The sequence below is a fragment of the Typopeltis vanoorti genome, chromosome 11, assembly GCF_054136105.1.
Source record: "Typopeltis vanoorti isolate ZY-2024b chromosome 11, IOZ_Tvanoo_1.0, whole genome shotgun sequence".
In the NCBI taxonomy this organism is placed as follows: domain Eukaryota; kingdom Metazoa; phylum Arthropoda; class Arachnida; order Uropygi; family Thelyphonidae; genus Typopeltis; species Typopeltis vanoorti.
Window position 1 is genome coordinate 67,843,688 of NC_143559.1, and position 144,179 is coordinate 67,987,866.

At 35.5% G+C, this 144,179-nt stretch overlaps 1 protein-coding gene and 1 pseudogene across 1 annotated transcript; one reads left to right on the top strand and one right to left on the bottom strand.

The window, feature by feature from the left end:
* Positions 1-5,213: 5,213 nt before the first annotated feature.
* On the bottom strand, positions 5,214-101,041 carry LOC150101692 (leukocyte tyrosine kinase receptor-like). The gene is made up of 28 exons (XM_090399891.1): positions 100,876-101,041; positions 78,128-78,260; positions 66,863-66,996; positions 60,563-60,691; positions 58,593-58,748; positions 55,676-55,809; positions 54,558-54,730; positions 54,287-54,378; positions 54,134-54,172; positions 51,238-51,288; positions 50,091-50,244; positions 49,790-49,937; positions 48,043-48,075; positions 45,382-45,507; positions 45,050-45,215; positions 44,785-44,955; positions 42,938-43,189; positions 42,716-42,829; positions 40,919-41,114; positions 35,953-36,043; positions 33,969-34,033; positions 30,500-30,629; positions 30,300-30,397; positions 28,836-28,928; positions 24,481-24,582; positions 23,734-23,868; positions 20,049-20,139; positions 5,214-5,897 (listed from the first exon to the last, which is right to left on the bottom strand). The coding sequence occupies exons 1-28, from the start codon at positions 101,039-101,041 to the stop codon at positions 5,214-5,216; spliced, it is 4,056 nt and encodes a 1,351-aa protein (XP_090256017.1).
* On the top strand, positions 22,702-23,686 carry LOC150101693 (small ribosomal subunit protein eS4 pseudogene; annotated as a pseudogene).
* Positions 101,042-144,179: the final 43,138 nt, after the last annotated feature.

Genomic DNA, 144,179 nt, shown 5'->3' on the forward strand with positions numbered 1-144,179 from the left:
CAGTACAACTTCATGTAATTAGTCATTTTCACAGTAGGATAGTTTATGTTTTTCGTGTAATAACACTTACCTAATACAGGGTTTTCCAAAATTCACGCAAGATTTAAATTTAGCGCCATTTGTGAGGTAAAGTGTTGCCAACGAGAAAAAAAAAGACAGCGTGACAGCTGACAGTTCAGGGTTATTAAAAATGGAGCGCTACACGAAAGAACAACGCTTGAATGGATTATGGAACAACAACAAGTGGATGCTCATTTTTCGAACAAAATCATCTTCAGCGATGAGACTCATTTTCATCTTGATTCGTTAATCGACAAAATTGTCGCATTTGGGGTTCAGAAAATCCACGAGTGATTGTTGAGAAACAAATGCATCCACAATGTGTCACTGTTTGATGCGGATTTTGAGCTGGAGGTATCATTGGTCCATTCTTCTTCGAAAATGCGGCTGGTAAGGCAATAACAGTTAATGGTGCTCGCTATCGCGACATGATAATCCAGATTTTTGTGCCTAAATTGCAAGATATCGATGTGGGCGACATGTGGTTTCAACAAGACGGTGCCACATGCCATACAGCCCGAGAAACAATTCAATTACTGCATGAGTCATTTCCTAGTCGTGTAATTTCCCGTTTTGGTGATCAGAATTGGCCGCCCAGATCATGTGACTTAACGCCGTTTGAATTTTTTCTTTGGGGGTTTTTTGAAGTCTAAGCCAACAAGCCCACGACCACCCACGCCTTGAAGGAGGAAATTGAGCGCTGTATCAACGAAATTCAGCCACATTTATGCAAAACGGTCATGGAAAATTTCGACAAAAGAGTGCGTATGTGCCAGCAAAGCCGTGGAGGCCATTTACCCGATATGTTATTCCATGCATAACCCTATACTGTATACTTTATGAATCAATAAGAAATTACAATTTTTAATTAAAAACCTATGTTTTCTATCAAAATTACTTCTTGCGTGAATTTTGGGACACCCTGTATTAATATAAAATGTATTATATCAATAACTTTTTTCTGCAAGTTATTCCTTTCCTACATTTTTTTCATACATTTAAGAAATTCTGAATATTTAGGTTGGATAGAACATTCCTTTGATTCGTATCCTTCATCATCATCATCATAACGCTAATTACGAATATAGACCATATTGGTTTCTTCCGGTCTCATTATCCATCTAACATCCTATTTTAAGATCTACCTGGCCTTCTATTTCCAGCTAAAGTCACGTTATGCCTTAAGCAATCCTAAAGCAATGCTTTTTTGCATATTAAAATACCGTTCAAAACTTAAATATGAGTTACAATATTTGATTGCACTGAGTTGAGATATATTTTGAAATTCAATTCGTAGTCTACCTTCTAGAGTTCCTGAAGAAATCTAAAGATTTTGGATGGTTTGAACATATGCTTTTTCATTTTCCAACTCCATCTTAAGTTGTTTGAAATAAATTACAAAATTATTTGCATTCGAAGGAACCAAAGGTTTATATCTTGTAATTTTTGTTTATGTGAATCTAACCAATGAAAGGTATGTCATATAATGTAATGAAGAAATAAAAAAGACAAACACAAGTTAAGTTTAATTTCACTTACAAACATTTAATGGAATGTGATAGATTGAAAGTATGAGGCATACAGTAATCATGGGACTTGTGTGTTAGTCCTGTTCATATACAAAACAACTTCGAACTATAGACACAGTGTGTTTAGGTAAAAACGCCACAAGACAAAACACACTCACCCACCCATCCACCTACCCACCCACCCACCCACACACACACACACACACACACACACACACACACACACACACACACACACACGACCTATAAACTATTTGTATTTGATCTCCTCTAGTGGCCACATGGTGTATTGAGTACTGCAAGTCAACCAGTATAGCGGGTGAATAAAACCCGCCTTACTTCACCAAGAAGTGAAACATTAAAATCAAGCAACGAATACTTCCTTTACTATATTAATATGGGTGATTTATGAGTGGGGGGGATCAAATGCGTCCTAATAATTTATATGCGATATTCTCGTTATAATTCCAGGGCAGGGCTTTAATTTACATAGAGCTACTACGCTACTTAGGAAACTCAACGTATATGTGTTTGTCAATGATGAGGGCCTGCCCAGTTCATATTTAAGTATACAAGGAATGAGATGGGGGGAGTGAATAACATTTAACGAGAATACGATCAAAATAAAGCTCATCAGCATATCCTGTTAATCACAAAATACAATTAAATACTTATATATATCTGGTTCTTCTGATCATACTGTTCAATAAGGCTTAAATTAATATAAATATACTAATGAAAAGTTAGTCCTCTTTTGCTGCTGCAACGATAAACTTGACAAAAAATGAAATCTCCAACCACCACCACAAGCAAACATGAAAATTAAATGGTTACAGACAGTCACTTTACATACAGTTTACACAGCTTCAGCATCAAACTCAGTTTAAAAAACATGAATATTGGCACATAGTGCATACTTTACAGTTCAAAATAATAATAAAAATAAATTATATTTTACAGTGGATTAAAACTTAATGATCTTCCGCGTATATAGATTGAAATTTGAAGAATCTGGTAAATAGTTTGGCAAGAAAAAAATGAATCTTATGTGTGGACTATTCTGCAAGTAATAGTTAACAGGATTATGACAATATAGACCTAATTTCAAAATTACATGGTGCTAGCAAACATTTAATAAGCTCTAACGAGGTTTGTGTAAATTAAATATATATATTATATATATCTTTATATATGTATATATAAAAATATAAAAATCCAACAAATTATCCCACTGCCCGCTCAATGCAAACCTGTGAGCATCTTTCCTAAAAAAAGTTGATAGCACCCTTATAGGGAAAAACTATAACTTGCATCTCAACGTGTGTGATTTTTGGTTTTCTGATCTTGTTCATTTGGCTTAATCCTACATTTTGAGCATCACATTTTCCGAAATATCTGATGCAGTGATTAGTTTTTCTCTAGATATTGTTACTACGATTCTGGATCATAAATTGCCAATAACTTCGATAACTATATACTGCTTAACAGATGAGAATAATTAATGTCTTATGGATTCTTTTGAACACATGATGTGATTTTTTTTTTCGATTTTAAAATTAAATAGGTGACCTAATCTATATTATGGCTGAGCAGGTCGTTTTTCATTAAAGCTTTCTGTTAAATATATTACATATTATACAGTTACACATTCCTGATATATTTATGAACACACGTTTCACCTTCGGCATTTACTTTGGGATATAAACTTTGAAGTATTTGATCTTACTATGAATCTTTTATTTCAATTTTCGGTAACTCTGACTACTATTTGATATTGTCATTTGCTTCGTCTAACAGCAGCTTAGGAAAAAACTTACATATCAACTATACACCAATCGAAATAAAAGTTATCACTAGCCAAAAAAAATGCATATAAATAATTATGTGAATAAACAGGACATTAGAGTACAATATACAAAACGACTGGAACCTTTAAAAACTAGACTAAACATCAAAAACACTCTAAAACAAAAATTATTCTGATACAATGCTATTAGTTCGATATTATTACTGTGTGAACTTATTATTATAGAACATCGTTTTGAACTTTTTTATTTGTTTCAAGTCTTAATTTTTCATTTTTTTTAATAAATAATAAATTGAATTTAACAAGGCAAATAAATGTAGATGGCGCTTAGTATAGAACATGACGTAAATTATATACTTTACACGACATGTAACACTAGCACGTGATTACGACTCCAGGCCTACAATGAAAAAACATTGTTAGTACCTACTAAAATAGTATATTTGAAAATAACATTATTTCTGCATAAGAACTACAAGAAAAAATTTATCACTTTGAATATATGTTATCGAGCTTGGAGACGTTCATAATCCTAACCAGGAACTTTCTTTTTACAGCATTCAACAATGTATCTTACAAACAAATCTAATACTGTCAAAGAGGGAATTTTTTTTACAAAACTTCAACCTTTCATTATTCCAAAATTTCGAAATATTTACATTAAATATAATTCACAGATGACAGTTATTAATTATATCAAGCTCTTTTAATTTCCTGATAATTATGTTCAGTGATATTTCTTTTAGTTATTATTTACAAAATACTCCAACTTCTGGAGGGGGGGGGAAGAAAATAAAATAAAAAATATAAAATTTCATCTATTATATTCTTCAAAAAGTAAATCAGTAACACATTACTGTTTGTAAGATATGTTCTCTTATTTAGCAGTTTGATTCACTCCATACTTTTTTTTTTCAAATTTTTCCCACTTTATTCTTACAAGAAATCCTCTACTGACAGAATCAAATCTCGCTAGGCCACTCAAAAAATGGATGCAAAACATGACATTCCTCTAGAATATATATGAAAAAAAAATTTAAGAAAAAAAGAGAAAACATGAGTCATAAAAAAAAATTTTTTTTTCAAAACGACCCAAAATATAAAATCGAAAAAATATCAAATATCAAGAAAGTGCTATACGAATAAATCTGCAGGTAAAAATTACTGCAAAACAAAACCCAACCAAAAAAGGGATAAATCAAGATGTTCATTTCTTTTGCTAATTGCGTTAAGGGGAATCTATCACAACCGACATTTTAGGTTTAGAGCTAATTCACTTTGAACAAGAGCCTACCAGTGCCCTCTGTTGGCAGCTTACACTACAAAACATTAGCAGGGTTGTCAGTATCACTACTGGGTTAGATATTAACAACAAGGAGGGGGGATTGGTTGCGTTCCTTGACTAGCTTTATCATAGTATGAGTGGACTGTAAACACTGCTTGCTCAATGGGACTAGATCTACTATTTAGGAAGTCCAGTTTCTACTCTGATGAGTTCTTCATACGCTTTGTTTTACTGGCTAAATGTCTTTAAAATATGCCAGCAAATATTGCAACTCACACACAAACACGCTGACATTTCTTGCCAATAACGATTGTTTTAATAATGGCATCAGGGTCATCATGATACTGTCTCGTTACGAGTCACCGATGACTGGATGGGGTTGAGTAGGGGAAAACAATTTTTTTTTTGTAAATTTGCTAGATGTTAACTCATTCTACTTTAAAACACGAAGCATGGCAACGAATTCAATCCATACAATCATCCGTTCCCTCTTTTTTGTATCACAGCCCTGCCCTCGCCCAGATTTGTCAGTTCAAGCAACTGGGTTCACACCTGCGCATCCATCATACTGGAGGTTCTGATTAGCCACGTTTTGATCGTACGAATTGGTCCGCGCTAATGACAGAGAGCCGCTTCCACTATTACAGTTAACATCGACATTAAAGTATCGAATGTTATTCACTTGGCGATTCAAAGCTCCGGCATCTAACGATACACCAGGTTGTTGCTGACTTTGTGGAAAGGCCGAAGTTGCTTTGGTGGCGTCATTGGCATTCGATGCAGCGCTGACCCCGGGTGCTATTGGGAGGGAGTCTAAGGACTGTAGACTAGATACCCGTACAGCTAATTGTAGAGAATCCCAGTTTGGGGAGCTCCCAGAAGGGGGAGTATCGTCCTGGGTAGGAACATGTGTATATCCTCCTGGTCTGGTCTTGACTGAACTATTATTTTTCCGTTCCCCATTAGCGTCTTCTGAAGCTGCTGCTTTTTGACTTCCTGGAGTTTCTGGCTGCATGAAGTTGGTCTCCCAAGTGACTACTTGATGAGATGAAGTACCATTTTTGTCATCCAGTTCCAGTAACTGGTCCACTGATCCCTGACTAGGACTGGATTGGAGATCGGTCTTCTCAGTAGCCAAACTATAGATAGAAGGAGGCATTGGGATTAGATAATCCTCAGATCCTGGAGATAAAAGATCTCTGTCGGGACGATTAACCTAGGATAAAAATTATTTCAAAAAGAAAGTTATTAATCTTCATGTAACACGAGCGTAAAAATTTCCAACATTAATTAAAGTACAAACAACTTGGTCAATTGAAAAATCAAAATAGATTTTCTGATGTGTGCATTGTGCTGCCTGTTAAATTAAACCAAACTTTAAAGTAATACTAGATTTAAATATTAAAACAAAATAGTCGAATCTTGAAAAAAACTATTGGCTGTAATTAATCTCTGACAAAGCTCATAATAGAGAAAAATAAAAATGGAAGCGCTTTGTCTTAAAGATTTGAAAGAATGATATAAACGATTGACGAATTTTAAAACCAGGCTGGCATTCGAAAAATAATACCATTCTATCAATTAAGGGAATGATAGTCGATTAATACTTATTAAAATTATACCAATAAGGAGAACTTTCTTTAAATTTAATTAAGGTAGCCTGTTAAAAATTAATTAGGTATCTTCAGTTATTGAACAACGATATTAATATAATCTAGAAATGTTTCTTAGGAATAATGTCCTAAAGGGAACGAGTTCTACTAAATTATTAAAATTATTTTAATAAACCTGAGCGGGTTTTCTGTTTCACAATGCTAAGATATAAAACTGCTCTACTGAAATGCAACCAATAGAGTGGCTCACCTGGAGGCAACTATTTTCAGAGTCTGGCCGATGAAATACTGGGAGGTGCGCACTAGTGACGTCAGGATCCTGTCGTGAGGAAGAACAATTATCACTTGGATAAAGAAAGAACATTATGTCTTTCTTTCTTTATCCAAGTAATAAAGAAAGAACATTATATCTTAAATATAATCCTCAGTGGTTGTTTGTCTGAAGTCTCGTAAACAGGAAATCATCAAAACTAATATCCTTTGGGGGAAAATAATATAATATAATTGAAGCAACTAATATAATTGAAGTTTGATTGGCAGTATCAGATGTGGGAGAGAAAAAGGTATTGAAAGCAATAGCTGGCATCAGTAATCATATGACTTAATGGTGACAAATTTTATCGTTTTCAAAAATATTATTTTCTAATTATATACTTGGTTTAATCCTTTATCCAAGTGTAAGCAAACAAAATTTGCGCCTGAAGTATTTTCAGGATTGGGGAAACTCGTGATAAAGGTGGACTAAGTTCTGATCACTTGCCTTAGTAGCTCCCATAATGCAAAACACATCTCCTTGGGACATGTATAATGCTATGCATTAAGGGAAGGGCCACTACCCAGACGGTTTCGACCTTTATTGAGGTCACATAAGTGGGAGCCAGAGCTAGATACTAAGGTGGTGTTACTAAGGTTGAAGTAATGCAGAAGTCATATCAGTTGCCAAAAGGTGTCAACTCCTTATTATTAAAATTCTCCGGATTAAGATAGTTGATGGAAGTTACTTCACTTGGCTATGCTACCAATTATGCATTTGGTTTAATCCTTTATCACATATACTAAGGCAAGTGATCAGAACTTATTCCACCTTTACCACAAGTTGCCCCAGTCCTGAAAATAGTTCAGTCGCAAACTTTGTTTGCTTACACTTAGATAAAGGAAAACCAAATACATCATTGGTAGCGTAGCCATGTGAAAAAACTTCCATCAAATATTATTTGCTAAATTTGTTTTCGAAATATAAGAAAACTGGCAGAATAAAAGTACTAGAGTGCACATTTTTGTAAAAGGCAGAATAAATATCGAATCTAAATGACAAAAGTTGAGAAGAGAAAATTTGTCAGTTATACTAAAAGCAAAGAAAAAAATGGGAGGAAAAAAATACTTCAAGAACCGGCAGTCTTCATAACTGTTTGATAAATAATAATAACACGACGCCGGAAAGCTAATTTTCACTTCCCTTACTAAAGCAATCGTGTAGGCGTCTCTTCCTAATGGAAAGTTTCAACCACTGAACATATTTTGAGTAAGAAGTCAGTTAACTAATAAAGACGGATATTGATGAATGGTTGTCGCCTTATTTTTGGACGACAGTTCCAAATGAAAGACATCAATAACTTGAGATTGTAAAGTGCATCTCAGGTAAACCCATCTCAACAGAGAGAAATTGAGGTAACTTCGATTCTGCAAATAGCTATTACGAATGCTGATAATAAAGTACCCAGCAGAGATTAATTAGGAAAAAAGCGGACAAGGAGACATCTTGTCAGTGCTTTTTTCTGGAAAAAAAGGTGCCGGTACTCACCATGAAGATGTTATTACAGCAACTTCCACACTTTTAACATATCCTCCGATATACCCTCGTCGTCTCGCTTTGTGCGCTGCAATCTCCTTATGATCGTAATTTTTTTTTTTAATGACATTAACTGTTGTTTGCGAGATTCTCCAAAATGACTGATTTTACCACTCCGCTGAAATTTTCGTTCCCATGTGTTTATCGACGACAAGACTTCCGACATCACAACACGCTTTGCAGCCCAACATTTTATTCTTGACATGCAGCCACTCCTTGCTCTCGGAGAAGTCATTTTTCTTCAAAAATGTCCAACATTCGGCCCCATCATTATCAGAAGCTGCTTCCTTTTGACCACGTGGATCCTCGTCTTGGATTCGTGATTCTCTTCACCAAGTGTATTTTCGGTGCTAGTTTTCTGTTTTACAGGATCACAAGTAGATTCAACAATTTCTGCTTCTTCAGACTTCCTATTTTTACTCATTGGCATAAGTAACTACTTATTTTACTCATTTTGAACAATGATTGCACTGACTTAACTTAGATTAATTCAAAACTCACGTGAACACCTGCCTGTTGCAGAGTGAATATAGAATTGATAAACCGATATCGGAAGCAATCAGAAGTGAACATAACTTCCTGTTTCCAGTAACGTACCAACCTATGAAACAGGAAAGCAGGGTACCAACTTATGAATAATCTAAACTGAAAATTCAATTCGTGAACACAGTACCACCTACCGGAATATTTATAATACATTTTGCTGTCAATAAATGGCATATTTTTAAAAACTTAAGAAAAAAGATGCCGGTACTGAGGTACCAATATATATATATATATATATATATATATATATGTATGTATATATTGCATATTATTGCTCATGTGTATATTAGAATTCCACAAAGGTTGGAAAACAAACGTTTGTGATATTACCTTCAAGTTGCAAGCACAAGGAAATTTGCATCTTGCTGAAATTATGCTATTTCTCTATTACTTCCAAAGTACTCTTTGCCAACTTAGGAAATGAGAAGAACCCTAGTGAATGCCATAATGAAATAAACCATAATCCTAATTGGACACAAAAGAGTCCAAAATTTTAGGACATAAGAAGATACACCTGTATATATACAGGGTGTTCGGGATAAATTTGACATATTTATAATTAATTATATTTTTCCGTAAGTTACATGTATTAACACACACTTCTCTTCATTTAAAAGTTTGGACCCTTCTTCATTCACATACAAGATGTCAGAAAGGATGGATAGCTGGAACCCACCTGAATCATGGAAGAGAATAACTTGTATCATGATGATTCGTGCCCGCCATCAAAATAAGGATATTACGACTGCTGCCCAATGCTCCCTGAATACAGTAAAAACAATCAGGCATGAACTAGAGACTTGCAATGGTGACTACGAGGATGTAGCAAGAAGAAAGATCCCTAGCAGACGATCTGATTGCGTTCGTACAGCAGAATTCCTCGCAAATCTGCAGGAACAGGTGTTGAAGAACCCTGGCATTGGAATTCGGGCTTTGTTCGTGGAGTTGCTAACTGTAGTCAAGCCCTGGATAACAAGGGTAGCCAATGGTAGGCCGTATGTATGGCAGCAGGATTCGGCCCCTTGCCACACCTCTGGGAAAAGTCAAAAATGGTTGTCTGAAAATTTCTACGACTTCACCAGTCCAAATGTTTGGCCTCCAAACTCCCCAGACCTTAACCCCATGGATTATTTTGTATGGGGCGCAGTTGAAAAAGACACCAATCGCACTTCCAGTAATACAAAAGCCCAGTTAATGGATAAAATTAAAACAGTTTTTGCGGCCCTTCCCAGGGAGACTGTAGCATCAGCTTGTTCGAGGTTCCGAAGCAGAATTGAAGCTGTGATCGATGCTAATGGTGGTTATTTTGAGTAAATCTTGTTGATAGTATTGTAATTAACTCTGCCTGTAATGTTTTTTTGTCAATTCATTAAATTTAATAGATACAAAGAAGATTTTCTTTTTCCTTACGAAACTGTCAAATTTATCCCGAACACCCTGTATATATATATATATATATATATATATATATATATATATATATATATATATATATATATATATATATATATATATAGAGAGAGAGAGAGAGAGAGAGAGAGAGAGAGAGAGAGAGAGAGAGAGAGAGAGAGATGCACACACACACACACACACATATATATATCCGCTAGGTGGTCAAAGGTGGTTAAGGTGTTGCACGTGCGTTCTTATCGCTCCTACCTTCTTCCACCTTTCATACGTTTGTCGGCAAACGACTCGGTTTTTTATATAGATATATTCTCCAATCTGAGAGCTATCCACGCATACTAGTCGTGTACGCATAAGTGTATTGATAAGTGGTTTATGACAGTTTCCTTTTTCTGCTGTGAGTTCATAACTTCAACTTCGACGCCATAATTCCTTCTTCGCCAGCTGCACTAGCTGGATTCCTCACTAGCTGGATTCCTCACTTGCTGCTATCACCGGCGAAGGATTACCTGGCATGGCAACCGCACGTCCCTGTACTACCACTGACTCAGCAAAGCAAAGACCCGCTACGACGCCTAACCCAGAAGGAAGAGCAAAGTTCACGGGGGCTATGGACATGGAAAACAGGTCAGTCAATTCCAAATCTTATGCTAATGTTGTAGCAAACGGAAATATTCCATTGTCCCCCAAAACATTGATTTCATACACGAATGCCACATCAGCCAGTAGTAAACCGATGAACGCAAAAATAACTACCACTGTTAGCAACGTCACTTCTTGAGAAAATGGAATTGTTATTTTCGCCACCAAAGAAACATCCCACTAGAAGAGTATCTGAGTATCTGACAGCGATCCCCAAAATTGTGTTCGCAAAAAATATTACGCTTACCACGTAGCTGGTACTGTACCGGTGTATTTCAGCCACATTTCATTGCCACAAACGGTACTGCAATAAGGCGACGATATCGGCGATTATCACTTCGAAGTAGCCCCAATAGCACTGGCCCCGACAAAAGTAACGGTATCAAACGTTCCCCCTGAAATTCCCCATTAACTCATCAGATCCATGTTATCAAGGTATGTTTTTGTCACAGAGAAAATACGCACATTGTCGTCAGCTACGAAAAAGCCCGAATTCGTCCATGTTAAAAGCTTTCGAAGAAGGCATTAATGCACTTTCCAAACCACGACACACTACACAACCTCCCAAAATTAATCAACACGGACATAAATGGAATAACCTACACTTTCTACTTATCTTTCTCAGTGCTTCTTCTGTCATGAAGAGGGTCACATTAGGAAACAACGTCCCTACATTACCATCGATTCATCAACAAATATCCCCGCCCAGAATAGCAAACCATTTGAACAGAACAACATCGTACATGAAGAAAATCAAAGCATAGGAAAAAGTAAACCAAAAATTCTCTCCCCATCACTAATTTCAGAGCCAAGAAAATCCTGAACTGGAAAAGACAAGGTTCAAGTCGCTCTTGAATGCCTGCTGAGTAATGAGATCCAACGCTCTGATAATGAAGTTTCACAGCACACAACACTTAACAAACAGCATGAAAACACGGATCCTCCCAACAAAGATGGCCAGGATGAACTAATTAAAAGCAGTACGAGGACACTACGACCAGAATCACCAACCCAGCCTCCCGCTAATTAAAAATTTCATCTGATAGAAGAGACTACTCAAAATGGCCTTTCATCACTTGCAGCCAGCTAAGGAGAAACAGAGTTCCCAGACGATGAGGAAACTGTACTTCTGCATGACGACTTAGAAGAGGGAAAAGCTGAGGGGGAACTTCCCCACACTGAGAGCCCCCAACCATGAAGCAGCTGCCATCCTTCATACAGAAAGTGCAAGGCTCCCCCTCACAAATTAACTGTAGCCCTTAAATACACTACAAGAATCCCAGATCTAATATCTCAACTTCAGGATCTACACTCAAAATTGAAATGTAAGAGCAGAGCAGAGATTAACAGGAGTAAGCGAATCTACTACCTGATTAATGGGCTACAAACACAATACCAGGACCAATATTAGATTCAACCTACAATTAAACTTTCATAAACATATCGTTGAGCCATTTTTTCTCTCAATGCAAGAGGATATGCCTCTGCTTTACACAATAGAATAGTCCTTGACCAGGTACAAAAATATCATATAGACCTAATACTTCTGCAAGAAACAAATATCAATTAATCATCCAGTTTATCTAGAAAATGGACAGAGTGGCCCTTATGACCTACATCACTCTGCAACCCAACAACATCATGGAGTAGAGAAGTGGGCTTAGGTGTACTTCATCGATCTCCCTACAAACTGAAAGTGATTGCTGATATACCAGGATATGCCTTGTATGCTCACATAAAAGCACCCAACCATAATACCCTACATGTGTTCAATATCAACATAACATAGCAGGATGCTATGACATCACAAATCTTGGATTTCATTCAAAACCATCTTTCGAGTATTGACCAAGAACACATCATAATAGCTGGAGACTTTAATTGCACTCTTGACCAAGAAAAAAACAGACTTAAATGTAATGAACATCGTAGTCCATTAATGAACAAACTTCAAACACTGGTAAACGATATTGAACTCACTGACGTCTTTGGGCATCAACATCCAGGTAAGAAGTCCTACACATGGAAGTCAGCAATCACAGTAATTAATAGGCCACTCTACCAAGCACTACTGGACAGATACTACATTTCTAAACACACTGTTCCTCTAGTTAGAAACATTTCACACAGTCCTTCCTACATCTCAGATCATTACTTCATAGCTGCAACTTTCATTATCGTTGGAAGCATCCAAATCAGGAAGTGCCTATTGGATCTTCAACAATACCTTCCTGAAAGATCCAGATTACATTTACAAACACTCAGGCTTTAATAACTAACCTCACTCACTTGAAAGGGAATAGAGAACCAATGAAAACATGGTGGCCCCACCTAAAATCACAAATAAAATCCTTTACGCAGATCTACAGTCACCAGAAAAATCAACAGAAGAACATCAGAATCCAACAACTTGAAGAACAGCTCAAGTGTCTCCCAAAAGAAAGCCCTGAATATCATAAAGCACTCCACGCCATGCAAAGACACTCAGAATCATCTGCAAAAGGTGCCGTACTTAAATCGCGGCACACACAAATAAATCTTGCAGACGCCCCCACAAAGTATTTTTTCTCTTTGGAAAAAAAAAATACCAGTCAGAAAACTGCATCTCCGCTATTAGACTTCAAGATGGCAGATCACAGAAGATCCAAGTAAAATCACTTCTGAAATCCTACAACACTACACGAATATATACAGCTCTACAGGAACGTCCTTTCACGCCATTCACGAAATACTGAAAGAAACAAAAAGAATTTCTGCAGCAGATCGGAACCACTTAGAAAACCCAATCACTCTAGATGAACTGAAAACTGTATGCACAACCTTGCCAAAGAACAAATCTCCCGGCCTTGATGGTCTCAAAACAGACCTTTTCCAAGTCTTCTGGAATCAACTCGGACCTCTTCTTCTAAAAAAACTGCAAGATGCCTACCCCAATGGGCTCCAACACTCCATCACGACTCAGTAGCACGACTGATACCAAAGAAGCGGAGACCACACGGACATGCGAAACTGGCGTCCTATCTCACTAATCAACACCGATTGCAAAATCATTTCCAAAGTTATAGAAAACCGAATAAAGCCGACACTGGATGAAGTTATTGGGCAACATCCAACTTATTCTGTTCCTGGAAGATCAATACATGATAACCTCCATTTAATAAGAGATCTCATCCACATCGCAAACAGCCAACATGAAAACTTAGCACTCGTCAACTTTGATCAGAAGGCTTTCGACAGAATAGCTTTAGACAGAATACATAACACACTGAACTGGACACAGCTGCACAACCGATTTAAACAAGTGCTAGGGAAAATGGAACAGCATTCGTTCAATGTCTTCATTTAGAGGAAGAGTCCTAATAGTTAACGAGATGGCTGCGAGTATGTTATGGCATACCCTCAGGGTACTCACGCCCCCTGAAGACTTTCTCCATCACATTCAGTTATGGAGAAAATTCAGACCTACAGTGGACACTATGGTATAACGTCTTGCCAACCCCTTCTAAGCTCTACAAATTTCAACTTAGAGAAACGGATCTGTGTCTATTCTGCGAAGTTTCAGGTACCTTGGAACACACATATCTAACCTGTCCTGCAAACAAGCGATGATCACCTATGTCCTGAATACTGCCTCTAGCACCTGTAACTACGCATAGCCAAGTATGAACTAAATTCCTACTGGAATTTAGTCCATACAGAAGAGAACAGACACAGAATATGCAATTTCCTCTTCATCTGCGCCAAGGCCGTCATTTACAGTTTCTATCTTAAGCACACAAGAAACAACCAGCACCTATCCATCACAGAATCGGAACAAACCTTATGTATAGCCTACGTCGGAAACTACAAAGTAGACTTTCACTGGAACTTGATTACTACAAAGAAACAAGAACTGTCGCAAAATTCACTGAAGAGTGGAATCAAACTGGTACCATGTTCTGGATTGCCGACGACGAAACAGTTTATCTGAAAAATAACTAAAAGTGAAGTGATATTGAACTGTAATGTAATATTGACCCTTACTAAAAAGACAAATCCTGTCTACCACTGATGTATCGGTTGCCTCCTTTCAATTGTATATCTAAAAAGAAAATCCTTTTTTTTTGTAATAATAATTCTTATAATATGCAAATAATCCTTTTGTTGCCTTCCTATGTATATTTTATCAAGTTGGATAAAAAAAATCTATCTATCTATCTCATTTTGCACAACCGTTTTAAACAATTATTAGGAAAATGGAACAGCATTCGTTCAATGTCTTCACTTAGAGGAAGAGTCTTAATAGTCAACCAGATGGCTGCGAGTGTGCTATGGCATACTCACCCCCCCCCGGCGACTTTCTTCATCACATTCAAAAGGAAATCACACGTTTCTTCTGGAACAATACTAACGACAACATACTCTGAACTCTGCAAGCCACTCAGTAAGGGAGGTCGAGGCCTGATTTCCCTTGAAAACAAGATTAGATACTCCAGGATAATCTTTCTCCTAAAGACGCTTCATTCCAATCCTGCTTATGTACCCACCTTCGATTACATCATGAGGTCATCCACCCGAGGACATACACTTTTCACAATCCTCCGAATGGCCAGTTCTGTGCCACCTAAACTACCTCATTTTTACAAAAATGCTCTACAAAGATTTTACAAAGGTGGGAAAATACAGAACGTCATCACACACTGACAAGATCAACAGAGTCAGCTCTCCTTTCAGATCCTGTATTTTCGAACAGAAACATAACAAGTCTTGCAACTGGCCAACCCTTGCTTTTCCTTACATGGAACCGGGCAGGAATAAGAATCATAGGGTCCTCCTGACCCAGACCCAAAGTGGGAAACATTCATATTCCTACAACTGAAAAACCCAAAAACTAAAAAGAAATATCAACAGATGCAAACTCCTATTATAAAAGCCTATCCAGACATCGCTACACCTCAGGGAATCCGTATTCTTTATAGAAACGGCGCGGAGCCGATATTTCATGTTGTATCACCTGAAGACTCACCTCCAATGCTTCCCTCCAACTACAAGAAAATATACCGCTTCCTGGTGTCAGGGCCTCCAACTTTGCCCTTCGTGTATTCATCCTTAACCCTCTCATCTACAAAGCTGCAAATGCCATTCAGTTTTCAGTGGGATCTACCATGTAAATTGAAGTGTGCCAAACCAGATTCCGACATACAGTGGAGACGATGGCATAACATCTTGCCAACCCCTTCTAAGCTCTACAAATTTCAACTAAGAGAAACGGATCTGTGTCTATTCTGCGAAGGTACCTTGGAACACACATATCTAACCTGTCCTGCAAACAAGCGATGATCCTATGTCCTGAATACTGCCTCTAGCACCTGTAACTACGCACACGGCCAAGAGTAGTCACAGCTCAGTTAGTCAGCATCATCTACAGCTCAGTTGCGGCCGGTGAAAATTTTAAGTGGGGTGCTGCATATACAAAATAAAAATTTTTAAAAATTTTAATAATAAATTATTTTTTCCTAATCAATAACTAATTTATTAATAAATAAATATACATATTAAAAAAATTGCTTTATTAAAAATATTTCACCCTCACCACGAACAAACACCAATAATAAAAGTTTCGTATCTCGCAGAATTAAGCGCGCAAGCATACGATACACTGCCCAAAAGAGCAGTGTCAGATTCACTAGTTAACGTGCAATGAGAAACGCAAACGAATATCGGCGAGTCTGGCTGCAATTGGCTGAACGTGATAATTCCGACACTGCGTTAGATCGCAGTGCATTCGTTTCGTAATCTAAAGCGTCACTCGAACAATTCCAATTATTAATTATTCAATCAATGTCGAAACATAAGCTGTAACCTTTAACATGTTTTATTGCATTTATATAATGTTGTAAGCATTGTTATTATTTATAAACACAAACAAAATTAAAATTTTTCATTTTTTCCTTAGGGGTGCTGCAGTGTCACAGCGCTTACGTACGGGCAGTCACTGCTACAGCTTCTACCTAAAACACACAAGAAATAACCATCCATCACCGAATCGGCACAAACCCTCATGTATAGCCTCCGTCGGAAACTACAAAGCAGGCTTTCACTGGAACTTGATTACTACAAAGAAACAAGAACTGTCGCGAAATTGATAGAGGAGTGGAATCCAACTGGTACCCTGTTCTGGATTGCTGACGACAATACACTTCATCCGAACAATAACTAAGAGTGAAACTGAAGTGATTCATTTATTGCATTCTCTATTGTATATCCGAAAAGAAAATCTTTCTTTCTCTGTAATATATATACTTATAATATATAAATAGTCCTTTTGTTACTTATATTCTAATGTATATTTTAGCAAGTTAAAAAAAAAAAAAAATCTCTCTTTTTGGTAGATTTTTTCTAAAATTTTTTGAAAAAGGAACACTGATGTTTTGGCCCATTCCTCTACCAAAATAGCAATCAGTTCCTTTGGACATGTTACTCGCATCATCAACCAGCGTTTTATTTCTTTCCAAAAGTGCGCCAAAGGATTCATATAGGTTCCGAATCGTAAGCAGTCTAAACTTATCACCCTTCGTTCTTCACATAACTTCATCCCACCATTATTGTCGAAACTCAATAGTTTCCATAGAACCATCAAATGAAATACAGTTCACAAAATATGAATATATAACGTTCAGAGGTAATTTTTCGGCCATTCGATCAAGAGATTCATATGAGAAGAACTGGACAAAAGTATTTCTTCATATTAACACTACTTCCGTCACACTCGAACAGATGAGATGATATACCCCGGTATAGTTCGCCCACCAATTTGAGGTCCCTAGAAACTACTGCGCATGTCAGAAAAAGGAGAATCCATTCCGATAATAGGGTAATCAGTCTGTCTTCTGGGAGGTAATAATAAACAAACTGAGTTTGTTTATTATTACAGGTCGGAAAATTTAGCTTTTCTTTTACGAACATTATTGTTTTTAAAGTGTAACTATTTTGCTTGTATAACAGTTGGAAAAATGTACATAGAGTGTTAATACGTGCAAATACTGCGTTCTACATAAAACAGTGTCACTTCGCTCCATGATAAGTTTCCTTTTCATGGGACTTTTTAAAACAAAATCCGATTTCATGAAGTATTTTCCTTAAAGTTTCTCTTTTCCAAGGAAAATTAATTTTTTCTTTAAGCACAGGAATCAATTTCGGAACAGTTGGCACTCTTTTCTCGAATACGTAAAATTCGTGAATAGTTCTTCTTATAACGTCTACATCAAAATCATTCAAAGCTACGGTTTCGATGGTTTTCTTTCTCTGGCGCTTTTTTCAGGGATTTAAATTTTGGCTTACCTTCACCTTTTGATTCCCTACGAATTCTTTTAACAGTCGACCCCGATACGCCCGCAATTGCACTTGCACGTTTTATAACTTGAGAAAGGGGAACAAGAAGACGGCCTTCTGACGATTCTTTTTCGCAGAATGTCAGCACATTATTCAATATTCTTTTGCAAGAGCTACTGAAACGTGTAACAATAGAACTTGTTGACTGTACTGGATCCGTCATACAAATTAATAATAAAAAAATAATGCAAAAAGAGAACAACAAAAATCAAGCTAGTACTAGTACAGCGACAGACAAGAAAGCACGTGATTTCGCATGTTGGCGACCAATTCGTACATCCTTCATTTCTTTCTCCCCTTCAGCATGAATCGACTATTCTTGGCACAAAGCCAAGAAGGGACCTAGAAGTGGTGGGCGAACTATAGCAGCCGAGATTCAAAAATACCAGTGGAGTCACGTGTCCATTTCGATTGGGTGTGCTGTTGTGGCTTATGCAACCCGAGCTAAAATCTACGTTAGTTTGACCGTATGATTGCATTTTTATCGATGGATGAAAGTTTTAAGAGTGTATAGCACATCAGTGCTCATCTTAATTGGTCCAATGCAATTAATTGTAGGATCATTTTGAATGCTTTAATTTATCAATTAATTGTAACCAAATCTGCTCAGAGTGAGGAAGAATGTGTTTGTTTTAAGATTATATATTAGAAAACAATAATGAAGGAGAATGCTATATTTGGTTGGTATATTTGAATTACTGAAAGGTGTAAAATTTCGAAGAGGAGGACGTGGCTTACTTCCTTCGACTACAATGCTGTTTCCCATTGTAAATAAAGACAAAAAGTTATAAATTTATGGAAAATTATATATTAAAAACTTTTTATATTATATATAAAAACTTGCCTACCACTTCAGTTCACACTTGACGCACCAAAACAGACAAAACTCAGAAAACAAAAGACAGCAATTCATGACAAATGACAACGTTCAATTGAATTGGTTGACGCAATAACCAATCACAGCTTCTAGGTGCTATTATCTCAGCGCTCACCCACCCTCGCCTTCTGAGCTGTTTAAAACTACTAGAACGCTAAGAATTTGCGTCATCTGTACATCTCTTCAAAAGACTCAAAGGTGTATGTATTTTGAACATACACCCGGGCTATTAACGCGAATGTGATGCAATGTTTACGCGTCGAAAAAAGTGTCCTCTTCATGAAGCATTAGTATATTGTGTTTACTTTTAGGAATAACTTGAAGCCTGGAAACACAATTAGGGGAGTCTTTAACAGGAATAAAGGCAAAAATATAATATCGGTGATATTAGTATTCGGTGGATGAGCACCACACACACACACACCTAGCACCCCCTGAGTATTCGCCTCTGATAAATGCATCCATCTAATTTCAGAATATGCATCGCGATTTTATACCACGGTATTATAATATTTAAATACAGTCAGCTGTGCACCAAGTCAAATTTTCCATTGTGTATGGTGATATTTGGCTTTTAAGTAACAGATCATCAGTAAAAATTCAAAAGGTAGAAAAACAAGAATGGATTTCACAAGAGATACCAGCCGGGTACTAGAAATGGTAACTACAGTTGATATGAAGTTGACACACACACAAAAAAAAATTATTATTTACAGTTACTAAGCATATGCATTCCTAAATTTTTGGTCCAGAAACAGGGATTCAGATTCAAGTTTAGGCGATGTAGAGACATCAACACCGTCTTTTGAATATGCATCACATTTTAAACGATATCGTATGAGAAGGATTCTGTGGTGGGGTGTACCGAGATAGAGTTCGTACAGTCTTGAAGTTCTTATAGTGACATGGCACAACATAGATAAGCATCAAAATAACTTAGGTTCAGCTGAATTCTAAAGCTTTCCATTACGATTAGAATTCTTTTTTTTTAAGTATGAATATGATAATATATAGCAGAAAAACTGAGGTTTAGAAATCACATATTCTACGCATGGATCTTACCTGTAAGCAATACCCAAGGCGTTCAATTATTCTTGTGAAGGATGGTCTTTCATTTGGAACTGGATGCCAGCATTGCATCATGATCTGATAGCTGTAATATTCAGTAATGTGTATATATATATATATATAAATCTAGGGTCTACATCCAATAAAAAAATTTTCTTTAACATATAAAAAATAAGTCATAGGCAATGTTTAAATATATGTACCTCAAAACATCTTTCACATGCCTAAATAAAATATTATTATTGTTTAAATATAAATTCCGCATACGATAGACTGTTAGTATCACTTTACATATTACTATAGATATAGAGGTACGTATTTTTAAAACGATGGAGTAATGTGCAAGTCATGTTACTTTCACATGGTCCAATAATTCATTGTACAATATTGCTTACAAATTACAGTCACCAATACTGATTTGAATCCTTTATAAATATGTTAAATGATATGTTAAATGATATGTTAAATGATATGTTAATATGTTAAATGATATCCATAATCCCTTAAGATTAAATTTAATAAGTTTGTGGTTAGTTAGCCACAAACTCAAAATTCAATTTAAATATAAAATCTTTGCAATTTTTACTATAATTAAACATCGTAAAGAAAACAAAATATCAAAAATATTTTTGTTTCGGGAAAAACAAACTCAAATATCGGCCACTAGATGGCAGCCACAATCGACTGCGACATGTTCATATATTAGTTAGCAGCGCCGTTAGCATCAAGAGCAAGCTGATCGTGTGTCTCTAAAGGATATAAATAAAGTGTCAGTTAATTTCGTTGCTTGATAAAAAATGACGAAGGAAATCAATAATTAACGTGATTTACTACTTAAATTAATTAAGCGTATGAGCCTTCCATAGTAATGATTATATTCAGTGGTGAGCTATGGAAATTTTAACAAAGGGCTCGCATCGCCGAGCCAAAAAAAAAAAAAAAAAAAAAAAAAGCCGCATTTCACACAAAAACTTATTAATACAGCTTATGTACAAATGTCAATCAAAAGGTATGAGGGGACAATCAACCTGTAAAGGCTATCATTTTTAAACAAATATTTCATGATCTAAACATGAAATATTTGCACACAATCATCTGTGTTAATTTATCTTACATAAGAAAAACATTTTTAACTATCAAAATATAATAAGAAGAAAATCTTTTATAATCGCACATATGCAAGAGTCCGCATTTTTTATAAACAAAATAAATTTGTTTTGTTTGCGATAGAAGTTTTTATGACAAACAATCTATAAATAATGAATATTATCTAAACACGATATTATTGAAGTACCGTACGTTATATTTCTCTTTTGTTTTTATACTTCAAGTGATAATCAACGGTACCAATCACTGGGTATTATTTTATAGTCCTATTTATTTATATGTGATTACCAAAGTGAATTCTTATTTGTTAAATGGTAAAATAAATTAAATTCTGTGTGATGATACAGCGTTTCCCCCCTTTTTTTTTTTTACGGGAGAGTTCGCGGTACCATCTAGTCCCCCCCCCCCCAAAAAAAAAAAAAAAAAATTTATTCGGGCTCCGGAACCGGCATAGGCTGAAGAATTAGACCTATGGCTGGGTCAAATGTAGAATGGTAGTAACAGTAACTATAATATTTTATTTAATAAAATCAATTTGTTAGGTTACCGTATGAGTTTGTTGCTTAATATATTTCAAAAAATTGTTTTTTTTTTGTTTTTTTTTTTGAAAAAATAAAAAAGTAAACAATAAGAACAAGGTACTCGCAAATTTGAGAAAAATTTGACAAAGGGCTCGAGCGAGCCCCTTATAGTTCACCACTGATTATATTGCTTCTCGCCGATGTGAACAAATAACTGCAAGCAAGCTTTGCCGACAGCCTTAAAGGGAGGCGAATTTTAAACGTTTACTTGTTTGAATTAATCTCCGTTCTTTTATGTGTACTAGACTACTATGAATATTAAATTAAATATATAAATATAGCGTTATTTTAGAGTAATATATTTTATTCATATTTTAATATTTTAATTTACTATTAAAAATTTAATTTTAATATCAGCCCTGCACACATATAATTTATTTCAATAGAGAATTTATCATAGGCGTAATACCTTTGATGGGTTAAAGGTTGAAAAGAAAGAGAGAAGAAAATATTAAAGTACTACTAAAGCAAGGCGGCTTAAAAATACTACTGTAAGATGCACGTCATTATCAGAAAAAATAAATATAAGAAATTTTGAAGTACTTTTTCTAAATATATTAACCTCCCTTCACATAGAAGACATTGCAAAACCTGCGACATCGATGCAGTGTGTGTGTGTGTGTGTGTACACCAATAAGAAGTCAGTCAAGATAAAAGATTGTTAAATGAACAAATGCTGTATTATTATTATTATTATTATTATTATTATTATTATTATTATTATTATTATTAATACATTATACAAGGGGAAAAAGAAAGGAAAAAAAAACCTGTACGAATTTCATTGTTACAAAAAAAAAAAAAAAAAAACAGAATTATCCTGTTGTAAATAGGTAATCACAATATTAACCATAATTTTAATTTAAAAAAAAATTGATTTTTTTAAAAAGAAAAATAGTAACCAAGTAAGTTATGGCATAATAATGCTATGTTGTGTCATATGTAATCACATGTATGTAATGTATGTATCGTATGTAATAAAAATAAAAAAAATTTTTTTTTAAATTATTATTATTTTACGTACAGCAAATAAACAATATATAAAAAAATTAAAAATAAAATTATTATGATTATTATTATTATTTTCATCTGAAAATTGCTGAAATGGAAAAGGACCCAAAAACATCTGAAAAGATTAAAGGCGCCAAAATCATGTGTGTTGGATAAGTTGGGAGGTGTTTATGCACCCCGACCCAGTACTGGGCCACATAAACTGAGTGAGTGAGTGAGTCATTGCCACTGATTATAATGTTAAGAAAAAGCATGAAATATGCCTTAACATATGCTGAAGCAAAAAAGATTACCATGCAGCGATTGATTAAAGTTGATGGAAAAGTAAGAACAGATACTGTTACATCCATAAATCCAACTGGATTTATGGATGTAATAACTATTGAGAAAACAGGAGAATATTTTAGGCTGCTTTATGATGCAAAGGGAAGATTTATTTTGCACCAAATCATAGCTGAAGAAGCCAAGTACAAACTGTGCGGAGCGAAAAGAGTTCAAGTTGGACCTAAAGGCATACCTTTCATTGTAACTAATGATGGCCGTACAATTCGTTACCCAGATCCATCAGTGAATGCTCATGACACTGTTCAATTAGATATCAGCACAGGAAAGATAATGGATTTCATCAAATTTGATATAGGAAACCAGTGCATGGTTTCTTATATCAAATCGATATCAAGTTATGACCACCATTTACTGGTGGTCATAACTTGGGTCGTATTGGTAGAGATAAAAAGAGCGACATCCTGGATCATTTGATATTGTGCATGTTAAAGATACCCAGGACATAGTTTTGCTACAAGGTTGAATTATATTGGTAAAAGAACAAAGCCATACATTTCTTTACCTCGTGGTAGAGGTGTAAAACTGTCTGTCGCAGAAGAGAGAAATCGGCGTTTAGCTGCTAAGGCACAGTTGTTGCATATCTGTTGAATAAAGTAATAGAACACGTGAAAACAAACAAAAAAAAAATTACTTACACAGGTGTTGGACAATTTGCAGGTGGCTCGAGTCTTCCGCCAGATGTCACTAGTTGCATGACTTCTTGATTTCCACGACCAGGATATGGCATGTAACCCAAAGACATCACCTCCCAGAGTAATACTCCGAAAGACCTAAAAATGAAATCACATAATTATTCCTGATTTACTGACATCAATTCTTCCTTTTCTCTATGAAAATCGATAATAATATTCCCACTTTCTGCTATCCGCAGTTCGTCCTTGCTGTTGTTTTATGAGAAAGTAGTTGAAACTCCCACGCGGTGAGCTAAAAGCTTCTAAACACACAAACATAGATGTCTGATAGCTACTTACACCGGTTCAAAAGCTCCGTACTAACATGATACCCTGTCATAGCATAAAATAAATTCTCGCCAGATTTTGCCAATCTGTTTGCTAGCATTATATTAAGGGTTTTTTTTCATCCTTAACCTGCAGCTCTCTACATTTATCGCAACGCTAAAAATAGGACATATGCTTCTATCTTTCCTTAGCACACTCTTCATTCTCTCTTTATGATTCTTTCATTTTTTATAGATAGTATAAACCTTTAGTCAGTGTTTCATAATGAGAAATATGTCGTGTGTGTGTGTGTGTGTGTGTGTGTGTGTGTGTGTGTGTGTGTGTGTGTGTGTGTGTGTGTGTGTGTGTGTGTGTGTGTGTGTGTGTGTGTGTGTGTGTGTGTGCGTGCGTGCGTGCGTGCGTGCGAGTGCGGCATTCACTTACCACACATCTGTTTTTGAAGTGAAAGTACCGTCCAGGAAGTCTTCGGGAGGCATCCATTTTACAGGCCACATCGCTTTGCCATTTTTCCTATAATAATCGGCCCTAAAATGGAAAACACGGAAAGCCAAAATTAGACTCCGGGTTTTATTTCATATTATTTTTGCTTTTGATAATTAAATAAAGATAACTAATTGATCCCACTATATTAATTTGGAATGCATTATCTTTGTCTCTTAAATGTTATTTTATAAAAAAATTGCTAATTTTTATATCAATCAATCTTTATGAAATCAAATATGCGATAAAATCTTTATAAGTTAGCAGAGCAAAATACATTTATTATAATTAGTAGTATTAGTATTATTAGTATTATTATTATTGATAATAATAATAATAATAATAATAATAATAATAATAATAATAATAATAATAATAATAATAATAATAATAATAATAATAATCTATTATTATTATTATTATTATTTGCCGATCACTACTTTGTCTCAACTTCGTTTTATTACGTTTCCTATCCCCCCCCCCTCCCACCACCACAAAAGTCGACAAAACTCGATCATACTAAAGAGCATTGTCGATAACCAAGTAAAAAATACAGATTGGAATTCCCCACTTAAAATAAACGATCCTGTAACATTATACGAGAATTTTCAACTAAAGTTCACAGAAATATACAAAAAAGCAACAAAACCTACACAAACGAGGCGACAAACAGACAATAATCCATGGACAAATGACGACATACGAAATACTATTACTGAAAAAGAAAATCTATGGAAAAAACTTTAAAAGTCACCCAGTAACACACATTTACAAACCTTATACAAAAACACAAGAAATAAACTAACAACAAAAATTCGTAGGGCAAAAAGACGCTACTACTTCCAAAAATTCATGGAATATAACGACAATATTAAGCAAACATGGGCTACACTCAACGAATTAGTAACTCGAAAAAAGAAAACTTCAGCCCAAGATTTTATTGCAAAAAGCTTCGGTCAGGACACAAACCAAGAGGAATTAGCAGATCATTTAACCATGCTTTCACAAACAACATCACACAACTAAAAAAAGACAAACTACCAACGATCAACAAAAAACTTCCGACACAAAGTCAACAACAAACGATGTATTTTCCACCCGTAACAAAACAGGAACTGAAAGAAGCAATCCTACAACTAAAACCAAAGACCACTCCAGGAATAGACAAAATAAGACTCACAGACCTTATAACACACTTTGAACAAATAAATCCAATACTTTTGAAACTCGTGAACATAATATTCGACACAGGCATTATTCCACAACAACTAAAAACTGCAGTAATTATGCCGATATACAAACACGGCAAAAGAAACGATACTCAGAACTACAGACCCATATCTACACCACCAGTCATCTCAAAAATTCTAGAAAAAATAACACACACCAGACTACAGAACTATTTACAGAAGTACATCATCTCACAAAACCAATACGGCTTTCAGAAAACAAAAAGCACCATTACTTTATTAGAAGACATCGCCGACACAATAAACAAAGCTCTCGACAAAAACAAGTATGCCGTCCTTATACTGCTTGACTTAACCAAAGCATTTGACACACTTGAACACGACATACTACTCACCAAACTATACTCAATAGGTATAAGAGGAACACTGCATACATGGTTCAAGAACTTCTCAAACAGAACACAAGTAACAAAAATAGGTACATGTCACAGTCGTAGTATACAAGTAAAACACGGTGTAACTCAAGGTGCCATATTATCATCCATACTAATTCAACATATACATTAACGATGTTCATAACATATCCATAAGAAGTCAAATATTTCAATACGCAGATGACACTGCACTACTAGCAATCCACACAGACATTAACACAGCTCTCTGAAAAACACAACAAGACCTAAACAAAATCACAACATACTTCCACCAAAATGCAATTCTAATCAACGGCACCAAAACACAGATGCTGATAATACATAACCCAAGAATCATAAGCCCCGCATCACTATCGATACATTGTCAAACATACCGCTGCATTAACAACAAAAATACCTACCACTGTTCCAAAATCAAACCTGTAACACACGCAAAATACTTCGGTCTGTATATAGATTCCCACCTAAAATGGACAAAACATATAGAATACCTACACACCAAACTCTGGATCATCGCAGCAAAACTCTTCCAAGTTAAAGACATTATTCCACCCAACATAAAAAAAAACTTCTATATCAGGTATCTGCGAATCCCTACTCAGATACGGAATAACAGTCTATACAAATACATCAAACAGCCACCTAACAAAATTAGAAACACTACACAGGATAATCGCGTCAACAGTGATCTGGACACCTTACACGCAACAACCAATATCCGACAAGCACATGGCGATGCACAGCGTTCTGAGCATTAAAAACCTGAAACACTACATGACATTAACAAGGAATTACTTCAACATCATCTATCGAAACAACAGAGACACATATCGTATAACACGACCTACAACAACTCTCTACATCCCCACACCCTTCAATAACTCATACGGTTCTTTTGTGAGATCGCATCAGATACCCACGCAACTCAACAACCTACCAAGAAAGTTAAAACACGTAGATAACTACAGAACATTAAAAAACGAACTCTGGAAAATATACCAACAAAGTTAAGAAACCATTACCACTAATATACACATCACAAAATCACTAGCATCCAATGTGCCTACATCCCATACATAAACAGTAGCAACAACACAAACAGTGAAGGCTAAATTCCACTCTCTTCATTAAAGCTAACCCAAGCTTCGAAGTAGGTGGGATTAACTGCCTCACTCATCTACAGGTAATCCTTATAAGCAAATGCAGAAATTTGTATGTATAATCATTCTTTCTCAAACTTAAAAAAAATAAAAAATAAAATGAAATAAAATAAATAAATAAATAAATAAAATAAAAAATAATAATAAAATGTTAAAAAATGTTAATTAATAATTAAAAAAACATCTGTAATAATCATCATTATGAATATTATAATAATATACGTTGTAAACAGTTATTGTTATTATTATTATTTAAAAAAAGTTCATATAATATATGTAATTTATCTGAGAAATAAATAAAAAAAATTATTATTATTATTATTATAGATTAATGTCGCTACAGTACAAAATGATAAAACTGATCTTTTGGGAACAAAGAGAAAATAAAGACTTTATATATACTGCAATGTCAGAACATAAAATACTGACAGCAAAACATTTATGTCACTATGCAACTTTGCTAAAACATTATTTCGATGCCAACTACAGGACAGTCAGAAATACATACCGTATAACAAGACCTCAAACAACTAATTATATTACATATAAATACAATAATCACTACGGAAAGGCCACGCGAAACTTCTATATCCCAGACATGATAAACAAATTACCTTTCGAATACAGAAACCTTACAAACTACAATAGCCTGAAAAGAGCGCTAAGGACATACTATGAACAAGAAACACGCACCCAAAATACCATAAACTTAATGAAACACAATATATTCGTTCAGGCTTCCAATTCAGCAAGACGCTTCAATACATTCCAAGTTATTGTGTGTGTGTGTGTGTGTGTGTGTGTGTGTGTGTGTGTGTGTGTGTGTGTGTGTGTGTGTGTGTGTGTGTGTGTGTGTGTGTGTGTGTGTGTGTGTGTGTGTGTGTGTGTGTGTGTGTGTGTGTGTGTGTGTGTGTGTGTGTGTGTGTGTGTGTGTGTGTGTGTGTGTGTGTGTGTGCGTGCGCGCGAATTTCTCAATCATACATTTCGTAGCTTCCCAACACAGCAAAAAAAAAAAAAAACAATAAATAATAACCAACTGGTGTCATCCTCAGATAAGCTTACATAGAGAAATTAATTCTCATCCAATATGTAACCAAATGCATGTAATGTATGTATCACATGTAAACCAATGTATGTAATGTATGTAATAACTGCAACAAAAGTATGCAATATAGAGTGATTATGTCCATTAATATTGTATATATAGAGTGTAAAATTGCTAAGAAACATCTGTAATAATCATCAGTATGAATATTATAATAATATACGTTGTAAACAGTTATTATTATTATTATTTAAAAAAACTTTATGTACGAGAAAGTATTTATGCATAATTGTGTTCCTATAATGTATGTAATTTATCTGAGAAATAATAAAAATGTTAAAAATTTTTTTTTAATATTATTATTATTATTCCTAAATAGAGAGATTTCCAGGAAAATTACAAAATCAATACTTTGTATAATTAATTAAAATATTTTTGACCAATTATTAACAGTCTTACAGATACCTACCGATAGATGTCTCTCGCCATGCCGAAATCAGCAATTTTAACCACTCTTCCTGGACTTTTTGTAGTCAGAAGACAATTTCTAGCTGCTATGTCCCTAGATAAGAAAAATACCATGCCAATGATATTTGTGATGCCAACAAATACACGCAATTGCACCTTAATCATCTATACTATAGGAATTAGGTACTACATGATAATTCAAGAAAACTGTTATCAAATCGAATATTAATTATTACATGTACGAACCCCCGTGAATTCCGTATAATCATTGCGGAAGGTTCAGTGACATCAACACTAGTCATCCATACCTGTTGTATTTTGCTTTGAACTCATTCACCGACAAAACACTCACGGCTGGATCTCGTAATCTATTCCACCCATTCACCACCCTCCAAGCTAAAAATCTAGTCCTCACGCCCTTCCTAACAACGCTGTTATTTAATTTCCTTGGACGATCATTATTCTTCCTAACATTATTCATGTACAGAAATATTTCCTTCACACCAGTCCTATTAAATCAATCTCCTAAACAACTTATATACCTCTATCATATCCCCCCTTATCAATCTCTCTTCATATGGACCATCAGACCGCCTTGGTCAATCGCCTTTGAATCCACTCCACCTCATTCTCATTTCCAAGAAACCCAAGCAAACATCTGCAAACAACTAAATACTTCCCTATTTTATTTTCTATATCATTAATGTACAAATTTAATGGTAGTGAACCAAGAACAGAGCCCTGTGGCACGCCACTAGTCACAGGCCTTCTACAGGACTGTATAAACTACTATCTTATCTCTCCATCAACCACCTTCTTATCCACTTCGACTTCTTATCCATCCCTATGTGCTGCAATTTATTTATCGAAACTCCGTGCGGCATCCTTTCAAAAGCTTTGCGAAGTCCAGCAGTATCATTATATATCCATTACCTTTATCCAAATTATAAAAAGTAAGTTACTGAAGCATGACCTCTCCTTCGCAAAAATCAGGCTTCCTCCCATACAGTATCCCGTTCCTATTCATTCATTTTCCTGAAATTCTCCTTTAATCAACTTCTCCAATACCTTGGAAAAGTTGATTAAAGGAGAAGTTCAGGAAACCCCTCTGTTTTCCCCTCTTTTCATTCCCTTGGGACTCTACCAGAACAGAGAGTGAAATTATACAGTCTAGTCAAAGGTACTACCAATTCCCCCAGCACATTCTGATATCCCATCCAAATTCATAGCTGTATTCACATCAAGATACTGTAATATCTTAGGAACCTCCATTTCCTCTGTCCTTAGTTCCACATTAACTCTTGTTATGCCTATTACTGAAATATCTTCACCTGGATGATGCATTCATAGGTATACCTAACTACTATGGAGAATGTACCTTAGTTTAAACATGTAATCACTAGAAAGCAATAAAAATATATATATAATAATAAATTATGAGCTGTGTTGTATTTGATTTGTTTACCTGTGAATAAAGTGGCATTCTTCCAAATAATGGCATCCCTTTCCGACATCTAGTGCCAAATTCAACAAATCCGTTAAGGTGAGGGTAGACGACTTGTTCTACAAAAAAAAAAAAAAAAAATCATGGAACATTAGATTATTTCAAATTAGAATTATTACAAAAAATAAACCGATCATGTCAATATTAATTATGATACATACTGGCTTGGGTCTGGATTCTCTTAAAAATGATTTCAAATCACCTCCTGGCAATAGTTCAAGAACGATAAAGCGTGGTAACTTTTCAAAACAGACTCCAATGAATCCAACAATATTGGGATGCTTGAACTTGCTGCAATACGAACAATGAAAAAAAGGTGAATGTAGTCATTGTTGCATTATTTTTGTTTCACATTTCAACAATACAAAAAAATATAATTTAATGATTATTTAGTATATTTATGGAATGATTACTAAAGTGACAAAACACGAACCGATAATAATATTTGTACACATACCGGCCACAGAATTAGAAACCTTTATGCAGATATATAAACGTCACTTACACAGCCTACATGCAAAATTCTTGGTCACATGCGTCACCACATGTTCTAGGCAGCAATTTAAGAATGATTATGGTCAGTAATCGTCAATAGTGCTGATTGCAATGGTAAAAAACAAACGATATTTCGGAGTTCGATAAATGGCTTATTGTGGGTGTCCAGCTAGCTGGAGTCACGATTTTGAAACCAGCAGAGCTGACTGGTTTCTCAAAAGGTGAGATATCCCGAATGTTTAATCAGTGGAAAAATAACCCACTTTACTTGTCTAAGAGGCGTAACTGTGATCCTAAGAAGTCTGTCAAGAAGCTGTCATCTAAGAAAGCTTTCAAGGACAAACAGAACTTCCAAAGTGCGATAATTGATCGAACCATTTAATGAAGGCTGTTCCCGATCCATATCTCACCGAACTATGCACAAACTAAGAAAGTCTTAGAAAAACTTAGAAATCCTCTACTTGCCAATAGAAATGAACTTGGCTTTCTTCGGACGACCTAGCGCTGTGAATGCACACGTCACTTCCACTCAGCTATACAGGCCTTAAATCAAGCGGCGAATTGAAAATTATTTAAAGCAGCATATATTAATGAGTATTACTGCAGGGGTACTTTGCTATACTTTGAATTTAAAATGTGAGAAGCAGGCATCCTTAGATGTTGATTTGTTAGGTTATTTTTTTTTTTGTTTATATTTGCGTTGGTCTACATAAATATCTACGATAAATACCTGCTACAGAAGAAAAGGAATCATTCTCTAAAAAATTCTACACAAATATTAGGACTGTCTAGACTTATTTTCGGAAACAGAAAGTTACGCTTTACATCATGTTACTGAAATGAAAAACAGATCATCGTGGAAACAGATTACAAATTCCCTTATAAGCATTCGTGGGAAGATGAAAATTGCAAGAATAAACCTACATAAAATATGGCATACACTATCGAAGTAGTTCCCGATTAGTCAAACATAATGCACGCATTTTTATGATTATCACCACAGACCGCTATCGAAAACAAACATTTATATAAGAGCATTATTGTTTGATTTAAAGCAGGATGATATTCTTTTTAAAAAAATATAGGTTCTTGAAACTATAACTGATTTCCTATTAGTAATGTTTGATAATGTATCTTAATAATAATCGTACACTTTTATTTGAAATGTGTTTTATTTGACTGTTTAAAGACAGTCCCAAACATTAAAGATTGTAAAAGCCTAAACACTAAAATTGGTACATCAATGATGTGTAGGCAAGTAGACGGATAGAAAAAAAGGAGCCTGTTGATAAATTTTGAACAACTGGATGTTGTAGCCCTTAGAGAAATTCTATGAAGAAAACCGACTCCGGAGAACAGAGGTTGAAGCAATGAAAGAGAATAAACGGAAGAAGTTAGTAAGGTATCTTTGGAACTGAACAGTGAACTGGTAGCAACCAGCAGCAGCTAGTTAGCATAAGGAGTTTAAGAAAAAGAGAAGAAATCGCATTAACCAAATACGGAACAGCACCCACAAAAATGTTTGTAGGAGAAATACAAGACTTTTAAAAGATGATGTCTGTGAAATTGTGATAGGAGTGAGTCCGTGATTAACTAAGTGGTCTTCTTCTGGATGGACAGCATCGAGTATTTTTGAAAAGCTTTTGGTGCTCCACCCCATATATGAGAACAATATTCCAAGATAGGGTGGATTTATGAGGAAAATAATGTCCTGAGTGGGAAGGGATACATAGGTTTGTTGATGTACAAAAGACTGTGGATGTGATCTGCTAATACCAGGAGAGGCTACAGATGCTATGTTAGTCCAAGAAGAGATATCTGATCATAATGGAGTTCTGAGTATTTTGAAAGGTGAAAAGAGGTGAGTATGGCCGTTCTTGCATGAAATAAGGTATGTGTTTCGGTGGCATTCAAATTGATAAGTTGTCCCCTGAAATATCTCAAATAGATCAGTGTTTAAGGTATGAAAGATCTTGTACTTGAAGATATGTGGACATCAGAAGGCTTAGCGAATGTAAAAGAGAAGTGTACTACGATCAGCAAAACTGTACTGTACTGTACAGAGGATTTGAAGTTAGTGATAGAAGTCATTCATAAATAGTAGAAAGAGAGTGTAGAGAAAAAATCGCAGAACTCAAGGGTACTCCAGCATTCGTGGGAAAATCTGGAAGAAGGAAGTCATCCATCATGACACATAATGAACGACCAGAGAAGAAATTATCAATCCACTTGCGAAGGGTGGATGCCAGACTATACGATGGTAATTTTGTGTCAGACCCAATTAATTGCCTTGGAAATATTGAGCGAGACCACCACACACATGGATTTCAGCAAACGTTTTCCTAGCTTGGCCCACAGATGACTAATGTTGAGATCTGCTATAAATTGAGAGTGGTCAAATCCACATTGATCACTGATTAACTGCTAGGCGTCAAGGTAATAAAGGAGTTGACTGATTGCTGATGACTTTCTCCGTTATTTTCAGAAAACTGAGATAAATGCATTAGGACGATAGCTTTTATCTCCCTTCTTTGGATAGCATATATTAGTTTGGTTTCATGCTGAATGGCTGATGAAGATGACTATGAATGACTGTAAAGATCATTCAGGATGTTAGTTCAGAATCACAATTTAGAATTAAGTTTTAAGCACAGTTATGGAGAATATCAGAAGACTTGTTTGTATCCCCGCTATTGTGATTCTTATGATGTTTTCTACGAAAGGTTAGTCGCAAAGAACTGCATTAGTAAACAGTTCTTTGCAAAGTAAAGGATAGCTGGCCTTGATTATCGCTGTTGTGAAGCCAGCAGGTCATTCTTTAGGAGATTTTCCACTGGTACCATCTGAATGTGTGACACAGATGGAAACATGGATGGGAAGAAGTTTCCTCCATGACTTTGGCGATGGACGACTGTCATGTTGCAGGAGGTAAGTTTTTGCACTTGGATTGGTCGATTTCTTTCCTCATTTGTGTGCTTGCCTTCTGAGCTGAGTGTGAAAAGTGATAAAGAAGAGCTGAAGGATGGAAGCTGCCCGGAAAGTTGTCAACGTCAAAAATAATTAATTACAATAATTAATTGATTACAAGGCTATTTCGAGTTGAGGTTTGTAACATCTTTTACATAGCAGACTTACCTCATTATGAGAGCTTCCATTAGAAAATCCATCTCGGCTTGATTGGATGATAACTCTGGCAAGGTCTGAAACAGATTGAAAAGAATTAGAAGGATGAAAACATTACAATTACAATTTACAATCTTGTGTAGCTACATTACTCGGATTTAATTACTATTGTATCACCAGTTTCAAAATTATTTTATTTTCAACATAAATATGCTACACAAGGTGGCGCTTATCTTTGTTCTCAAAAAATCACCTTCAGCATTTAATATTGATATTAAGATATTTAGTTAATAAAATGCACAGGATGTATTTGTTGTTGTAGCACAGCCTAACGCGTTTTCGCAATCATTCATTGTGTATTAATGTTTTCATGAAGGAGATAAGCATTTTAGTCTGTATGATTTGTATCATATTGTCTGCAGATTTCTGTGTAAATGGTTTATGTGGTTATTCCAGATTTGCATCAAGGTAAATTCCAACGTACCATATTGTTGTAACGTGATCATGGTAGTTCTACTGGTGTATGCATCCTCGTATATTTCAGAACCCGATATCAAATGTCTGATATTGTTAATTACTCATTGATCAAGTGGCTGGCTTAGTGGGTTTATGATTAACACCACTGTACCCTGCACATTAATTATCATCACTGTGAGAGTTCTGGTAGAGATAATTTATAGTTTAAGCCAAATAAGGATGGAATTAATATTCTATTGTATGTCTTTGTCATTATGACCCGAAATTGTGGCGGTATCATTTGTGTAGTGGATTATCTAGTCTCTTACAGGTAGCTTAATATCATCATGCATATTAACTGTTAACATTTTCTGTTAAAGAGCATAGGAAAGAGAGAAAAAGCCTCTTTGTGACTCCAAAAATGGTCAATAACTGTTACGAGTCGATTCATTTGCGAATTTTTTCTTCCGAGGGATGTTTTTAAATAGGTGTTAATACGATCTCTAATATGTCAGGTATAGTTTCGAACATTTTATTTCATTTTAGCGTGATCGGATCTAGGCCAATCACGTGTAATTTAATATCCTTGGATCTGATACCACTGATAACCGAACCTTTGTTTGGATTAATTTCATAAACAGCCGAAATTTGTTCATCTTTCATCAATGTTGAAACCATAATATACTTATATGTGAGCTTAGGGATCTGTTACTGTACTTCTAGGAAGTATTCCAAAGGTGTTATTACAATCATTTACTAGCTGGTGGTAGGCTTCGTCTCTTTCATGTAACTGATGTTTTACACTGCCTTACATCATTTTAAGTAGAAGTTTGGGTATTTTTATTTTCTTGGTAGCTTTTTTTTTGTACATTTTATGATTATAATTTCTGTGATAAATAATTATTATTTTGAATGTTCATACTTGCATGTGAGTTTCTGTTCAACAAGAGTTTGCAAAATGATGTTAATTACTGAAACAATTTACATATTTTCTTGTGATGTGTTCAGATCCTTGGCGACTAGCTTTTGCAAGTCATTTTGCAAGGAATTCGAAGCAAAAATATTTTTTTTCAAAACTGTTTCTCTTTTCATTCTCTGCTGTTGTAGACGCATTTTCTTGTTTTCCGTGCTGCATTATTGGAACTTCCATTCAATTCATCACGTTTCACACTTTACTTTCTTTGCTGAGAAGAGTCAAGACAACCAGAACCTATTGTTGACTTTTAAGATAGTTTTAAGATACGATCTAAAATGTCATTTAGATGATGAAGCCATCAGGCGGCATTTACTGTAGAAAATGGCTTTCCTTTCTTTAATTTAGTATGGCTGGTAACCATGACAACTTCCTTTGTTCTTCTATTGTTGTGAATATTACTCATTCTCGATCTATGAACACGCATTAAATTTAATAATTTAATTTAAGTTTCCTTCGGCAACTGGTATACCGATGCCATTTTTTTTTCATTCGCGTTTTGTAATTTTAAATGCGCTTTATAATGTCACAGGTTTTAACCGAAATGAAGTCCTCAAAATTCTTTACCTTAACAGCTACTGGCATCTCCCCAGTTCCATTGGAATTATTCGTCACGTATCCTTGATACACTTCTCCGAAAGCACCTTGACCTAAAGCTCTAGAAAATACACAATTATTAAAAGTAATATTGATACGTGCTAGTTTGTTGTATACTACAAATAATTGAAACCAATTACACATAAATAAAAAAACGAACATTTTAAGCTGTATAAAAAGCTATATAAAAAAGCTGTATAAAAAAAGATAAAGAATTATAATTAGTAAAGAAAGGTACCATCTCTTGCTTTGACTTTGCTTCTTTAGCTGTGATTCAGATGATAGAAGTGGTTGCAGTTCGTCAAGTCGGAATCGGAGCCTTCAAATAGCAAATCTAGCAATCGAGTTCATAGTAAACAGTTCTTCTTACCGTCTTATTAAACATCCCACCACAGTCTCGGTAGAATTTGGTCAGGGGATTGTGTTTTCCAGGGGATCTGTTGGAACTCAATCGTGCTTATGAACCATTCTTGCGACTGATTGGTTCAACATCCTTTGCAACCTGTGGGAGTATCATTGTGATGTCATAGAGAAAGAGCACATGGTCAAATAAGTATTCCAAGATATCCTTGAAACGTTATTCTACCATCGAGAGGTATTACAGCATAGACTTCCTCAAATTCCCTAAAATATTACAAATCTTCCATCATCTTGAACTTGGATCCAAACTCTCGTGTGTGAATACATCCAGGTTCTGATTACACGAGATTTTGGATCAATTTGTATTCGATATCTTGCTTAGGTAGTTCTCGACTAATGTTCTTGGCGAAACTGACATTTTAGGGAAGCGAAGATGCTCGCCGATATTCATATGTTTAAAACACTTTGGTTTGATTTTATACAAGTGTTCAAATCTATCAATAAAACAAAAATGAACGCCATTTTCGATTACGATGTTTACACTCGCTAACTGTCAAATAAATGGAGAAACTTATGACGTTTTCCAGATCTAGCGGCATCTTTCTCCATTTTTAAAAGGGAAAAAAAATCCGTTAATTGTCAGACCGATGTTAGCAGTTTCAAGTTCGCGACAATTGCAACATTTCATAAGATAGAACCGAATGAAAAATAAAATAAAATAAACATACTGCGAGTAACATTGTCCTCATGTGTTCCTGACTGGAATGAATTTATGAACAGGCAAGCACACATGGCGCATTAAATAAAATATTTCCTCATTTCTTTTTTTTTTCCATTGTTTATTTTGGTTTGTTTTTCTATGTTGTAATTAAATGTTAATAAAATCATATTTCATATTAAGTTTGTGACATTCTTGTTTTACTTTTTTTATATACAGTACAGGCATGAGTTGTTTCCTGATACTTCCGTTATATATACAGGATGGCCATAATTAAAGGTGTCTATGTAGCGAAAAATGTATTGGACGAAATTCCACCAGACTTGGTGTAAGTACACTCTGGAACATGGGGTTTTGATTTACAGAAGATAAAAAAAAAAACAGTAAAAATTCTTTATTTAAATTAAGGGGATATGAAACCGAAATGAAGCTTATTAGCTCTTTATACTTAAGTAAAAATTCTGCCACCAGGGGATGTTTGGGGCTAGAATCGCGTGATTTGGGATTAACTAATTTAATTAGTTAATTAATTATTTAATTAACTAATCACAGTTCTGGAATCCTATGGAATTGATAAAAAACTAATAGCTATATTAAAAGATGTTTACCAGAATGCAGTTGCAGCAGTTAGAATAGGTGATGATTTGGGGAAATGGTTTAAAACAAGCAGAGGTGCTAGACAGGGAGACCCAATATCACCAAGCATTTTCATCACACATTTAGAAAGAACAACGGAAAAAATGAAGGAAGATGCCAAAGGAATATCTGTACACGGAATGAGAATTAACAATCTGAGATTTGCAGATGACATTGTTATTATTAAAGAAGACGAAAGAGAACTACAAAAAACACTGAAACTGTTAAATGAGGAAGGGAAGAGATTTGGACTTGTTATGAACTTTGAAAAAACAAAGATAATGGTATTTGGTGAGAAGAACATAAAACAAAAGATTCCAAGTGGATGGAACTGATATAGAAAATGTAGAACAATTTACATATTTGGGAAGTAATCTGACATATGACTTGGACAAGCATAAGTCAGATTAAAAAAGAAATAAAGATCAGGATTGCAAAGGGAAGGGCAAATCTGAAGGCCATGGATAACATCTGGAAAAGTAAAGTGGTCAGTCTGCAAACAAAACTAAGAGGTATTGGAAACATGCATCTTCAGCGATGTACTGTACGGATCTGAAACTTGGGTAAATAAGGAATCAAGAAAAAGAATTTTGTCATTTGAAAGAACTTGTTACAGGAAGATTCTAAGAATAGGATGGGTACAGAAAATCACCAATGAAGAGCTCTATCAGAAAATACAACCAAAACAGAATCTAATGCAGAAGATTATAAAACGGAAGCTGCAATTATTTGGACACATCTGTAGAATGAGTGAGCACCGGAAGATAAAGACATTTATGTTTGGTATTTTGGATGGTTTAAACAGAAGAGGTAGACCATACAGAGAATGGATAAACGATATAAAAGACTGGTGTGGAATGGGTATACAAAAACTGCGACACTGGGCACTGGACAAAGAAAGGTGGAAGAAGATAGTGAAACAGGCATCAGACTTCAACGGGCAGTGAGCCCATGATTCGTGATGATGATGATGATGATGATGATGAATGGCTGGAAGAGACACAATAAATTATGATGTTCTAAGAACTGCATTCTGGGAATAATATTTTCAGCGGAACGCAACAGAACTGCATTGATTGGCCTCACATGCTGCGCTATTCTGTCTTTCAAGGTTGCTAAATCAGAAACATGTCCTTCGTACACCACGCGTTTCAGATGGTCCCACGACCAAAAGTCACAGAGGTTTAGATCAGGCGAACGAGGCAGCCATGATGTGAGAAATGCACGATTCATCACTCGGTTTTCTGTGAAGTGTTTTCGTAACATTCGCTGTACAGGGAAATCCAACGTGAGATCGTACTCCATCTTGCATGAATATGGTAGAGTCAAGGCATCTTCGCTGCTGCAATCCGAACAACAAAGTGGCACAGCATCTCCCGACACTTAACAGCAGAGACGGTACATGTCACTGGTCCTGTCGGGCGAAGTCCTTCGAAAAAAGTACGCACCGATAATTGACCATGCTGTGAAATTACATCACACTGTGACTACATCATAAATTACACCACACTGTGACACATCAGACCCCGTTACACTGAGTGTAAAGAGGTCTGATGGAACGCATGAGGGTTATTCGCAACCCAAATGCGGCATTTGTGTGCGTGAACACCACCTTTCAGATAAAAATGTGCCTCGTCACTCCACAAGATCTTCCACGGCCGTTCATCGTCCACCCCCCATTCGAGCTAAGAATGTCAGGGCAAACTGCAGTCGAGTTTCTGCACCACCAAGAAGCAAAGCTTGAGTATGGGAGATCTTCTAGGGGGGGGGGGGGAACCTCAGCATTTGACACAGGATTTTCCCCACAGTTGAGTATGGCATGTCCAGTTGCCTTGATATTGCCCGAACACTGCTGGACCCTTGTGCGTTATCCATTCCGTGTTCCACGACGGCAGTTGAAACTTCGTCAACTTGTTGAGGAATAATCCGTTTGCGCCCTCGTTCTGGCCTCACTGCTAAAGATCCGCTATTTTCAAATCTTAAAATCATTTTTCTAAGATTTGTTATTGTCATTGGACCTTTTCTCCTATCATCCAAATGCCAGAATTCTCGAAGCAAGTCATAACCACGTTGTTGTTAGTAAAGCTTGACTAGCAGCTCACGTTCCGGTAAGGTGAGATCACCGTATCACCGTCGGTCTTATCAGAATGACGCGAATCCGTTCCAGTCTTTCTTATATACCTACCAACTCGTCAGTTGAAACACTGAGATTATGCAAATATCACGCGATTCTAGTGCAAAATGTCCCCTTGGGACAGAATTTTGTACTATTTTCCCATGTTCCAGAGTGATAATTAAATGTAATTAAATTAATTTTATTTAAATAATAAAATTAATTTAATTAAATGTTGAAAGAGCTAACTAGTTTTTCCCACATTTCTTTCGTCTTTTACTGATTTCTTTTTTTTTTTTTATTCCAGTTTATCTTACTAGTTCACAATCAGGTCTCTTTCTTGAAAATCAAAAAAATGTAAAAAGTATTTTTAATGTACCAAACTTAAACTACGTATTGAGAAACGTATCAGTTGAAGACTTCTTTAATCCACGTACATTTGAGATTACTCAACATAGTTGGCTATAAGTGTTAACAACAAAAAAACAGAAGAAATTCTACTAAAACTTTGAAGTCAGTGTATTCCGAAATCAAAATACCCCTGGTGGCAAGAATTTTTTTCAATAAAACTGATCACAAAAGGGTATAATTGTTTTTTATTCATATTCAAATGAAAAGCTTTTATGTTAGTTGAACCAAAGTCTTTCCATCGAAAGCGTAAAATGTTGTCTTCGGAACTTGTTTTTCTTATAAGAGAACAAAAAATGCATTGTTAGTAAGGATAACCACTGGTAACACTTTCACAGAACAAGATGATCGTACCAAATGGAAGAAGTTCCGCATTTTTTGGATTATAACTGCTCTTATGAATTCGATCCACTAGTGGATAATTTTATAAAGAGGCAATTGGGGATGCAAAATCGTCCGTTGGAAAGGTAAGTAATATGAACAGATTATGCGATGGACGGCAGTCTTTTTCATAACTTTAAATAGGAATGAAAAAGATTACTTAGCAAAGCTCGAGAGGTTGCCCACTTAATCGAAATAAGAGACATCACGTGTGGATTTAGGAAGAAAACAACTGACATTACAATGCAACGACATTTTAAAACTTTTAAAGTGAATAAGAGTGACCCTTCTGGGATTGAATACCGCACAAAATCACTCACTTCACCAAGGTCAGGTTCTCACGTGGAATTTCCCGTAGGTCTTGCACGGTGCACGTGCTGCCTCCGAACTCGTAGTTGGGGTTGTATTCGGTCACCGTTCCCCCCGTCGCTTGACGCAGTCGACTCAGCTGGAGTTCCGGGTTGTTCAATGGCTCGTGACTCAAGTCTCGTGCCTGCTTCTTTCGGTAGCGGTTGACTGTCGAAAAAAGGGAAGAAAAAAAAACAGAATAGGTTAGAAGGAAGAAAAAAAAAGCACGGGTAGAGTATGATCTCAATGATGATAATAAGATGAATTCAATTACAATATTACTAATAAGGCTAGCTAGGTTCTCTTTTAAGTGCATCTGTAACGAACTGAATAATGCAGTTTATTGGCATAGAAATTTTTACACGTGGAGTTGTAAAGACCCCAAAACATTCCGTATAATGCAGGTTGAAACAAGAATGGGGAGGCGAAATATTCACTGAAGAGTTAGGAATTCCAGTTGATTTATGACAGCTAAAAACACCGGAAGTTTAATTGTGATGAACCGGAAGTAAGCGTTGAATAGCAAGGAAGAGTAATAAAATAAACAATTGATTTTATTCTCGCAAATTTCTATGCATTTTGAAGCAGAGGGGTCATTAGAATGGGTATAATTATGGACGGAAACTTAGCAAGAGAGATGTAAAAACATCCTCTCTCTCTCTCTCTCTGACATTTATAACAGAACGTGAACACCTCGGAGAAGAACTAAATTCTAGATGTCACTAAACGGCAAAACACAGCCGATCTTCAAATAGATATTTAATTTACTTTTCTGAGCAAAGTACTATTCAGTGTTGCTTATCAAAGAATATTCGGTTGGTTTTCTATATATTTCGAAATTCGAATGAACATACTTATTATCTGTGAGATCACGAGTACAGGTAGTCTATACGGCAGTGTTTCCCAACGTGGGGCAATTTTAATATTTTGGGGGAAATTAGAAAGTGATGGAGCATTCGTCACCTCATCACCGATATAGTAAAAAAATCCCCATTGTCGACGTTGCGATCCTGAATTTCCGAGAAAAAAAACTGACAAAACTAGTACAGCATTCAACATAAATGCAGTATCAAGAAGAACTCTCAGAAAAGCAAAACGATGAGTCTATTAGAACTTTATTCAACATAAAAGGAACAATGGCATGTTTTTCTGACGAGGCAGAAACGAAATACCTAAATTCAACTAGTTTTGCAAAAAAATTACTGTTGTCCTTCCCGTCGTCATATTTAGTTGAATGTGGCTTTCGTGCTGTAAATGACTTGCTACTGAAAAAAAAAAAAAAAGAAAGAAAAGAAAGAAATCATCTGGATATCACAAACCATGGGGATTTGAGATTGAAAATGACTAAATTAGAACTTCAAAACTCTTTGAAGCAGACCTCAAGCTCAAGGATCACATTAACTTGGATTTTATTTTCCCGAGTTCAGTTCGATTTAAGTTTTATGTTTTATAATATACAAAGTGTAATATAAAATTTATATTCATTGAAGAAAGTCAAATTAAAAACAGTTTAACTTATTTTCCTTTTTTATTTAAAGTTTATATTGTACTTTTTCAGAACTTGGCTGACTATTATGCTAGGGGGGGGGGGGAGGGGGCATGATCCAAAAAACGTTGGGAAACACTGCTATACGGTGATATATTTACATTCCCTTTCACATTTATTGTCAAATATACTACGTATTTATCCCTAACCATAACTGATAAAACCATAACTCATAGAAAAAATATTCGGGATTAAACTCGAGATTGTTAGGAAAGAAACTTACATGCCAGAATGAAGATGAAGGTAACGATGGCCAAGGTGATGAGCACACACATAACAATCACTACAATATAGCGAGTGTGGTATCTTCCCAGGGTACTGGTAATATTAGGACCAGCTATCAGGAAGCATGTTGAACATTAGTGTGATGTAAAGTGAGGTGATTTTGCATAGTAAAATTCAGAAAATAGAAAGAAGAAATTCCTCAGATTAAGCTGCAACTTACCTGTGCAACGGAACCCACTGCTGTCTAGGTGATGGTCCGTAGGACAAATGCAATGGAAGGTTTGGTTCTCCAGGTAGAGTTGAACGCATAAATACTCGCAACCACATCCCTTTTGAGCAGGAAGAACGTCCACACCTCCGTCGCCAAGATTGAAACCAGATTCCACTAATGTAAGCATTGCAGTAGTGATCACGTAAGACGTACCTCCTTGACCATTGTCCTTCGCATTATCTTTCATGGCGGCGTCGCCCCCTGAAACAAATGTTTAATTTTTAATTGTAATTTATGAGCTCAAATGCTCAGTATCAATATGTGTAATCTCGTATAAAACGCTATTACTTGATAAGTCATCCAAAAAATTCGAAATTAGGGCTTATACTCACCGTGCTTTTCACAACCACCTATTTTTGTTGCCTGATAAGATCCATCTCGTTCTTCCATTGGAAGAACATCATAGACTTTTTTCTCCGTTGGGATACGAACTCAAAATCTATCAAACCTTTTGCAAGGCCTATCTTTGCTTATTGAGTCAATCCGTAAGTTCTTTCTGAACAAGACGGAAGGTATAATGTGTAGTGCTGATGATTGCACTGCAATTATTGGCATTCACGTAGCCTTATCACTAATGCAATAGATGAATCGCAGACCAGTGAGACCCGATTCTCGTGCGTGTCGCTAGCAAAGTTGCCACATTTGTTCTTCAGTTGAGAAAAATATATATATATATTGATCCGAATCCTATTCCACTCCTATATGGAAGCGTCAATGATTTGTCTTCGGGAAACTAGATATTTCAAAAGAAAACCGTCAAACCAGCTATAGCACACATGTGCAATTAACGAACAAAATAGACTGGTCTGAGTGACTTCGGCCGAAATTCAATTCAAAAGACGACTTTCCATCATAGACCTATGAATAGGAATGGGATTAATTCCTGTAACACGTGCAGCGAGATAATACTTAACCAATGAAATCTCTTTTCTGAAGTACTTTGTCCATTTTGTCGTTTCCATTCAGCGCCCATTAAAACAAGATTCTCAAAGGTTTTAAATAGTTTAAGAAGATTAAGAAATCCAAAGAAGTTTACTAAACGATAGTCCATTTAGTGCCATCTCAAATTCTCCCAAAGTTATTAAATTTCTTGTTTTGCTTCTTTCCTATTTGCGATGATGTTACAATTGAATTCTCCTTTTTTTTTCCTTGGGAATGCGTCTGTTTGATATAGTCGGAATGGGAAAAGATGGTTCTTTCAGACACATTGAAATACTGACGGGTTGTCCTATTATAAAATTATGATTAGTTTTAATCATAATTTGATTAGAACTAATCAAATACAGAAAGTGAGATACCGCCATCAAAGGCAAGAAACAAGCCTTTGATGGCGGTATCCTGGTATAGAGATTATTCTCGTGGCTATCTATGTCCTCCTGTTCCTACACCCCGGCCACTGATTCTTACCTGAGGATTGTTTCAGATCATGTAGTACCCTACATGGTGACAATGTAGCCCGATGGATACGGACTCTTGTCATCCCCTTGTCACAAGGCTTGCATTGTGTAAGCAGGATATGAAAAGCGTATATGAGAATTCCGTGTGCTCCATGCTGTCTAAGTCTCTGATGTGAAGCTCATGGAGCATTTATGAGATTATGTGGAACGCAGCATGGGTCGTTCCTTAATCATTCGCTGACCTCCGGAAGTAATTCTATCTAGTTGGTTTAAAATTCGCAATCACCTTTAAATTGGCTTAATTATGACACAACAATAAAAAATTAATCATAAATTGAAAAAACGTCCTGACACGCTATGTAGAGACAACTTACATGGCAAAAAAATACATTTAAATACCTCTAAATCCTCCTCCACCTCCTCCTGCTTCACAGGAGCCACCTCCGCCTCCAAATCCACCAGACGTATCAAATACGGAGACTTTGCATGGTTTTCCTCCTTGTGCTCCGTCCACTAACGATTGGCCAGAAGTCTCAGTTGACGCGGTACCATTCCATCCTCCACCGCCACCTGTAACAGATGATCACCGATTACAATGCGATCACTTTGCAATTGATAAGCGAATAAGGTGATAGATGCTTACAGTTCACGCAATCCTTCTTACCTGGTCCGTGATCAGAAGACAATCCACTCCCTGCAATTGTGCTAATATTCCATCCTTGTCCGTTGGGATCAATCGCTGTTTGTGGATCATCGTTTCTAACAGAAGATAGTCCTCCTCCACCCCCGGCAATTAGTAATGGCACTTTAACCTTGGTTTGGGGATCAAACTATCGAAGAAGAAGAAAAAGAAACAGAAAACATCAGTACATACAACAAAAAAAATATTAAAATATTATTTTTAATATATTTTCAAAGATTTCAGTTCTAATTGGGTTTATTTAAGTGCAAATGATGCAAAACATTCCTTAGATGTACGTAATAACAGAAGCTTACCTTAAAAACAAGCGTAGCTCCTCCTCCGCCACCACCTCCACCACCACCACCACTATCGCCTATCTGTTTCATGTTCTTTAAACTATCAATGCCCCGCTTCCACTTCTTCCGACATTTGCGTTTGATCTAATATTGTAAAATATTTGTAATCAGAGAGTGATTCGTTCTTTAGTAAAGCTTTATATCTGTGAATAATACAACATTGAGAAAATATTACGAGACACTAGAGATTCGTTTCCTCTGAAATTCTCTTTTCTCGTTACCCTTATCTACCGGCAACATCTTGGATGGAAGGTAGTGAACATCAGAGCTTTTCAACTGAGGGTGAATTGGTCGGTCTCATACGCGGTGGTGATTTTATTCTCGGAAAATCGGGTTTTTTCATCGCACAAACACAGGCACACCGGCCATTACAACACACGCGATTAACTTACATAATACACTGGCTTAATAGCCCGAATTTCTTCGGCTGTAAATAAAAAATAACCAACTTAGCCCGATTCAAAAAAGTAGGGTGGATGTGAAATATAATCGAAGATGACTTAGTCTCTATTAAGAAGATTTTTTTCATACTTCCTTCCATAAAACTAATGTGAAATAAATTTGTGATTTTCTTTCATAATAATAACAAGGCAGCTTGTAAACCCAAGCGGACGATTCATACAGAATTCACAACGCAATCCTTAAATAATAATAATAAAAAAATTTGGATATGAAATTCCTAAATAAAATATTAAAATCTCCCATCTGTCGTATATGGATGACTTGAAATTATATAGAAAATCGGCCAAGCAAATAGACTCTTTATTGAACATAGTTCTTATTTTTACTCAGGACATCAAGGAATTTGGTTTAGATTAATTCGCAATTTTATCTATTAAACGAGGAAAAATTAATGGCACTAGCGATTTTAATTTTGATCAAGAGATATATATAAAAGCAATTTCAGCTGAGAACACTATAAATACCTAGGAATATTAGAAGCCAGTGACATTCTCCACTCGAAAGTTAAACAACAGGCAGCAGCAGAATATGCCAAAAGAGTTAGAAATATTCTGAAAACAAAAGTAAATGGATTAAACACAATTAGAGCAATGAATTCTTGGGCTAGTCCAGTGATCCGATACACAGCTGGCATAATAGATTGGACAAAATCTATTATGGATTTTGCAAACTATAAAATCCAGTTTGTCCAGGACAAAGACCCGGACAAACTGGACCGCAAAACTAGAAAACTAATGTCTATGCATCATGCATTACACTCACGAAGTGATGTTGACCGGTTGTACCTACCGAGGAGAATAGGTGGACAGGGTCTGCTGCAAGTGAGACAGATTGTGGAAGAAGAAGAAATTAGCTTAAAAAGTAACATCGACAATAGCTCTGAGCAAATACTTCAAGTAATGACACAAGAGGGTGTTCTGAAAGCAACAGGTAGCAAATGTGATTACAAAAAGGAACAGCAAAATAACCGATATGTGCGCTGGAAAAATAAACCCTTGCATGGCGAATTTCTTAGAGATACTGAGGACAAAATTGACGTGAACAAGACGTGTCAATGGCTACAATATGAATATATTAAAAAAAAGAGAAGGAATTATTATTCTAGCAGCTCAAGAACAGGCATTACAAACTAATGCAATGAAAGCAAAAATTTTGAACATCAACAATAACAGCAAATGCAGATTATGCGATCAGAAAGATGAGACTGTAGAACATCTAATAAGTGCCTGCAGCAATATAGCTCAAACTGATTATAAATACCGCCATGATGAAATGGCCAAAATAGTTCATTGGCATGTATACAAAAATTATGGCTTTCCTACTTCTGATAAATGGTGGCAGCATAAAATAGGACAGTATTGGAAAACGAAACAACAAAAATTCTCTGGGACTTTAGAATACAAAGTGATCGGCATTTGGAACACAATAGACTTGACATCACAATTATCGAACATCGACAGGTTTATATTATTGATATCGCAGTATCCAGTGATAACAACAATAAACGTATAAGTGGGAAAAAATACTAAATGTCGAGATTTGGCAATCGAAGTTGGCCGACTGTGGCTTAAACACACCAAAGTCATCCCAATAGTTATCGGTGCACTTGGTGCAACTTCAAAGAATCTATCCAACTATTTACAAGAATTAAAGATTAACGAAGTGACTGCATATGATCTACAAAAAACAGCATTACTTGGAACAGTCCATATTTTAAGACGATACCTGACGGACTATTCTTATATTCTTGGGTGGTATCACCAGTCAAATTGTTGTTTAAATGACATCTTGCTTTGACTGTGTACCAACTATGTGAATAAAGAAAAGCATCTAGAAAAACGATGTTCTTAAAACTACGCGGACAGCATGTAGTTTTCAAAAAATCCAAAGTCATCTTCCAGTAGAAAAACATAACCCTCCCCTAACTTCAGTGCAACCAAATTCTGGTCCTCTGTCTCTCTCTCTCTCTCTCTCTCTCTCTCTCTCATTTCTATTTCATTCAAAACTATTTCTCCCTTCTACCTCAAATAAACTGTTCTTCTCTCCAATTTTTCTTTAATATTGCATACAACGTTAATTATTATTCACTATAAATCTAAATCATCTTTTTACGCATATTATTCTTTAAAATAATCATATGATATAATATATACTTACCATCATTTCTTTTGGTGTCAGTTTAGATCCATGCTAAATAAAATAAACACAAAAAACGTTTAATATATGAGCATATATATCTGAGCAACTGCTGCTTTATAATGTAAATATATTTCAACAATTAAATAAACAATAATCAGTAAAACAACAATAACTAACAATTATTAGTATTTTTATATTGATATATGACTATTGTGTTGGATTTGCATTTTATGATTTCACTTATTATTATGTAGCAGCTATTTTAATTATTTCTTTCAGCTATTTTAATTGTTTCTTTTTTATTGATGTTATAAGATCCACATAGGAAAAGACCCAAAACCAATAACATGTTATCTGTGTCGTGTATTAAGTAAGACTGTAAGAAGAAAGAAAGAATCTATTGACGTGTTTCTTGAACATGCATATAACTTTCTTGATGTTATACGCATCAAGAAAGTACAAAACAAATTCTTCCTCCGAAAACATAATGATGGTGATAATAATTTATTTAATACTGTACTGCAACAGCGTGTCTCCTTTTATTCTAGATTCACACTAAAACCTCATTGTTGATATAATAATGACTATTAATGTTCTATCATTTGGTTCGCGATTTGAATATTTTTTTCCAACTTTCCAAATTTTTTCCAACGATATAAATTTGCTTTGGGTCTTCGGGTCAGAATAAAAACCCGTTTTGCTTTCTGATAGTTTGAATAATCAAAACTCAATGTTAGTAAAAAAAAAAAAAAAAAACGAATGTGTTCACGCTGCACATTTTGTTCTTTCTGTTGAATTTAAAATATTATTCTTTTAATTTCAGACCTTAATAGAATTTGAAAAGTTTAATTTAAGGACGTAATACATAAAATATGGTATAATCAATTTCCTTTACACTAGAATAATTGATTTTGCGATTTTAAATAATTATTAAGGGGATAAAAACTTTCCTCGTTCGCTAGTGCTTGCCAACTGACCCCTTCCCACTGCACTGACGTTTGACGAAGACGGTAGTCGCATGAATCCGTCGTGTTTTGCTTCGGGTTCGTAGATGTCGTCAATGATCGTGCTCCTTGTCGGCATCTCTCGTTCCTCTACATTTTTATAACATAGAGAACAGGAATTATGAGCTTTTTTTCATTTCATATTTTGTTTTCTTTGTATATCAACAAAGCTAGTTTTCCATGCAAACCATAAATCCTCCACGAAAAAAGAGCTTTTGTAGAAAGGCTGCGAAATTCTATTTATAAATCTATAAAGAAGTTTGCGCATTGACTTTGGAGAATATGAATTGTGTCCCGTTTTTATGATAAGTTGATTTTGCAATAATCAGTTGCACCCGTTCTATTCACATTGTTTTACTTGCTATTAAATATTTATCTGAGTATGGTGACCTTTCACATTCTGTTATATTACTTTAAAATGTAGATTCTCTCCTTCACTCTCTCTCTCGTGTATAATCTTCCAGGATGAAAGGAGAGCAACGTATCCATATAAAGTGCTCTCTTATCTCATTGCATTATTAAACGTGGGGGAATATTTTAATATCATTTGCATGTAGACAGCGCTCTTGTGCTTGAATTACTTTTTATGATATTCAGATTGAAGCGCAGTTATGGCCTCCTTTATTAACTTCACTTTAAAGCATGAAAAATGTCGCGGGTGGCTTTATTTTATTTCTTTAATATTCGCACATTTACATAAAATTTTCATTTTATTTACGTGCGTTTATTTATTGCTATAAGTTTGGTGCTGTTGAAGTTACCTTTGGACAGGCACTTGAACCTTGTTGTCCGATGAGGAAGTAGATCGTTTCACCGCGAGACCAGCGGAAAGTTGACCGAACGAAGGCTCCCCGACTTTTACCGTCGTTTCGAAAACCTTCTCCTCCTCCTGCTCCTCTAGCAAAAACCCTGGAGACAACAAAAAAAAAAAAAAAGAGAGAAAGAAGATCAAGCAAGTAAAAGATGAGTCATTGTTTGTGTTGAAGTACCATAAAAACAAAACAAACTTTAAGAAACAGTTTAACCAAGGAAAAAAACAGCTTGTCAGGGAAATAATCTTACGTGTAAATTCCGTCGTGTGGCACAGTCCATCTTTGTATGCCTTTCATAGCGATATCGACAGAGACTTTAACTGGACTTGTTTTGTACGCCAATGCACACTGAGTCATAGTTGGACCCGTACGACCTTCGCTTCCACAAGTGCTGAAGGAGTATTCTACGAAGTAGGAGAGAAAGAAAATATAAATTTAAGGATATTCTAATAACTGTTAATATTTTATTATTGCATGCCGACAGGCAAACAAAAAAGATGGAAAAGTATAATTCATAAATGTAACATACAGAACAACTCAGCAAATTCTGCTTTTTTTCTGATATGATGAAAAAAAAATATTCCATCCTGTCTAAATAGAACTTAATAACACGTATTCAATAGAATGAAAGGAATATGTTAGAACCGTTTTTGAAATCTGTTCGACCCTTTTTAGAATCTGCTATTATTTGTTAGAATCGCTTGGAGAATCTGTTGTGATTTATTAGAGCTGATTTCAAAATCTCTTATAATCTGTGAGAGCCCTTTTTGGAATCGGTTATAATCTGGAAAAGAGTCGCGATAATAAATATTATCGACATCAAAATTATATTTCAAAACGCACCATTTTTTTGATTGTCTGTGATTATTTCCGTATTTATCCAATAAGGACTTCATGGTAGTGTTACGAAATGACACGAGCCATTTGGCCAGATTAAAAAAAAAAAAATTGAGTTAATAATAACAAATAAGGAAATCATTAGAGCACACAATTACAGAAATAAGTGTTTCGTAATCTCATTCTAGTATTGTGACGTCATAACACAACAATTGAAGTTCAAGCGTATGTTACTGTTGAAATAAATGGTGCTTTGCCTTTACTATAATAAAATCGAAAAAAAAAACAATTATTAGCCTAATTTCAAATCGTTTCACTAATTTAAAAAAAAAAAAAAAATGAAATAATGACTAGAAGATTTTTCATTTCGCAGTATTTAATTTAGACGTAGTTTTTCAGTGTAATTTCTGTATTGTGTATCTAATTAGATCACCCATAAATTAGAATTAGATCTGTAGGTATATAGGCAATATATAACTATAGAAGTTTGAGTATTTTGACACAGTTAAATAATTAAAATAGTAACACATCTAAATAGCAAATAAAGGGGCGTTTCTTACTTGTAGCATTCCTTAAATGTGATTTGTCCGTTGACCGATATTCTTTCTCTGCTGGAATAGAAACATTAAGAAAACATCAATATAGGTTATGTTGTTAAAAATTGATAATTTTATTTTATTTTATTTAAAAAAATTACCATTCTACACGGAATTAAATGTACGAAGAAGATGCTCAGAATATCGTAATTGTTAAGACAAAAATATTCTTTGTTGAAATGAAAACGAAGTTTGTAGTTTTAGATCCAAATTGATTTTTCCATTTCGTCTTTAAACGCACTCTAGAGAGGGCGCATTATACTCTACTTAACTTCTGCTTAATTAAGAAATAACTGAAGACTAACGTCTTTAATTAATCGCAAAAATAAAAAAGGTTAAGTGAACACAAAATGTGCTGAAGTTAAGATCAAGTTGGGGGACTCAAAGAAGCTTGAAGTTTTAACTTGCGCTTAATAATTGTTAATCGATGCATTCGTTCACGTAATATTAAAGTTGAAATTCAAAACGATAGTCAGAGGAAGTCATCTCTGATTAATTAATAGAGGGAAATGAAATTATTATGTTCAAGCATTGCTGCAGAATATTGGATATTTTCATTTTCTTTAAGACAAATATTTTAAATCTAACATTTTTTTTTTCGTTTTAGTAAAATGAAAAAGCATCCATCAAAAAAAAAAAAAAAATCGGAATCGTATTCAGTTTTATTTGCGTAGTTCATTTCTAACTCAATAGATGGCAGTAGAACATCAATTCACTCATTCTTATAGTACGGTTCATATTTCCTCAATAATTAAAACAAATGTGTATAAAAATATATAAACAGTTGAACAGTAAAGTAATTATATATACACAGCTGACTGGAGTATGAAATATATATTTTAATGGAAATAAATATATAATTCAATGTTATCCTAATGTAATCGTTTAAATTTAATTCTAGTGTAATATGATATGTAAAAAATATACATGTTTATATTATTAATTCATATTTGGTTTAAATCACATATTTGTAAATGTGAAAAGAAAACTGAAAGAAAAGAGTCTGCGGAAGAAAAAAAAACTTAAATCGGACTTATAATTAATCAAATGATTAATTCATAACAATGAAAGCGATTTAGATGTTGATGGCAGACGTTTTAAAAAAACATTTGACGTACCTGCACCAAAAATAAACAATAATACAGATTTAACAACAATATTTAAGAATGAAAAACAATCATTACGTGTTCAAATTCTAGCTGCATGGATTACTTCTCATGAACTCTTTTGCTTTAATTGTGCAGAATGCGCATGCGCAACTGCATTGTTAAATATTAGCTCGTGTTTTCAATGTGAGAGTCTCATTCTCTTTTAATTGTTAAATAATACATTGTTAAATTGATGATAAATGTTTAAGTTCAGTTCGTTTCATAATTACTTCATTATTTTGCCTCCAAATAAATCGAATAAATTGGTTAAAAACGCAATTCTATAACTGTAATAATTATGATTTTATTATGATATCCTAACATATGCTCCCAATAAGATACATTATTTTAAACATCTATTTATTCTTTTTAATATCATCATCAGGATTTCCAACATCAGAATTATTTACTACATAATTACTACTGTTATTTGTTTTTATTCGTATTCTGGTCTCGCGGGACAGACAAAATATACCAATGGTAGAAAAACTTCAAAGGTCAAATGGAGACCGCCAATCGGTAGATACCGGTTGTCATGGAAACGAACTCCAAGAAATGTCTATTACAAGGAGAAAAATCTTCGCTCCGTCACATCCAGAAAAACCTAATAAAAAAATCCAAAAAAAAAAATCGTCGAATTCGTCCTTAAGGAGTTGCACTTGGTAACAATCTGAAACGAGAGAGAACATGCGAAACTTGATACAAATAATAACACAGTCGCCACCGTTCTTCGTTAGGTGTCGTGTAATTTTAGAGAATGCCAGTCGCTCAGCACAGAGGTGTTAGATTTATGGCAGAGGGGGGGGGGGGGGGGAAGGTGACAACCAGATGTTGGGCAACAACAAAGAAATAATGAGTGCTAGAAACGGATATTAAATGCTACCGGAAACTGGTAGTAATAGGAAGACGGTACTTTTGTGACATCATAATAAAGTAGCTTAATTGTATACCGATGTACATTTTATGCATTCCGGAACTTTTAATTCTTTATAGCCAGGGTATTCTTAGACGCAATTTAAAACTCTACTGCGAGTCTAAACTTGTTTTTAAAAGATAGCAGATTGCCGTGTTTTCCAACAGCTTATTACAAGCGCAGTTGCCTAATTCCTAGGAATGCTGTCTTTAATTAATAAGTGTGGACTGTTCTTTGTCCTCTTACCATCACTTTAAGTGTACAAAATTGGTTTCATTATTACTTATAATACGTCTTCGTTCTTGGACTGTCCTTTGGTGTAATTATCTGGCTAGCGGATGAACCAACTATAAACATTCGCATGACAATGAAATAAAACCATGGAAACAACACATCTTGTTATGAATTGTAATTATCGTCCACCTACGCACAGCACAAGACCGACTATTCATACGATAAACGCTGTGAGGAAGCCACCATTGTTTCGATGGCTTTCAAACCTGTCATCAGAGCAACGTAATCACTGCAACAGATTCATCCTTGGAAACGGGAAATTTTGAATAGGGATTTCTCTGTTTCGGAATTATTAAAGTGAAATCAAGATAGGGACTTAGAATGCAACAGCAATATTGTGATAAATTGTAATCCAGGAGTAATTATGTAGAGAAAAAAGCTACTTTTTGGAGTACTGAGGATCCTGCTAGATGTTTTCGCAGAAGAATATTATAACATAATATTATTAATATTGTAACGTGGTCACATGACACTTTAAAATAATAATTATATTATAAATATTTACCTGTTAAAGGGAGCCATTTTGTTTCATTCTCTGGAACACCTAAATAAAAATAAAACTATACTCTGACACCATTTCTTTTTCGGGATTGTTTTCTTTGATAATGTGGCATTCATTATTATTATTCACAATTAAAGTTCTGTAATAAACACTTACCGATTCCAAAACATTCTGGACTCAGTGTTACATCGTCGATGGCAATATCCGTGTGTCTTAACCCTCTGATGGCACTGAACGAAAGATAAAACCTACAAAAAGAAAATAAAACTCTTTCATTTCCTTCTATACGAAATAATTGCAACATTAAGATCATAGAAAAGGATTACTGTACGGCAATCCTCTTCTGAAGACCAACTCTTACGTAAAGGTAACTTGATAACTTCACATTTTGGCCGTTTAAGAAACTGCTAAAACATTTTTAACTCACTTGTGTTTGATATCAGGAAGTGCAGCTACTCTCTTTTTCCATTGATCGCCTTGATTTCCATAGCTTCGCCATAGCTCGACAGTTCTTCCATTAGGATAATCAGGGTCTAATTCTACGGCGTCCAGTTGCAAGTCGCCAACACCGTTGCCATATTTGTGAAAATAGAAACGAACCTGTAAAAAATAACGGTATTTCTTATAATTCTAATTTTTTTTGTTCTATGAAAGAATAGTAATAGACGTATCAGCTAACTAAATATTCATTACAGGCATTTCTTTTGCTTTTCAACTGGGTTTCTTAAAACTAGACTGGGTAAAGAAACTTCATTGGGAAGTTTCCAATTCCTAATCGACTAAAATATATTGTCTTCAATTTAAAAAAAAAAAAATCTGGTAATTTTTGTTGTCAGTTTGTATCCGATGCGAATGAGGAACAGTTTAAACACTCTAATATAAAAGCTGAAATCGACAATAACCAAAATTTGACAGCGGAAGTTGCTGTTGAGTTTCACAATACCCGAACAGAGTTTATGCAAGTTTGAGGGCGTCTGAATACTCACTGGCGTCGGATGACTACATTTAATGGCTTATAAGTAAATGAAGTTGTCTTAGGTAAATTAATGTTCCGTCTCATCTTTCTTTAACGTCTCGATGGCCTTTTAAGGCCTAATCACTTGATTTTCTATTAATTCCAGTTGTGCTGTGATTGCAAAGGTTAATCCTATCGCGATATTCCACTGTGTGTCTTTAGGTGTGTTCTATGGTTGGTCTGTTTTTTATTTTGCAGAAGAAATATAAAGATTATGAAGGAGAAAACTTCTTTGCCCTGTGGATGAGACCCGCTGACTTACCTTCAATAAAAAATCGTATAAAGATTACTGGAGTCTTACACGGGATTCGAAGATCTTTCCATCGGAAAAGCCTCCGTTCTTTTTCTAACAACGCTACAGAAGAGCCCATTTATTAAACTCCAACTGGATTTAATATTATAAATTATATGCATTTATATTTAAAAAGAAGTTGATGTTTTAATTGTTAACCGCGTTGTCGTATTATTTAATTTGCATTTTGCATTGTAAATGCTTCAAATATTTTTTTTAACAATTGAAACCAACCTACCTGACAACTATTGAAGTATTGGGAGTTGAAATTACTGTGATAGAGTGGGGGTGGGTTAAACGTTTCACTATTCAGAATTGCTTGATGTCCGAGCTTACCGAAACTGAGAGGAAAATGGGCTAACATGTACATACCTAAAAATAAGAAAACAAGTTACTAGTTAATGAAGAAAGACAAAACGTATGCGTTCATTAAAAAAAAAAAAAAAGAATAAGGTTAATACAATATTTTTGTAAATGAACTTAAATTTTTGATATAGCAGTGTATGTGTCTAGTTAATCGCTCTTCGACATTCCCTTACGTTGCGAGATGACTTAGATCTATGTAGTAATATCAACTCGTATTGGATGTCGTTAAACTTCTTCTCTCTTTCTTTCTCTCTCCCTCTCTGTGAAGTGAGCTAAACGCTTTAGCACTAATAACCACCAGCTCGTGCCGGCGACGATTTATTACATGTTCTGTATCAGCACGCGCTGGACAGCGCTCCCTTACATGTCACGAGTGAGCGAGCGGCGAAAGGTGGGAAACTGATGGGTGGAGGGAAAGAGGGAGGGGGGATGGAGTGCTGTGCAAAAGCCATAGCGATGATAGTACTTTTGTTACCGTAGCCGCGAAAGCAATCACCTTTAGAGATACGAAGACAAACGTACCGTTGCTAGGTAACGTACTTGAGGAAATGCTATCATCACTCTGAGATGCTGGCATTAGTGAAAAAGTGAGACTTTGTTAACTCACTCACTAAACATCGCAGAAACACGCATAAAAGGACATACAAATGTTTGTAATGTTGTGAAGCTACCGATTAAGCAAAAAAAAAAAAAAGAGAGAGCAAAGATTCATGGGAAATTATATTCAAATCCTCATTAATACCTTTCCCATGTTATACATCTGTTATTCTGAAGATATTTAAGTTCTGATGCTTTCTGATTGGATAAAATCAATCAGCTGAATAATTTTTAGCCAATCAGATGACTGATTTCGTCACAATAGAATTAATAATGGAGAGTATTTGACATTCTTCAACACAAAGCTTCATAAATATTCAGAATCTGCCGGAAATAACTGATCTGTAGAAGTAAATTTTTTTTGCTATGTTTAATGCCTTGAAGTTTCTAGAAGATTAGGGATGGACTACGAAATACCATTGCACTTGTCACCTTCCTACATTCCCCGTGAGTAATGATGCTAACTTTCTGTTCCATTAGAAATAAAAAACAAAACGAGAGAGAGAGAAAGGTTCACAGCGCCACCAATCACGACAACAAGAATCATAAATCAAATGACATTCTTTAAAGAATTCTCTTATGTTGTTTCTTTAGAAATATATTCAAATATTCTGCACAATACACCCCATTGTATCTTGACGTAAAAACACTTTTATCTCTTTTTAGAATATTAATCACCTATTTTTATAGTTATTTAAAATCAGCCCAAGAGATAACTTCCTGGTTTCTACATCGATGCATTGAAAATTGAATTCATTGGTATTCTGTAGTTCTTCGGGCTTCTCGGATAATTTCGGTTTATCGGTGATTTAAGAGAACGCATTCGCAGCCTTAAATACCTTCCGAATCCATTACTCTTTCAGTTTTATAAATTTCCTGTAAGAGAAACCACAAAAGCTCATTCTTGTTTTGAGTTTTTCTTTATTTTTAAATGAATCCCAACCGCAAAAATTTAAAAACTCAACATACAGTTCAGCATCATAAAAGGCTACGATTAGTTAATCTGGCAAAAGCACAGCTGAGGATTAACTGATGTAGCATAAACAGGATAAGCATCAGTTAGATCTAGCGTAACGAACATAAGTCAATGTAGTATAAACAGGATAAGAATTAATAAGAATTACATAAAATCGATAATTCCAACTCTATAAGGATTGGTTAATATGATATAAACAATATAATGATTAGTTAGATCTAACGTAAATATCTAAGATATATCAAGATATATCTACGAAGTAGTAAATGTTGCATAAACATAATAAAAATTAGACAATTCGAGCATAAACAGGATAAGGATCAGTTAATATTGTTAGATAAGGATTAAATAGTTATAGCATAAGCAGGTTAAAACAGAGTTAATATGACATAAACAAGATTAGGATTAGATACATCTAGCCTAAAGAGGATAAGGTTAGTTAATATATATACATAAACTGGATAAGTATTCGATAATTCCAACCTAAACTGGATAAGATGGTTAATATAATAAAAGCAGGTTAATAATTAGTTAATATAGCATATACAGGATAAGGATTAGGTAATCGATTATACATTGTAACTCCTAAACAACGCAAGAAAAGATTATGCGGAGTTTTTCAAAGTTCAGGATGATCCTGGAGAGTTCCTGAATTTTTTATTTTTTTTTTAAACTTTAATATCGATTAAATTCAGACCGATTCTTTCTTTAACGGCTTCTGTGAAAAATCCTGGATTCGTGCGTTAAGTGACTCCTGACTCCTGTTAATCCTAACTTGACAATAACAATGACGGGTGGTTGCTATTGTTATTTGGGGAAAAAGAACAATTTCGTAAAGAAAGAATTGCGAAACAGGCTAACTTACCTTCATTTGAAAAACGTTCTTATATTAAAAATATTCCCAATGTCTTGAAGAAATTGAAACCCTTTTTTTAATGGCGAGACATATTTATCATCAGTTTACGCTTGGCAGTAATCTTGTTCATAATAATTTGGAGATACCGGGAAAAAAAGGAAATGTATTCATAGGATAAAACTCCCAAACGATAAATCCCTTTTATCCATACTTCATCACGGATAAATCTACGGATATTATTGCTAGCCAATAATAAATCGAATTGTAATAATCAGTGCTAGTTCTGATTCCATTCGAGTTAATAACAATAATTATTGACTTTAGCTTTGTATTAATTCTACACCAACGCCTGACACTCACCCGTTGAATTCTGGTACGTGTGGTCGTACATGGGTCCCGTTTTCTGTAAAGGAGTCGACCCGTTGTGTCGAATCCACTTATTTCTTGCAGTTGCTAACGTTGTCCATCCGCATGTTCCGTTTTCAAAGGAACACCTCGCGTAATCCGGCACTTGATCTAAAAAAAGACAAAAAATGGGAAAGATATTAATTTCCATGAATGTTTCCATTAATTACTTTAATTGATGGAAAAATTTTAATTAAATCTTAATTAAATCTCAACAGAACAATGTTGTAAACTATTTTTTTTTCTTTTTCGGTTCAGAAAGTATCGCCTTCTCTAGTGAACTATCCAATTGTTTCATATTCTGTCGAATGGTCAACTTCTATCATCTAAACACTTCACTGATCATTGACCTAAATGTTCAGGAACAATGATTCCTGTAATCTATCACTGCTGCCACCTACAAGCCACCCATACAGTTTCAGATTGTCAGAATTAATGAACTCTGCGCCATCTGTCTTTTGCACTACAAGCTCAACAGAACAATGTTGTAAACGCAACACCTCGTTCTTCACACCTGAATAGGATTTCCTACTTCTCCATTATTAATTACTCTCATCTAATCTAACGAAGTGGCGAACTCATACACGCGCATAAACTCGATAACGGACCAGTTTGTCCTTATCAATGTTTTGAGTAATGGCTGTAATGTAAAGAGATATTTGATACGAGTTAAATTCCGTCTGTATTCAGAACGCTCGTTGCCTGCTAACCATCTCACGGTTTCCTAATATACAGGACACCCGCATGCACGATGCCTTTTAGGAAAAGGTTAATGGACGAAGCGTACACTGTCAGGACTGGTTGAGTAATCAAGATTAATTCCCCGAATAAGAGTTTACACATTAACAAGCAAACCGTTACTTAAGCAAATATCTCAGTGCATCAAAGTGAGTTCAGAAATCTTTGATTTGGCAAATATTCTTGCAAACGGCCTCACTGCAATCACCAAAAGATTTTTCTTATTAGATTCTTAGTTCTAAGTCTATCTCAGTGTCTTTCACAGCAACTTAGAAAGGAGACAATAGATGCATCGTTATTGTCTTGGAGATTCGATTTCTTAGTCTTCAGTAGCTGTATCATCACGTCTTTATTTTTTTCCCTAAGACAAGCCTTTCGAAGGAATGTCATTTTATCTTGCCTTGTAATCTTTGCGGAGTATTGTTTCTTATGTGAAAAATCTTAGTCAAACAACCTACCCCCACCATTTCATAGCAACCTAGCTGCTTTTCTTCTTTCTTTCTTTTCATTCTTTGCTCTTCTAACTAGCGGTATTAAATGTTATCCCATATTCTTTATCTAGATGCAACCGTTTGCTCTGAAACGGTTGTCTTGGCAACGGACTTCTAAAGAGACTCGTGCAAGAGCGTGATTGATGCACGCATAAAAAGGAGGCTGTTAGTCTGGGATTGGTTTTGTTACCTGGATGATGTAGCGAGCTTATCTGAAACGTTTAACCTCTAGCCCTAAGAGGATGTCTGGGTACGGGTATTGGATGATCTTTTGAGCCATAATGACAACTCCAACACGAATTCTTGTAATTAAGAAACTAAAGGTCTTAACCATTAACATATGTAAAGAAAATGAGAGACCCAATGATGATAATCGATAATTTTACCTCTTTGAAAAAGACTCTCTTTCATTAGCTGACAATGCTTAAAGTGGTCGGTGTTGTGCGGTGAAGCACCCTTTACAGGAAAATCACAATTTCATCAGGTTATCTAAATTATAAATTTTCTAGTTTCAAGCTTAATTTCAAATTTGAAAATTATAAATTTTCTAACTAAAAATATTAGTTTAGCAAAAATAAATTATTATTAAGCATTAACAAACATGTTAATGAGAAAATAAGACAAAGAAATATCATTCCCAATAATAATATTTAAATTGCGATTATAAATATAATTTTTTGTTCATTTGCTACTTACCACAGTCTAAATCTTCATCTTCATTATCTACGCAGTCTTTGGTGATGTCACAAATTTGATGCCTTTCTATACACATATTGTTTGAACATTGGAACTGCTTCTTTTCACACACGTTGTCCCATGGCTGTCCTGAGGAAGGAAAAATCAAGAATTGCAAATGCGCTACGAAAAAGTATATTTAGGCTGAATGATACAATAACAGTCGTTCAAAGAAAAATAATAAATTCAAGACATGATTTCAAAACACACTTATTGAGAAATAATGTTGTTGGCATTATCAATACGTAAGAAGAACTTATGAATGCCTAACACTAGCGAAACCATTCGGCTATCATTCGCATTTCTGCAATGAAGAGATTTGCAAGATAGTATAACCAATGAAGACGAGATAGTTTTGGATCGTTTGATGTTGTAAAGTTTAATCGGAGGACCCTACCCATCCTGGGAAAGGCCTGCATTATCTTGAGTCATCTCCTCAATTGAGATGCAGAAGAGATACCAAACTTAGCGTCATTCCTTTGGGGACATCTTCAAACGATGTGACCACAGTGAAGATGTCGCATTGAAGTCATTTCCCCAATGCAGATGTCACACTGGGGGATATTTTTGGATCCTGTTACTCCATTGTGGGCATCTCCTTAATGTCGATGCAAAGGATGTCCACAAGGACAGAATTATCCTTCTGCAGTGTTCCATAGTGTTATAAAGCTTAACTGAAAGACATTCAGTTTGCTCACCATATACTATTTTTAGTTCTTTGTTACATTCTTTAGCGCGAAGTCTGTCTTCATACTTTGTGAGTTTTAGTGAGTTTTTAACTCACTAAAAGGACTTTAAACGCACATATATTTCTAGTTTACTCCGTAAACTACTGAGACTATATTTCTTAAAACCATTACGAGAAAAAAAAAACGGACTGTTCAAATATTTGAAATAATCTTTATTTATTCCGCATATAAGCGATGAGCATCCTAAGTGTTTAGATCTAGTTAAAAGCAGAAGGACAGAAATGCAAAATCCATGTTATTTGAAATGATTAAGTACCATCCAAAAAACAAGGTAGACGTCCTATCTCTTTAAAAGTCTTTAAAAGCATAAGACTTAATCGCGTCTGTATTCGCGAAAAAATGCCAAAACCTCCTCCATGCTTCCAAAACGCAAAGAGAAAGAAAACAAAATGTATTGAGTTTTGAATTAAGGGTTTCGAAAACACTTTCCCTTGAATTAATGTCTGTTTATTGTTGGACGGGATGGCTCTAGGAACTCCGAAGCAGGCGACGCGGTAGTTGATTTCGGTACATTAATATTCATTCAGTGTTGTATGTGAGATGAGATACATTCGTTTATGCAAAGGATCCGGGCAAGTAAAAAAAAAAACAAGGTGTGTGTGTGTGTGTGTGTGTGTGTGTGTGTGTGTGTGTGTGTGTGTGTGTGTGTGTGTGTGTGTGTGTGTGTGTGTGTGTGTGTGTGTGTGTGTGTGTGTGTGTGTGTGTGTGTGTGTGTGTGTGTGTGTGTGTGTGTGTGTGTGTGTGTGTGTGTGTGTGTGGCTTCGTAAATGACTATCGCAATCGAATTCTTAATATTTGAACGCAAATGCTCATTGCGTTGGGTAAGAATGGTTTGTGGTGTTAAGTGCTTGGTGGTGTTAACTGTCAAAAAAATAAACTTGATTCTTGAAGTTGACTATGCTAGAGAAATATACAAAAAAGGTAACTTTTGACATTAGTTATTTTGAGTTATAAATTCCAAGAGATTTTTTGTTGGAACAAAGCTGGAAACACGCCACAACTCAACATCACTAGAGTTAAAGATAGGTACTATCAAAATAAGAAGCCTGAATGGCAAAGCAATGGAGCTAGCTGAAAAATTAGATAAGTACCAGATCGACATAATAGGGATGACTGAAACAAAAAAGACAAAAAAATTGGTGATCTCTTTTTGAGCAATAAATACAAAATGTTATATTCGGGCAATGACAATCAAGGAAAAGGAGTAGCATTCCATTCAACAATAAATACGAGGCTATTCTTCCTGAATGTCAGGCAATTTCAAGTAGAGTGATGTGGGCAAATACGAGAATGGGGGAACTGGACAATGATAGTTATTTGTGCCATTGGTCCCACAGAAGGTTCTACTAAGGTAGAAGTGGAGCAAGAGTTTTGAGGCTTTAGAGGAAGCAACTGACACAATGAAAAAGGAAAAGTTGGTCCTTGTTGGGGATCTAAATAGCAGAGTAGGAAATTATTGTAAGACATACAAAAATATTTTGGGAAAATTTGTAGAAAAGAGCAAAGCCAATAATAATGGCAAATATCTGTTCGATTTCTGCTCAGGACATGGACTGGTTATTACTAACACCATGTTCCAACATAAAATGCACAAATTCACATGGAGAGAAGAGGCTAGGAATACGAAAAGTCTCATTGACTATGTTATTGTTGATAGTGATGTTTTCTCCCTGGTGCAGGACACCAGAGTGTACAGAGGATTTGAAATTGAAAGTGATCACTATTTAGTCTTGAGCAGGATAAAATTGAATTTCATATTGAAAAGCATATCATGTAAGAAAGTTTTAAAGCGAATAAAAGTTGAGAAGCTCTCAGATGTGAACTGTAGACTAAGACACACAAAGATTATTGAAGAAAAAATGAAAGAGTTTGAGAACAGGAACCAAACCTTGGAGATTCAGTGGCAAGCCTTGAAGAAAACCCTGATTGATTCGGCCAGAGAGGCATGTCGTGAGGTTGTCTGCAAAGATAGAAAAATCAGAACTCCATGATGGACACAGGAAGTTAAAGAGGTAGTGAAGGAAAAGAAGAAAGCATATCAAAAGTTCCTGGCAAATAAATCATCTTGTGCTCTTAGAGAATACAGAGACAAATGTAAGAAAGCTAAACACTGTGTAAAACTAGCTAAGCAAAAGTCATGGGAGGACTTTGGCAAGAACAGAAAATAAATATCAAGAAGATGGTAAGATATTCTGGAGGTTGTTGAAGAAGCTTAGAAATAGAGGAAAGAGTGCTGTAAAAGGAGTTAGAGATGATAAACGTGACATGAAAACGTGAGAAAAAGATATCCTTGAAGTATGGAGTAATTACTTTGAAAAATTGCTAAATGAAACAACCAGTGAGAGCACAGTGGTAAAAAACACTGACCAGGCATTCAGTCAGGAATACTTATCCATACTTGAAGTAGAAAAAGCCATCAAAGGCTTGAAATGTGGAAAGGCAGCAGGAGTAGATGATATTCGACCAGAAATGCCGAAGTAAGAGTCTTACATTGGCTGCACTGCATAGTTAAGAAGGCATGGACAGAGGTGCAAATTCCTGATGATTGGAGTAGAGCTCTCATAGTACCCATATATAAAAAGGGAAATAAAACTGAATGTGAGAATTACAGAGATGTTTCCCTACTGAGTGTTCCTGGTAAGATTTATGCAGGTATACTTGAGAAACGGTTAAGAAGGATTGTGGAAGAAACGTTTGGTGAAGAACAAGCTGGATTCAGGCCAAATATCAGGATCAGATCTTCACTTTACGACAAATAGTCGAGAAAGCATGGGAATATAACAAAGATCTGCATTTAAGTTTTGTCGATCTGGAAAAGGCATATGACAAAGTGCCAAGAGAGAAGCTATTCAATACGCTGCAGTTATATGGTGTCAATGGGGCATTATATCAAGCAATACTTAGTCTTTATTTGAGTTGTAAGTCAGCAGTTAGAATTGAAGGAAGTACAGGAAGATGGTTTAATGTTAAATGTGGTGTTAGACAAGGATGTGCATTATCCCCTCTGTCATTCATTATCTATATGGATCACATTATGAAGGGAAGTGGTATTAAACATGATATCAAAATTGGAGGTGTTAATGTCAACTCTGTGCTTTATGCGGTCGATGTTATACTTCTAAATAAATCCGCTACAAGTCTGCAAGATTCCCTGACTAAACTGAATAACTGTTGTAATAGATATGGTATGAAGGTCAGCAATAAACCGACAAAGACAATGAAAATAGGTAGAAGCGTTGAAAGTGTCAACTGCGTTGTGAACGGAGAACCCGTGGAACAAGTAAAACATTTCAGATACTTAGGCACGATATTTAGTAAAGATGGTAACTTAAATATGGAAATAGACAACAGAATCAACAAAGCTGGTTTGGTAGAAAGTTCATTTGAAAAAATCGATATGGAATAAGAAAGAAATTAGTCGGAACACTAAATTAGCTGTATACAAGACAGTGTTCAAACCAGTTTTAACTTACGGATCTGAGAGCTGGGTCAGAAGTAAAACACTTGACCAAAGACTAGAGACCGCAGATATGAGAGTCCTGAGAAAGATTAGAGGCGTGAACAGATGGCATCAATGGCAATATCATATTAAAAACGAGGATATTAGGAAAGAACTTGACATTGTCAGCATCCAGGAATGTGTTAGCAGAGCTAATCTCAGGCGGTATGGTCACTTAAACAGAATGGGCGAGGAACCATTAGTAAAACGAGTGTTCTCTGCCAGGTTGGCAGGAAAAAGACCCAGAGAAAGACCAAGATATAGGTGGGTTGATACGGTACAAAGTGCCTTAGACGATAGATATATAAGATCTGATAATGTTGGAGTCTTGACAAGTAACAGACTGATCAGGAGGAAAATTGTAGATAGGAAGATAGTAATGAGGTAAATTTTTCGTGTAGTACAATCATATCCTGTACACCCCTTAAGGGTACATGGCAGGAATTTGATGATGATGATGATGATGATGATGATGAGAGATTTTTTGCAATTCCATAACATGGTCACTTTCCTGATGACGCTAATAGATAAATAAAAATAACCTCCCAAACGCCGCTATTTGGAATTTATTATTACATATTAGCCTTAATTTTCCTCCGGAAAGAAAATAAAAAATATTTATATTCCTTATAAAATGAAATCATTTTGATTATTATTAATAAACTCCTTAAATGAAGAGTCTAATTTTGGAATAAATAACTATCTTCATTATTTGCCATACCAATACAATGTAGAGTTTCTACTTCTCCAAGAGTTTTATTCCATCTGATACTAGTGAACTAATCTCAGGTCCAACGATCAATGTTCAGCTGTTTAACTTGGGTTTGCAGTACTTTTATTGAGTTTCATATGTCATCACCACATTTCTTTAGTTTATATCTTTTGAACCAATCAAAAATGATGCAAATACATACTTTATTCAACTTTATGTTCAGATAATAAGGTGTTGTATAACCTGCGGAAATCGAGTGTCTCTTTCTATAACGTGATACCCTAGAAGAAAGACCATTAAAAATGAGAGATTCATAATCCCCGAATAGGGAACTCCTTCCCCCCCTCTTGCTGGTTCCCGAGTAATCTTTGGAGTAGGTAAGTAATTTTTTTCCCAAGAAAAATAATAATAAAATACTTGCATGTGCCAGATAGATTAGGATCACGAGGAGGTGGCATTTGTCTGCTGGACTCTCCTCCCACGATGCCTATTGAAATAATCAACAGCCACCAATCCTCATAAAGAAAGTGCTGAAAGAAGCCGGGGGGGGGCTATAGAGTATTTTCTTTTATTTATGTACTGAAAATGATATTTAATAAATGACCCATCTCCAATCAGGCAAATATTAGCTCTTTCTGTCGCATTTTCCGTAATCCTGCTCGAAAATGTTTTATAGATTTAATTTTTACAGAAATAGATTTTAACTTTCATCTCTGCTGTAGTTTGTTCATTTACTTACATAAACGTTTTTTTCAGATTCAGGACATCTTTCAAGTCAGTTCTGATCCCCTTATTTTCATAAGTGGATTAGAAATTGAAATACAAACTGAACAAATCCTTTCAAAATGGTTATTATTTCTCGGCGATTGTATGCCGCGCACATTCTTATTGGAACACGTTTTCACTAGACTTATCCGCTCCAACTCTGGAGCCAAAAAAAAAAAAAAAAAAACTTTGCATTATTGTCCTCTAACAATCACCGTATACAGGAAGGATTTCCTTCTTCATTTTCCGCAAATGTATCGGTCCAAGTGATGTTTCTATCAGCTACACTTCACCAAATGATGATCTTTTGATTGAGTACTCTAAACTGGGTTTTTATAGGATTTTTCTCGTTCGCCAGAACCAGCAATTCAAATTGCCGAAAAAGCCCTTTCGTAACGTTACAGATTGCTGAAGCATAAAACAGTTCTTTAATGAATCTTTTTTAAGGATCTTTTACAACCCTACAGCAGACCTTCACCTTTAGTTCGAAACATTTCCTTTAAAATAATTCAAATAATAATAAAAAAGTAACTTACTTTCTGTACAGTCGACCACTCTTATGTTGTCCATTGCCACGTGCCTGTAGTGAACCGAAGGAGGGGTCACGATTTCAACGATTAGAACAAATGGTTTCAGTACCTTTGAAATCAACTGATGATGTTTCTTCCACCTGAAAGAAATAAAAATAGAATTAACAAATAAGGAAAAACCTGACAAATCCATCACTACATCCTCCTTCATTCGCTGAAAGCGAGAAATTCCGAAATTTACAAAAATAGCAACAACTGTCGTCCTCAAAACCAGCCGTGCTACTGACCTTCGATCCAAATATCTTTCCCTAAATGACTAAAGAAAATTTCCAATGTTTAAAAAATCACTCGGAGGGTCAAAGAGATCCCACTTATTTTTTAAACATCTAGAATATACAAAATTGGCTTTTCATAATGCTTAACAAGAATTCCGAGATGAATTAAAGTAGGCTATCACTCAGCTCTTCATGAAGCCCCAAGTGTGTGTGTGTTTGTGTTGAATATGATTGGATTAGGTAGAACTTTGTTCTTTTCTTATTCGTAATTAGGTCAAAAAGTTTACAGATTGTTTAATGAGCCATGCATTGCTAAGTATATTGAAATCAATAAATTAAGTTTACTATACAGGTTATACAGATGAATAACAATACAACAGTTAAGAAGGCTTTCAATGACAGGTTAAATGGAAAAAAGGAAAATTCGAAGACCTCAACTGAAATGAGAAGATGGGATCATCCCTGGATAATCAAGGCTCTGGAATTTAAAAAAATGGCGAAACTTATAAATGAATAAAGAAGGCTGGCAAAAGTTTCTGAAGAAGGCCAGGGCCTACACACATCTGTCAATCCAATGATGATGATGATGATGAATAATTAGGAAAGTATATATATGGTAGTTCGCTTCTTTACCAACAGATAGCGCTCGTGGTGCTATTCAAACATTTATACGTAGTCTGACCTTAATAAATTATCTGTAAATTAATGCTATCTTTATCTGGTGATCCTTGTTGAAATAGTTTTATTTCCGCCTATGAATGAATTTCAATGCTGTAGGAAAAGTGAAACACCGAAAAATGGAAATTTTTTTTTTTTCAAAAACAACTATGCCAATTTTACAATGTCGCATAACATGGGCATTTTTTCCCAGTGCTAAATCCATGTTTGCCCAAACATCATGGGCATTTTCTCATGCTGCAAAATTCAACAATGAATGAAGAAATTATATCGAATGCGGGATTTCATTGTTACCCTTTCATCATAGTTATTGTTGACGAGCGTGTAGACAATGGTAATCGAATATAATCGAACGTGTTCCAGATGAAATATTCATCAGCGTTTCTGAGATGTAAATTCGTTTAGAATCATGTCCTGCTTTGCACAATGTACGTTGCATCCCGGATTATCTAACCCTAAAGCTACCAACGCTACTACTATAAATTTAAATATTTTGTGGGTGGAAACTATATTAAAAACAATTCAAAGAAAACTAACTTCCCTCCACACGAGACTGGTAACTCGTACTTTTAGTTGCAAAGTCGTACAATCCCTTACCTGTAATAAAAGTCAAAACAGTTTGCTTCAGTCTAGTTACAAAGAAGTGTTCTTCCTCATCCCGACATGGATCGCCGCCAAATCGTCAACAGGCTGCGGGTTAGAATCAGGGCCAGCCATCTCGGGGGTATAGGTGCAATGCACCCGGGCCCCACGATCGAGAGGGCACAGTCGGTACACATTTGCGGAAACGTATTTTTTATTATTTTTTTCTTCTTCTTCTAATTTTGCTTATAACTAATGGGATTTCATCGACGGGATTTTAGGGACCCCGGTAGTAATAATATCTCTGTGTTTCTCTATTATATTAGGGTTTTTGCTTAACCCTTTTGATGCGTTTATGCAGTGTATAAAAATTAACAAACATGATTTCGTTTTTACCCTAAAATACTAAAATGCCTGATTCATCATTAGTTTTTTTCTAATCTGTTACACATTTATATCATTTGGCTCGTTATCGAAACCGTTGAAAAAATATTTATTATATTCTTTATATATGGTTAGTCTAGAGCAGGGGTGGACAACCCTTGACATGCCTGCCAAACGTGGCACGCCAATGACGCATTTTTTTTTTTTTCCGGCACGCAACCCAGGGCTCATCTTAAAAAATAATTAAATAAAAAAATACATTTCAAACATCTTCGCTGACACATATTTTAACTTAATATAATACAATTTTTTATTAAGTACAGCTATACCAAATAAAAATGCAATAATTAATTAAACTTTACCAACTGTTTCATAATAATAAGTAATAAGAAAATTAGAAACAAACATCCTATTTCCAAGCCATCGATACATCTCCGCGATATACTGATGTACAAGTTTTGTCCAGTTCAGTTGTTGCATTATTCGTCAGGCATCCAGACGTGGCGTGACTCCTTTACCATCATTTGATATATCTTTTCATGTTTCGTAAAGAATGTATCCGTTTTTCTAAAGTGTATTTGGATTTTATTAAATCGTAAGTCATTAAAATATGGATTGGAAGTATTTATTGTCAATTAATATGTTTAACTTATTAGATATAAAAGCAAATTTCCTTTACATTGATTTTCGGAAACTAAAGTTTTCAGTTTTTTTCGTAAAATCCCCGCATATATTGTAATTACTATTTCCTGCCTAGAGAACACTTTCCTTGTGTGCATCCTACCCAAATAGCACCATCTACTTTCCCATTATTTCAAGCAAAAATTAGCAGTAATTTAAAAGAGTTGAGATACTTAATGAACAATCCTTCAAGAATGACTAATGAACAGATAGCTATGGTACTAGGCCAGTAAAGATATGTGCATATGATTGGTGCAGTATTAACAAAAGATCGCGCGAGTCAAAGATAAAAGTCAGCAGACAATTTTGGAATTGAAATGCTAATTCTCTTCAACCAAATCCAATATCTGAAAGTGCCATAACAATATTCACTATATATTTCTTAGCTTTAACACGTTTACGAATTTTAACACTTTCTGTTGATTTTATTGTTTGCTTTGCATTTAGTTGGGGGGGGGGGACAGACTCCCACACATCTAGTTTTTAGTGTTTGCCAGTGCAGCATATGGTTTTGCTTGTGGCTAAATAGCATAGTTTTTTTTTGGGGGGGGGGGGGAGGGACATGTGATTCATTAGTTAGTGCCATTTTTATCCCAGCTGTCTCTAATTGCACTATTTGTTGAGAAATATATTACACAGACTGCAAATGTTTGTACCTTATTCAGTGATACAATAAAACGACCTGTTTTTACTTGCGTCTGCAGACGTATTGGCTAGTATGGAGGGCGCGTGGTTTACCACGAGATCTATTGCCATGAGCGAGTCACTACTGCCATGAGGTGAACGTGATTAAACTTTTTTTTTCTGTGCGAGGTTACGCGAAACTTTTCAATTTCTTTTTTTTTCGCCAAGTAAAATCAGGGGTGCGAGTTATACACGAGGACCAGTTATATTCCAGTAAATAGGGTAAGTTATTTTTAAAGCTATGTGAAATGTATTATCAATATTCAGAATTATGAAGTGTGGTCTGCACATGATTAGATCTCAACTCTTATCTATCACAAGTTAATAGTGATAGATAAGGGCGAGACTGATCTACTGAAGTAAACAAACGAAAAAAATAAACACATTCCTTGTAAAATTTTGTAATATTGTAAAAAGTATGTACATGCTTAACTTTTTGTTAATTCATGGGATAAAAATATTTAATATTATTTACTTATTCGACAGGTAAAGCCTAACCCATAATATCCATGCCAAGAAAGTATCCCTCTGGGTGTCAAAACAGGAAATCAGCAGAAAAGAAAAAAGAAGAAAAGCAAAATCTCAAAATGTCACAAGTACATTTGTTTTCATGGCTACAAAATAAATCTGACAACGAAATTGCTACGACTTCAGCAGTTGCGATTCAAACTTCAACTGAAGAACAAAACTCCAAACAAGCTACACAACTTTTCAACGAAAATGTAGAAACTGTGGGATTCGTCGAAAGAGACGCGTCTGATTATAAAACCTTTGGGATACAGAAAATAACGATAAAAACAATAATAACGATGGTGATCAAGTGAACATAAATTATCTACGTTTGTGGCCAAATATTATAACTGATAAATTTAGATTATTTTGTGTTAAAACCGGACCTAAACAACATCATCAAGACGCATTCGTTAAGAATGTTGAAGGTAGATCATTTTCTACATCGTACTATTTAAAAAAAATGCCAAATGGTGAAATTCAGCTTCGCATCTGGTTAGTTTACTCAAAAGCTCAAGACTCAGTATTTTGCTTTTGTTGTGTATTATTTTCCAAAAGGAGAGGAAAAGATCAATCAACACGATTTATATATGGTTTTAATAAATGGAGAAAACTGTCATCTGTAATTCGAGATCATGAGCTTTCTGTTGGTCACTTTAATTATTTTATTACTTGGCAAGAATTATTAAAAAGGCTTAATTTATGTTCGACTGTTTGACAGAACAAATCAAATTAATATAAATAAAGAAACGGAACGTCTAAAATTACTATTCCAAAGAATTGTAGATGTAATTCTATTTTTAGAAAGTAATAATCTGTCATTTCGAGGATCCCATGAAACAATAGGAACGCCGAATAATGGAAATTTTTTAAGTTTAATATAATTAATAAATAAATATGATGCTGTGCTAATGGATCATGTAAACAGAATGAAAAATACGAAAAAAAGAATTGTGCATCATTTGGCGCATAGATTTCAAGAGGAAATTATTGCTGCATTAGGTAATGAAGTCCTTAATAAAATGAAAGACGATATAAAAGCAGCCATATATTACAGTATCCAAATGGATTGTACTCCTGATATTTTTCACAAGGAAAAACTGTAATAATTATTAGATATGTAAATTTTGTAGACAAAAAATTAATTATAAATGAGTCATTTACAGGATTTATTGAAATAACTGATGTGACTGGTGAAAGACTAGCAAATTCGCTTTTAAAAAGAATAGGTGAGCTTGATTTAGATATGAATTGTAGAGGGCAAGCATACGATAACGGTAGCAATATGAAGCGAACATATAAAGGCGTACAATTTAGAATAATTAGTTTAAACCCTCATGCAATTTATGTACCTTGTTTATCACATTCTTTTAATTTGATAATTTGTGATGTTGCTTCCAGTAGCATATATTGTAAAAAATTATTGTAATTTTTAATTTTAAAATATATTATTTTAAAATTAATATTATTATTTTAAAATTAATATATTTTACAATATATTTTAAAATTTAGATTATTGTAATTTTTAAATATATTGTAAAAAAACTTTTTGTAGATGCAGAAAATACTGCGTATTTTCTGCATCTGCAAAAAGGTGGGAAATTATACAAAATCTTTTAAATATTACGCTTAAACCATTATGTGATACTCGATGGGAAGCCAAAATAGACGCAGTCAAAGCAGTGTATACACAGCTTGAACAAATTTATAATGCCTTAGAAGAATTTATTGGTGCAATTAACGATAACACAGCAGTATCCGAAGCTAAAAGTCTACTAGATTCATTACAAGAAATGCCATTTATTTTAAGCTTATCGGTGTGGTTTACAATATTGTCAAAAATTAATAGTATCAACAAACCATTTCAAGCAAAAACAATTGTTCTTGACTCGGCTTTTAATTTAGTGAATAAAATTAAAAGTGAAATCCAAAATTTAAGATCAAAATTTAACTCGTTTTTAGACGACGCAAAATGATAGCACGAAACTTGAATATTTCCGAAGACTTCCCTGAAAAAAGAATTCGAAAAAGGAAAATATTATTTTCCGAACTAGCAGAAGATGAAGTTTTACTAAACCCGGTAGAGGAATTTAGATGTCACTTTTTCAACGTTGTGATTGATGCTGTTATTGTACAAATAGATGAAATATTTAAAAATATTCCCAATGTTATTTCTTATTTTAAATTAATCACTGATATAAAAACATTAGGAAAAAATGAATTAGAAAACAGCTCAAGGGATTTTGTAAAATATTATAGTAAAGATGTAAATGAAGACTTAATCCAGGAAATTGATTTGTTACGTGAAATGATCTTGGACAAAAAAAAAAAAATGCAAATAACGCGCAAGACATATTGCAATATATATTAAATAATAGTTATATTGAACTATTCCCAAATGTGCTAACTGTATTGAAAATTTTCTTTACGTTACCAGTTACTATAGCAAGTGCAGAGCGTTCTTTTAGCAAATTAAAATTGATAAAGAATTATCTTCGGTCAAGTATGTGCGAAAAACGCTTAAATGCACTTGCTATATTAAGCATCGAAAAGGAAATTGCTAAAAATTGTAATTTTTCGGAAATGATTACTGACATTGCAAAAAAAAAAAAAAAAAAAAAAAATCGCATATTTAAATAAATACATATTAAGCAATATGCGTGTTTGTAAAACTAGGTCCCTAAATAGTAAACCTATTTATTTTTTTATGTGCTTAAATTAATTTTTTATTACTTTAAACAATAATTAATTGTAAATAGTTTTTGTGCGCTAATTGGTGAGCCAGGTTACTTTTGTTTCTGTTAAATATTTATTTATTTTAATTATTTAATACTTTTGTTTTGTGTTCAGTAAACGTTATGTTAACCTGTTATATTTCAAATGTGTTTTGTTTTGTTTTCCTGTGCCAAAATCATTTGCAGGTAAGAGGTTTTACAATACGAATCCTTTTAATTTTTACCTTTGAAAAATATTTTAGGGCCCCAAAAGGTTTCTTGCACTCGTGTCCCTTTATAGAGAAGGCCAACCCTGGTTAGAATCCAGCCATGGGTCTGATATTTTGATTGGCTTTAGATCGGAGATGAATGTCATCTCCCAGTTTGACACCCCCAACCCGCTTATCGGAGATATGAAGTGGTTTGAAAAAGTTTGGTCTCTAGAGCGGGGTTTCAGTACTGTGTTAAATATAATTAATTAAACATAAATAAAAGTCCTTACTTTACCCACGATACTAATGCACTTTCGTTTATAAACTTTCTTAGGTGAAAGCCACATAAAAAAGTAAAAAAAATAAAAATACCAAAATCAGGAGACTTCAATATTCGTTTGGAATTCGTTATCAAATAGTTATGAACTTAACAAAGCAAATAAACTTAGGAGATATCTAGAAACTTCAGTCTTTCAAAGATTAAAAAAAAAAGTTTATATTAATTAACAAAGTATTATTTACGAATTCTAAAAGCGAACTTTTAATTATCAAAACCTTTCCTGATTAAATTTTAATGTTTACGTAATAAATACAGATCCATACGATATTCAAAGACGTCACAATTTATCTAAAAATCGTGAATTTGTTCACTGGATGCATTTTAGCTTTCCGACCAAACACTTGCACACACACATTGCATTTTCAATATTTTTCTACACTTTTCACATAAGATATTTTAAAGAAATATAAAAGTGTATCTTTTACATATCTTCATAAATCACGCACTTAGTTAAATAAATACAAAATTAATGACGGAAAATCTCACGAAAATATTTTTTAATAGTATAATTTTCGCCTGTGTGTCACAGGCATCTTCAGTACATGTTAATCTCAAATTAAACAATAACTGCCAATTCCAAAAAGCGCCACCTAAGTAGCTAGTGTAAGATAACTAAAAAGGTCAATAAAATTTCCTAAAAAAAAAAAAAAGAAAAACTATATATACGATAAAAAGTTAGGAAAGATTAGCTGATTTGTAAAGTACTATCTCCCATAAAGGGGGATAGACGTAAGCCGTCGGATCTGTTTAAGTTAGGAGAGTGGAGTAAGGTTTCACATGTTTCTTTATAAAGCCATTCTATGGGGAACCGACTTTTGTGAAGGACTCTTCTCTTTTTCCAATGAACTCTATGTCTGGTTAAGATGGCATGTTCTGCAAGTCCAGACTGTTCAGGTTTAAGGTATTGAATATAAGACTGGTGTTCTTCTAGTAGTCGAATAGAGGCAGATCTTCCTGTTATGCTAAAAGATAATCCATAAGATAATCCACGTGAGCAAGATAAGATAATCTTGCGTAATAAGATAATCCACAAGAGCAACGAATCTGGAAGACACCTGGATAATTAAGATATGGAAGCTTGTCCTTAGGAGAAGTGAGAAAGGTGGAGATTTTTTTGAATGGTCGAAAGGCAACAAAAATATTCAGTGGTTTTAAAACTTTTGCTATACGTTCATTAATGCCGTGTACATAAGGGATAGGAATGCGCGTTATTGCTTCTGTGTTTGAAGAGGAAGACATATTAAAACAACTCAAAGCTCTTTTGATGAAGGAATTCTTGTATTCATTAGATAGAAAAGAAGGAGTAATATATTGCAGTTCTGTTTGTAACAGATCGTCCGAAGAACAAAAGGAGTGGGCCTGATTATTTGATTCTATTTCAAGGGTAAACTGGATTCTTGGATGAAGTGCATTTAACTTAGTGAGTGAGAAACTGTTGAAGTTCATCAGAAGAGCCATTCCATATAGCAAAAATATCATCGACATATCAGGGATATTATTTCCGTCATTAATTTTGTATTTATATGTCTACTCACGGTATTCCCTTACTAAGAGTCACGCACTTAGTTCTAAACTGTCACAGCCCTAAGGTCTGTTCCATTTCTGGAACCCCCCTTCATCGGAAACAGGACGTTATAAAGGGTTGTGTTCATCCTCTTAACAATCTCTCCCTTTGCATTCGGTGCCGTGTGGATAAATATAAGTCTCGTGTGTTTTTAGAGAAACTATTTCGCCACCAAGAAATCTTTGACAGACACAACCTCCTTTTAAGATCCCGCCCGCATTTTGTAATGACAACACAGGGTGAGGCTGTGATTTCTCACTTGTACATAAACGTCTTTCGTCGAGTGTCTTTCACTAAATTAGTCCATCGCAGATTTATACGTCCCAACACTTTACTTGGTGTGTGGGTATCTTTAAGTTTGCTCGTTATCTCGTATTCGTCACGCCAATATTTACACAAAGAGTACTTTATCTGCCTAAAGAAAATAGCGAAGACCGTATATCTCGTTAAATTGATAGAAAATAAGAGAGAGAGTACTAATCCGATTTTACGATATCTCTCCTTTACGACTAGCCAACAGTAACTTTATTTGAAAATCATTTTGTAATGAAAAGCAACAATGGCGATTTATATCGAAAGAGGGCGTTACTTGCTAAGTTCGGTTACATAGATGTAGCTATTAATATATTTTAATTAAGAAATGGAAATATTTATTTGATTATTTATTTGAATATTAAATAAAACTAACTGTTAGTATGGTTCACTAATATTCAAATTTTTCGTTATTTGTTTTTAATTCTTTTTAGCATATTACTCGAACAAAAGATAAAATATTCAGCATAACTTCTGTTTTTTTTTTTTTTTTTTTGCTACAATCCGCGTGGTTTTGCCTTTCTACTGCGCATGAGTGTAAATAAAAAACCTAGTTCAAATCTCTATTGTTATGTCATTCGTGACGCACTTAGCTACTGGTTGCAAAATAACATTTCTTACTTTCCTGAGATTTACGAGGTATTTTAAGAATATATTTTCGAAGACATTATCCATAAATAATTTATTTTTGATTTATGTTGTAGATATTTATAGTTAAAAGGAAATATGTTAAAACACTAAACTAAATGCTTTTTGGAAGGTTTTCTAAGATGACTTTTTCTATCAGACATATTGAATGAAAGAGCTAATATAATATGAAGGGAAAAAAGGAGAATTTTCGCTGGTTTCACGTTAAAGATAAAATGGAGAAAGGAGCACAAACGTACATCTATTATTCATTTATGGAAATAAGAAATCTCTTGCTGAGTGCATAGGAATAGATGCGATGATATTCTTTTCAATATTATGAAGGGGAAATGAAAGATTTTAAACGTTGTTTGTTGTCATCAACTGGTAATTCGCTCTAATAACAATAATTCTGTATATCAGGATGCTCGCGATACGATGATATAATTGAGAAGATTTCCGTAAACAATAGATAGGTTTTTGTTTTTATTTTTTTTTCACTTCATTCCAGGGGTTCTCTCGTATATGCATGCAGGAAGACTGTGTTGTTTTTTGAGGAAAGTGTGGGATGTCTATTAATTCGTGTGGGGGTGCGGGTTCCGGAATGGGAACCTTTTCCGCCTCTATGTGATCGGCTAGCTCACCTTTGATTGAAAAGTTCATAAGTTTCTCGCGTCCGAAAGGAAATTCGAACTTAAGAAATGAATGTTTTTATTTTTTTAAATATTTAAAATTTTTAATTAACTTTGAAAATGTCATTCAAACTTTTGCTCGTGATACGTGGGTAAAAAAAGTAGCCACTCTAAAAAAAGTACCCACGTATACGTGGGTACTTTTTTTTGAGTGTCTATCAAGTTCTTTAATGATAGACACTCAAAAAAAAAAAGAAAGAAAGAAAGAAAGAAAGAACGTTATAGGTTCGATTGCACTCACCAAGTGGATTTTTTTTCAGCCAGTTTCCGAGTTATTTGGGAAGACAAGAAGGGTTGTTTCTCTAGAACGTCGGTTTTTAATCGCGCAAGTCAGAGAAATCGACCGTGAAACTTACGCTATTGCAGACAATATTAGCATTTGTGTAGAATCACGAGACGGACGAGTTTTTTTTTCTCTTCGAACCCTCCGAATCAGTAGCCATGAACTCAAGTATCTGTCTTGACTAAGTTTGGACAACGACTGCACTGGGATAATATAGTCGGTGAAAGAGTTTAGTTTGTAATTGGGAAACTCAGGTTTACGCTTCTTCAAAACATTGCTTTTATTCTCTCTCTCTCTCTCTCTCTCTCTCTCTCTCTCTCTCTCTCTCTGTTAATACCATTCTGAAATGTTTTATTTCTTAATGATCTTGTGCAGATTATTAAACTGCTGAGTGGAATATCAGATAACTCTTGATCTCGTCTTACCAGGGTCTCTGCGAAATACGCTGTAAAACTTATCTGCTAAGCAATTCAATTGAAAGATGATGATTATCGATATGCAGTGGTGAATATTCACTCTCATCCATGCATTATAGGAATGTCGAGTAGGATAATTGTCGGAATTCTGTATCCAATCGTGTACAGGAGACGAAAATCGTCCCACGTGATATGCCGGATGTTGTACTGTGTTGCTATTTATTATCTTAGAGTGAATAAGGTTGTTTATTCTCTGAAGACTAGCCAATGTTTAACCCATTCCTTAGAGTAATGACAGATCTTTATTATGAAGTTACCGTCCAATTTCTCCTTCTATTGTTACTGATGTAATGAAGAAACCATTAACAGTCAACTTGTAAGCTACCTTAGAGCCTCTTTCAGCTAATAAACGATAGTCAATAGATATCGCCACGGGATCTGTATTAACACCTTTTGGGAAATATCATGGAAACGTTTGTGAACTCTCGAGTGAGTGCTATCGATATCTTTAAAGCATTTGGTTATTGATCATGTTTGGTTCAAAGTGGGGGAAGAACATTATATGCTATGGTGAAGATGAAGCTTTCTCCGCAAATTTTGCAACCACTGCGAAGGACGCAAAACAATCTCTCTTTCCGCTACCCACCTCCTATATATTAATGACCTTCATCAATTAACTGATAATCCAGGGCACAGTTTTGCTGATGACAGTACACTGCCGTTGTCTTTCTCATTTTACAAACCTTGCTCTGTAATCACCAAAACATTTCGAAATAAAAACTTCAAAAATCTGTAAACGAATTTTCAGTGTCCCCCCCCCCCCCCACCCCCCCCCCCCCCCACCCCCCCCCCCCCCCACCCCCCCCCCCCCCCACCCCCCCCCCCCCCCACCCCCCCCCCCCCCCACCCCCCCCCCCCCCCACCCCCCCCCCCCCCCACCCCCCCCCCCCCCCACCCCCCCCCCCCCCCACCCCCCCCCCCCCCCACCCCCCCCCCCCCCCACCCCCCCCCCCCCCCACCCCCCCCCCCCCCCACCCCCCCCCCCCCCCACCCCCCCCCCCCCCCACCCCCCCCCCCCCCCACCCCCCCCCCCCCCCACCCCCCCCCCCCCCCACCCCCCCCCCCCCCCACCCCCCCCCCCCCCCACCCCCCCCCCCCCCCACCCCCCCCCCCCCCCACCCCCCCCCCCCCCCACCCCCCCCCCCCCCCACCCCCCCCCCCCCCCACCCCCCCCCCCCCCCACCCCCCCCCCCCCCCACCCCCCCCCCCCCCCACCCCCCCCCCCCCCCACCCCCCCCCCCCCCCACCCCACTCGTCCGCCTGTGCACACGAAGTCGTGACTAGCGCAGGTCGAATGCTCGCACACATTCCGCAACAGCGCTTGTCGGTAGCAGTTAGCCGATTGTGCTCCACAGCCGGGCACGTGCAACAGAAGCGAACGTCACTGATCAACACACGTCTGCAGTAGCCTGGCGAAGGCCTAAGGTGTGGTGCAGCATTCCCCTTCCCGATCATGTGTGAATGCACTGACTTTTCACGGGAAGGTAAATGATTCGTTTTTTAGCTAACTAAGTGGTTGCAATGTATATGCAACAAGAGTGTCTATTGATTGTTGAAAAGACATTGCGCATCCCTTTGCAAGTTATTCTTTTTTTTTTTTTTTGCTGATTGTAAAAATCAGCAATGTTACGATCTCGTGATTATAATAAGGGAAATGCCGACTGCAAAAAAAAGTAAATAAATTTGAAACATCTCAGAAAAACTCGTGCTTCAAGTACATCTCTCCCACAGGCAGTCAATCTTTTTATCTACACTGAAAAACAAAAGTGGAGCATTATTTATTACTTTCAAATTTCTTCTGATAAATGAAGACAAATTTCTGAAAGTTTTTTTTGGTGGAACCATAAACAGAAAAAAGCGAAACACGACAAAACTAGACACGGAAACCAATGATCTGAAAAAATGTGAAACCGAAAAAAATCAGTCAACTCTAAACTATTCAACCTGAAATGCCAAACAAATCCAATTGCGTACACGTGTGCAACAGTTCAAGAAATACACAGAAATTCGCAAAAAAGAAGATGCAAAATGAAACTCAAAATCCTTAGTTATGCGATTTTCTTACTTACATATCCTGTCAACTGCAGTCTGACTGTCAAAAGAACCCCCCAAGTCCTTTTATATCACGCAGCACATTCTCACATTTACCGAACACAGAAAATAGATCACGAAACTCTTTCAGTCTTCTCTGCTCTTATCAAATGACAAAAATTTTCTCTAGACTCTTCTCGTCATGTAACAAAATCTCTTATATCACTTGAAAAAACTTGCAATAGTTCATCTTATCACGTGAAAAAATTCTATTGTCTCCTTTATTCAAGTTACAAAATTCTTTCTTAACTCTGATCATGTGACAAAAATTACTCTTCTTCACTCTCAACAGGTGACAGAAAATCACCCTTAAAATCAACTTTTCAGTTCTTATCGTGTAACAAAAATATTTCTTATTCAGATGGTAAAAAGGCTTTCTTTTTGCCTATCATATTACAAAAACTTACTGTATTAATAACTTCTTATTGCATCACCTTTTTCTTACCACAGGACGCAAAATATCTCGTGACGCATATTATTATTTTGCCGCATCTCAATAGAGTTGGGAGACCCAATTCAACCATCATGCATACAAATCCCTCCTTGAATCCATTCACCATCAGGAAACTCGCAACCAATTCTGGCAATCCGTTCCCCTCTCACCGCAAAAGATCTGGCTTGCACGCCCTACTGACCACACTCTTACACAAATAAATCAATTGCGTGGCCCGTGGGGGATCGAACCCACGACCTTCGCGTTATTAGCACGACGCTCTAACCAACTGAGAGAACGTGCCCCCCATGGTATCATCTAACAATTATATTTTAATGCAGAAAAAATCTCATTCTTCACGTGTTTAAAAATCTCTGTTATCATGTGACCAAAAACTTCTCATCACCCGAAAATGACTTTCTTTTTGCCATATGACAGAAACCCCTTCTCGCAAAACAACAAAAAACTCGTTCTCCTTATCTCTTTCATAAAGTCTTAACTGCTCATTTGACAAAATGTGTTGACTTCATTATCATGTAATGAAGCTTGCTTATTACACAGGAAAAACCTTTCTTCTGATCAGATGACAAAAAATTATCACGTGAAAAATCTTAATTATTATCCCTTCACCAAAATTTTTCTTAACTCTTATTATGTGACAAAATCTATCTTAACTATTATGTTAAGATAGTGTGACAAAAATTCTTTCTTCTTTTTACGTGAAAAATCTTTCATCTTAAATCGTCACTTGATGGAAAATCTTTCTTAACTTGTATCATGTATCAAAAATTTTCTTATTAAGTTTTTCACATGACAAAAATCTTTCTTCGCTCATTCTTAACTCATGGAAATTTTCTTTTCCCCTGACAAGAAACGTCCTCTTTTTACATCTAGAATTTTTCTTAATTCTTATCACATAACAAAAGAACTTTCTTCGTAACAATTATCTTATCACGTTACAAAACTCTTCTTATCATCTGACAAAAGAACTTCCTTCTCAACAAAATTCTAAGACTGCAATAGGAAATTATAGACCAATCAGTATCTCAGGCGTGGTAAAATAACTAACAAAAATAAAAATACGATACTGTATGAGGGTCAACATGGCTTTGTGAAGGGTGGGTCATGCCTTAGTAATTTACTAGTAACATCTGCGTTAGATAAAGGACGTGGATACACGATGAGTTTGCTGGATTTTGCAAAGGCATTTGACAGAATATCGCATGGATCTCTGTTACGGAAATTATAACACAATGAGGACGGATATGACACTGGTTAAGTAAATAAGAGTGTGGCTGATGGACAGATATCAAAAAGTGCTTATGGAGGGGAAGAATCGAGGCCAAATCAGGTAACACTGTGCCGCAAGGTTCAGTGCTGGGACCATTGCTGTTCAATTTGTACATAAATGACATTGGAATTAACCTGAAAGGAAATATTTAGTTGTTTGCTGATGATGCGAAATTAGGTAGGGTAATAGATAATCAATGCGATGTGACGAATTTGCAGGATGATTTAAATAGACTGTCGGTGTGGGCAAAAGATAATGGAGTGTCAGTTTAATGTGGAGAAATGTGAAGTTATGCATTTCGGGATAAATAGATTATATGCCGAGTATCACATTAATGGCACTGTGATACACGTATATTTCCTTCTATTCTATTTCTTTCATCTATTTACTGGATGTACTACAGGAAATTGATGAAACTATATATTTAGGAGGGTGGTAGAAAGAATTAAAGTTTAGAGGACATGTTGCTAAGGGTAAGCCCATAAGATTACTTTGGTATTGAAGAACACATTAAGAAGTAGAGATAAGTAAGTTGTTATTCCTCTTTATAAAACCTTGATATCCGCATCTGAATTACTGTTCTTGTCACTTCACAAAAAAACGTTTTATGATGAAGAAAAAAAATTTTATTTTCATATGAGAAAAGCTTCTTAATTACGATATGTTAAAAATATTTCTTCTGAATCAAGCAACAAGAAACTTAATCCTTTTAATGTGACAAACATTTTTCTTCTCATGCCAAAGAACTTTCACATCTTTCCACATAGAAAGAACATCTTGCATCAGCTTATCCCATTACATAAATTCTTTCTTTTTATCTCATTACAAAAGCCTAATCATGTGTGGCAAAAAAAACTTTATTGTGATGATAAACTCTTAATAGTTAAGAATTTATCATCATAATAAAGTTTTTTGTGATGATAACTCTTTTAACTTTGGGATCACTAGATAAATATCTTTCTTCTTATTCACATGAAAAATCTTTCTTACCCAATAAAATATTTCATCTTCACTTATCTTATCAGATGACAAAAATCTTACTTAACTCTTCACATGACAAAACAAAATCTTTCTTATTACAGACAAAACTTCAAAATAAGTTTTGAAGTTTTGTCTCTCTTTGTCTTTGCGATTTTAGATTATCTTGAAAAGTTCTTAACTCTTTTCAACTTAATGACTGGATAAATTTTTATGGAATAAGAAAGAAATTACTCAAAACCCTAAATTAGCTGTATACGAGGGTGGTCTGAAACGTTCTCTGCCTCGACCATAGATGGCAACACTATCGGCAAGATTTTTTTTCTAGGTTGGTATATCTGCCATACGCATCCATTTGAAATTGTAAGCCATTCTATCAAGTAGTTTGTTTTATACAGCTATCTGAAGCAAATTGTTGTCTGTATCCCTTGAAATGGATAAAATTGAGTATCGTATGGTATAAAATTCTTTGTAAAAGAAGGTTTAACGACAAAAGAAATTCATTCGAAGTTCATAAAAGTTTATGAGAACTCTTCTTCGTTTTCGACAATTAAGAAATGGGTTGCTGAGTTTAAATGTGGCCTTGAAGATGATCCACTTGAAGCACGTCCAAAAAATGTAACAACATCAGAAATCATTGATCAAGCGCACGATATGGTATTGGATGACCGGCAAGTCAAAGTGCGTGAAATTGCTGAGACTAGACAGATTCCAAAATAACGTGTAGATAGATTTCACATGAAGAATTGCAAATCTAAAAGCTTTGCGCAAGATGGGTGCGCGTTTGCTTACAGCAGATCAAAATCACACTCGCATGAAAATCCCTGAACAGCGCTTGGAGCGTTTTAACAAGAATAAAACTGATTTTGTGCGTCGATTTATTATTATGGATGAGACTCGAATTCACCATTACACATCAGAATCCAAACAGCAGTCAAAACAGTGGACAGAAGCTGGTTGTTCAGAGCCGAAAAAGACAAAGTCGGTTCCATCAGCAGGAAAGGTCATGGCATCGGTGTTTTGGGATGCTGAAGACATTTTGTTTATTAATTATCTTGAAAAGGATAAAACAATAACCCAGGAATATTATTATTATTATTATTATTTGACACCTCCAGGGAGTCTAAGGACTCATCGATGGAGGGCACTTGCTCCACAACTCCGTCTCCACCATGCAATCACCAACTGACCGCAAACACACCAACGCCATCTGCCGCCGAACACCACTGGTATTTCCACAAACAATTACAAACATCCATGCCCACGGCGGGATTCGAACCCCGCAGCCTTTTGGCTGGAGAGCGGACACGCTATCCACTCGGCCAACTAGGCCGGCTCTTTTAACCAGACTAGACGAACAACTTCGTGAGAAAAGACCCGGTTTGCAGAAGAAAAAAATCATCTTTCATCAGGACAATGCAGCTGCCCACACAAAGGTATTTTGGCAATGGAAAAATTAAGGGATATGCACTATGAGTTGCTGGAAGAACATCCACCATATTCCCCAGATTTGGCTCCTCTGACTTGTATCTCTTCCCAAAACTAAAACTCTTCCTCGCTGGTCAGCGTTTTTCTTCGAATCAAGAGGTGATTGCAGCTGTAGAGGGATAGTTTGCATATCTTACTGAGAATCACTACAGGGACGAGATAATGTCGCCGGAGCATCGCTGGAATAAATGTATAAGTCTTAAGGGAGATTATGATGAAAAATAAAAATAATTTTGAAATAATAAATTCGTTTTTTCATTGTTAGGCCGAGAACCTTTCAGACCACCTTCGTACAAGAGGGTGGTCAAATCAATTTTAATTTATTGATCTGAGAGCTGGGTTAGGAATAAAAATCTTGATCAAAGACTAGAGACACACAGAAAGAGAGAGAGAGAGAGAGAGAGTCCTGAGAAATATTAGGGGACTGAAGGGATCGCATGGATGGCAGTATTATATTTGAAATGAGGATATTTGGAAAGAGCTTAATGAAAGAACTTGATATTGTCAGCATTCAGTAATGTGTTAGGAGAGCTAATTTTAGGTAATGTGGCCACTATCTGCCAACCTGTCAAACAAGTGTCGTTTGACAGGTTGGCACGGAAAAAACCCAGAGGAAGACCAAAAATCCAGATATAGGTGGACTGGTACAGTAAAAAGTGCCTTAAAAGACTGAAATCTAAGATATGATAATATAGGAGTCTTGAGAGGTAACAGATTGATTTGGAGGAAAATTGTTAATCCGAAGTTAGCAAAGATGAAATTTTCTCATGTGGAACTATCATAATAATCGTTTACATCCCCTGAGGGCACATATCAGGAGTTTGATTATGAACTCATCATGTGAGAAAAAATCTTTATTCCTTTCTTTCACATTACGAAATCTTTCTTTTCTCTTATCACGTGACCAAAAAATCTTTACCACATGAGCAAAATCATTCTTATTGTGTTATAAAAAAATCTTAATTCTTATTGCATGACAAAAAATTTAGCTCCTGATGTGACAAAATCTCACCTCTTTTCTCATGATCAAAATTATTTCTTGGCAAAATCTTATTACTTGACAGAAATCGTTCTTAACTCTTATCACATGAGAAAAATCTTGGCTCTTATCTTGTAATAAAAACTATTCTTATTACATAACAAAATATTTCTTATCAGGTGAAAACATTTATTGTGTTATCACTTGGAAAAAAATCTTAACTAATGATATCACAAAAGAACCTTCTTTGACTCTTATCACATGACAAAAGAAATTTCTTAAATCTTATCGCATGACAAAAAAAAATTATTTTCTTGCGACAAAAATCTTGCTTCTTATCATGTGATGAAAAATATCTTTTCTTTTAACATCATATAAAATTCTTTTTCCTTTCGCATGACAAAAATCTTTCATAACTCTTACTATGTGACAAAAGAACTTAACTCTTATCTTATCAAGTGACAAAAATTCTTTCTTCTTGTCAGGTAACAAATCGTTTCCGACTCGTATCACATGACAAGCTTTCTTCTTAACCTTTCATGTAGCCAAGAAACTTAATATGAGCACAATCTTGCTCCTCATCACGTGACAAAAATATTTCTTCTGACAAAAGCCTTTCTTAACTCTTATCACGTGACAAATATCTTTCACTCAACACCTCCTTCTTCACACCATGTGACAAAACTCTTCGATGACATTATAAAATCTTGCATCTTGGCTTGTCTTATTACGCGACAAAAACGTTTTTCTTATCACGTGAAAAACTTTCGTCTTGGCTCTTATCATGTAAAAAAAAAATTCTCCTCGGCTATTTTGATCACGTGAAAAAATCATTCCTCTTAACATCTGTTCGAAAACAGTTCGAATCTGAAATATCTTGCGAGCAAAAATGTGCTTGCAGCAATAAATTTATAATAATCACAGTATAATTGGAAAATGTGTTAAAGATCATTACTCCGAATATTAAAGCCCTCACCACACGTCACGTGATTGGAATATTACTCGGAACTGCGCAACATATTCCATCAATCGCATGACATTCTCAAAGCGCATAATTCGTTTGACATGTGTTGATATACAGTGACACGACGTCTTCTGTATCACGAGCATCACTCCTGTCAACAACAGCAGTATATTATTCAATCTGCATGACATATTGGCATAGCAAAGATACAAAATTCAAAAACCTTCGACAAATAACCGACTTTATTTTAGAATAATTCACATTATAAAATATGATTATGGTGGCGCCTATGATTAAGACTATATTAAGACTATTATTCTGCAATTTATCTATTAATTTATTTCAGTCCAGAACTCAAATAACTTACTTATTTTTTAAGTAGAAATATCAATTTCAATGATGAAATAGGTATCTCCATTGCACTTCTGACGATTTAGAACTAGGTTTGTTATTTGTTGCGTTGTTGCTCATACAACAATTTATTTCAAGTTTACAGAAGCTTAGGAAAACTTTTTTTTACAAATATTCCATCTTCAGACATATTCCACTTCATTCACTCTATCTGCCTCTGTTTTCTAAATAGTATCGTTCACACTGTTTTCTCACAGAAAGAAACTAAAAGAATTCAATAGGTATTTTGCCTGTTTTCAACCCATATTCCACTATATTAATGTCTACAAGATCTACAGCCTCTTCTTTTTTTGAGAGGCTGAAGATCCTATACCGCTTCAGCTTTCGAGGCCATCTTGGCAATAAATCATTAGAAGTCTCAACTCCACCTATCGTCAGATATGAACACCTAATATCCACCTAATAAACAATTCTTGAGAAATAGTTGGAAGCCTCAGAAGGAATAATTGCATCATGACATTAAAAAGTATACATAAAAGACTTTTCATGTGGTCTTTTATGTGTACTAAAAATGCGATTGATGTTCTGTAATACTTCCGAACAATAATTTATTGTTTTGTTATGACTTATCAGTTAATTATTGTTTTTATTTTTCATCTTATGATAACTTAGTTATGATAACATCTTATGATAAAGTGATATCAAGTATATTTAAAAAATACAAAATAGATTACGATAAATAAGTGAATTGAACAGAGAAATTAGCAAGTCTAAAGAGAGAATCGTAGATCTCGATATCTTGGAAACTCGAAGAGAGTTTCGGATTACTTACTCCTTAGACACCTATGATATTAATGTACTACAACTTTAGTTTTCATTGGGTAGAATTATCGTAAAAATCAATGCTATAATAGAACAATTAATCCAATATGCATAGTTTATTGTATCTGCTAATACTTGTGTTCTCTAATTGGTTGATTTGTCTGTTTTTCGGAAGGAACCCTGAGCTATTTGCATATCATTATGAGACTGGTAACTCGCCTTCAGTTGAAAAGTCTTTATAAGGTTGTTCCTCGCGTCCTTCATGAGATCGGAATCGTCGTCTTTCTAACCAAAGTAGTTCGTTGATACCAACTGCGTCACGAATTTCAAAATGAAATACTTTTATTCCTTCAAATTAGAAACGAATTATAGCATGATAGACTGAAGAAAGAGAAATATTAAGAACGTAACACAACCAGATAGACAATATATATTCGAGAACGTAACACTGAAGATGCATTCGTGGTATTAAAATGATAAAAATTAAAATTGCCAGACAGTTTTCTCTCACAAACTTTTAAATATTAAGCTAAATCAAAATCTGTTCATCCATTCTCTGGTTGTCCCACATGACTACACAAAACAGCTGGTCGTTCAAATAATTATCACAAGGTCATCACAACCGTTCATATCTGAATCAACTTAGGCTAATAATGTTGGGATTATTTCATCTTATCAAACACGAAAAAATACCAGAAAATGCAAACACTGCTTACAAAATCACTTCCATAGTCTTAGTTGTTTCGGAATAATCTAAGCAACTAATGAACTTAAATGGAAGAAATAAGAGAAAGAATTAGACACATAGATCGATGTCACATGAGTTGTTTCTCTTTCTTAATACTTCACTTGTAGTAAACATGTTTGTGAATTCGCTCAGGATTGTCGAAGTTGATCATTTTTGGCTGTTCTTCTCTTGTAATCGCAGTCTTCATTTTAGCTTTTCAATAGTTAATTATTATATTTTGTTTTCGTTTCCGGTGAATTATCTGTGTAATAATCATTCACAATTAGCAATAAAATAAAGTGAAATATAATCCAGATGTCCCTCCCCCGTCTACGAACTGAATTATTCGTAAGCGATTTAGAGATTTCGTGATGTTCTAGATTATAAGAGTGCATTTGTCGATATTACTGTTTTTAATAAATCGTTATTGACATCTGTGTAAATATTGACTACTTTTTTGAATATAGATTATCACCAACATCATCGAAAAGAGATGTCGAAATTTCGATATTGATATCGAAAAGATAATTTTAATTATATTTATGGTTTTGCTGTATTATTCTATTGTTTCATTTAGGGTGTACGCATTCAACTGTTTTTCAAATTCAGTTCTATAATCATTCCAGTTTGCTTCCCGAGATAGTCGATCTCTGGCAGCATACGGAAGTATTTTTCTCTCCCAAAAATTCGAATTTTTAACGCCAGAACATCGAAAAATGGACTGTAGAACTCACACTATTTCACACAATAATTAATATATGAAGTTAGAGACCAAGCTATGGCGGCAATTGTTTGGCGTACCTGCCTTCCCAGTACCAATCAGTGATGACTAAGGATGGGATTGGCTGCTCATCGATCTTCAAAAGAGGGAACAGAGATTCAAAAGGCATTACGGTGTAATTTGAACTCCCCTCTTTCCAAGTAAAACGCGTGTTCCTTCTGACGGCGCTACGTGCACTTTGTTACATAAGTCGTGTTACGGTAGCTGTTTTATTGAAAATATAAAATATATGTTTTTCAGCTATTCGAAATGCTCCTATCCAACCCGAGCACCATTGGGAGAAGTCCTTGTCTACGTTTAACCTATACGTATTAAACTAGCGTAACTATGGCAACAAGATGTGTGTATGGAGAATGTCAACGAAATTCTAGTCACGAAACAACTGCGGTGATTCATTGGGTTATTCGTTTAAAGTAGAAAGGATAGTTGATCCCATAGCGGTCTTCACAAGAACTCTTACTAGTGTGTAGATAGAATAACCTTGCCAAGAATGTGTCAACACCCCCCCCCACATGATCTCAACTGGATGGCAACCAGGTGATGTTTACCTTTCCTACAAGAAAGGTAATTACATCATTGAGACCTGATCCTGTTTTGATTTTCCATTTAAAAAAATAACTAGTGGGTAACAGCGAAGTGATAGCAGATTATTTTTTTTTTTTTGCAAAAGGTGGGTGGATGTCATAAGATAAAAAAGAAAATACTACATTTCCCGTTTATCTTGTAGATATAATCTCGGCTTTCTCTTTTTTGTTTCCTTTTCTTAAAACACTGAATTGTTCCATTTTTTTTTTAATTTCTGTGGTGCCCTGTTTTTGAAATAAAGGAAGGCATCTTATCTTCCTCTTGACACTCATTTACTCTTGCCCGGGGCTAATCTGATTATCCACAGCAACCTCTTTCAGTAGCAATCAGTGTGACTATGATTGGGACGTGTTAGGAGAGCAGATTTGGGATCTGGTTTCACAAACGTGTGCTAAGCGAGTCGCAAATTATCATTTTTACAGCATGGAAGAGGATTTTCAGAACTCCAATGTGTGTGTGTGTGTGTGTGTGTGTGTGTGTGTGTGTGTGTGTGTGTGTGTGTGTGTGTGTGTGTGTGTGTGTGTGTGTGTGCCCGCATGCACGCCAGTCGTTTTATTGTGCAGTGTGTAATGTAGGTACTAGGCTATTTTCATCATCCACTGTAAAGCTAACATCGCGTCTTGCTTCCAGGGTGTGTGGTGGCTTAAAAAATTGATTGATGGAGATGATTGGTAGTAGAGGTTCGGTGTAGTGGTGGAGACAGTTGTATAGTAGGTGTCCTCCCGTGATCAGCCTTCAGGCTTCTTGGAGATGTCACAAATAATAATAATAATAATAATAATAATAATAATAATAATAATAATAATAATAAACTTCGCTAAGAGCTATAGTAATCCTTCACATCGTTTACAGCTTGCAAGTCACTCGTAAAGAAAACATTAAAATCCTTCATATTTTCTTCATTCGTTGATTAATTATCAGTTAACATTTAAATTGTGTGTGTGTGTGTGTGTGTGTGTGTGTGTGTGCGCGTGCGTGCGTCAGAGAGAGAGAGAGAAATCTCGTGTAAATTTCGATCCGCTTTTGTAGACTATTTCATATCATTACTTGAGTTTTTCATCAGTATTCCTTTCTATTTCAGCTACGAAACCCCCCTCCCCATCCCATGATTGTGTGAGACTATATCAGTCGCAGCCTTAGCCACTGATTCAGTGACTAAGCTAGAATCATCGCCCTTTAAACAGCACACCCGGCTACACTATCTATTCAGTATTGTGGTCCAAATACTTATTCTAACGCTATTAGAAAAATGTCCAAAGGGCAATTTAAAATCTAGCCAGAAAATTTAAGGCAGTTTTTAAATTCAGACGGGAAAAAATATGTACGATTCCATAACAGCAATTTTGATTCAGTTTCATTTCCCCTATTTTAACCATTCAAATGATTCTGTAATAACAGTACTTAAAAAAAGTTTAAATTGGTGATACATCTTGCTAGTCTCCTGTTCCTCCTCCCTTCTCATACAAATATACAAATTCTCATATACTCAATAATGTCCTTAGTCTTTCTCTGAGAAAAATAAAAGCATAAATTGTGATCAACCTTCCTAACGAAACATTCCGATGTCTTCAACGGTTCTTAAACTAGGTCAATTAAAAAAAATTAAAAAAATAAATGGAGCCTTTCTCGTGCAGGATCATAATCTTCGTCTTCCAAATAGCTGTTCCGGTCTCATGCCAACGGTTTCCTTCTTCCATCGTCTTTTCGTTCTTCCTTTGCTTTATATCTACACAGTAATTTTTGGATGTCTGGTGTCGTCCATTCGATTTAGACACTCTCTTTGTCTTTGTTTATATTTACTTATGCAATAATTTATTGATTTTATATTCAAAGATGCAAAATGTTTTCGTTTGTTTTGTGATAACACCTGGTACATCTAGCTATTTTTCTCAGGAATTTCATTTCTGTAGTTTGAATTCGTTTTTCATCTTTCTTTTTTTTTATGGTCAATATTTCTTTTCCAAATAATAAAGTTGTTTGGTGTATATTATTTATTATGCCGTTTACTTTTAACAAAATTTGATACATTAATATCCGTTTCGTTTCATCTTCATATGATAAAGTATTTACTTGTTATAATATTTTATTATCAATCCAAGTTTTATTTCTTGCTGGATTTTACTTTGAAAGCTATTATTTTATTTTTCGTTTTCTTTGGATGTTTCAGAGCATCCTGATCTGAGAATTCACTTAATGATTTTACTGATATTTTCTTGTATAGCTAATATAATGTGCTCATTTGCAAACGTTTTTAACTTTCTTTAAAATAAAGAGCCAATAGGATTCATTTCGGCGATGTAAACATTATTTAGATTAAGGGGATATTAATCCCATATTATTTTAAAGCCGAATAAGAAACTCAGAGACCGGAATCAAAGAGTTTCATGCCGAATATAGTAACTATAAACGTATCGGCGACTACTGGCATAAGCTAAAACACGTAGTACAAACTAGGGCAACTCATAGCAAAGGTGGAGAAAGTTCTGATCGCTATTCTTAATATTTCCCATAATGTAAAACCCATCTCCTAGGAGATGTATGATGTTATACATTATGGTGGGAGCTCACTACCCAGACCGGTTTCGATCTTTATTGAGATCTCATCAGTGAGTAGCTAGACTAAAGACCAAAGTAACATCACACATCTCCCAGGAGATGGGTTTTACATTATGGAAAATACTAAGAATAGCGATCAGAACTTTCTCCACCTTTGCTACGAGTTGCCCTAGTTTGTACTACGTACTTGGACTACGTGTTTTAGCTTACGTCAGTAGTCGCCGATACTTTTATAGGCACTATATTCGGCATGAAACTCTTTGATTCCGATCTCTGAGTTTCTTATTCGGCTTTAAACAATGTGGGATTTAATATCCCCCTTAATCTAAATAGTGTTTAACTTTGTTTGCAGGTGTATTTTAAATTGATCCTGATTTCTGTTTTAAACTTGTTATATTGTTCCACCTGGACAGCATTGTTTTCTGTGATTCATGTTACTCATATTACACGCTTGATTACAGATAACACGTGTGTATCCTCTCTCTCTCTCTCTCTCTCTCTCTCTCTCTCTCTCTCTCTCTCTCTCTCTCTCTCTCTCTCTCTCTCTCTCTCTCTCTCCTGTGTTATCCAATATTACAACAGTACGTACTAGGAATCAACGAGAGAACATGCAATATGCCACATAAATCTACAAAGATGACAGCTTCTGTTACCGAGACATATTCCTGAAATTGTAGTCCCTTAACGATTTGCTAACACACACACACACACACACACACACACATACACACACAAGAATGTGAATAGAATAGTAAACAGTTAATGTTCAGAATGCTTGGATTTCATATGGAGGTACATCTTCCTTTTAAGAAAGCAAATATTGACAGACACAAAACTGTGTCCTTGACTGGAATACGCTGTTGTCCTGATCAAGTTATAACCACTGCACAAATCATAACTGGTTGTCTACTCCTCTTATTATTATTATTATGATTAGTCAGGGGGCGAATTCTCCATGCTTGCTGCGCAAGCTCATTACTTGAGAAAGAAGTAATATTTATTTATTAATAAATGCATGCATTTATAAGCATTCCATTTAGGCTTTTATTTTTGTAGACAGAAGACGTCTTAAGTTTGCGCGGCAATAATTGAGCTTTGCATTGTGTATCGAAGGCCGATGCTTGCTCGTCTAGTCAAAGCTACCTTGGCTTGCTCGGTTGTCGGAGCTTCCAGGTCCTCGCAGCAGCATTGTGATTTCATGCGCCCGCATAGCCATTTCACGTCGTCTCACTCTGTTGTTTAAACCCAAGCCATACGCAGTCAACGTAGCTCCAGCCAGTGAGCTTCAGCCAGCCTTTACAAGTATGCGTGTTGCTTGGGAAAATTAAGTTACAACCAACTTTTTATGACGATGTTATTAACCAGTTCATAAAGAAGAATCGTAGGGTAGAATTTCGATTCAAGTAGTTAAATTGAAAAGAATAGAATATCATTTGTAAAATAAATGTTGTATTTGTATGATTAAAGTACATAAATTTCTAAATATATAGTTTTAAATGGTCAGTAATTAATTATTCCACTAATCAGACTTCAATCACACCTCTCACTCGCTGAATGATAACAAGAGCAAGCGTGAATTTTAAGCCCAGCATTTGCCCCTGTTATTATTATTAGTAGTAGTAGTAGTAGTAGTAAACAGATTAATTGACTGCATTCAGGAGTAAGGTAGAAAGCTCACAAGAAACCTTACTGGCTGAACGAGTTCTAAAAATTATCTTTTAAGAGATAACATGCAAAATCATGAAGACAATCACATACTATTGGTGATCTGATCTATAAATCATATGCCTCTTAAAAAGTATACGTCGTAAGAAGTAATTATTTTGACAAATAATTACCACCTAGCGTACAAAATTAATTATCTCATATTCCGATTACATGAAACTTGTATATTTCCTACAAAAGTGCTGCCCTCTAGCAATGAAATGCCAGAACAAAGGTTAGCGTTAACAGCGGGATATCACAAATGAAAACACAGACAGTGTGAGTGTTAATATCTTTTAAAGTATGGGTTTTACACAATACACAGAGAACACATCAAATAGATCATGATTCTAATTTTAGAAACGTCTTTGTTTTTGAGAATGGCATCTTTTATATTCTTAAGGTTTAAAGTTGGATTATTGCAACTTTATCTAGCTCTATCCATCTTCTAATAAATGAATTAGAATGCTAACGCATTTCCTAGGAAGAATAAAACTCACATTAAATTTTCTTAATTATTTATCGTCCAAATCATGGGCAAGCACCTCGATTTATTTGTCTGAAAGCAAAGAACTGGCACGTAAAAGTCTTTTCTGTCACAATATAATGCAAAAGCATTGAAGTAATGCGTGATTTCAATCACGCAACGCGCTTTTCTATCCTGATATTATATGAAAATTGTAACAGGAAAACCATCCAGTGTAACTTCAATCAAGGCTACCATTTTTCGTAACAATGCAATATTACAATACACGTAGTACACCGTATAGTAGTGTTAATATTACAATAGTATTTTAAATAATATAAAAAATAACTTAACTTTAAATCAAATTATATCTTCAGGAACTTCTAGCATTATTCGACGTGCATATTTTGAAATAATTGTATCCAATATACACAATAAATAAACTTATACCAATGCATCGTATAAATGACAACTTACACTTGTCTGAAAGCTATATTCTGATTTGTTTTGGTGAATTGTTCATAATATACATAATATATATCGAAACTATAATTATTATTGTATTTCTATTTGTACTTTGGATATAAGACAGCGAAAATAATAGTACGCAAAATCCCAAGTGAAACACATACAGGCTATGTTCGGGTTTGCAAAACTTACCTATTTCTGTAAATTTAATAACACCCCCCGTTGTATTATGCAGCATTATTTCTATTAAAAGCTCAAATATACAGCTTTTGTTGGTATACACCTTAAATTTCACGTAAAAAATAGCAAAAATGCCAGTGATATTTTTAACCCAGTTTTATCCACACAAAATTCTATAACGACACACTGGTATTGTCATAGAGAAGTTAAAAAACGGCTAATTTGTTTCATTTCGTAATCTATTAAATATAAGGTGACTCTAAACCATCATCGAAGTTACTATTATTCCGTACAGAATTCTCGACAACAAAGACTGTAACATTTGCAGGGCGATAATCCAACACTATAATGTTCCGTATACCGAGTTTAGTACGTTGCTGGGCAACGACTCAACACAGAATTCCCGCTTGAATCTCTTTGCACGACTAATTTATAGTATAGCGCCAGGTCTTTTTGATGTAGGCTAGTAGGAAAATAAAACAAAAGTCTATGAAATGCGTTTATTCCTGTAAACAAGAGCACCAGAAGTGCTCCTGGCGAAGTGTGTTTTGAAAACTATTGTGTACGAGTCACTGATCGACTTTAGTATGACGTCATTACCTCCCACGCACCAGACAATAACTAGCTGGAAGATGCTCCCTAGCGATTCCAAAGATATCTGTAAATACATGGAGAGAACGAATAATTTTGTATAACAGATGCGAAAGTTTCTCGTGCGCCATACACTTCCCACGGCAACAATAAATTACACTCTTCAAAAGCAGTAGTTGTCAACAAGAGAAAGTAGGGGGCATTGAGCAGGGGCTGCGATGATGCTATTTAAAGGAAGGAATTTATGGACGCTGCCTTCGGGAAAGTAAGAAAGTGTATGGATCCACTAGCATGGTTACCTTACCGCTAGGCAAAAAAAAAAAAAAAAAGTCATCAACTCCCGACCTGTATATTCATGAATTTTTATCCTCAGGAAGAATAGATGATGGGTCATTTTTCGGGTGACACTGCAAAGATAACTGACTTCGTATAACGGATGTGTTTTGTTATATGAGATGAACCTCGAGGAGATGGTTAGAAAGTTGGAAAAGTTGTCGTTAACCGTCGAGCAGTAAATTACCATCTAAAAAGTAAAGTAATGCTCTTAAAATGGATTGCAATTGACAAGAATATTCTTTCTATCAAAGTAACAATATTCAGAATCTCTAACGTTAAACCATCAGCAATCTTCTAACCCGCTTGTAAAAACGTCCAGACACTTGAAATCGATAACGTAATACGTTTTGCTCTAAATTTAAATAATATTCAGCTTGAAAGGTGACGTGACAAAAACATGTGACTGTAGTTTAAGAACTCTAATTATATAGAAGATTTAGTGAGGTACAAAAACCCTCACTTTGGTCCTTTAAAAAAAAATATATATATATATACTGTATATATATTTCTTCCTCTCATTATGGGTACGAGAGTAACCGCTTCCATTATTGTCCCGAAGTTTTCTCAGATGATGTACCTAAATTATTTACTTGCCTCTGCATCACCCAGGCAACCGTTTGGTATTTAAATAAGCAACCAACGTTACTTTGGCCTTTGAATGCTTGTGTGCGTTGTCAGCAGTGGAAATGTTTTGATGAAAATAAGAGAAGATAAAGCAGCAGGAAAGTTTGCTGATTTAAGATAGTTCTGGACTTTAACACTAGAGGTTAAAATGTACATTTTTTTCTCTTTAGTTGTTGGCCATGGTGAGTCTATTGCAAATATAACTGAATAGCCTGAAAAGATGTACGATATGTGTTTATTGATATTAAATTATATATTGATGTCATATATGAATCCCAGCCTATGAAACTAATGTGTTTTGCTCATTTTTAATATTTTGTTTAAAAACAAAATCCACATAAAAGATTGTCTTTTTTGTGGGATAATTTTAAAGAATGAATACAAAATATCCTTTTATTGTCAGGTAGATAAGCGATGTTTTTCGTTGGAAGTTTCTGGATTTATGAGTGTTTTTTTTTGGGGGGGGGGTTGAAAAACTCATGTATGAGTTTCTATCTGCATGTAAAAAGAACCAATGAGTTCAAACAGTATTATTGAGGTATTCTGATCCCTTAATCTAAAGAAGTACTAATAAAAGTCGTATGCAATAGACAATGACCAGTAAACCAAATAGTCTTTTACAAGTATTTAGAAACGGAAAGTGAAATTTTAATTATACAAAATCCTAAATCACCTTTCTATCTTCTGTTGTTGTTCCTTCCATCAGGTCTGGTTTATAATAAATCAGAAGTCTGCAATCGCAGAAAAGTAGGTCATCTTGAAACGGTAAAAGTGATGGATCCCTAACCCTATTGAGTAAGATACCATTAACTAAATAAGAAAGGGGAGGATAGGATATGCTCATTGCATATAATGTGATGATGAATTTCTTGGTCGCTTACCTACGCCTACATTTACAGACTTGTCAATGTCTTCTGGAGGTTATTTGAGGAAATAATAGTAATAATAATTATTGTCGGGAGGACACCTATTGTACAACTCTCCGTCTCCACTACCAATCATCTACATCAATGCCATATATCTACCACCACCACAGCTAGTATTTTTTTTTGTCTGTAAATGGCATGTATTCTGAAGGGCCAATTTGTCTGTGTGCGGGATGAAAAACCTGAGTTTCCCGGAGGAAAAACCCTGCTACCTCCTTATGAGATCGGCTAACTAACCTTCGATTGAAAAACGTCCATATAAAGATTCCTCCCGTCATGACGACAATCTAACTTAGGCCTATTCCAATCGAAGGGCGCAACGTACCGTCGTTCTTCCAATTGCGGAGGCAGTAATGAAAACCAACGTTCAAATTAGTTCAAACCTTTTGTAATCATTGCGGTGTGGGCTGCAGTTACTTCCGCTATTACCTTTATGATGTTGTTTTAGTAATTAGCGTATAATTTATTTTCATTCACTTAAGTAGCTGTTTTAGTTAAGACAGCACCTAATTCATCTCTGTCCAGAACAAAGCAAAACAGCAAACATTCAACCGAAAAAAGAAAAAAAATCTATTATTGAAGAGCCTACAATATTCCTTTGGCGCTTTATTAGGATATAGCTTGTGTACACTACCTTCGCGTATAATGTAGTGTTTTAGGTGGTAGATGATTTGTACCATCCGGTGTGACGCAACCGCTGGACTTATTGGAGGCCTGAAGTCGCTTTGAAAAGATCATCTTTAATCTCTACTGACCAGGTTTTCCCCGATTAGTTAGCTCACCTATGATGCTAATACGTCTCAAGTTCATGACCTTTCCTGGATAGAAATACCATACAATAACTCTTCCGTCGTAAGAGAGGATGAAGTCATTACGAATAACTTAAAAGTGTCTACTGTGGTGGAAAATCACTTATTTCATGAAAACAGTTGTCTTTCATTATATTTTTGTTCTCCGGAACATTATCGGTGCACTGACTATGCTCTGGAAAACATACATGATTTATATTTGTGTTTCATCTTTTATTTCGTTAAGGAGATTATCCCCCCCCCAACTACATCATTTCTCCATGGTTTGTATCCTCTAGAATAGAATATTACATCTTATAAAACACAGGGGTGTTTTATAAGATGTAAAATTATAATGATATTATTATAATAGCAGGGTAGAAGAGATGACACGTGACTCCATCCATGGAACTTTAATTTTTGTTAACTTCCTTCTTAATCGCTGCCAACAGTTCTAGCGAATTCAGTTCCAGGAATGATCGATATTTCTTCTTGTTTGCTATTGGGCAATCATCCGATTGCCTTCTGTCCAACACTAAACTGGTAATAATTTAATTTTTCTCTCGCTGAAACAAAAGAAACTGTAGCTTCAGTTTCCTTCGACTTAACTCATCACAGATCACTCGAAAAAAAAAAAATCAAGAACTCTGACACATCAAAAAAAAAAATAATAATCCAATTTTTATTTAAAAAATTTGGATCACCAAAAGGAGTTCAATTAACATTTAAAAGGTCACACGCATAGAAACATTTTGACCTTGTCTAATACCGCCGGAATCTGTGTATTTTCAACGCCAGCAATTGCAGGGGCGGAGCAAGTCAGCATCCGATAAACGTGATGTCCGTCGCGTGACTGCTCTTTTCCGGCAAACTCTCTCTCTCTCTCTCTCTCTCTCTCTCTCTCTCTCTCTCTCTCTCTCTCTCTCTCTCCCCGAGGCAAACCTACGAACTGAAACCACCTCGTAAAAGTTCAAAAAAGTAACACACGCGCGCCTAGTGGAGACCACGTACTCTTCGTCATCCCCGCACTCACTCCTCCGAAAATTCTGCGTCAAAAGCCAAACGCTGCACCGTGTTGCCTTGTCGTAATGCGTTTCGGGAGGGGGGGCGCACGGAGTGCTTAATCAGATTGATTACCACAGTGACGGAATCCGCAGAGACAGCGGCGAAGGCGACATTACGGAAACCACCTTCGTAGCGAGGTAAAGGGGAGAACGAAACAGGAGTTTAAATTAATTACGTCGCTTGACGGGGCTTCCTTCTCATTAGAACGTCGATTTACAGTTTCTCTCGCTTCTCCCCTTTCTGCTCCCGCATACGAGGTCTATTTGTATTACCCCGTGTAAAATTAGGACGGCTAATCGCGAAAAAATAGATAATTGTGTTCCATTGCAAGGTGAAATACAGCGAATAACAAACATCTGCGGCGACCTCTGGCGCGATTTTTTTTTCTTACATGAATGGTGTGCATGCATTTCTTTGAGCGCTTATCAGTATTTTTATGCATCCTAATTTATGTCGTTAGTGTTTTTGCTGGCGTTTTTCTCTGTGCTGTGAGAAGGTTCAAACGCCGAATGATCATAGAACTTCTCACTTGTAATACGTTCTATGATCATTAAGGAAGAGACAAATAATAAAAGACAGATAAATAAAAGACAAATAAGTAAAGTAAAAAGTGAAAGACAAATCCTGGTAGTAAACTTTCTTCAAGATATAGGGGACAGTATGGGGAGGGGGTGCAAAAGTTAAGTTTGGAACATTTCTCAGAAGTTACTGTAAGTGCAAGAAAGATGCGGATAATCCAAAGTCATCTTACAAGACTTGATTCGTTAATAAGAAACCATTTCCGAGAAATGCCGAACTCTTATTTCAATACTAAGTGCACGTGACCTTTCAGCTTGTAATTATGTGCTTCTCTCTCCGCTCCCTATCCTCCGTCTGTCTCTTAGTTTATTCTCTCAATCCTTTGCTTTCTGTTTAACAGGAACCTCTTATCTACTTCCTACTATTCTTTCAATTTGTTTTTTCTATCTTCTTCTTCTTTAGTGTCTTTCCAATTTTCTATTATCTCTTTACATCTGTAAATGGTTTCTCTCCGTTTCTCTCTCTCTCTCTTATTATTTTGTTTCTCTCCTCCTCTTTCTGTTTCTTTTTTTTTTTTACATTTTTCGAATGCTTCTTTCTATGTGATCTGATTGGAGTTTCCGTAGCTCAGTCGGCATATACGAAGCCTTTGAGGTGGAAAAATCAAGATTCGAATGTCTAGGATGCGAAGAACCTTTCAGGACTTTTCAGTTAAAAGTGTCTCATAAAAGTGTTAAAAGCCAAACCCATACGAATGTGGAAGAGTTTTCCCTCCCGGAAATTCGAATTTTTCCACAAACACGTCTGTGAACACACATATCTGCAGACGTAAAATACTTAGCTTCGAAAGCAGAGGAAAGGCAAGCTAGTTGCATTAAATTGGGTAAAATCCCTAATTGGTCTTCTCGAACGGACCGAATACATGGATGGATGATCTCATTATCTGTTTCTATTTTCTGATTTTCTTGGTCTCCCTATTCTGTTTATCTCACCTTGTTATCTTTACTGATTTTTGATTAAGAATTTCTTTTTTTCTGCAAAGTACGTCCTTTATTCCGTCTTTTTTTTTTCTACTTTTTTTCTAGAACACCATTCTGGGAACGTCTTGTGACTCCAGTCATAAACACCAGACAGACTTCCTATTTCTCCGGGTGATCATGTAAGGTTCATTATCCCTACTTTGTTACAAGAAGCCTTCATTTTGAATCCATCTTCTCTCATTTTCTTCCACTTATCTCGTTCGCTTGCTAATTAACATCGCCGTACAATAATTCGTCACGTTCATCGCTCACCTTCGCAGTCTATCTCGCATCCATCCTGTTTAAGGGCCTCTTCATCGTACACTTCAAGGCTGACTTGGTTAAGAAGGCCGACACGAAAAGCCGCCATCACCAGAAGTGTTCCACGAATGCGAAAACTAAGTACACGAACGTGATAATGAGAAAATGCCGACAACATTATTACCGACCATAATAGATCTCGTAACAACCTCAGTGTTTCCTTAGCAACGCAGCATCTTCTCTTCCTTTATTTGAAATTATGTTCTACATCTTACTAGCTGCACATGATAATAGTAGAAATTCTAATCTATAAAGTAGGCTTTTGGTGACAATGAGATCTGCGGGATCACTTAGAAGGTTTAAACAATATTTATTAGGTGAAGTTCACTTTTATGAACCATTCTGAAGCATACTCGTCTTTATTTTATCAATAACGTTTACATTTCTGTTACTATCCATGAGACGAGCCTTCGTAGCTCATTCAGTTGGTTGGAAAGATCTGGGTTCAAATCCCGTCTATAATGTGAAAAACCTCTATCAGGACTTTTCACTGAAGCTGAGTTAGACGGTCTCATACGGAAGAGAGATTTTCATTCCCAAAATAGAAAAAGCGTCCCTACAAACAGAGATCTATAAGCATAAATATTTGCCCTTAGGGGAAGGTAGCAAGCTGCATTAAATTGCTTAAAATCCTTAATCGGGGAAGCGAGTCCGTCTCGGACGGACAAGAACTGCATAACTCCGTAAGACATGGCCAGGTGTAGCAGCACCGCTCACGTGATAGTCCGTTTGTTATCACTGAGCATTTAATTCACATTAGTATGTATGGATTTCTTCTTCCCTTCATATTAGGCCTAGTGGCCTGTTACGGGGCTACCTTTAGCCCTTCCCGAGAATAAGGTGACTAGGTCTATGCCTCCCAGTATACTCTATGGCTGTAGCTGCGTGTGTTCACGGAGCCGGTTTGCCTGCTTGAGGGAGGAAAAACCCCAGATAAACTAGGGATTCAAACCCTGCAGTCCACGCCCAAAACCCGCTAACTTGGCTATGTCTGAGAAATATCCTTAAACTCCTCACGTCGGCGACGGGAATCGAACCCAGGACACTCCTTTCCCAGGCATGTGGTTGCGAAGCGCATAGCCACTAGGCTAACCGCGTGGATTAGTATTAATTTGTGTGCCATAAAGAGTGTATTGTTATTCGGTGAAAAAAAAACGTACCGATGTTGCAAAAGTTTTCATCCACATCATTTCGACGAACATTAGATTGGACTAAGTTTAGTTCAGATTCTTCGTAAACTGTCACCTCTAACTCAATCTCAATTAACACTTTAACATTCAACTTTGACTGAAAATTAAAAACTTAAATTCGATCCTACAAAGCTTCCTTATAACAGTGTTCCTGTTGAAATTTGTGATATTTTGAATTATATCCTGATCCCATCCGTAAATTGTAAATTAGAATTGAGAATTAATTAAACTCGCAAAAAAGGTTCTATGACTTAAAATCAACATGAGCAAATAAAGAGAGAATTTATTATTATTATTATTATTATTATTATTATTATTATTATTATTATTATGTGACACCTCGATTTGCTAATAAATTAATAAATAATGTCCATGTCCCAATATGTTCTGATCCTTACGCAGTTATAAACTTTATACCAGTTTGTACAGTTTGATTTAAAACAAAACGAAATAAGCAATAAATGAAAAACCGGCATTTAAATTAAACAGTCACTTATATTTTATCCAGTGAAATATCTGCATTGTTTTTGTTCCATAAAAACAGTTATGCATACGAATTTATGAATATATTTTTCTATTTGCTGCTGTTTACAACGAAGGACATTTCCTATGTGAATTCCTAACGTACAAAAAGAACTCACGGAACCTTCATCTCGAGGAGTATTTTGCAAAAATTGATTTGTACTTAAAAAAAACATTCTCTTTAGAAAATTTTAGGTTTGCATGCACGTCTGCTTGCACCTTTCCTTATCAATATTTAAACCATCTGCAATTTTATTGCATTTTCTTTTTTTCAATATTTTAACCAAGAAATATTTCCAGACTTCACCAGATTCCCAGAAACCGATTCTGCGCTTCTAGTTCTATTGATTGCTGGATTAAGCTAGAGGAGCTTAGCTCATGCAAGCACGCACGCACGCCCAAATCTTCCAGACAAACGGAAAAGTTTGCAGCCTGGCGCATTAACCTCCAGTCGCAACGACCTTGGATCTGCAGAACACCATGACATTTGCACTTTTATTGCTCCCTACTCTCCTACTTCCGTAAGCTATTACGCAGAAATGTATTTTGTTCGCGTGCGCAACTATAACTTGAGGAGGAGGGGGGTCAGCATCTTGAAATTCGAGCACGCAGCAGAACACGAAAATCTAGTGGCAGACTGCATACGCATGAGAGCTTTTCTGCAATACACGTGTGCAAAGCAGAGAAGAGACTTTGCACGTTTGTATTATCTCCAGTACTTTACTAATGACAAAGCATATTGTGATCCTGGTAATGATAATTAGCATGCAATTTTTTTTTGGGTCCTAGTTAACATCCTTTCAGATTATTTACTCACCTACCCCCCTTTCAATTCGTATGTTGCTTCTATAGGCTGAAGGTATGCAACTAAAGCCCCAATCCCCGGGGTCTAGAGACCGGACACAGCGGCCGATCAATAACGCCCGGGCTAGCGGCCGACATCTCCAGCTGCACGAGCGCGCACGCACACACACACAGTCACTCACTCACAGACTGACGACGACTTCCCCCTGAGGGAGGTCCTTTGAGCTCGACGTAGTTGTTGTGTGACCTACCTTCTCGTCACTTCTGCAGCTGTAATAATTATCTCGTGAAGAGGGCGCTGCATTCGATTCCTCCTGCGGGCTCCATAGATTACATCGCATAAATAACTTCGGCTTCTCAGAAACTTACTTTAAGGAAAATTTATAATGCTGCGTTCGCTCTCTTCCTTATAGTATTCTTGGTGGTTCTTTGTTAAGTTTATGTAATTAAGGAGACCGAACGTGCACTTTACCAATTTTGGAGCTTCTTCAAACTTTTTGTACACTTCTTTCGATAACTTTATAATTAAATAATGCGTCTCCCAAGTAGTAAGTTTTCTTTGTTTGTGTGTCTTGAAAACTGAGCAAATTTTGAATTGTTGAAAGCTCAGGTTCAGAGAATTTTTTTGGTTGCTCTTGAAGCAAATCAAGAAATATACGTTAGTACGTCAAAAAGGCTGTTTTTCGAAATAAAATTATTGTAAAATACTTAAAACTTCTTAGCTTAAGGCAAATTCTTCTGTCTTCTCCCAAACGTTTTGAATAGATACGAGATTCTAGTCCAGGCGTTTCCAACCCTATGCCCGCGGGCACAATGGCGCCCGTAGACCAATTTGTGAGTACCCGCAGGTGTTCAACCGTGTGCCATATAGTTTGAAATAATCACGTGCACATCACTCAACAATTCATGGCATGCTATATGACGCATGCGTTAATGACACATGACGAGTATTAAATGCATACAATGTAAAATAGATGCGCATTCGAAGTTGTTCATTATCTGTTGCTAATTATGCGCATAATTTTAATGGAGTCTTGTACTTAAATTTTTGAACTATTTTGATTTTTAATCCTAAAATGAGTGAACCAAGTAAAAAGACAACAAACCTATAATTTTAACACTGGCTGGGAGGAAACATATTGTTTCGTTAATTTTAAAGATAATTGTGTTTGTTTGTTGTGCAACAGTAGGGTTGCAAAAAAATATCTTCACGTTAAAAATGAAAATTTTGATGAACTAAATGACTTTTGCTGGCTGTTGGATTTATGTTTTCTCACAGACATCATGGAAAAATTGAATTTGAATTCTTTAAATTTGGAGTTGCAAGGAAAAAATAGACATGTCGCTAAAATGATAGGCTCTGTAAACTCATTTAAAGCAAAACAGGATTTGTGGATATCACATCTGCAGATGGGAATTCCCGTTCATTTCCCAAATATGACAAAAATGGTAGGCGATAGTGAATTTGACTTGTTACCATTTGTTAAACATCTTCAAGTGCTTAACGAACAGTTTGAAAAGAGATTTCAGGAATTTACTATCATCGAGCCAATGATCTCCTTTTTTTTTATCAATCATTTTACTTGCCAAGTAACTATATTGAAAATAGCTGCATGCATTGCAAAGCTTGTTCAAGTAAATGCTGAAGAACTGGAGCTAGAAATTTTGGATCTTCAGAATGAAATTACGCTAAAATCTCATATAACAGATGAAAACGTCTGGAATCTAGAGGATAGAAAAAAGTTTCCATTCTTAAAAAGAGCAGCGTACAAGATAAAATAGTTTTTCGGTTCCACATAAGTTTGCGAATCATTGTTTTCAACCATGAATATCATAAAATCAAAATATAGATCACGACTCACTGATGAGCACCTTGATGATTGTTTAAGAACTGGAATATCATCATATTCTCCTAATTATGAAGCACTGGCCAATGAAATGCAATGACAAAGATCACACTAACTTACATATATATATTTAAATTTTTATATAATGTTAACTTTTAAGTAATAAAATATTTGATTATAATGTATAATATAAGCAAGTAAACACAAGAAAGATATTTAATTAACCAAATATTTACGTATGTAAATAGCAGACCATCTTCAGTGGCACTACAAGAACAGTTTTAAAAAAAAAATACAAGGTGGAATACTAACACTAGATCATTTAAAAATAGAACAAGCCGCATAATATTATATCACTAAGTATTAAAGGGAATATTTTTAAGCAGAGACATGATTGAAATTGAAATATTTCAATCAAGTATTTCTTTAGCATTAGTAATATTAAGTAACGGATATGAGACAAACAAGGTTTTAAACTCCCCGTTAGCGTTTTCTATTCGAAACCTCTTTTGTCAGCACAACGAATAAATAGTTATTTCTTATTATTTCAAATGAATATTAGCTCTGTAATATATACTTTGTTAATTTCTATGTTACCTTTTATTTGACTGTTTTATCGGTTAATATTATTAACCAATTGTATTTACTGAATCCAACATACAGAAATTAAATAAAGTGAAAAAAAACAGTATTTTTATTTATTTATTTTTTCTCATGGTAGCTCAATGTGTCTTGTCATGGGTAATATCAGCCAGCGACCGTTTTCACCAAATTGTTGTGTCTACTTGTGAACTTTTCTGACTGGGAGGATTGGAATTCTCCTGGTCTTACTTGAGGGTTTGATAACACTTCCCACATGAGAATCCAAACGTCACCTTTTTCATGACTCATATCTTTCCTTTGATGTTTTGAGCGAATTTGTAATCAGAATAACTGAGTAAAGTTTCACTGTGGAAAACGCAACAACAGCACACATCTTTGTTCATTAAGTTACAAATGCATATTTTATATTTTATATTGCTCAAATCACTCAAAGTACATATTAAATCACCAATTGCTAATAGTCACACTTTAATTCCAAACCTCTGAACTTACTTATGTAACTGAAATTTATTTATTTTTCTTTCTTTAGCATTAATAAGTTAAGTAACGAAAATGAGACAAAACAAGATTTTTTCGCATTCCTAACTAAAAAAAAAAAATTAAGACATTAAACTTAAGACGTGTCTGAAAGCAGGGTTACCATATTTCTTGAAAACAATATGCAACAATGTCAACCATCAAAATATAAAAAGGAAGAAAGAGAGAAAACATTTTAAAGAAAAATATAAAATGTTTACCTTCAAATAAATATTTATGATCACACCAAACAAGAAATTCATCACCCTTTCAACGTTTTCAAATTCCTACTCGTATTGTTTTCATCATTTGGTATCATTTAAATGAAGAACTGATATGGCTATTAAGTTCATTAATGTTTTTTTATTTTTCTCTTCCAATGGCGAGTATTACTTCATATTTCCATGTTAATTCACTTGTTATCTGCATGCTACGATACCTTTTTATTTATACAACAAACGTTTTAAGAGTTTGGTAACTTGATTGGTTAAAATATCTAATGTCTCTCTGTAAATAACAAATTCTTTAGCATAAATTCTAACAGTTGTACTTTAAGTGGGACTGTTTTTCCTAGTCTGTTGGAGGAATCGACATATATAATAAATAAAATGTCACTTTTCAGGTGAAATATTCTCCACTAAAATTCTGTCTATTGATTTAATACCCAATTCCTTTTGCTTCCAAGTGTTGACACAGTTTCTTGAAATAAATTCACTGAGTGGATTTTCAAAAAAAAAAGGAAAACGAAAAAAATCATTTGTACGTTATTCATTTCAAAAGACACAATTACATTATTAGCTATCACATCTGTCTTTTTTTCCCGGTCTCCTAATGGAATAGCATGTGTTATGAAATTTTGAAGAAAAAAAAAGTTTCGACTGCGAGTCATATGTTTATTAACTTATATCATGTACAACTATTTGAAATGAAAAGAAAAATGTATCTTCTTTTCTTTTCTACACCAAGCTTTTTTAAGAGCGTCATAACGTGACGGGTTAAAATATCTGCAGTCTCTCTCTGTGAAATAACCAAATTCTTATCTTACTTTGTGTGGGAAAGGTAAAATTGTATTTGTGTTATCTGGAGAGTACAAACTTTTTTCTATAAAAAGTTTTATCAGTTCAGGGTTTGAGTATGTGAACGAAATGTTAACAGATAACTTAAACATTGTCAATAGGTAGCATTAGACAATTTTCTAAAATAATTAATCACAGGATATCAGTTTCCCCGGTTTTTTTCCTTCTTTTCCACACCAACCTTTTTTAAGAGTTTGGTAACATGATGGGTTAAAATATCTGCAGTCTCTCTGTAAAATAACCAAATTCTAACAGTCATATTGTTCGAATCTGGTACGACTGTTTTTCTAGTCTCGTGAAGTTATCTGCAGATATAGGAACAAAATTGTCATTTTTCAGATCATTTGTACTTTATTCAAAATTACAATTCTGTTATTTGCTATGGTCTCTGTTTTTAATTCCCCTATCAGTAGAATGTATGGGTGGCATAGTTTTGAAATAAGTTTTGACTTGCACTCCAGTCACTTGATTTTAACTTTTATCATCTACAGTTGTGTGAAAAGAAAAAAAATGTACATTCTCTTTATTTTTGAAAACAGTATAAATGTTTTCTATTTCTTCTTTATCCTGTTTTCTCACACCCCAAAATTTGTATTTTTGGTTTCTGTACACAGTATGATACCTTTTTATTTTTTATGCCAAACTTTTCAAGAGTTTTAGTAATGTGATGGGATATATAGTGTCTCTCTGTAAAATAACCAAATTCTAACAGTCGCACCATTAGTATTTGGTAATGAGTGTTTCTGGTGGAGCTATCTACAAATATAGTAACAAAATTGCCACTTTTCACTTCATTTGTAGTTTATTCACAAAACTACAATTCTGTTATTTGCTATTATCTCTGTTTTTAATTTCCCAACACTAAAATAGTATGGGTGGTAAAGTTGTGAAATAAGTTTCGACTCGCAGTCACTTGATTTTAAAGTTTTATCATGTACAGATCTGTGAAAAGAAAAGAAAATGTACCTTCTCTTTATTTTGAAAGCACCATAAACGTTTTCTGTCTGTTTCTTCTTGTTACCTTCTATGAACATTAATTTATCCTGTCTTCTCAATCCCCAAAATTTGTATTTGTGTTATCTGGCACAGTATGATACCTTTTTTAAACAGAATTGCGTTAAGGTATATAAAGTTATGGATTTTTTAATCAAATTCTAAACAGAATAAATGTGTAAAAATTTCATTGTGGAAAACACAACAACAACATCACACATCTTTGTTCATTTAAGTTTATAAATGCATATTTTAATTGCTGAAATATTATTATTTACAGAGAAAAAATTAGAAACATGTAATTACCTTAAAATATTCAAAGACTTCATGTGGTTCATTCATTATTTTACTTTACTGGACACAAAACATCACAACACAATATGATACCAGCACTGGATTAACAAATTGCAGTAACTGAAAAGCCGCTAAACTCGATTGTTTTCCTTATAGTACTGTTTACCTGACCCTTACACTGACTGTTCCTTCCAAAATGAAACTTTTGTGCAGATGACTCACAGACATGTTTCTGCATGCTCTTGGATATGATGTTGATGTGAGATTATCTTACTTGTGACATAATTGGGTAAACCTTATCTCTGTGGCTCAAAGGGTATTCTATAATATTTGTCCTTATTATGTTAAGTATTTTATCCTCAAACAGCTTTTTTGTTTGAAGAGCATGTGACTAGTTCTCTCATTCATATGTCCGAAATTGTTGGGATGGGGAAAAAATAGCATTAGCTGGTGGAGGTGAAAGGGTAGGCGAGAGGGTGACAGTGGCCTTCCCTGCAATGCTCTGCCCACTCATCCCCTAATTTCTCAACCTACTCTCCTCCAGAATATGTCTGCTCAGGATGTAAGACCATGTGACTAGTTCTCTCACTCATATGTCCAAAATTGTTGGGATGGAAAAAAAATAAATAGCATTAGGTGGTGGAGGTGAAAGGGTAGTGAGAGGGTGACAGTGGTCTTCCCTGCAATGCTCCCCCTACCCCATGCTCTAACCCCCCTCATCCCTCTCTCCTCCAGAAGATGTCCACTCAGCCTAGTGGAGATGAGCAAGCTCCTCATTTGTGGATATCTTTTAGTGATTGTCACCTCCAACTGATACTGATAACAGCAGAGCAAAAAAAGAAAAAAAAAACGCTTCTCTGCAATGTCCCCCACCCCATACTCTAACCTCCTCATCCCTTTCTCCTTCAGAAAATGTCTGCTCAGACTAATGGAGATGAGTGAGCTCCTCATTTGCAGATATCTTTTAGTGATGTCACTTCCAACTGATACTAATAACTTTGGAGGGGGGGAAATGCGTTTTTTTTCTTTTCACAAATCCGTACATGATAAAACTTTAAAATCAAGTGACTGCAAGTCGAAACTTATTTTACAACTTTACCACCCATACTATTTTCGTGTAGGGAAATTAAAAACAGATGTCATAGCAAATAACAGAATTGTAGTTTTGTGAATAAAGTACAAATGAAGTGAAAGAAGTGACAATTTTGTTAATATATTTGTAGATAGCTCCACCAGACTAGAAGGAAACACTCGTACCAAATACTAACGGCACGACTGTTAGAATTGGTTATTTTACAGAGAGACAGTATATATTTTAACCCATCACATTACTAAAACTCTTAAAAAGTTTGGCATAGAAAATAAAAAGGTATTCATACTGTGTACAGAAACCAAAAAATACAAATTTTGGGGTGTGAGAAAACAGGATAAAGAAGAAATAGAAAACATTTATGCTGTTTTCAAAAATAAAGAGAATGTACATTTTTTTTTCTTTTCACAAAACTGTAGATGATAAAAGTTAAAATCAAGTGACTGGAGTGTGAGTCAAAACTTATTTCAAAACTATGCCACCCATACATTCTACTGATAGGGGAATTAAAAACAGAGACCATAGCAAATAACAGAATTGTAATTTTGAATAAAGTACAAATGATCTGAAAAATGACAATTTTGTTCCTATATCTGCAGATAACTTCACGAGACTAGAAAAACAGTCGTACCAGATTCGAACAATATGACTGTTAGAATTTGGTTATTTTACAGAGAGACTGCAGATATTTTAACCCATCATGTTACCAAACTCTTAAAAAAGGTTGGTGTAGAAAAGAAGAAAAAAACCGGGGAAATTGATATCCTGTGATTCATTATTTTAGAAAATTGTCTAATGCTACCTATTGACAATGTTTAAGTTATCTGTAAACATTTCGTTCACATATTCAAACCCCGAACTGATAAAGCTTTGTATAGAAAAAAGTTTGTACTCTCCAGATAACACAAATACAATTTTACCTTTCCCCACACAAAGTAAGATAAGAATTTGGTTATTTCACAGAGAGAGACTGCAGATATTTTAACCCGTCACGTTATGACACTCTTAAAAAAGCTTGGTGTAGAAAAGAAAAGAAGATACATTTTTCTTTTCTTTTCAAATAGTTGTACATGATATAAGTTAATAAACATATGACTCGCAGTCGAAACTTTTTTTTCTTCAAAATTTCATAACACATGCTATTCCATTAGGTGACCGGAAAAAAAAGACAGATGTGATATCTAATAATGTAATTGTGTCTTTTGAAATGAATAACGTACAAATGATTTTTTTCGTTTTCCTTTTTTTTTGAAAATCCACTCAGTGAATTAATTAAAAGTCTTATTTGTTCATACAAGCCCCCAAACATTTCAAGAAACTGTGTCAACATTTGGAAGCACTTAGTTACAACTAACAAATGACATCACCTCTCTACATCTCATAACATCACACACCCACGTCACGATTCCTTATCTTACCTTTATCTTGATCTGGTCAGAAGTGTCCCACCAATCACAACACGAATCCTTATCTCTACCATCACCCATAATTCCATACGTGAACCAAAACACAAGAACTGAAGCCATTGACACATATTCCCCCAGGGAAATTCCAAGCTCATGACGTCATCAAATGAACAACCGATCACGTCACGATTCCTTATCTTATCTTGATCTTGACCTGGTCAGAAGTGACTACACTATTTCTAGAGTATTCTAAAGATCATAAATCATATTCTGATGAATGAAATATACTGTGAGAAATAAAGTTGCTTAATATTTCTACAAAAAATTAATGTCTGAATCAAGCAAGCATCTCATTAACTGACATGTTCACCAAGTTAATAATCCAAAGGTTTTTTCTCCCTCCGTTGACAAATAGATTTGAAAATATGGCCACTTGCTGTAGTGTGAGGAGGACTATTAAAGTGATTCCCCGATCAATTTGTAACGATTGTAACGCAGGTAAACTACTTTCCTTAAATGTGTACTTTATTTTTCGATATAAAATTGACTTCATGGACTGACGTATGTGCAAACCAAGTAATCTATATAACATTTTTCTTCACGGTGGTTATGAATAGTAGAGTGGATCTGTGTTTACAGTACAAAACTTGCTAGAAGAAAACGAAAGGCAAAATAACTAGACTAAAATTCAGATTGGTTAATTCATATACAGTATTAAATAGAATAAAGATAAAATCATAAGAAATGAACGAGTTGAAACTGTCATTTTTGCATGAATTTGAACCATATGGCCCGTATTATTTTCATGTCAGTGGTTTTAGTTGTTGGCTTCATATTAATATATTCTTTAGTAATTCTGACCAATCTAAGATGACTTGATATACGTGCCACCTCGAAGGATGGATTATAAATAAATCAATAAACATCAAATCTCTGTGATATTAAAGAGAAGAGGAAAAAACACCCTTACGCCATCTATTGATCAAGAGACAAACTATCACTCCCCTCATACTCGGGTACTCAAAGGCAAGTGATTTAAGAGTGTCCAATGATTGGAGATTGGAAGGATGGGATACAAAACGTAGCCCTCTCTAAAAATAAATAAAATCGAAAAAATGACTTATAACGAACTGAAGACCATCACATTTGAAGTATATTCAATAAAATAATTTATTCAAGTTTATAATCATCTAAATAATTAACCATAAAATCAAAGGAAAATTAAGTGTAATTAAATTATTAAATAAATAGTTATGTTGTTTATTGGGTGGATAGGTATCTGTAACGTACGCAAGATTTCTTTAAGGCATGGGATATTAGAGAAATCCTGCTTAGAAACCACAGTTCCAATTTTCTTAAGGAGGATGCAAAAGTATTTTTTTTTACTATTACATCTACCAATACTGACATTGACAAAAATGTACAACACGCCATTAAATTGGTATGTTGATGTATGTTGTAGAGAATTATGCATAGTTTTTAGTGGAGAGTTGAATTAATTTTGCCTGATTTATAAAATAAACATGTAACAAAAAAATAAAATTACGGATAAGGACCAAAGTGTGTTCAATAATTATTAATATGAAAATAACAATTCGAAATCATCCTAATGAATGCAAATGCATGATAAAGTATGGTTTTTTCGGCTGTGTATTTGCGTAAGGTAGTTGATTTTTAGTTAATTAGGTTTAAATTAAAATTAAAATTACGAATTCTGTCGTGCTATTTTGGCTATTGTAGTTCTGTTCGTGATGGTTATACTTATAAATCTACTCTTTAAGGGGGGGGGGGAGATCCTAAACTGACTTTGAGGTGTTTTTTTTTTCTATTCTTCTCATGATATAGAAAGGGGGAAGATAAATCTTATTAATCACGAAATGACGGGAATAAGAGGTCCAAAATTAAAAAAAAAAAAAAAAAAAAGTTTAAGGATGGCACACTCACTTTTCGGTTGGACAAACTTCGTCGAAAAGGGAAAAACAGATTAAAAAGCGAGTTTAGATGCGTTGGACGGAGCGACCTACCCACAGTAGCGAGAGAGAACTGCCTAAAGTTAGCTAACCGTAGAGTAGTCTAAATTTAGGTTAGCCTAGCATACTGTAGCCGGTGTTACTGACACAGCTTTCCTATAGCGTTGTTTGTTTACAGTTAGCTAGTTCTTTCTTCGTATTGTATTATTGTTATGCTGCGTACGTCTGTATCAAAGAGAAAAGAATACCTGGTAGATTGATGACGTAAACATTATCTCCTGATTATTCATAGCGCTCTGTTCGAAATGTAGATAAGTAGTTACATTCTATTTTTGAGTATTAGTAGTAAAAGATACTGCAAAAAACTAGCTTTTTTTGCAGTATAGTAGTTGTTTAACCGGTAAGTCAGTGGCGTACATAGTTATATAGAATAAAGAAAAAAACGAATGACAACTCGAAAAACAAAATGTTTTGTTTTATTCTAATAATATATATATTTTAGTTTGTATTGCAAATTAACTTTGTAAAATTAGCTGAAACTTGGATGTTTTCATACTTTGTGCATTAATCTGATACTTGCGTAGGCAGCGGTCGTCTAGACGCAGTGCTTCCCAAACTTCTGGATGCCAGGGCCCCCTTTGGAAAAATTAAAATATTTCACGGGCTCCATTGAAAAAAAATCGTAATATAGACATATATTATTATAATATTTATTGTATTTATATTCAATACAAAACATACACAGCGAATATTGCAAAAATCAAATGCACATATTACATTTGTAGCATCTTACATACACATTTGACATGGCACATTATCTTATATTTTTATATAGATAGATATATTGTTATTGTACATTTGCAGTACAGGCACGTGAAAAGTAAAACGATTAGTAATAAAGAAAGAATTAAAAACATAAAAGAAGTTTAATAACAATTTAATGTGATTGATGTGTTTCAATACTGCTACACAAAAAGTCAATATCGGTGAAATATTTGAAACTGCAATTCTTAGATTTTTGCTTTGAAATGAAACTGATATGAGTAAGCATATATTTACTATAATTATATATTATAAACATAAAAATATATATAATATATTATATATAAAAATATATTATAAACATATATTCGTTAAGCGCCGAAATACGCAGGAAGCAAAATTTGTGAACGCGCACCAATGTGTGATTTTTTTTTCATTAAAATATAAAAAATAACAAAAAATAATAATAATAATAAAAATTAAATACGTTTCTTTTAAGATAAAATAAAATCTACTTAGTCTTGAGACATTTTCAATTTGTTTTCATTATTTCACGGTCCCCCCTCAACAAAACCCACGGCCCCCAAGGGGGACGCGGTCCATTGTTTGAGAAGCGCTGGTCTAGAGCTAGTAATTAATTAACGTACGAGAAAAGATAAATACTGAAAATAATTGGATGTTATAGCGTGCTGCATGTAGGTGGTTGAACATCTTGATTATTTACTTTATAAACAAGCGTTCAGTTTCTTAAGTTTCGTTTTGTTTGTGACATCAATTAAATTAAAAGTAATCAGATAAACATGACGTAACCTGTGCCTCGAAATATCACTTTGGGCCAAAAACTTACGAGTAAAATTAGGAGAAACTTATAAAATGTGTTTTGTCTTTATCGTTTCTCATAACTTTATTTAGATTAGCATTACGATATCTTTTTTTGCATATCTTTCACTTAGGTATCAAAACAATAATAGCTGAGCAAGAAAGTTTGCAAAGGAGAATTCAATAGAGTGTGCAAGACTGCCAGGAGCGTTCTTCATGGACATAAAACGTGGTAAATGCTAATTAGCTATGCGACTTCAACTTGAGGTTGTGATCGATAACAGCAAGTACAATTTATTGCGTAACATGAAAGAGCAGTCAACGGCGTAACTTGACCTACGCTTCAAATGACTAGTTTTACGAGTGGGATTCTGGTTTGTTGAGATCTTTTCCTGTAGTTTATTTTAGATTTTTCTGTGTTTAATAATTGATTATGCTATTACCGATGTTTTCACACAATCGTGTGTTTTTGTTGTTTTCGTTGCTGAACCATGTTTCGAACAGGATTCAGCAACTAGAATTCATAATGCTCTGACTCGATTGAACAACTAACTTAAATGTTTGAAAGCCGCAGGTTGAGAAGTTAAAAGCAGATTTAGATGACGGATCTTGCTATCTTTAAAAAAGAATTTTCGTGACGGTGGATGAAGGCATCATGAACTGCATACTCCTATGACCACGGTTATGCTAAGAAAAATTAGAAAATGAATGCAGGAGACTATAACAAATAAGTAGAGATTATGCGATAAATTCGCGATTCGTTGAAGGCAACTGGCAACCATTGCTACAAACCTGACAGAGCAACAGTCGATTGTAATCACTTTTCTTAACCTTTGCCAAACTGTTTTCGTAATGGATCTTAGCAAATACTACTACCTGCTAAGATCAATTTTATCCAAGTTGACACTTGGATGAAATTCCATATGAAAAGATTCTGTCATGCAGGTGAACCAAAATGTTGTTGTTACGTGACAAGTCTAAAGGAGTCCAAGGACTTATCGGTAGAGGGCACTCCACTCCCCACAAACATCGTCTACGCTAGTAAACTTCCATCGACACAACACCACAATCCATCAACTACACTCAGCGCCATCTACTGCCACTATTTTTTTTTCTGTAAATTGCTTGTGCACTAGAGCCGATTTAGTAAACAAAATTTCTTAATAAACAAAATAATCGCTTAAAAGACGTGCACAAATAAGAATACGATACGTCCTTATACTTCTGACAAGCCACTGTATATGATATTTCTTTCGTAGAAGGCCTAGTCACATCTCGTCTGGTTATCTAACGATCGATTCTAGCGGCATGAACCCAAGTCACAATAAGGTTCACAGCATTCGCCTCCAAACCAAAAGCATAGATCATCTCAATATGAGAGCGCTCAACTCCACGTACACATACAGAAAACTGCCAAAAGTGTCGGCAGTAACTAGCCATAAAAAAATTTTTACTCTTATAAATCTCTCTAGAAATGTTACTTCCTTTCTGTCCTTTGCTAGTTCGTTCCCCTTCCCTCATCTCGTAAAACCAATTACATCCCAGTGGGAGAGTACGAAACTAGCAGCCGTACATACATTTTGTTCCGCTAAATTTCCCGCAGAAGGGCTCCATTAAACCTTATTACTGCTGGCAGATATTCAAGTGGGAGGTCACATGCACTCCCTCTTGTGCACGCGCTACGCGAAAACCCCACGTGATGCGCTGTAATAAACCAAATAGCTTGTGACTGACCAAAAGGCGCCACCGACGGTGGTGCCTCGGAACAGACAGAATATTAACAATAAGACTCCGTGTGCTAATGTAGTTAGTCAGAATATTAAAAAAAAAAAAAGTAGCCTTAGTAGAGATCGCAGTACTTATAAGAAGAGAAATACGGCGGTCGTGTGCAAAAACATCTCCTTATCGGAGTCATATTGGAGATAACACTGGAGAAGACGTCGGAAATATTAATTGGAGCGGGTAATAAGAGAGCAATAAAATTGTGTTAATAGAGCTTTTCATCACCTCCCGAACTTGCTTATCTCAAACTGCACGTGCGCACATACACACAAGATCATTAGAAAGGAAATTTACAAATTTAAAGCAGCGCCCTCTCGAAGTGCTGGACATGAACAGAGTGAAACTTATACACTTTAGGATTCCATGAAATCTTATATTAATGTTTTAATTGTTAGCTTTGTTAGTTTTGATCACCAGGTGGCAACACTGTTGACACTCAGTCTAGACTTGGAAAATATTTCAACCCAAAGACGACTTGTTCAAACAAATGAACTGATTGGTGAATTGTGAAGCTCTTATTACACCAAACAAGTCCTGAATGTTCTTACGAGATAAAATCGTGTCTGAGAATTAACGAAATCGGATTTTACCATTATGTGCAACTGTCTTGTTATACGGACAGTAGAATAGCTCCAGTATATTTTAAGAAAGCCGTGATGCAACAAGAATTCACAGTTGGGTATTTATTTCTCTCAGTGTTAAGAATAAATGTCAAAAGAATAAGCAAGTTTGACTACTTAAGTGCGATGTAGCGAAACCAAGTTCAATACCAAATTGCAAAAGGGAAGATAATATTGAAATATGTGCTGTGGATGCCTCAAATCTATAGATAAGATGTTTCAATGGATGAACAATAGATTAGTAATGATTTAAGTTATTGAAAATGAGTTCCCACTTTTAACGTAATATCTTTTAGAAGTAATAAGTGCTAATCTAGTTTAGCGGAGAAAAATTACCCACTGCTAACAAATGCATACAAGCATTCGACAAATTAATCTATTCTCTAAGAACAACATTCACAAGATGTTCAGCTGGACTTTTTCTGGTAAACATTTTCCGTCGTTGCTATAGAACGAGAATGAAAATTAAAGATGTGATTGTGTAATGTGTTTTTGGTTTATCTGTTCAGGAGCCTTGATATTATTAAAAGAGCAGATGAAATGGTGCGTCCTAACTGAACATCATCGCTGATAGAATACACCTATTCGTATTTACACTTTACCTTAAACGCGTACATGCTTCGAATATCCTCTTATTACAGGAACATGACAGACTTCGCCTTCATAGATCCCCCCCTCTTTAATAACAAGATATCAATTCCATTCTGCGTCTCTTGGGATGGGTGAACGAGTTGTACAGAATCTCATAAGCAAATATGTGGGAACTCATGTAAGAATTCATGTTCCGAGTGAAGAGGATATTTATGGTGCGTTTGAGAACCTCGTGAAGTTGATTCCTAGTCGTAAACACTGTTGAGGGTGCACCTCAGTCAGCTGTTCTGTAGATATTTTAACAAGCTTGCTACTCTTTGTAAGCATTTTAATTTTACTTTTTGAGACGATCCTCCGATATTCTTGTAATGCAACGGAATATTAGATTTATGTAATTGAAACGTTTCAATTACATAAATCTAATATTCTTCATGGGTCACTAAAACCCAAATCAATCAACTGAATCAAGGCCAGTCAAATGAACTATACAACATATGCCAATTCCTCTTCATAATGCTTATGTAAAGTAATACGATGTTTAAACATGTGGCACAGACAAATTGCCTTTCTCCCGGTAGTGAAGTTCTGTAATTTCCCAAGCTTTCAACTCCAAGTAACCCATTGTGAAGAACGCGACATTGAGTACATATTGTCCTCTGGAAGCATTCAGTGTCCTTTCAAATGGTCCAAAGCTACATGTGACCGAGTGTAGATAAGGCCGATTGCAAGGTCAAATACAGATATGAACGTTTAAATTATTGTCATTCATTTGGAATTCAATCTTGTCAAGATTGGCATTTATGTCATGATGGGATTTGAAACGGACAGGTCTTTCAATGGTGCATAGAAGACTATTACTATCCCATAGATTGGTGTCAGTTAAAATTTGTATGGATGTCACTCCATCTGTTCATCTTAACCCTGCTTCATAAATCACTGCCCTCAATGAAACCAATGTGGCAGTAGTACAAACTCATGTGATGAGAAAAAAACAGCACGAAAACTACATGTCGTAAGATTAATCGCATCTGCTGGTTACATTGAGCTGCATATGCCACAAGAATATCAGTTGCATGAGATAACTTGGCTAGCATATTAAATTTCATAAAGATTTATAAACGAACGCGAAATGCTTGTAGACATAAATGTTATTTGCAATTTTATGAAAATTTCACTCACGGCTTTCAGAGAAACGCTTATGATCTGCTATGATCTTTATAAGACAAAAATAATTCGAAGAGTTACAGGCAATCTGTTGGATAAACGAAGAACTACTGTAATTCTGATTTAATTTAAATATCAAAATGTAAATATAAATTTAAAAATTAACTTAATTGCATGCTTCGTATCATATATTAATTATAATATTTATGAAAATTTCATCAAGTTCAATTTATGGCTGCGAAATGTCTCCGGACAAGCACTGTTTTGATTTTTTTTTTTTTTTAGAATGAAATCGTGCTGAGCTGCAATCTAGTTATATTACCTGCTATTCTTTTACAAATAAATTAATATTGCAAATAAAGACAAGTCACCAAATTAAATACATATATTGTTGCACAGCAGAAACGAGAATTTTAGATGTGCTTGTATAAGTTAAATAAATATAAAAGATGAAAAACAGACTGCATCAATCACACCTGATGACGGAAATGATTGGAAAGGTGTGTAAAATCATAAAAAAAAACAAATTTTTTATATCTATCCATACACGAGAGATAAGAGAACATATACCACTATAATACCCTGTATAGGGTGTTTGTGAGGGATGGGAAAGTAGAAATCTATTGACATTTTTTTCCTCGAAGATTTGGAGGTTTGTAGTCGTTGGGAAACAATTTATGAGTAAGGTTGTTCCAGGGGACAGAGTAGATGGGATAAAAGATGAAGAGGCGTAGGTTTAGTGTTAATCACTAAACTAAGGTGAGTCACCGAGGGAGGTGTCATCTGTCAGCCAAATCGCTCTCCTCTGGACAGATGAAGAATTTTTAGGGATTGTTTGGGTGCATCCCACCCAAATGTGTTTATGCCAGGAGAGTCTGGAGGTAAATGGAAGTGTAGGGAGCGAAATGTGATCATGTCTGGTAATTCGTGTATTACTAAGAATATGAGATGAGATACCTTTTGCGAGAAAAAGGCGTTTGGTAGAATTGAAAATGGCCAGGTTATTCTCATTTCGTTGAAGGATGGTTGAGAGATTGATGTTTAAAAGGCATTAATGCCTGGAATGTCTGAGTACAGCATGGTTTGTCGAATGAGTAGCATAAATAAAGTGAAAGAATTATTACCATCAGCGAAACACTATTTAAAAAAAAAAAAATCAGCTAACGCCTTTTTTTGTTCCCGTATAGGAATAGGCGTGGCCGTTTTTTAGCCTTATCTAACTTTTGGAGACTGAGTGGGCAGTTCAATCTCCACTGACAGCCAATCAGAGATAGCTGGCACAAGGCTATCACTAATTAATCGGCGTGCAGTGAAGAAGGCGGCTAGTAAGTGCCGCCATGTGGTGGTTTCTAACCCTAACACAATATATTTAATCTCTGAAAATAGTGTGGGTTCTACGACCGATTTTCTTGAGTTTACGGGACGAAAAACTCGAGTTTCCGGGAGGAAAAACCCGCTAGCCTGTGCCAGAGATCGACTAACTCTGGAACCGGTCGGGAGAAGGCCTAGAAAAAGTTCCTCTAGTCAGCGATTAGATTCGAACGCCTTTCCTTGTGCGGTCAAGCGCTGTAGAGTGCAAACGCCACTTCTACTGAGCTACACAGGCTCTCCGCGAAACTCTGGATAGGATTATTAGGGATTGAGAGTAGGTAATTTTTGTATAGTAGAAAGCTGGCTACACATCACAGCGACGATGGCTGGTAGATCGAACGATGAGAATTGACTGAGTAGTCTTCGATGGCAGACATGATTAGCTTTGGAAATGTCAATGACAGTGCCTCCCACATACTGCTTTTTTTTTTCTAATGTTGCTCTCACCCACAAAAGGTTATCTGTAGACCATTAGTACATTTTGTACTGTGGATGAGCTAATGATTTTGTTTCTATTTTTATCAGTTTTATATATATATATATATATATATATATTGTATTTTTAATTTATTTTTACATATTCCAGAAATCCTGCTCTAGTGACCAAACATGGAACGTTTTCAAGCCACTTCAGGCCTCCAGTAAGCGGGGAAGAGGTCTCACACCATGCGATCAAATTCATCTCCCATCTAAAGACAATCAACGTACAAGCCCACAGCTGGATTCGATCGCATGATTAGAGAGCAGAAGAGCTGTCCAGTCGGCCATCCAGACCGGCGACTATTTAGACTACCTTTCGGGCATGACCAGGCACAGCGTATGTGTCAGTGCAGTGGAATTATCGGACAGCTAAGTCGGTGCTCTATCTTTCGACTGGCCTTTGGCAATGCTTTATCCTTGAAATGGAGTAGATGTGGGCCTCTACGTATGCTTGGCATGCCCTCCCCTTTGAAGGTATCATTCATACTGAATGGAGAAGAGAGCAAGGGACAGAAACCGGACCCACTGTTAGGGAGACCAAACATGATATTTGCCACTTCAAGCCTCCAGAACAATCAAGGTCATCTAGTCCTTGAGCGGTAGGTGGCATTCATTGCACCTAGTGAAACATTATTATCCTGCTTATTAGAAGCAAAGATTAAGAACTTATAAATATACAAGTAGTCATATTTTTTTGTAAGATTTGAGAAAGAACTTGCTTGGTATTCGGATTGTGCCAAAACTCCTTCTTAAAAATGAAGGTCTTAATTGTAAAATTATTAGGATTTTCTTGAATAGTATCGAGAAACTAACTTCATTAAGAAAGATCATCACGGGATTTTTATGTTTTTATTTATTTATTTTTATTTCTATGATTTCCATGTTCTAATTCAGTATTAATTGCAATTGACAAACTCTATAAGTCAGTGTTTCTCAAAGTGTGGTACGCGTACCCCGGGGAGGTACGCGAAAGGTCTTCGGGGGGGGGGGGGGGGTAGTACGTGATAATTTTCCGCTATGCATCATTAATGCAAGGAATCATTATATTTCTCAATAAATAGCGCAATTAGAGACAACTGGGATGAAAACAGCACTAACTAATGAATCACATCTTCCCTCCAACAGAAACTGATGTATAGACTCAAGCAAAACCATATGTTACCAGTGAAATATATGGTTTTGCTTGACACCACCACCCCGTCGTGAACGTGTTAAAACTAAGAAATATATAGCGAATGTAATGAGCGTGTATTTTCTTGTTCACAGAACTAATGTAAATAACTATTTGGGAATATTGATCAAGTGTAAACGGATAAGTATTTTTAATATCGACTAGTTTCACCAAACTTAAGGTGTTGGCATCGTCAGGGTACAAGCACTGAGGTTAAAACATATCACAAAAATAGATCTTAACTGTAAATTCTAAAAATTGTAGTTACAAACTAAAATAGCATTGAAAATGAATAATACACGTATCGCGTGTACATGGTTTACTAGTTGTTGCTAAGGAACGTTCTATAGTTAGCATTAAACTTCATTTCTTGTGTTCAGAGATCTAATTAGGGTTTTCTATATCTCTGGAAGTATTAAACTTTGGTTCCTGTTAAGGTTATCTGTAGTGCGTGAGACTGTAGCTGCTTCTTTAAACAATCGAGAGCGGTAGTCTTCCTCTATGTAAGGGGTACAACTTTTGTCCCACTCAATGATGTGGTTTGTTATGGAGAAATGTGATGACAGGCCTGATAGATCTTGTTTGTTATTTTTAACATAACCAATGTATTCCTTCTGTCTAATCTCGAGGCTTCTCGAAATCTGGCCGATGTAACTTGAACCACACGAGCATGTGATATTGTAGACTCCAGCATACTTATAGAAACGATGGGTATCGTTTGGAGATCGTAGTAGTTTACGAATTGTTTCTATAGGTTTGAATGTCACTCTTATTTCGTGTGGTTTGAGGAGACTAGCGAGCTTGTTAGAGATACTGCTCACATACGGAATGGCGATTGTTGTAATATATTGATATTTATAACTAGAATTTCTTCTAGTTATGTCATATCTTCAATGTTTCTGTTAAATTTTGTTATAATCCAGTAAAAACAGGAAGTTATAAAGCCAACACCATCTAGTGGTCATATAGCGAACTTGCAAAATTTTCTACTAATAGCGACTTAAAGGAATATAAAACTCTAAAAAGGAAATAATAATAATAATAATGGCATCTGTAAGTGAAATGCTGAAATAACATACATTTTTCTATGTATGTATAAATCCTATAAAGATTACAAGGGGGCATTTAGAGTTGTTATTATTACATTTTCTTTAACAACTTCTGCAAAACAACGATTCAGTTACATCATTATAGTTGATATTCAAATTTAATAATGGATATAAAATTAGCCTAAATGTATTAAGTTGTTGTTTTGATGTTTTTAGTCGCCATCGTTAATATTTAAAAATAAGATAAAATAAGAACACGCATGCGTGTTTATTTCAGGTCATCCTCGGGAGATTAAAAATAGTTCGCTTTTCTCTTACGGAAAAACAACTTCCTCAAGTATCACAGAGTGGAGTTTCGTAACTGCCGTATGACGAGCAATAGAAGAAAGGAGAGAGGATTGCGAGTTGTCTGTCAGCAAAAGGACGGCAATGGTCTTCCCTCAGGGAACGCGTGTCATACAAGAGTAGCGACGAAAGATTTCGTAATGCGAGAAGTAAAGAAACATTTCGATGTCAACAGAAGTGTCTGCATAGCACCATTTTCACTAGAGGGAAGGGGTCACGTTAAACACTCTTCCGTAAATACTTCGGAGGTAAACATGAGACCCTTCCCGTTTCCTTAATGTTAAAAGAGATACTTTCGATTCTGTGAGGGCTTTTTTATATTTTTCTTTTTTTTTTTTTTTGTATGGGACAGGTGCATACGTTATGGTTAGGTGGCAGCACATGTGCTATCCAACATAAAAGATATTAATATTCATCTTTCTAAGGTCGCATCGAGATTTTTCTGTGTAGCGTATTTTTGTTCCTGGTTTAGCGATGCGTTTTCTATTGTAATAATTACTCTTGTAGTTAAATTAAACTCCATAATGTCAGGCGAGAACGTCCAAGACTATGACGCAATCGCGAAACTCATTTTCGATTTTCTTGATGCATTAATAATAATTCAGCAACTGTCCAACAGGTGGCGGCTCGATCATCCAACTACCTTACTCTATCAATTCTGTAACTCATAAACGCGTTTTTGTGTGTGTGTGTGTGTGTGTGTGTGTGTGTGTGTGTGTGTGTGTGTGTGTGTGTGTGTGTGTGTGTGTGTGTGTGTGTGTGTGCCGTTATCTCAACAAACACGTGCATTCCATCCAGCCTTACCCCCTTCCCCCCAACGTGCCAGCAAATACAACCATTCCTCTGTCTCCAACATTCTTGCACTATAATCGCATCACCTAGCGCGTTGCTATGGTAACCAGAAGATGGGCCGTCGGAGCAGCTCTTTTACGTGGAATATACAGCTCGACTTCATGGAATCTCGGAATGTAGCTAATTCCCCCGGTGATGTTCTTTCCCTCTCATTTTTCTTCGCTGACGCTACATTTTCCTTTAAGGAGGATGCACCGAGCGAGAAACTTGAACACATAAGTGGATTTCCTCCGAGGCGTATTGCGCTAGCTACTGAAATGCATTGTCAAGGAAACAGGCACGTTGAAAATAAGAAATCTTCACAAACGAGTAACTTGTGGGTGGTTGATTCGAAAAGGTTTCATATATTTTTCGTTTTGGCCTACTGGTTTTCTTCAGATGACCATCCTTTATGCACGGTGTCATTTAAATCTTATTTGCACCCAAAGGCGAATATCGACGTTAATATAACAATCATCGATCGCTCCTACGAACGATAAATAAAATAAAATAAAAACTATTTCTCTTGCGTCCATAAATCGCATTGGCCTCATTTGCTTATTCTTGTAAACAATCTGGAATTTAGATAAGCACAGCTGTGATCAAGACAGAGATTTAAATCCCAGGTGTGTGCAGCCCCAACTATAGATTATCAGGGAAGATTATCGGGCTTGATTAACTGCGTACCGCGATGCGGGGAACAGTACAAGTTCTCCTTTATCGTAGTTTGGTTGTCCCCTATTAGTTTTGTTTGTCTTTTTTTTTTAGGACTTTTTTTTTGACTGTGACTGTAAACTTCCAAACATAAATGACGTTAACTTAAAAAGAATAATAAACTTTGTTAGGATTTGTAACATTTTCTAGAAAGAAATCTTTTTTTTTTAAGTGATTATAATAGATTTTAAACTCTTCTAGTGATTCACAGCAAGCTTTGCCTAAGTATAGCTGCCTTTAAATAGGAACAATGAAAGTACATTCTCTAATCATACGAATTATCAAAAGTATATGCAAAGAAAACGTCTGGTTTTGCAGAAGTCTTCGTGTATGTGTGGGGAATAAGCATTAACGTTTAAGGGGGAAAAACTGCATCTGTCAAATATTTTGATTTAAATTTCCTGAAGGAAAATTCGCTCTAAATTGTTTCAACAACGGATTAGGAATAACTTCACATAAATCTCAACGATTGAAAAAAAAAAAAAAGAAAAAGAAAAACACGGAACTGTTTCAGTGGACGAAAGCATTCGCGCTAAAAACACAAAATAGCAAACTGGTCAAAAAAAAAAAAAAACAGATCTCGAATCCGAGAGGTGATTATGCATATCATTCTCTTAGTTGTTCAGGGTCAATGGCGTCATTGAAACCTCATTAATTCTAGGATTGGGGGGGGGGTCAATTTAACCTGTAGAGTCGGTATATATCTGTGAATTGCGTTTATTCTCGAGATGGTTTGTCTGTTTTGAGGGATGAGAAGGTTCTAGAGGGGAAACTCTTCCGTCATCATGAGACCAGCTTACTCACCTTTTAGAAGCAAAGCGTTAATAAATGTTCTTCGGGTCCTAGATAGGATTCGAAGCGGAATCTTTCCAACCAAATGGAAATCGAATCCGATTGAGTTATTCGAGATTTGAAAATTATTAACTGGAAATAGTTGAATTCTGTTCAAATTTATCACTTGATCCGTGAAAAATATTTCCCTATTATATTTAATTTTAAGAAAGCCATCAGTTGACTGCAATTTTTGCATGAAGACTAATGTGTAACTCATGGAAACGGAGTTTGCTTCCATAGTGCTAAACCACGTAAAGAAAGACCGTTATTGATTCAATTCAAATTGCTAACTGTGTAAATCGATCTTTGGTACAGACGAGTAGGTTTTTAAAGGCCTCTGTAGCTTAGTGGAAGTGGCGCTTGAGTCCTCTACGCTTGGTCGCTCGAAATTAGACTTAGGTTCAAGTCTAGTCAACTGGAGGAACTTTTTCTAAGCCTATTTTCGACCAGTTCCCGAGTTAGTCTATCTCTGGCAAGGGCAAGTGGGTTTTTCGTCCCGTAAATTCAAGAAAATCGACCGTAGTACTCACATTATTTCAGACAGCTAACATATACTGTTAAGGTTAGGTACCAAGAGATGGCAGCACTTGTTTGCCAGCCACTTCATCTGTGGCTGCCTATAAACATGGGAGATGCTATCTCTGATTGGTTACTGGTGGAGATTGAACTGCCCACTCAGTCCCCAAAAGCTAAATAGGGTATAAAAGCCTCGCTTACTCCCTATAAGGGAATAAAAAGCGTTATCTGATTTATTTATTTTATAAGTCGATTTTTTTCCCTGAAACTCTGATTTTTAACCCCTAAGCTAAAATAATTCGACCAACAGACCTGTTTTCCGATAATAATAATATATCTATTAGGGTTTAGGGACGCTAGATGGCGGCACTTGTAATCTCTTCTTGAATTCATTGATAGGCTAGAGTTCACTATCAGCGACTGCAGAGCGATGACAGGGTGCTTACAATTTTCAAAAAGTTAATTAGGGCTAAATAGTGGTTTGGAATTACTGCAGATGCGACCATGACATCACCATATGTCTGTGAATTGCGTTTTTCTGGTTGTTTTGTCTACTTTACGAGATAAATAATCCGAATCGCCATTTGAACAAATCACGCCACATCTGCACAAGACAGTCAAAGGAACATTACCTACTTCACTTTTAATTCTTCCTTTTATGTATTACCTACTGGCCTGTTACAGCTCTCCTAAGTCCTCCTAAGTCATACCCGTCCAGAGGATAAGGTGACTAGCCCAATCCTCCAGGTGTTTTTGTGTCTGTAGATGCATGCGTTCACGGTGCCAGTTTTCCTGCTTGTGGGAGGAAAAATCGCAGATAAAATAAATAAAATAATCCTATCGTGTTTTTTTTTTGTAGTAAGATAAACTGATCATTTTAGAAGTATGCATAGTGCATTAATTTGTTTGATGGAGGTGAATGCAAACGTACTTGCAACGAAGTACAGTAATCCCTCGATTAATGCGCCCCCGATTAGTGCGCCATTTTTTTCGATACCAAAATTCGATTAGTGCGCCTCTAAAATTCGATTAGTGCGCCATTTTTTTTCGATACCAAAATTCGATTAGTGCGCCTATATACATCTTAAAAATAAATGTTACAGATTTCAAAACTTTTCCTATCAAAACATTTTTATGGCTAACTATTTTAAAAAAATCACTCACCAGAACGAATAATTTAGTTACCAATTTAAAACATTTTACAAAGTTATTTTTAATGGCATACTAATCTACTTCCATGTACACTATAGTCCAAATTTTTACTGCCAAAATTATGTCGTCTGCTATAGGATTACCATATTCTAAAATGGTGTAGCTCAGTGGATGTGGCGTTTGCACACCACCGCGCTAGGCCGCACGAAGGAAGTCTTGGTTTCGAGTCTAGTCGGCGACTAGAAGAAATTTTTCTAAGCCTTTTTTCGACCGGTTCCCGAGTTAGTCGATCTCTGGCACGGGCAAGCAGGTTTTTCCTCCCGGAAACTCGGGTTTTTCATCCTGTAAACTCAAGAAAATCGACCGTAGAACCCACTTTATTTCAGACATTAAATATATTATGTTAGGGTTAGGGACCACGAGATGGCGGCACATTTGAGCCGTCTCTCTTCACTGTGTACCGCTTAATTAGTGATAGCCTTGGGCCATCTGTCTCTGATTGGGTACCAGTGGAGATTGAATTGCCCACTCAGTCTCCAAAAGTTAGATAGGGCTAAATGGCCTCGCCTACTCCCGTATATACGGGAATAAAAAGGCGTTAGCTGATTTTTTTTTTGACAAAATGCCAAAATAATGACACCCCACGCCTGACCAACTCGGTCCGGACACAAACATCTAACACAAAAATAAATACATATGAAATCTTTACCTTTGTAAGCTTTCATTAATTAGATATGATGAGTATGCTTATTAGAACACACAAAAAATATGAGATTTAAAGTGTCATCATAAGTCTTATGAAACAAGAGTAGGCCTACATGAAAAATAATTAGACTTATTACACTACAAACATTACTCTCCAGCCCAGTGGCGCACTCAGGATTTAATCTTGGAGGGGGCCGAGCACTCAAGATTTAATCTTGGGGGGAGGGGGGGAGAGACGAGTTGAGTAGACGATTTGAGAATACACACTACGCATTACATACGAGCTATGACTGAGCATCTGCCAATACATGATACCCGTGATCTCCTCTGGTCTGGCTCGGGCAAACGAAGTTGTGCCCGAGCACTACTTCGTTCGCCTTGCGTTCACAGCGACCAGGATTTCCGAGCGCTATAGAGTATTCCCACTTTATGTGATCGCTAATTCAATAAGTAGCATAGAAATAGAAGACACAACCCAACATAAATTTTTTAAAAAAAAATGAATTTTAATAGGGAAAAGAATTTTTGAAAATTTTCTAGTGTTTTTTCCTTTTCTTTTTTCCTTTTTCTTTTGGGGGAAGTCAGGGCCCCTTGTCCCCCTCCCTGGGTGCGCCAATGTTCCAGCCCATACATATTTTTCACTAGACCTAATTTTCTTTAGTAGTTCTTTGTTTCGACACAAATAGTCGAACATATTTTTACATGTAAAATGTCAGTAATTAAATTTAACTATAGCAAGTCCTTTCACAGATTTTCATTATCAAAATGCGGACATGTCTGCATAAATGCTGACCAATGGTAACCCTAGTCTGCTATAGTACTCCCACATAAGGCTCTAAATAGAAGGTACGCCAACTTGCCGCCATTTTGGATCGAGAGTCACATTCGATCGAGCTCTTGACTTTCTTGATTTATAGCGAAATGGGAGGTTGTTCTGCTCCAAATTGCAAACAGGCATTCTAAAGGATTCAGTGTCTATCGATTTCCAAGATATCAGGATAGCAGGGCAATATGGCTACAGAATTGTCGTCGTGCTGGATGAATAAAAGCCAACAGATTGTTCTAGACTTTGTGAAGTGAGTATTGAATTGAGCATATAACGAGAATTATAAACCTAGTGATGAAATGAAATAGTTTAATAATTATTGAATTGATTAAATAATTATAAAAAAAAATCAAGAGCTCGAACAAATGCGACTGTGGACTCTGGATCCAAGATGGCGCGTGTAAGCGTATCTTCTATTTAGAGCCTTACTCCCGCAGATTCGAGACCCTTCGACACTTCTGTGCATGTTACAAAAAGGAGAATCTATTCTGATAATAGGGTATTCACTCTGTCTTCTGGGATCAGTTGTTTATTATTTCATCGGAAAATGAACTTCTCTCTTATGATCATTGTAGTTTTTCAAGTGGTAACTATTTTGCTTGTATAACAATTGGGACATTTTATCTATAAAGCACGTGATTTGGCGTGTTGGCGACAATTCGTACGTCCTTTATTTCTTCTCCCCTTCAGCATGAATCGACTATTCTTGGCACCAAGCCAATCGAAGCTCGGTTGGCTTGGTGCCAAAAATCGAATCACACACACACACACACACGCACAAAAGTGCGTGCGTGTGTATATTCGATTAGTGCGTTTTGAATTAATGCGCCTGTTTTAAAGAACGTATTAGGCGCACTAATCGAGGGATTGCTATATAAACACAGCAAAGTTTGCTCAACTATTTACACATAATTTAAAAGTTAATATATTGCAAATTATCATAAACTTCAGTTTCTTGTGCAAACTTCTCTTTTACAATTTTCCCTCCCTAGTTGATGAGAAAATGCGCCTTGTATCTTAGAATAACAATGATCACCAAAAATGAAGTCTTTTGGCACTTATTTAGTTGTCTTGTAAAAAAAATAAAATATAATAAAATCATTTTTTAATAAGATGCATTAATAAACTTTGTCCCAAGGAATTGATAACTACACAAAGGTGGGGAAATTTCCCGATGAAATATATCAAAATAAAAATTTAAAAAATCCTTAACACCTTCTATTCGTCAAACAAAGTAGGAAAACTATAATCCAAACTTTTGGAAATCGGTAGAAAGCCAGTCTCAACTTAGTCGTCGCCAGTAGTTGAGATCATGTGATTTGAACATGAAAATTAATTGAATGAAAGAACATTCTATTCTCTCGTTCAATAATGAGAGAACGGCAGAAAACTGCTTGCCTTCCCCAAAGATGGACTAACTACCAGCTGGAGAGAGAGAGAGAGAGAGAGAGAGAGAGAGAGAGAGAGGGGGGGGAACCTAGAAAACGTTCCTCTGTTCGGTAAATGGAGTCGAACCAATAAGGGTCTTTCTGCTTGCAGTCTAGCATTATGGACTCGAAGTACAACGAAGAGACCCTTCATGGAAAATACTTCTTTATTCCTGAAATGAGATGTATACACCATAATCATCGCTTAATCCAGTCCATTAACATAAATTTCATATTCAGTTGTCAGTGCATAGCAAGAAAGTAATGCATGCTTCCAGGATGTATTGTTTAAAATTACCATATTTCACTGGACATTGCCAAAATGAAATTCTCCACTTATTTCACTTCTAACTTGATTTATCCCAGTGGCAGCAGGTGAAAATTTTAAGTGGGGGTGCTGCATATAAAAAAATAATAATAAATAAATAAATAAAAAATAAAAATAATAAAAAATCAGCTAACGCCTTTTTATTCCCATATACGGGGAGTAGGCGAGGCCGTTTTTAGCCCTATCTAACTTTTGGATACTGAGTGGGCAGTTCAATCTCCACTACCCAATCAGAGATAGCCAGCCCAAGGCTATCACTAATTAAGCGGCATGCAGTGAAGAGTGCCGCCATCTCGTTGTCCCTAATCCTAACACTCGCATTTAATGTCTGAAATAACGTGGGTTCTACGGTCGATTTTCTTGAGTTTACGGGACGAAAAACCCAAGTTTCCTGGAGAAAAAACCCGCTTGCCCGTGCCAGAGATCGACTAATTCGGGAACCGGTCGAAAAAAAGGCTCAGAAAAATTTCCTCTAGTCGCCAACTAGACTCGAAATCAAATCTTCCTTCGTGCGGCCAAGCGCCGTGGTATGCAAACGCCACATCCACTGAGTTACACTGAGTGCCACTGAGTTACACAGGCTGCTTTTTTTAAAAAATCAGCTAACGCCTTTTTATTCCCGTATGACAGAAAGTTTAATTTCCATTAAACTTCCTATCATTTGATTTTATTAATAAAACGTTAGTCAGATTACCGTGTGGTTTTGACCTAGTAGAGTGCCAAACATGCATGATTTTCTATGTCTGGATATGTATACAAGGTGATTAGTGTGTACTATAGTACTTAGTACTCATGCTCAGATAAAACCACATTGCATAAAATTGAAAAAAATTGAAGACTTAATTCTTCATATACTATACCACACAAACAATATATACTACTAAAAATATAAAACCAATGTTAAAAACCTTTGCATCTAAACAAATGTTTATAAAATCAACATTCCAGTGTCTGCTACATACAAAATCAATTTTAATTATATTAAACTTATGGAATTTAAGGAAAAGTTTGTTAGAATAGAATTTTTATAGTGAATTTTCTTTAAAACGGTCATGTAATGAGAGTTTGGCTGATATTTCCTGATAAAAACATTATGCCAATTTATGGTAAGAGTTTAATGTATCACACAGTATATTAAAAATGTTGGCTTATGAGAAAATTTGAATATCTTGAAAATCCATTCTCACAATATCAAACACTTAAAATGAATTCATCCATTATGGTAAACTTTCTACTACAAAGTATTCCTTTGGTTCCTATAAGTTTGCTATCGTAATAATACTTACTGTAATAATTAAAATTTGCAATGAACAATTTATTTTACAAGTAAAACTTAACATGTTTTCAATACAGCAGTGATTAGCATTCTAGGTCAGCACTGCAGTGGCATCAATCAATCAATAACTGAAGATGTAGCCATCTTATTCAAGCCACGAAGACCATCACTTCTATATACACGATAGTAACCCTAGAAAGGTAAAAATATTCAGCAAAATTGCATTGAAGAATTTCTGAAACAAATTTAACAAACATTCATCACTTATTAATCTGTGAAAATACTCTTATACACTCATGTTTTCTTCTCTGCATTTTTACTACTATTTCCAATGGAGGGGTATTATTTTGCTGTTACACACTAAAGAAAAGACATGTAAAATTTTTAAGAATATTACTATGGTTCCACAAGACAAAAAAAGGTTGGGAACCACTGCCTCAAAGAATGTTACTGCAATCTAGTTCAATTATTCCTGTATGTATAGTGGGTCCTGCATTGCATGTTGTAAGACATGTAACTCATTAGGTCCCAAAAATTCATGTAACTTAGAAATATTTCTATCATATTAATGATTTCCTGTCTACATATTATCTTAGTGGCATATCAAATATTTTGATGTCACATTGGAAGCAAATGATGATGTAAGTGGTATGAATGAGAGTAAGAATGAAATGATGAAAAATGAAGAGAATGACCAGATGATAATGAGAGAGCAAATGCTTATGTCGTGTTCTTCTCAGAAAAACATGGTTGGATGTGATATAGCAGAGAAACCAAAGAAGGCAAGAGAAAAGGGGGAGGGAGAAAGAGAAAAAAAGAGTATAAAAGAGGAGAATAAAGATTGAGTCTATATAGTGCTTCCTTGATATGAGGATGGTTGAGGAGATTGTGACAAAATCATGTTTTCCTGGAGCCAAAATTAAAGATAGTAGCAATGCTATGAGGATGCAGAGAAGGAAAGTGAAATATGATTATTTTGGCAGATACTGATCTAGCAGATATCAAGAGTGGCATGTGAGAAGATATGAAAGAATTGTTAAGACAAGCAAATTAAGAAGAGGGAGAAAGTAAAAACTCTGACTCTTCTGCCATGGTATAATACAGGCAAGGTAAGAAAATGAGCTATGATTCAGTGCACAGGTTGTACAAGAGAAATGGTGTAGAATATGTGGATGTGTGGGGCAAGTTTAATGGACAGAGACTGGGAAGGGGAGAACTAGTATTTAGGAGGGAGGGGATGCAGCAGGATCGAATGCTGGTCTTGAAATTCACACTTGCTTTTGTTATCATTCAGGGAATGAGAGGTGTGATTGAAGTCTGATTAGCGGAATAATGAATTACTGACCATTTAAAACTATGTACAGTATTTAGAAATTTATGTACATTTAATCATACAAATACAACGTTTATTTTACAAATGATATTCTATCTTTTTAAATTTAGCTACTTGAATACAAATTCTACCCTACGGTTCTTCTTTATGAACTGGTCAATAACATCGTCTTAAAAAGTTGGTTGTAACTTAATTTTCCCAAACAACACGCACGCTTCTAAGGCTGGCTGAAGCTCACTGGCTAGAGCTACTTTGACTGCGTATGGCCCGTATTTAAGCAACAAGGTGAGATGACGTGAAGGGAGCGGAAATGGCTATGCGCGCGCATGAAATCACAGTGCTGAAGCGAGGACCTGGATGCTCCCACAACCGAGCAACAACCTGGATGCTCCCACAACCTAGCGTCGGCCTTCGATACACAACGCAAAGCTCAATTATTGCCGCGCAAGCTTAAAACATCTTCTGTCTACAAAAATGAAAGCCTAAATGGAATGCTTATAAATGCATGCATTTATTAAACAAATAAATATTACTTCTTTCTCAATTAATGAGCTTGCGCAACAAGCATAGCAAGCATGGAGAATTCGCAACTGGGATGCAGGTGGCCTAGGGGAGAGTAAGTGGGAGAGTGATAAAACGTGATGCTGAATGTTGCTCCCAGGTTGTTAACTTTAGTGAGAAAATCAGCAAAGGTGGTAAGGGTGAATGGGGGAAATATTACAATTCATGTGTACTAATGCCAGAAGGATTCAGAAGAATTAACAAGAAGAATTTTGGACAGTGCCATAACGAGGGTGTGGCGAAAGAGGCGCCCGCCACGGGCGCAACTAGGTTTGTGGTGCAAAATGTATAACATTTTTAGGTTGGGGGGGGGGGGGGCGCAAGTTAGACACTTGCAGGTGCTTCATACCCTTGTTATGTCACTGATTTTGGACATTAGTTATTTCAACTTGGCCAAAAATTATAGGATCAGTGAGACTTGGTTGACCAAGGTTGATAACATAGTCACAGGAATAGAATATTTTCAGAGTGGACTGAGGGAATGGAATGGAAGAAAGGTTTTGCTAATGATAGCAAGAGAACTGAAGACAAAAAGATCAAAAATATATCATGAGGAAAGGGATGTACAGTGCATTTCATTTGAGTGCAGGATAGGTCCCTGATAATTATTATCAGGGATTTCAACTATGGGATAGACTGGAAGGAGAATTGCTCACAGGGAAGGAAGGAAATGAAATTTATATACAAGGGTAGTCTGAAAAGTTCTCAGCCTCAACCATAGATGGTGACACTATCGGGAAGTTTTTTTTTCCCCTAAGTTGGTACATCTGTCATAAACATCCACGTGAAATTGCAAGTCATTCTATCAAGTAGTTTGTTTCACACAGCTGTCGGAAGCAAAAGTGTTGCCTGTATCCCTCGAAATGGATAAAATTGAGTATCGTGAGGTTGTAAAATTCTTTGTAAAAGAAGGTTTAACACCAAAAGAAATTTATTCAAAGTTCATAAAAGTTTATGGGCAGTCTTCTCCTTCGTTTTTGACAATTAAGAAATGGGCTGCCAAGTTTAAACGTGGTCGTACCAGCCTTGATGATGATCCACGTGAAGGACATCCAAAAAATGTAACAAACAGAAATCATTGATCAAGTGGTTGGTCTGCGAATTTTGTGCTCCTGTAAAGTTGGTGATTTTTGTTTGTTTTTATTATGTTTTCCTGTAGTAAATTAGTGTTTTGTAGTATACTAGTGTAGATTTTAGTGTTTTATAGTGTATTTAGTATTTTATCATATATTTTTATTAAGATATTTTAATATTTGGGTTGGCGAATTTAGTGCTCCTGTAAAGTTGGTGATTTTTATCTGTTTTTATTGTGTTTTTCCTTAGAAAATTAGTGTTCGTAGTATACTACGGTAGATTTTATAGTGTATTTAGTATTTTATCACATATTTTTATTAAGACATTTTAATACTTAGTATACGTTTAAAATGGCGCCAAAAAAAAGGGCAAGAAAGGTAATGCTTCTTAACACTTTCATTGCCAAGCTGAAAATTGGAATTTCGTGTGGTGGCCAAATTTTATTTTTTATTTTTTATTTAGTTAGCGACGTCCACGCGATAATGCGTGATCGGTCGTTTGGTGAGAACTCGCATCACGCGTATCGTTCATTGCCAAGCTGAAAATTTGAATTTCGTGTGGTGGCCAAATTTTTTTTATTTTTTTATTTAGTTAGCGACGTCAACGCGATAACGCGTGATCGGCCGTTTGGTGAGAACTCGCATCGCGTGATTGGCAACGAACATGTTAAAAAAGCACCGCAGGCGAGAACAAGATGGCTAGCCCTGCCAACGAGGTTCTCGTGCACATGGAGGAGGTTAACGAAAATGAATTAACCGCCAAAATAGCGAATTTGAAGCAGATCATCAGAGAGACAAGGCGGGAATTGCAAAAAGTTGAGAGACGTTTAAATGAGCACAGGGAGAAAAAGAAAAATGAACAGGAAAATAAGAAAGAACAAAGCAAGGAAATAGGTAAGTCAAAAAATAACGAAAATCAGGTAAGTGGCGTTGTTAGTAAAAAGAAAGAAATTATTTGGTATGGTGACTATAATAAAACATGCTATTGATGAGAGAGTTATAACATCGAGTTTTCCTGGAGCAAAATTAAAAATATAACTCAAGTAATTCAAAAACAGAAAAGAAAAATAAATGAAATGGTAAGTGTAGTAGGTACGAACGATTTAACTGGTGAGAAGTTCAGTATGAGAGAGGACATGAAAGGGTTGCTGGAAGAGGCAAGAGTGAGAAAGTGAAAATCGTTAGTATTTTACCTCGCTATGACAAAAATGAATCAAAAAGAAGGGCTATGATGGCAAACGATTCAATGCGTAGAGTATGTAGAAGGAACGGATGCGAGTTTTTGGATGTGTGGAGTGAGTTTCAGGGAAGATTGAATTTGTATAAGAGGGATGGCCTACACCTGAATTCGTTTGGTATCAGCAGTCTGGAAAAACTAATAACTGGTAAGAGACCTAACACAGAGAGTCAGGGAAACTAAATTATAAAGGGAGGAATGATGTGAATGTGAGTGTAAGAGCGAAAATGGTATATAACTGTGTTAATGATGGGAATGTTGACGAGGTGAGAACGATTTCGGGTTTGTGTTCGTCCGGTTCGGATCAATCATACGTGTGCAAAGATGTCTACATGTGTAAGGCATTAGAGAAGAATAGAGATCTGCAAGTTGTTCAATCGGGTCAGACAGACTGCAAACGAGGGTATACTAAAGAATATGAAGGTAGATTATTATGTCTGTACACGAATGCTAGGAGTATCAGAAACAAAGGGATAGAGTTTGTTGCCTTAGTCAATATGTTGCGACCTCAGATTGTAGGAATTAGTGAGACCTGGCCATCAGAATCAGACCTATTAACTGATATCGAGTTTCATGGGTACAGTATTTTTAGGAACGATAGAGTGGATAGGAGAGGAGGTGGCGTGCTGCTAATGATATTGGATGACATAAATCCAGTTAGAGTTGAAACCTATGAGTGTAGTAATACTACTAGCAATATTTCAAGTGGCAGTGAGTTTGAAGCCATCCGGTGTGAGGTGGAATCTAATAAGACAAATTACACAGTGGGGTGTTGTTACAGACCTGGTGGATCGGTTGCTGGTGATGAAGAAATGCATCACCAAATAGAAAAGGTGAGCGCGAAAAGAGTAATCATAATGGGAGACTTTAATTACCCAAATATTGATTGGGTAGCAGTAGAATCTCATTAGAAGAATGGAAATGCATTTATTGAGCTGTTGCGGGACAACTTCCTCAAGCAGCATGTGACAGAAGGAACTCGAGGTCAAAGAGTGCTAGATTTGATGATAGTGTCAGAGGGCATTTCAGTTAAAGACGTAACTATTCTGCCTCCAGAATTGGTGATAGTGATCATGCGGTACTCACTTGGACAGTGACTAAGTTTATGAATGTTCCATTCAGAAAAGGTTACATGTTGAAGTACAAAGCAGGAAATTATGACCAACTGAGGAATATACTGAGTTCAGTGGAAAGGGATCGGTTGCTGGGTGGAAAGGATATCGACAGTGTATGGGAAGCATTTAAACAATACTTAAATGATGCGATATCAGAGTGTGTCCCTAGAGTTCGAAGAATAAATAGAGTAGGAGTCAAATGGATGTTTAATCTTATTAAGCAAGAGATTCGCAAGAAAAGGATGATGTGGAAGGAATACCGTATGCATAAGGATGACGTCCGTTATGTACGTTATAAGCAGCAGGCTAGAATAGTCACAACTGTTGTACGGAAAGCAAAGTCTGATTATGAAAAGAAACTGGCTCTGCGTGCTAAAGACAACCCACAAGAATTCTATCGATATGCTGCAAGTAAAAGAAAGAATGAATATGAACGAGACAATTTTGTCTAGCAGCATGTGACACAATGAACTCGAGTTCAAAGAGAGTTCGATTTTTGTCGTATTTAATGTTGCGTGTTCATTGCAAAGTAGAGAATCTCTACTGCAGTGAACAGATGATAAAGGTTTACTAAGCGAAGGTCAAGTGTAAGCAACTTGCTCACATTCTGTAATAATGTTATGATTAAACTATACTAGGGAAATGGATACGCCATGATAATTTTGGATTTTGCTAAGTCTTTTGACAGAACACAGCATGGAAGATTGTTGCATGTTGAATAATATGGGTTTGGATTACAAAATATTAGCGCAGATAAGAGGATGGCTGACTGATAGATATCAAATATTGGTTCAGGGAAAGCAAGTCTGCAAAATGTAAGGTAACCAGTGGTGTACCACAAAGATCAGTGCTTGGTTCACTGTTATTCAATCTGTACATTAATGATATTGGGAAGAATGACAGGCAACAAAATATTTACATTTGATGCAAAGATAGCGAATCAGACCAGGGGCAGCGGTTCTCAACCTTTGTTGATTTTGAAACATATTCCATTCTAATAACCCGAAAATTATAATATTATTCAGTGTAAAATTGATTATTGTATTAATATATTGTATTAATAAATTGTTTTAATGATGCTGGTTTGAAAAAAAAAAAAAACGGTAGTGAGAAAAATATTTATGTATTTTTTCTCACCGTAGAAGTTAGCTGAGCAGCGGAAACAGCAGAAGGATGTCAACTTGTCGGCGAAACACTTATTATTAAATACTCGCCAAATATTTATATATATGCAAAGTATGAAATTTAATAAATAGAAACGTATGAATACCTAAATTCTGAACACTAGTTACAATACGCAGCACTTTAACACAGCAATGATAAGTTTTTCAAAAAGTTAAACTTAATTTCTTTTATTATAACTGAGTTTTTGAAGATTTTATTTAGTGAGATTTTTGTTGCTGTTTTCTGTCCATTAGCTTATTAATTCTGGGATGAATTAAAGTGATAGCCAAACCAAGACAGTCAGTAAGTTGCAAGCGGTTTCATTTTAAGCACAGTCATGGCCGAAAATACAGTCTCCCAAAGACATGTGATAATATCATAGAATTAAAATACTTTCCAGTCCTTTGTCCGATGATGATTCAATGAGTTGAAGGGTTTCTTCGTGGGAAAGGGATGTCTCTTTATGTTCATCAAAGGGGTTCACTATACACATATTTTTCCTCCGGGGATCCTCACGTTCGGAATAATACTTTTCAAACGACAACAACATCTTCACAAGTGGGCTGCAATAATATCTGAAACTGAATTCTGTGAATAGAAATCATCGGCTTCCATAATATAATCTGAGTACGTCTGAAACATTTCATTATTTCTTTCTACAATCATATTAACCACGCTTCCGACCAAGATGGTAAGCTACCAGTCAAGGTCATCATGGATGCGAAGTGCATTATTAAAATTGTAATACCATTGATATTACATTGAAATATATGATGGATACGAATCGGAGGAGGATGCGTATTCGATCCATAATGGCCGGTAATGTGGTGAAGCCAGAGTTTGATTTTCTTTTTTGAAAGATTCGATCTTGTTCCAAGCATTAAATGTTGTTGTATTATGGACCTTGAAGTTTTAAATTCAACTATTTTATGTAAGAAAATAGTTAACAGTCTTGTGTTTAAACACTGAATTTTATATAATTAATAATTTTAACAGATTGAGACAGAACTTCATTAAGCTCAGATTCCATTTTTTGGAGGTCAGGTTTTTCATATGAATGTAGCGATGCGTTGACAATAAGTTATTGCCGCAATATTCTTAATTTTAGTGACTAAACCTGAATTTCTGCTTGTAAGATAGGCAGCGCCGTCAGTACAAAGTCCAACGCAATTTTTCCCTTCGAGACATCTCTCTCTCTCTCTCTCTCTCTCTCTCTCTCTCTCTTCGATGAAACCATTTAAAACTTGGAATATTTCACTGCTGATAGTGTGCATAGGTAATACAGAAACACCTAAAATATCTTCGTTCATGTGACTTTCATCATGATCAATATATCGTGCATGCGTAAGTAAAATGTTATTGTTCCGAATATCTGTAGATTCCTCCCCTTTTTAATGCAAACAATTTCGATTTTTTAATTTTTTCAACGAGTTGCGTTTCTTTATTTTCTGTCATTTCAGATATCCGCTTTGCAACTGTATCATTTGACGATGGGACGTCTTTCCTTTTACTTGCCGCAGACTGGCCTAAGACTTCCTTGCAAGCAGCAATCAAAGAAGGCGCTTATTGAGCTTGAATCTTTTCTACGCGGAAAGAACTGAATTTGTTCGTTGGATAGATCGGAATGTTTTGTGTTGAGATGTCAGGTAAGTCACGATGGCTTCAGAGTTTCATTTCTCAGAACACCAGCAGAAATGACACACTGAGGACGTGGCAATCGGTCAGTGTCAGGGCATTGCACGAAACCAAAATTTAAGTAGTTGTCCATGTATTTACGAGTGAATGCAGATGTTTTCTTCTGTGTGCTGATAGTTTCTGCTCTTTTTGTACAGCGAAAGATCCATCTGTAGGCTTGATTTGGATAAATCACTATTTGATACGTTACAAACATTTTCAATACAAGATTTCTTAATACCAAATTAAACAAATTCCCTTATCTCTTATTCATATTAAACTTTAAAATCTGTACGCCTAATACTTTTAAAAAAAGCAGGGCACTCGGTGTTCAAACAAGCACTTACGCACACTGCAATGCGAAGTTGCGAAGAAACAGTATTCGGTATTACTAGATTTGAGAACCGGATGCAGACTGCCTTGATATTCAATTTCAGTGGAAAAATTTTCTTTATACTTCCTTGCTGATTGATCACTGACATTTGTAACACGGATATTATTTCGTTCAGTTTTGAGAACGGAGGCGACGCCGCCCATTGTTGAAATCGGCTTGTAGGCAATTTTTATGACCGGACCAAACAGCTGTATTCCCTTTCCGGAATGTTGAAAGATTTCCATGTCTGTAAATTAACGATAATTCACAAATATTTAACGATAATTCAGGAATATTTACGTAAAAATATGTAAATATTCCTGCCCAAGCCTCTTAAAAATACGAGGCTTGATCACTTGCTACACTGATTTATTTAGGCCTTCTGAGTCTGAGCTTTTCAATACATTCACGAATGTTATTCTTCTCGGAATATTTCAGCTCATTTCATGCATTGATTGTTACTAACACAATATTCCAACATAAAATGTGCATAAATTCACATGGAGAAAAGAAGCAAGGAAAAAGCAAAGTCTCATTGACCGTGTTATTGTTCAAGATGGTTATATGTTATAGATGATGATTTGATGATAAATCTGGTGTCAGTAAAGGATGTACATTATCCCCTCTGTTATTCATTATCTATATGAATGACATTATGAAGGAAAGCAGTATTAAACCTGATAATTGGAGATGTTCATCTCAACCCTTTAATTTATGCAAATCAGATTTTTTCTTTGTTGTGAAATAAGAAAAACAAATGAATTATATAATCGCCAGTTCATTAAACAAAAATTTGGTGTAGAAGCATTTGAAAAGATAAGTAAAATATATACGATAATTTTTAATAAAATGTTCAAGTGCAAATATAATAAGTTTTATATAGCAAATATCTTAACAATAATCCTAATTAAAAACTAAAACTTCATTAAATAACTGAGTTTATTTGTATGCTAAGTAAACGTGTACAAAATAACTGAATTACTACAATTGTCTAAACGTACCTCATCGTATGTTACAGGTCGATTAATGAAGGTGCCGATAAGCTGTTTGCGCACCGTCACTAAGAAATGCAGTGACTTTTATCTACATTAGTTATTATTTATGGACAGCAGAATAAACAAAGTCAATATTAACGGATCTAATTAGTTTATTTCTGACACAATGGCCAAAAAATACAGTATATTATATACCATTCACTGAGTTTCAGATCTCTTCAGTATGATTTGTATGTTGAACGCCAAAGATTAGGCGGTTCAACATACGATCGATATCTGTAACATTATCACGAAGTATTATCCGATTTGGAAGCATTTGCTAAATTAAATTTTGCGCACTTTTTTAAGTAAATGCCATTCTCTTCAAGATTATTCATTAACTCCAAATGCGCAAATTAAATGTTCAGGTGGACCGAAGTCTATGTCAACTACTAAATCATACATTAATGATGACTTTTGCGTAACTTTGTTGAAACATCGCAAACACTAGTTCAGTAGATTTTACAGATTTGATTATAGTCACTAATTCTAGCCACAACTTTTTTTTTTCCAGATTTGCTCAACAGATTCTCGAAGTAATGGTCCCTTCGAGCACGCAAGTAGAATTTTCCACCGGGAAGAAATTTAGACTTTTCATCTCAGAAAAATAGGCTGAAGAATTCACATAAAATTACCACACGATAATCTAGGATCACAATCAAGTCCGCTTGGTGGCGCAGTGCCCATTAGTCATGTGAACTAGAGCTCTGAAGTAAAACAACGTTTCAACTAGTATATTATTCAAATAATGTATTATAGTAGTTCGTGTAGTATAGCCTGTAACGCTCACTACCAGGTAATATAACACTCAGCTCTTTAAAAGTTAACCTCTGCAAGCAGTTTTAAAAAATTGCCAATTCAATCTGCTCTTAGTCAACGGTCGCCATTGGACTAGTATACAAGATGAGTATCAAGAACAAAGAATAGGATTAACTTTAGCACTTCAGGGGGAACCAATTTAAAAAACTCTCTAAAGACAGTAAACAAAACTGGAAATTGGCTTAGTGCAAATTCGGCGAACAACATGTTCATTGTTCCAACTATTTTTTCCACGATGGACGCCATTCCAGCGTTAGCCAATGCCTGCAGGCATCTTCTACTGGGGGGGGGGGGGATGATCACGCATGCATTTCAGAGATTAGTAACGTGGTAATTTATACGAGCACTTGACAGGAAACCTAAAGCGTCTATTGTTTATTGCCAAGAATTGCGTAGAAGTCCACTACAAATATCTGTGGAACAAACAGGGCAAACTGTTCATGAGAAGAGACGACACATCTAAAATATGGAGAATCAGATGCGAAGAAGGCTTGGGTAAACTCCGAGAAAACAGCGAGAGTAATAATTGACTCACGATAGGGTGACCAACTTTTGAACATGAAAATAACGGAGATCGGGTCACGACAAATTTTAGCGAAATTTTTGGGACGTGAATCCTACCTTAATTGATAGAATGATTTATATTTAAAATATACAAATAGCAACTTGAATTATAGCACATTATTTGCACCAATAAGATATAACATTTTTTACATATACATATAACTTGTGTTCATTAAGGGAAGACTTTAACATGCTATGAATGAAGATAGTTGTATCATCAGCATGCTCAATGAAGTCCAAGAACTTGTTTTTTATGCCACTTAGTAGGTCAAAATATCTCACATCTTTCTATTTTTATTGTTCGAAGCATCAGTTGCGATTGCAAACAAGTTGCTGGTGTTTGAAGGATCTTTTAAAACATCGATAAAGTTCTGCACGCTTTTTGGACAGAGAACATTTTTCACAATTGCTTCTGCCTTTGTCACATGAAATCTTCTTGGACAAATTCGAGTCGGTAATATTGCTATTCGGTGGATGATCACAGCACACTTAGCTCACCCTGAATATTCGCCCCTGATATATATATGTGTGATGATGATGATTCATTGACTCGGTTGAAATACATATTGTGAAATGAGTTGAATGACTTAAACCGAGAGTTAGGTAAAAGGGGTTTTAATAGTAAAAAACGACTAGTTTCGGCTTATAACAGCCTTCATCAGGTGACACTATAAAAGAAAAAAGTTCTTTAGAAGAAGAACTTTAACTCAAATACTGGAAGAATCTTTAGATAATGAGAGCTGGCATATCTTTAATATGAACTGTGAATCTCAAGCAGCCCAAATACAATATGATAACAAAGTAAATCTTATCAGAAAATTTGAAACATTAAAAAGAGTACAAAATAATAGGAACTTCTCAAAACCACACAACAACTTTGGCAAAGTCGTAATTAACAAATCTTCTCACATACTTTCAGATGAAGAAAAAAGCATCCTTAGTAGAGGTCTAAATTTTATTCCTTCTCCAAAATTTATCCCAAAAGAATCACTCCTTACCAAAATAGAAAAAGCTACCTCATTCTTCCCTTCACAAGATGCAAAACTTCTGCGTATTGAATCCATCTTTATTATCAATAATGCAAAACCGCCCGCAGATAACATTACTTCGACAGAACGCAAAGCAATTAAGAGTTTAAAAAATAACAGAGATATAATTATTATTCGCGCAGACAAAGGCAATGCAACAGTTATCCTCAACTCTGAAGATTACCAAAATAAGATGCTTGAATTACT

Bases quoted from the DNA above. Each gene is read 5' to 3' on its own strand.
- LOC150101692 (XM_090399891.1), bottom strand. From the start codon at position 101,041: ATGTTGTCGGCATTTTCTCATTATCACGTTCGTGTACTTAGTTTTCGC. The intron at 54,731-55,675 runs GTAGGTTGGTTT...TATTTTTTACAG, and splicing joins AATACTTCAATAGTTGTCAG to GTTCGTTTCTATTTTCACAA. The intron at 45,508-48,042 runs GTAAGTATATAT...TTACAATATTAG, and splicing joins TGACACCAAAAGAAATGATG to ATCAAACGCAAATGTCGGAA.